The sequence below is a fragment of the Adiantum capillus-veneris genome, chromosome 24, assembly GCF_014529385.1.
Source record: "Adiantum capillus-veneris isolate H3 chromosome 24, ASM1452938v2, whole genome shotgun sequence".
Classification (NCBI taxonomy): domain Eukaryota; kingdom Viridiplantae; phylum Streptophyta; class Polypodiopsida; order Polypodiales; family Pteridaceae; genus Adiantum; species Adiantum capillus-veneris.
This window is the reverse complement of record NC_140954.1, coordinates 110,652,099-110,781,122: the sequence shown is the minus strand read 5'-3', so window position 1 is coordinate 110,781,122 and position 129,024 is coordinate 110,652,099. Positions and strand designations below refer to the sequence as shown.

The window sequence follows — 129,024 nt, the reverse complement described above, 5'->3', positions numbered from 1 at the left end:
CTCTCTCTCTCTCTCTCTCTCTCTCTCTCTCTCTCTCTCTCTCTCATGCTAAATTTGAAGTGGGCGCTAGCACCCACTTGAACATTAGTATAAGCGAGGTTAACGGACCTACGAGTTTGGAAGAAACACAAATAGCAAGGAAATAGGTTGCATGCCTCAGCATCGCGGACTCGCACGTCGGGATACCAGGTCGCCCCAACGTGGGTTGTTTGTATTCACACCCTGCGGGGTTGTCATTGAGCCGTGTCCTATCCCAAGGAGGGGGCCGTGAGCCATCATTGTTAAAACAGGAGCACGATTTGGATTTCAGCATAGCAGGGTTGCAGCCCTTGGTTCTCAGTTTCATTATTGTGGGCTGTGGTTGGTTCAACGGTTCAACACGGAAGTGTATGTACATTGGAGCAGGTTGTGAGAGTTCTTGGGGGATATAGGACGCAAGGTCCTCATCCTATTTGCAGCTCATACTAATGTTCAAGTGGGCACTAGCGCCCACTTGAAAATTAGCATGAGAGAGAGAGAGACAGACAGACAGACATGAAATAATATGAAATGTTATATTAAACGTCTTCAAAAGGCCAAAATGACCTATGAGACTAAACTGATACAGTCTTGGTGGATCTAATTCAATGTGTGGGTACAAAAATAAAATGAAGTAAACTAAAAGACTAAAAATCATTATCATCAGTGTCCGAAGATTGTATATATATATCTATGAATATATATATATATATATATATATATGAGAGAGAGAGAGGGGGGGGGATAGATAGATAGAAATAGAGAGAGAGAGAGAGAGAGAGAGAGAGAGAGAGAGAGAGGGAGAGAGAGAGAGAGAGAGAGTGGGAAAAAGCTCCCTCGTAGAATCTCGCTCTAGGAGGGAGCTTTTGACAAAGCTTTTTTTTATTTTTGCTCAATTGAGCCAAAAAAAAAACTCTCTCAACTCAACTCTGATGGAGATTTTTTACAAGCCATAGGTAACGTAAGGGGAGGGCTCGTGTTGCTCAACCCAAGTGGAGAGGTAGTCATAAAGGAGAAGTTCAATCTACCGGGTTCAGCAAGCAACAATGAAGCAAAGTACGATATTTTACTTCATGGTTTGAAGATGTACATTAGTCAAGGTATACAACGACTCATGGTAAAGGGGGATGCACTTCTCATTGTGAAGCAAATCTTAAGAATTTGGTCATGCAAGAATGAAAGCCTAAGGACAAAATTTCATGACATCCATAGTTTATTTAATCAATTTGAAGAAATGCAACTATATCATATTCGTAGGAAACAAAATGAAGATGCTGATTTACTTACACAACAAGCAATTACATGTGTTGATAAAGAAGTGCAGGTCATCATGGTGGCAGCATCTATTAAGCACCCAAGGTACCAGGGAATAAATTCATTGGCTCCTATTATATTTATTTAATCAATTTGAAGAAATGCAACTATATCATATTCGTAGGAAACAAAACGAAGATGCTGATTTACTTACACAACAAGCAATTACATGTGTTGATAAAGAAGTGCGGGTCATCATCTATTAAGCACCCAAGGTACCAGGGAATAAATTCATTGGCTCCTATTATTGGCTACATTTTAGCCAATGACTCCATTTTAGAGGGCAAGTTTCCACAAGGCTTCACAAAAGCTCAGAAGAGGAGACTCATGAAGCAGGCAAGTTCCTATCTCTTCTTAGAAGGCTCCCTCTATCAAAGAGGGAAGGATCAAGTGTACAAAAGACTACCAACTATCAAGGAAATTCTAGCCATTCTAAAAGGTTTTCATGAAAAAGCATGTGGTGGTCATTTTGTCCAAGAGTTAAATGTGAAGAAGATTTTACTTTGCGTGATATGTTTGACCAAACCTGCATGTGGATGTCCAACATTGGTGTAAAAGTTGTCACAACTATCAGGTAAATGGAAATAAAAGATTGATGCATGGTCCAAGGCAAATCGTGCTTGCAAATGGACCCTTTGAAAAGTAGGGCATTAATGCTATGGGTCCTTTGTCTTTAAAAAAATGGTAAACTTTACATTATAGTGGCTATAGATTATATGGCTAGGTGGATAGAGACTCAAAGTGTGGCAAGGGCAAATGGAAAAATAGTAAGTAAGTTTATCTACACTAATGTTTGTTGCAAATTTGGCACATCTTTGGAGATTGTTTCTGATAATGTCTACGGTTCAAGAAGGGTTTACTCACGAAAGTTTGTGAAGAGCTTTACGTTCTACATCGTCATATCACACCCTACTACCCACAATCAAATGGTTTGGTGAAGAAAGCTAATGGTGTCATTGTAGACATCATTAGAAAGATGGTACAAAACAAGAAAAAGTTATGGGATGACTTCTTGGATGGTACATTGTGGGTAAATTGAACCAGATACAAGGAAGCCATAGAGTTCACTCCATTTCACTTGGTCTATGGTCAACAGGCTTTGCAGTCCATCGAGCTCAACATCCCAACAATGAGGTTCCACAGCAAAAGGAACGGGGGGGAGATCAAGATGCGTGGGTAGATCAACTTCTTACATTAGTGGAGCTAGAGTGCAAGAGAGAAGCGGCTTATGAGTGCTACAAGAGGAAAGCTACACAAGCAAAAGACAAGCTTGAGAAGAACTGAAGGATAAAGGCATTGAGGAAGGAGATCTTGTCCTAAGGTATGATAATCGATTTGATGCTAAGTTTGAAACTAGATGGGAGGGACCACCTCAAGAAGTCTTTCAATTCAAGCTACTACCAACTCATGGAATTGAATGGTAAAGAGAATTCCGAGAAGGTAAACGGGTATCGTCTAAATCTCTACTTGAGTCGCCTTCTACCAAAGCATCTACCAAAGAATTATCAAAGAGCTACTATCTCGTATAAGTTTTGATGCATGATGCATGTGTGTAACTCGAGCAGAAATGATAAGGAGCCACACAATGAAAATTGTGTCAAGATACCAAGTATCACAGAAGACTCAGAACCACTCTCTTTGAAAAATATGCCTTATGATGGTACATGAGTGTACCATCATCTTGGGGGAGGGCTAATGATAGCCGTTTTTTCGCTATCCATTGTCATAGTGAGCTACCTCACCCTATCAAAATCACTCAAACATTGTGGCTATCCTCACATTTTCATTGTACATAAGCGTGTGTGAGTTAGAGGACTTTCCCTAATATATCTTCTTAAAAACCCTCAACTAGCTAATCACTGGATTAGTTGAGCCAATATATGTATATATATATATTATGGCTCAATTATGTGTAAATATTTCATTGTATATAGGACTTGGATATAGAGATTTTTTATTATAATTATTTTGATATTTATTTAAATATTTCTACATAGGTATACGTTATTTAAATAAGTATGTTATATTCACCATTAACATATTTTTTCTTACCAGTGTCCATACTCTTTATTACATAAATAAATATTTTTTTACAAGCTTCTCTAAATCTTGGTGTGAATCCACTTCAAGAAAATACCTTTCATCCAAATCATTTTCTTTTACTAGAGTATCATTTTTCTACATGTATTTTTTCTTACTTCTTGTAAACAGCTCTACATCAATAAAAACTTATAAGGGTGCCCTTATTTGATTCTTTATATTTTCATATATTTCTTTTTATCATTTTATACTTATATACAACAGACACTATTTTAGATTTCATAAATTGTTTATAAAATAACCTGTTTTTTCATCATATCCATAATCATATTTCTGAATAATCCACATTTATGCATATTTTCAAGCCCCTAAGAATCTATTAGGTCATGCTCTCATGCAGGAAGGGGCTCACTTTTGGATGATTATACAAATTCAACAAAAGGGGAGCCACTGAAGACTTTTGCAGTGAGAAAAAACAAGCATTTTGTGGTGAGATTTTTGGCGTCTACCTCCACTCCGAATTTAAAGAAGTAATTAAAAGACAAAATATAGCCCAGAAGCTGAATAATCACCTCAAAGTTTTTCATAAATTTTGAAGCCACTACGATAAGATATGATTTTTTTGGTGGACCCCAAATCTATCCACTTTTTTCACAAGTCACCCCTAATCTTTTCTCACCTTTTTTCACGTTTTTACACACACACACACACACACACACACACTCATTTCTCTCTATCCTTCATTCAAACTTGCACCTTCCATGGTTTTTCTCACCTTCTTCACTGTTAACCTCTCCTCTCACCTCCATAGCTCTCATAGGAGCTTCTACATATAAATATGCTCTTTATGTCTTTCTATTACCTCTAAATCACAAATCCTTCTTACTTTCTTCTCTATGTACATAAAATTCAGCATGAAAAACCATGATTAATCTCTACAAACTAAAGGATTCTTATCAACCAACATCGTCACTTCCATCATGGTTTTCAACCTTTGCGACGACTACGTAAGAGAAGAAGAAGAAAAAGAGGATCGACAATCATTTCCGAGGATCTACACAAGGGTGAGTCCAAACTCTTTAAAGCTTCACCATGAAAAGGATTTCTTCACTTCATTCACCTATATTCCCTCAACCATTCAACTCATTCTATCCATTGTAAATGTATCATGAACTTTTTAGTGATTAGTAACACTAACTACTAACCTACTAGCACAAATATCCATTGACCTAACCTTAAAAGGAACCTCTCCTCAAGATATTTACATAGTAAAAACTCTCTTTCTCTCCTTCTTTAACATTCTAATTTCACTCTATCTACCATTAATAATGTCTTTCGCTTGAGCCCACATCCATGACTCAAGCAGAGAAAGAAGGCCGCAATGTTTAGATTTTAAAAAAATCATAATCTTGATTTAATTAGCTTGTAAATAAGGTTATCAATAACCTTAATGAGAGGTTTCCAACCTATAAATAGGCCCCTCTCTTTTTTGTAAAGCATCTCCAATATGTCACATAGCACCCCAACACTGTATACGCAAGGAGAGATTCATATGTCGTCATCACCTTGTGAGCTTGACACTTGGTGTGAGAAAAGCTTTGATTCTACACATTGCAAAGTGAGAGAGTGTGAGTGTCTTATCTCAAACTACTATCGTACATGATCTTCCTTATAAACAATTGAGGTTTTGGTGCTTCAAAAGCGTGTTGGCTTCATAATCTTCGTCCTTCCACTTCTATAAAGTTCTTTGGCTAATGCAAGGTGACTTGTATCTTTTAAGTTCTACTATTTGAGATTTCTTGAGAAAGTGATTAGTGTGTTTTCACTGTCAAATCTAGTTCATTCTAAGAGGGCATGGTGGTGAGAGGTGTCCCACAATCCTAAGACAGTGTGTGTATGTTGGTAATGTTTAGCATTCACTAAGCATTGGATTAGTTTTGCACAAGCTCTACGATAGCCTCAAAACAAGCTATCTCCATTTGACAAACGAGGTATTACGCAAGTTTCATTTCTCTCTCTCTTTCTTTCGTTCTATCTCTCTCTTGCTCCAGTTGGTGTGTGTCTTGGTGTGAGATTGCTTTGTGTTGTTGCACCTCCTCTTGGTCGTGATAAAATGTCTCTTACGTCCTAGTTCGCATCCCATAACTAGGTGGTGCCCCTTCACTTGTTTGACGGTGGGTTTGTTATAGCTTTTTCTTGCTTGTGGTTGTCCCAGCCCCAATTGAGCAGCACAGGAGTTTTGAGGGTGTTGAGAGATCGCCTCTCTTGTTGCCCGCCCCGGACCACCTCCATTAGGAAAGAAATGGACTCATTTTAGTGAGAGAATGCTTCTTAGCCAATAGGAAGAAGGCTAACGTTACGTAGAAAAATCCTTTTTTCTTATTTAAAAATGTCCATAAAAACCATTTTTGTGAAATCGTCACTATCACTAGAAAAGTAAGGCGCTTGGTAGTGACATCTTGCACAAGCACCGAATGTCTTTTTATGACCCGTTGTTGCTATCCTATAAAGTGAAGTACTTGTATGTGTGCATCTCATACAAGCATCAATCACCTTTTATTGAAGTACTCCCAATTCAAATTCGAACGGATCGTACTTGATAGCGATTGATAGGTATTATTTAAAACTATCAAGGGGTCAGAACCAAGCAAATAGGGACCCTTGAGGGGTATCTGGGACCTCTATTTGCTTGGTTCTCACCTCATGAGGCCTTAGGCTTAAAATATAGCATTTTTAAGCCTTAGGATGCATCTGAAACATCCAAAAATCTTAGGATAGCACTTTAAAATGCTGAAATCTGACGTCTCTAGCTCAAGATATAGCATTGTTGGTCAGAACCAAGCCCTTGAGACTCCTCAAGGGCCTCTATTCGCTTGGTTCTGACCTCATTGTTGGTCAGAACCAAGCCCTCGAGACTCCTCAAGGGCCTCTATTCGCTTGGTTCTGACCTCAAGCTTAAAAATGCTATAACTTGAGCTAGAGATGTCAGATTTCAACGTTTTAAAGTGCTATCCTAATATTTTTAAACATTTCGGATGTATCCGTGGTATTCTTTTTGTATTTTGAAAATATTTGTTATGCATTTTCTCTCATCGTACATCACATCACTCATTAAAATTCACAGACATGGATTTTTGTGTACACTTAAGTTGGGGTCTCGAAAAAAAATTTGTACGAGCATGCATTTAAGTGATCGAGCAAACTTTTACGTATGTACTATTGAGAAATAGAATTCCAAAAAACTACTTTTTTATTTTCCAGAATTATCTCTTTCTACACTGAGCTGGTGCTTCTTACAGAGCCCAAAATTGAGTCCAAGTTTCTCTTAATGAGTGTATGCCGCCAACCTTATCCGAAGGTACCCAAATGGTCATTAAAAAAAAATCAATTGATATCTACAACTATTAAGGCTCTTTAATTATGTGAATAAACTACCACTCAAAGGTAAAGAACTACGTATATATGTACATCAGTTCAAAATTTCTCTTTTGATGGATTGCTAAGTAATAAATTGTTCCTAGATGATCCAATGAAAAATGTAAATGAATGGAAATATTCATATGAGTTGAACACCAAGCAAAACATTAGTGTAAAAATGGTTATAATGAAGCAATAATTTATATTGATTTCTCTTATGTATTCATTAAAATTCTAAATCATTTGAAATTTGCATGCAAGAGCACACGCTTGTGGAAAATTGTCCCTCAAGTGCGTGTGTAGGATGAGCTATATATTTTTGGAACATCCATAAGTCATTAAAAATATATCTATGCTATTTAAAATCAATTCCACTTTGATTTTCTCTCTTTAATTTAGAGAGATAATAACTGTGAAAGTTTTATTTCAATCTACCAAATCAGTGATTCTGATCATCTCAAAGTCTCGTGACATAAAGCTTTGGAGCATTCACAAAGGACTCAAATACCTCTAAGAGGTAAGTAACTTATAATCGAAAAAGAATGTGATTTCAAGAGATAGGTAATGCCATCAATTATGCTCTTAAAGATATGCTATTTTTTATTTATGAATTTTTTTTAATGAGAATTATGATTAGAACCTACTTTAGCAATCCTTTTTCTTGTTTTAAAAAAAGTGCTTTTCAAAAAGCAAAAGATTCTTTTAAAAAAGCAAGTGTACTTTTTGACGTTTTCTTGAAGAGGAGAACTTCACAATCAAGAATCTATCATGAGATGTGAAACTTATGAACGTTAAGTCTCACTTTCTGAGGTTAAATACGCTACATGCTTTTTAACCAATATAGAATGTAGGCTAAGTTTGGCCAAAAGCTCTAAAAAGGGGAGACAATAGTGTTTTTGCATGCGAAAGATTCTTTGGATTAGAGAAGCAAGTTGCTACACATGCAAAACAATTCTTCATGAAAACGATCATAGCTTGAGTTTTGGCCATGAGAATCACGTAACCCAAGACTCAAATGAAAGTCTCTTTGAGCCTATGTGACTATGTTATCACTTCATATTTCACAATGTCTATATTTTCTACATTAGCATTATTATCACCTATCCCAGAGAAGACGATAGAGAAGTTATTTGTCGTGCATGAACCGTGCATAAAACTTTGCAAGTAAAACTCTTCTAGAGAGAAGCATGCATACGTTTTTAGAGTTTTGTGTCTATGATGCCTTTAAAAGAGGAAGAAGATGATTCTTCTTGAATGAGAGAGTATGTTTTTTATCTAAAAAAGCAAAATTGTTAGCTAGATTAGAAAAGGCCATTATGTTGGCATAATGAAAAGACCACTTTCTTACAAGATAATGTGGCATGATTGTATTTAGTTTCATTGTAAGGAAAGCCCAGAGGTTGACCATTCTGACCCTTATCTCTCTCTCTCTCTCTCTCTCTCTCTCTCTCTCTCTCTCATGCATACAATTGTCTTTTTCCACATTGATTATGTTTAACCATGTGATATGAACAACTTATTTTGATTATTTACAAGTGATGGTGGAAATCGAGTACTCAAATTTCATTACATGGATACAGTAAATTGTGTTGTAGAAGAAAGGCCAAGACAGTTGCTAGAAAGAGGGTCCCTTGTCAATAGTAGAAAATTTGTGAACCGTCCCTCCTCCATCATTGACTTAAAAGAATATACATGGTGATCTAGAACTTGGCTTAAAATTGATCATTAGATTCTATCTACTTTTGAGTGGAAAGCCTGGCAGTAGCCTAAGAGCACACTTCTATAAACCGCAAAGCAAGAATATTTACCACACTTTAATGGTCAAGTTTGATTGGTTCTCCCCCCAAAACACGCAATGGAGAATGCAATGGCCGGAATCAAGATGGGTGACGGTAGCAAATAACATCTGGAATCCACATTGGCCCCTGTCTATGAAGATCTTTTTATAAAAGGTGCTCTGCCGACAGGCGACAAGATTGTAGCCAGAGGTATTGGTTCATATAGGTGCTCGGGGTGCAAAATAGACATTGAGGACCCCTTACACCGTTTCAAGGAGTGTCCGATAACTAGAGGCCTTGCAAGCAAGGTATGCAAATGGATCCAAAGGACCTGGAAGACAGGATTTTTCAAGAACGATCTCATTTTTGGAGGGAAGGCCTTGGGAAGCCAAGTGATACCGATCTGCACGCAAAAATAGTCGGTCTTCTTTTTTCAACAAGTTTGGAAGACTAGGAATCGGCTGGTTTTTTAGAATGACTTATCAGTAGCAAGATTCATTGAGATTATCCAAGAAAGCAAGGAAGTGATGATGACCATTGGATAAACTAAGAATATGGATGAGTGGAATAGGGAAATTGTTGTCGTCATGACAGCTAATGGTGGGTAAGGTGGGTTCTGCCTGGACTCCGACGGAGGCTATGTGACTTATTGGTGTATTGTGGTCCCTCAAGGCTCAACACCTAGCTTCTCTCTCATCTCACCTTTGCTCACGCTTTTCTACTAGCGCTTCCTTGTGAGCATTGTAGAAGATCCTTCATGGCTTTCTTTTTTACAATGTGTAGCACATACTATGGATTGTGTTGGAGCCTGGCCAAAAAGGCGAATGTCCCATTGTAACCACCTATTGTAATATAAAGAGCTGCCCTCTCGAGTGTAAGGCAGGCTTGTGACACGCAATCACATTGGTGGAGGAGACATGCAAAGTTTCTTTATTTTGTTGTGTTACTATTTGTTATCTTGGCTCTAGACCCTACCTACGGCGTTTTCCATTTCCCTTTTATCCTTGGTAGACTTTGTTGCCAATTGTTCTCTGTCCAACCTCTCACAATGTAGTCCGCACTGGAGCCTTCTCGTGAGCTTCCTCTTGCCAAATCTATACGCTGCTCTCAAGAAGAATGTTGCTTACGATTTCAATAGTTGTTGCTGTGATCTCGCATGCAGTCTGGCAAAGGAGGAGGAATCACCAACTATGGTGTATCATGTAGCTTGTTCGTCCCACTCGATAGTACATTAGCACCTAGGCCTTCAACAAGTAGCCCCTCACTTTTCTCACTACAACAAAATCATTTGCTCGTGTTACATTGTGCTTGCCTCTCTACTTCTAGAAAGAAAGGTATGAGAACGCAAAGGCTGGCAATGCACTCGTCCTCGGCTGATTCATGGCGACTAGTTCTGGGGGGTCAAGAATTTCCTTTTTCACACTAATCCTCGCGAGGTCTTTCTCAGTCTGCATTGGTGATGCCCTCCAAGAAACTACAACGATGGCCAAACATGCTTTGCAACCCAAAAGGTTATGCCAACTCTTGAGAAGCTCGAACAACCAGAACGAAGGCAACTTTTTTAAAAAGTAAAGAATCAAGGCTTTCTCTATTTTTTATTTAAACCATCTAGAGTCTTTAGCTGTTCAAAGAGATGGGAGTTGTTGCAGCTTAATTTGTTGTAGAGGTGCCCGATGCAGAGTGGTAGCTCTGATGTCAATGTGTTTGATACAATCTTTTTAGCATTGACTTTTTCTTAAATGCATTAGAATTTGATCCATAAAGCATCAACCCCTTGTGGACCAGATGTACATCCCAAAAAAGACGCAGCCCCTAGTCGTTCCTCGTGTAGCCATTAGCATAAGAATAGCAACCGAATGCTTTGCCTTCATCGAGATGTTTTCTTTGCCCCTTCTTGTCGTGTTGAGCCCCTTTCTGAGTTCAAGATATCTAGTTGCTAAGTTGAGTAAATCCAATTGTATGATTGCTCCCCCTACATGAGGCGTTGGAACAATCCAACACAAGCCCATTCTAAGTCCCAAACATAAAAAAGAAGTGCTTTTTTTTTTCTTCCTAAGGGGGGAGATGTGGAGTGTGTTGAAGTCTGGCCGAAAAGGCCTTAGTGTGAACATCCCATTGCAACCACCTATGCTAATATAAAGAGCTTGCCTCTAAAGTCTAAGGCTGGCTTCATGGGCGGTAGCCCTCTGCCACAAGAAAACTCTACCTTAACTTGCAGCGAATCACGAAAACCCTGTTGGTGCACAGTAGGTTGTGTCGGTCTCGTCAAAGTGTCTCAGTCTTCCGCATTGAAAAAGTGTACAAATATCCTCATCTTCCGGTCCTATAGGGGGATCGCCCATTTTTCTTGTGGATCGAGAGAACTCTTCATTTACTTCTTCCAATGCTCGCGTGCCACCTCACTACAACGCCTCTGTGGGTGGTTGTGCCGATGTCTCGTCTGAACCTAAGGCCAGCTATTCTGGGTTTAATCTTACATGTGATTGAAAAGGCAACGGGGGAGGTTGTCTTTATGATCTCTCTCTCTCTCTCTCTCTCTCTCTCTCTCTCTCATACACACACACATACGCACGCACACAATTGTTGATTAGGGTCGGACTAGTAGCGATGAGGGTGTTGTCGTTTGCCACTCCATAGTAGCGATTTAAAAAAAAGATTTTCATCTGTGACTCATACAGTTTCCCTCTCTCAATTTGTGCATAAGGTTGTAGTGGCCATATTGTGAGGCTAATGGGACTCAGTGAATACAAGTCAATGCCGTATGGCGACAATGAAGAAAAGTGTTGAGATGCGGCCAACAGCGTGAGCAAAGAAGCACCTTCAAGCAGGAAGAGAGGGTACCCTTGACAAACCACGGAGGAGAGGTTTGCAATCAAAGCGAGGAAGCAAAAGAAGCAAATGGAGGCTAGTGTGACTGTCTAAGTTGGGAGGAAGACATAGACATGTAGTTCCTTTCGCGAGTGAACGATTTCCTCGAAGAGACCTTGTCAGGAATATGTGTTGTAAACAGATGTTTTCCCATTTTCCTTATAGCTATCAAGAAAAAATTAAAGTTGTAACAAGAGAAGTCCGCCAAGCACAAACATTTTGAGCACTTAAGCAAAAGAATATGCATACCTTCTAGGGGATGGTAGACTATTGCATGAATGACGAAGGAGAAGCGCACTTTCAAAAGGTGATACAAATGTTTTGTTGACAACATCAAAAGGGATGTAGAGCTTTAGAACATATACGATGTATACAAGTTAAAAAATTGTGTATGCTTGACGCCAAACAATATCTTTGACCAAACCGCTATGTATTGGAAGCTTAAACTTCAGCATCCTTTAGGGAATCATTTCCTATCCACTTTGCACACAATGGTACCTACCGGCAAGTACTATCTATTGTCGTCGTGAATTATTCCGTATCAAGGCTGAGGAATGTACATGAAGAAGATCAGAGCGATATGGTTGCACATGGCATTCCCCTCCACTATTACTTACCAAGACATTGTGAACATATGGTGGTTGATGACTGGTATGTGAATGCACAACCAAGAAATGATTGGTTTAAGTCTCGATGGGATTCGATAGAGAGGTTGGTATAGAATCTTTTTTCTGTTTACCATGATTTCATTTGTTTAGTTTGTTTTTATTGTGTGTGAAAAACAAGGAGCTCACTGCCACCAACACATTCCGAACAAATGTCGTTTAGGTCGCAAAGGTAATTGTTTTCATTATTGACGATAGTGATGACGAGAAAGGTCTATAGATAGGCAATGAATACATTCTCTCGTGCATCGTACGGAGGTCATAGTTGTTACTTCCTGAGAGTTCTGAACTCTTATTTTCTGTACTCTTGTTTCATTGAAGTTCCTTAATAAAGGAGACTAATTTTCTTTGGTTGTTTTTTGTTCAACAGTTCGGGATGGAAGAGGAGAACCAATCGACGGTTGTGGAAAACATTGAAACGCAAGATGTCCTAGAGAGAGTGAAGGAAGGTGTGGTCGATAGACTACAAGACATCCTACTACACATTTGATCCATGGCCACGATGATGGCACCCTGAAGTCCTTCATTCAACAATCTGTAGCGTCAATAAAAGTTGTTAAAGACTATCAAGTAAATGCAGCAGATGTCCATGTATCCCAGCTAAAGAAATAAATAACGTCGTCATGGAAAGAGATTACAGCTCTGAAAGTATAATTAAACAAAATTAATACTCTTGTTATAAGATTCAATAATATATTGAGACGTTTTTACTTATAGAGAATTGATGTTTTCATTGGTTTCCTGTAGTGTGTGTATATTTTTTGCATTTAATGTTGTTTTGTACTGCTATCGCTCTCATGAAATTCTTTTTTTTCTTATATTGACAAATTATTACGAGGTGCGACCAAAACGCATGAATTGAATGGCTTGCGATATAATATTTACGTACAATTTATAAATATTACAAGACATCCAAATCATGCATACCGATCGCGCCACATTACAGGTTATCGATATAAGAAAAAAAATGAACATTATAGGAACGAAAACAGTTAAGAACAATAAATGCAAAAAATATAGACACACTAAGAAAAACCAAAAGAAAAATCAATTTTCTCTATAAGTGAAACGTCCCAATATATTATTGAATCTTATAACAAGATGACATTCAACTCGTTTAATTGCACTTTCAAAGTTATAATCTCCTTTCATAACAACGTCATTTGTTACTCTAACTGGACATATAGGAATCTGTTGCATTTACTTAGTAGTCTTGTCTTCAACCACAACCTGTATTCACTCTACATACAATTGAATGAAGCACTTCACCGTGCTACCATTGTGGTCGTGGTTTTTATCCAAATTTGCAATAGGATGTCTTGTAGTTTGTCGACCACACCTTCCTCCACTCTCTGTAGGGTGCTTGCGTTTCAATGTCCTCCACATCCGTCGATCGGTCCCTCTCCACCATCCTGAACTGTCGAACAAAAAACAACCAAGCAAAATTAGTTAAAGAGCTTCAATGAAACAAGAGCACGAAAAAGACAATTTCAAAACCTTCCGGAAGCAACAATTATGGCCTCCGTACGATGCACAAGAGGCGCGTACTCATCACCTATCTACGGACCTTCTTCCTCGTCGTCGCCATCGTCAATAATAACAACGTTTTTCTTTGAATTCTTAACATCATTTACTCGGAACACGGTGGTGTCAGTGAGCTCCTTGCCTTCACACACAATAGAAAATAAATAAACAAATGAACTCATGGTAAATAGAAAAAAAGATTGCAATATCAAGCTCTCTATCAAATCTCATCGAGACTTAAACTAATCACTTCTTGATTGTGCATTCGTATACAAGTCCTCGGCCACATATATGTTCACAATGTCCTAGTAAAGTAATAGTGGAGGGAAATGTCATGCACCGTCACATCGCTCTAATCTTCTTCAAGTACATTCCTTGGCCTTGATATGGAATAATCCACAGACAGAGGATAGTACTTGCCGATATGTACCATGGTGTGCAAAGTGGACAAGAAATCATTCCCTGTAGGACATCGCAACTTAAACTTCCAATATATAGCAGCTCGGTTAAAGATATTTTTTGGTGTCCAACATACACGATTTTTCAACTCATCTACATCATATAGTCTATAAAGCTCCACACCTATGTTGATGTCATCAACAAAAACATTGTGCATCACCTTCTAAAAATGTGTCTCCCCTTCGTATTTTACGCAATAGTCTACCATCCCCTGGAAGATATGCATATTCTTTTTCTTAACTGCTTTGCACAAAATGTTTGTGTGTGGCCGGATTTCCTTGTCCCAACCCATGTACGACTTTTAACTTTTTGTTGATGGCTATAAGAGATGATGACATCATGCATATGACCATCTGAAAATGCAAACAAAACACTGTCCTACAACACATGGTCCTACCAAGCTCTCCTCGAGGAAATCGTTCACTCGTGATAGAAAGTGCACGCATATGTCTTTCCCCCACCCGAGATAGTCACACTAACCTCCATTAGCTTCTTCGGCTTCCTCGCTTCGCTTACAAGCCTCTCCTCCGCGGTTTGTCGAGGTCCACCCCTCTTCTTGTTGAAAGGTGCTTCTTCACTCACGCTATTGGCTACAACTCTAGCACTTTTATTCATCGTCGCCATACCGCAGTGACCTATATTCACTAAATTCCGTCAGCCTCACAACATGGCCACTACAACCTTATGCACAAACAGAGAGTGAAACTGTAGGAGTGAGATTAAAATTTCATTTTTTAAATCGCTACAATGCAACAGCCAACTACACCATCCTCATCGCTACTATCATTGTTTCTACTCGTTGCTCATAAAGACGGCCTTCCCCGTTTCCTCTTCAATCAACACCTTTATGTGTGTGTGTGCGTGTGTGTGTGTGTGTGTGTGTGTGTGTGTGTGAGTGAGAGAGAGAGAGAGAGAGAGAGAGAGAGAGAGAGAGAGAGCTCGTAAAGACGGCCTCTCCCAGTGCCTCTTCAATCAACGACAATGTGTGTGCGTGCGCGCACGCGTGTGTGTGCGCGTGCGTGTGTGTGTGTGAGAGAGAGAGAGAGAGAGAGAGAGAGAGAGAGAGAGGGAGAGTCAAAACGCCATTGTGAGAGTGCATTCTTTCCCCTTTTCATGAGATAAAAACGATAGAATTGCAGAGATCTAATGGCTCAGTGCAGAGGCTAAATAATGCAAATCGGGTGCCCACCCTGGCTAAAAATATGGTTGTGACAATCCAGAAAAAACGAGAGCACAACCCACAAAAGGGTCGGATTACAAACCATGGATCGCACTTGAAGAGGGTGCTCTCAATGGCTGCAAGCACCTCCTTGTGGATTGACCAAGAAGGAGCGTTGATAGCTATCGAAGATGGCCAAGGACTACTAGGGCTGAGCCAAAACGGCCAGTTGATGACTTCTAGGTAGCGCTACTTAGGATTTTCCAGTTCCCGCTTTGAGAGAGAAGGGGTTACCGTGTTGGGAGATAAAGGGGGAGATACACCGATAGTCGTGGCACACACGCGCGCGCGCGCGCGCACACACACACACACACACACACAGAGAGAGAGAGAGAGAGAGAGAGAGAGAGAGAGAATCTTTCTTGATTCTCCTCTTACTTATTTTCTTAAAAAATTATAGACATACTTGGGGATAATAAAAAAACAATCGGGGGTCGTGGGGCTGCGGATTTGCGCCGTCCATCTAGTGGACTTCCTTCTGCAGATTGCAACGGTGCAACCGTAGGATCTTTGCCAAGTCAGCACACAGAAGAGCTGCAGGTGACGACCAGTTAGCATGCACCAGCTCACCAGTTGGAATGGTATCTGCTCCTGACGCCTCAGCATTCGGAATGAAATCGATGCAGCTGTCAGCAGCCAATCATTGCAGGTCATCTCAGCAGTAGGAATACTACCTCTTGCTGACACCTCAACATGCGGACTGCACACTCCTGCATCAGTCACATATTTTGACCACTGCCACTGTATGGCCCCACTCCCCCTGACAGTGACGGTTGGGAATGGTCAGTTGATGACCATTTCCCTACCCAATCAAGGTCCAAGGTCAGGAGGCAAGCAATCCTGACCATCCATTTACTATCCATGACTAACAGCAATCTAGCCACTGAACCATTAGATGACTGACAGGTCAGCACAGAGAAAAAACCAGAAGTGAAACCATTGCAGGCTGCCACATCAGGTAGATGGAAAAACCTGAAAAACTCAAACAAAACTGTGCGCTGACACATCAGCAGCCAGGATTTCTTGATCATGTCACATCAGCGCGTTTGCAGCTGACACCTCAGCTGTGGGAATTGCACCAGGATGCGACATCTCAGCTGTGGTAAACTCAACGAATGCTTGACACCTAGCAACCAGAATCACCACCTCCACCAACTTAGTAGCTAGAATGGCGTCTCGTGCTTACTGCTCAGCCTTCGAACTGGACATGCAGCAGCCAGAGCACACCTGCACATCCCTATAATCTCTGCACAGTGCTAAGATCTCGGGAGCACTCTACAAGCTGTGCATAGTGCTGGCACCTGACGTCAAGCTGCGTCTACACAAGGCACAATCATCAATTATTCTCCTATTTGGCCGCCTACCCCTGGACCCTTGAGGGTCGGGAAAGGACCTTAGTGTCCTTTCCCCTGTAATCAGTGCGACCACATGGCTCCCGGCGAAAATGCTGATGTCTCCTGATATCGCCCAAAAACAATCATATTACATTAAATTTCTTCTTTTGGATAGGTCGGTCAGTACTTATAAAAGCTTTGGTTTCATGAAAAATTGAGTGTGTTTTACATGGATGCTTGACATGTGAGCATGGGCACAAGCACTTTTGTATGCATCTCTTCATGTCTGGTATATAATACATGAAAAGTTCTTTTATTGAGAAAGTGGCGGGCATTGTGCTTTGTGAAGAAGGTACAAAGGGACCACTTCTACTGGAGGTTCGAAAAAATATTAATGATTCAGAGCCAAATTTGAATACAATGAAGGGAAAATAGGTGCATTTGTCAGCCATTGCTAACCGTGCCCCGCCTCAAAGACATTACCGAATAGTACGCATCACCCTTTGAATCTTCCCAAGAAAAAAAATGCATCACTATGATGATATGGTAAGAGCTACCAATACTTACTCTTAAGAAGCCTTTGCTTCCTTCCTCCAGGTACTCCTCTCCTTTCTGAAAGCTTTATACAAATCTGCACCAAGTATCATATTCAGCACATTCAGGCCCGTCATTCCTGCCAAGGCAACAGGCCATTCTATTCCAGGGGGGAACTTGGAAACATCTTTAATCAGCTTGCAGGTAATAAGCACATGCATAGCAATCCTTGATGTGAGGAACGTAATCCAATTGAAGCTCCACTCAATCTTAACAGGCCAACTCCCTTCTTTACGGACACCAGCCATTCGAAGCACGCGCCGCGAATGCAAGAATATAGAATGTAACTGCAAAAACATAAAACATTGTGCTCAACAAAACTCAATCCGCAAAAACTGCGTGTAATAGCCAGTATGAATAGACCCACCTCACAAAACAAAGTGAGAATCAAGTAGTTTATGGTGACTTCCCGGTATAGAGCCAGGGTGAAGCAAACAAGCAGAACTGCATGATGTACAAGAAGTGATGGAGCCCAAGGATTGTAGAGATGCCTGCGAATCATGTCCACTTGGTCATATACAAAGTAGCCAGACGAATAGCACAAAACAGCTTTAGCCCCCGGCCACAAACCAGAGAAAAGCTCTTCATGCTTGTACATGGACACTAGACCTTTTTGGAACCATTCACGTAGTAGTATAGATGCCACTGCACAAAGACGCCTTAATGAGACAGGGAGCTTCCCTCAAAACAGAAGTCGCAAGTAAACAACAATGTTAAAAACTACTCTGTTTTTTTCAAAGAAAATTCTTCCTAATCAATGAACCCCAAAACATTACAAACCTCATCTCTTTCCTAAAATAAGTCTTTCCATTAATGTAAAATCTCCCAGAATTTTCATCTACTAGTGACAGATGATTTCTTGCATTGCTGCAAGAGGTATTCCCAATGCCCATCCAGTTGATGATGCAAACTTGACCGGAAAAAAAGGGCCCTAAAATTGTCTGCATAGTGGTCTCGAATGGCAGGAGCTAAAGAATGGCACATGATGTCAAGCACGCTGAGTGTGCAGCGGAAGGTGAGAGAGAGGAAGAGACAATGGCACGAGAGAGAAAGAGAAGAGACATGACATGAGACAGATGGTGGAAAGGCTGGCAGCCCAATAACTCCAGATGGCTACATGGTGTGAGACAAGACAATGAGAAAGAAGGTGCCCCCCCCCCTATATATAGGAGAATAGGGGCTGGTCGGGCAATAATCCTCAATATATGACCCTCCAATATAAATGGCGGAATATGTGACCAAAACAGGTCTAAAGTGGGAAATGTGTTGAACAACCCTAAGTGTGCCTGAGATCTCTATCCAGCAAGTGTACGGGTGGCCAACCCACAACCAAGGGCCAATGCACATGATGTGTGTGACGCCTGTAGTCAGTGTGCGAAGCATCTCGAGATGAAGAATCTAACACCCCCCCCTTCAACAACAGATGCGGAGAAGTTGTCGAGGAGATGCAACACGCCTGGTAAATCTGGAGAAGATGTAAATCCCGGGAGAAAAGGATGAGGAGCGCTAGCCAAACAACACGATAATCCGTACACAACCAATGTGATGATGACCAAGGGTGAGGAAACTCCGATCAAGTCGCACAAGGAAGCTGATGGAGTGGCAAGCTATGGAATAAGTCGTTGAAGAGGATTTATATGAGGAAGTAACCTAAGATGAGCATCCAATAGCCCATCGGTGATGATCACCACTAGGATGGAGGAGCCTACTGTAGCAGCAGGAGACAAGACATGGGGACCCCCCTCTGAAGAGGAACACTTTGACCACGAGGAGAGGAAAACTGCTGAGGTGGGAAACCGGTAGCATATCCAAGTCAAAGAAGCTCGAGCAGAAGAGCGAGGAAGAGCAGGAAGAAGAGGCTCAATAGGGAAGGCATCGTCCACCATAGTACACAAGATGACAGGATAAGCAATCCATCCATGTAGAGACTGTAGTATCTGCAATCTTCCGAGAGAGGAGTCGTCTCAAGGTATATATAAGCTGCAATATGATCTGTCGTTCCATGGCAGACACACATTATCAGACAAAAGAGTCGGAAGAGATCCTAGGGAAAGTCGACCTGTGGGAGCACATCCACCACCCTGGGTCTGGACAAAAAATCCAAGAGAGAGTCAGCAAGTGCAAGTCGTGAAGACACACAAGATAGGAGAACTCCCCCCCTGGGAAAGTAATGGAGTGTAGTGAGGTAAAGGACGGCTGAGAGGATGCATCGGGAAGAATGACCGGTGTTGTAGAAGTCATAGCCTCGGAGTAGACCAAAAAATCAAGGAACATCCATGAGGTCTTCACCGTGTAAGTAGTGCATAGGTACATCCAAACTGCAAGTGGAGGAGCCACAGGACCAAGCAAAAGCAAGGAATAGGCTCTACCAAGTAGAGGCAAGGCAAAAGAGCCACCATGGAGCAGTGTGCCGGAAGAGACCATGCAGGCATCCAAATGCCAAAGGATACTCACATCTAGGAGAACATGTCCAAAAGAAGTGTCTGTCACACCAAGAGGCACGGGTCTATCATACAGAGAACCAATGAAGGAGGTGGATAGGGCAATCCCAAATAGAGAGACAACAGTCGAGGGAGAGGGAGGGAGGGTTACTGAGGGAGAAGTAGCGGTAGAAAACAAAAGCCACATCCACATAAGTACCTGTACCAATCCAATCCCCTACATCTTCCCGAGGGCAACGAGGAGGGAAGATCTGCAATGTCAAGGGAGATCCGTCCGTTGTGCCAGAACCTATATCCGAGTCCACGTCTCAGTGTCGAAGAAGGAGCAAAGCTGAAATGGATCTGAAAACACGCCGTGTAAGCGCCACACCAATGCGGATAGGGGGTAAAGACCTGTGAATCAGGAAGGGAATCCGAGAAGTCACTACGAGGCCAAGGTAAGGTGTTGTCCATGGCAAAAAAACCGCAGCAAAGAGGGCAGGAAATGCTGCTGTAAACAGAGCATTCAGCCATCCACATAGTGCCGGGGGGCACCAGATGCTGAAGGTTTGGGGCAGAGGACTGGAGGGGCACCAACTGGCTGCTGAAAATTAGAGAAAAACAGGCCCAAAGCTGAAAATAGAAGGCCTGGCAGCAAGGAACACCTTCAGCAGACCAAGGCGACAGAACTCCGGCTAGGAAGAAGAAGGCCAAAAAGCTGAGCATGTACCAAATCTGGGAACGCAAGGTGTGTAGGACCTCCACCTACAAAACGCAAGTTGCATGGGTAAAACGCTGGCCAAAAACGCTGGCAATGCATAGGTGGAGGAGGGGAGGCATTGGGGCAGAGGAGAGGTAGGCGAAGGTAAGGAAGGAAGCAGAACCAAAAAACGCAGCCCAGCCAGGGAAAACACCGATGGTTGAAAAAAAACGTTGGTGGCTGCAAACGATTCCGTCTGATGAAAGCCTCCAGGAAAGTCCCCTGTGTGATGGCGATGGCAGATCAAGCAAATACCATGCTTTGATACCATGTCAGAATGTGCAGCGGAAGGTGAGAGAGAGAAAGAGACAATGGCAAGAGAGAGAGAGAGAGAGAGAGAGAGAGAGAGAGAGAGAGAGACTTTTGCCGCCTTCAACAATCTCAAATGGTGCCTTGCCTGTGGACGAATGCACCGTATTGTTGTACACATACTCAAGCATAGGCAAATACTATTTCCACTTGCCCTTATTATCTGACACATAGCATTTCAGCAGATCTAAGACAGTAGAATTAGCCTCTTCTGACTGTCCATCGGTTTGTGGATGAAACGAAGACGAGAACTTGAGCGTAGTGCCCATGTTCTTAAACAATACTCTCCAGAACAAATTGGTCATGCGAGGATCACGATCACTGATAATCGATTGTGGCATACCATGGTACTTAAACACATTGTACATGAACAAACGTGCCATCTGATCAGATTTTATCTTCTTCCTGACAGGGATAAAATGGGCTTGCTTGCTGAACTTGCAAATAATGGTCCATATACCATCATTCCCTGTTGGCGTTCTTGGAAGATTAAAGATAAAGTCCATAGCAATGCTTTCCCATGGCTTATCCGGAATCGGTAGTGATTGTAACAGCCTTGGTGCCTTTTGCTTGCCAAACTTGACCTTTTGGCACATTAAGCATGCTCGCACAAAGGCATCCACATCTCTCCTCAAGGTAAGCCAATAGAAGAATGTCTCTACCGCTTTAACTGTAGCATCAATACCACGATGCCCTGCATACGGTGGGACATGACCCTCTTCCATGACCTTATGCCGCAATGGCCTAGTGACACAAAGTCTGCCATGCATCATCATAAAACCATCTCTGAGGAGGTAGTGCTCATGTGTTGCTCCTCTTGTAACTGTTCAAAGATCCTTGCAAAATCTTCATCAACAGTATACTGTTCCTTCATGTCATCTAGCTCATGATGATAAGGAATTGACACAACTGAAATTTGTGGCTTTCTTGATGACGCATCAGCCACAACATTCTTCTTGCCTTCCACATGCATAATCTGAAAGTGGAACATGGAATGAATATTTGGCCAAGAAAGTGGATCTCTTCTAGGAAGAATTCACTTTTCTTAGGATTCACAAGTAGCCTGTGACTGCGCAGCTCTTCGAACATAATGGTCAAGTGACGCCTATGCTCCTCTTCATTCTTCGAATACACTATCATGTCATCGAAGAACGTCCCAACAAACTGTTGATGCGAGCGGAAAATCCGGTCCATCATTCTATTGAACGTGGCAGGAGCATTAGTTAGCCCAAATGGCATCACTAGAAACTCATAAAGACCAAATGTCGTTCTAAATGCAGTCTTGTGCACATCCTCTCGCCTTATACGAATCTGATGGTACCCACTCTTAAGGTCTATCCTGTTGAAAATTGCAGCACCCACTAAACAATCGAGAATATCATCAATTCTAGGAATAGGAAACCTATTCTTGATGGTATTCTTATTCAACGCACGGTAATCAATACACATGCGCCATGAGCCATCCTTCTTCTGCACTAGGAGCACTGGGGAGCAAAAGGGTGAACAACTAGGCTGAATCAGCCCCTTCTCTAATAACTCCTCAACCTGGCCCATAATCTCTTTTTGTTGCACCGCACTAACCCTGTAGGAAGGTCTATTTGGTGGACTACACCCTGGCACCAAATCTATCCGATGGTCCTCAGATCTCTCTGGCGGCAATTGCGACGGTAATGAATCAGAAAAACAATCACTAAACTTTTGCAAAAATGCTGACCTTTTGAAACCGGCCTGTACTTTCAAAAAGGGCGGTAGACCTCAGACTTAAACCTTATTTGCTTTCACCCATTTAGTTTGTCGCCCACTTTACCTGTACTTTCAAGACACAACAAAGGGGAGAGGGATACAGGCTACTAGATTGCACCTGTATGAGAAGACCGACACCAGATTGGCCCCTAACTTAGGTGCCCCTTTCGGTATTTCTTTATTGTTTAAAAGAGGGAATAAACGATGTGGTTCCCTACAGGCTGCCCCGCACAAGCTTGGCTGAATTTCAACTGTTCTGGCCCGATTTCGGTAGCATAATTGTACTAGGACCCTTCACAGTCGGTATTCCCATGCATTGACTGACGTTCCCGACGCATACGGGCACTTTACAAAACCTGGCAAGAATCTGCAGCACGCTGAATTCTCTGTTTTCAGCCCCGAAAATGCGCCAGATCACCTGTACAACGGTCCCCTCGCGTCCAGGAACCTCCTAGGGGTATTAGGGTCTGTTTAGGGCCAAAACCCTAAACCTGCAAAAATACACAGCAGGCTGTAATTTACTGTTTCGGGCTCCGTTTCGTGTGCCGGTCGCATCCGTAGCAAGTCCTCGAGCTCCCGCACCTGTAGGGCTACTTGCCCTTTGAATCGGAGCAGATTTCTAGCGTGAAACCTCTCCGAATTCACCTGTACCTACGGAGATTAGCCGCTAGCTAATCCAATACCTGTGCAAGAGGCTCTTGCCTCGGCAATCGCGCATGAACCCACACAACTGTACATTGGTCAATTGAAAAGCCCACTAGAGGGGCATAACATACTGCCATAGGGGAGAGAGAGGGCAGTGCGTAGCGTGCAGGGCATCACTCTTGGCACCGCACTGTACATAGGAGGGAAAGGAAGCACTCCATAGCTCTTAACCTGTGACAGGAACTTGCAAAATGAGCCTCCCAGCTATAAATTCAGCACCACTTCTTGTTGCATGAGGAAAGTGCACAGAAATGTGCCACTTGGCGCATTTACAAGCTATTTCCCGTTTCGGGGTTGCCGCCTAAAAATCTCCCGATCGGTTGCCCGGTTGACTTCACTACAGAGTAAGAAAATGTTCCCCTTCTCATTCCGGAGGTAATGACGCAAACACATTTCCAGGTCCCAAAATAGCAGTTCCCTAAATTTTAGGAGATGCTGCCATTGTATCTTTCTAGGTCATTTGACCCCCTTTGTACACTGCAGCCACACCCAGAATTGAAATGTAGCATCTGTAGCAAAGGATTTCAGTTTGGCTAGTCAATGACCCCACTTTGGCTAACCATAGTCCTTGTCCAACCTTAGTGCTCTCTTGCCCTCAGGCCTGGACTCCCTCTGGACAGTTCCACACTAGCTATGCAATGCAGGGCAGTTAGATTTCCCGAGGGGTGTTTCCAAAAAGTGAAAGTAAATAAATAATAAGAAAGAAATCAACAAAAAGGATAGATAGTAGTCACACGCTAGTGACATACCCCCTCTTGAAATCTCAAACGTCCTCGTTTGCATCTATGTCGTACATGCTCACAGTCAACATTGATGTATTCAACACCTGTCGACACATGTACGACACATACATGCTCATTGTCAACCCTGGTGTATTCAACACCTCGTCGACACATGTATTGTCTGCGTGTGAACCCTGTCCCAATGACATAGTGGTAGCTTCGCACTCTGCCATTGCTTTGAGTCGCTAACTTTCCAATGACAAAATGGTAGCTACACATTTTGCCACTGTCTTATAGTACACGTTGGGCCCAGTAACACTTTCGAGCATACCCAAACCGACAGTTTAAGAATGCAGTTACACATGTACCGTTTAATAGAAGCAATTACTGTATCCTTGACAAACTAACAAGAAATACTCACTTCTACAGCACTAACCAAACTTTTGGACATTCCATAAGAGCAATTGCCAAACTGACAATATGTACAGCTCTAACATTCATGTAACATGTACTTGATTTGAGCTCACTTTAAATACCATGTACATCATTTGTTTCAAAAGCCATTGTCACACTGACAATCCATGTAGCTTTGAAACTCAAAGGGGTCAAGGTAGGTTGCAAATCGAAGGCTTCAAGGTAAAGTGATAACACAGTTGGTGACTATGCAAGTTCACCTTCTTCCATCCACTTAGCATCCATTGGTGAATAGTTTCTGAACTTTACCAAGTAACGCCTAGCAACCTTGCCTTTCACTTTTCTTTCTTTATGTGCCAAAATCTGTTCCGGGACCAAGATCTCGTCAAGTTCCTCGACTTCCGGCTGATCTTCAGCTGGCATATCCTCTGGCACATCACCCACATAGGGTCTGAGAAGACTCACATGAAACGCATTGTGAATCTTCCAACTGTCAGGCAATTTCAGCCTATATGCAACATCATTGATTATGTTGCACACTTGAAAAGGCCCATAGTAACGCATGCTAAGCTTTGGAAACAGTCTTTCCTTGCCCTTCATCTTCTTTAACCTTGCCTTTTCAAAGCGTAAAAGCATCCAATCACCAAGTGAATATACCACTTCACGACGGTGACGATCAGCTGCTTTCTTTTGCTTTGCCTGAGTCTTTTCTAAGGCCACTTTGACCTTCTTGTACATTTCATCCATGTCCTGAACATACTTGTCTGCTTCAAATATCTTGTCCTTTGTATGCAGTATGGGAGGAACTTTCTTGCCACCTTCAACTATCTCAAAAGGTGCCTTGCCAGTTGATGAATGCACTGTATTATTGTATGCATACTCCACCAATGGCAAATACTGCTCCCACTTTCCTTTATGCTCTGACACGTAGCACTTCAACAGATCTAGGACAGTAGAATTTGCCTCTTCTGACTGCCCATCTGTTTGAGGATGAAATGACGAAGAGAATTTGAGCGTTGTGCCCATATTCTCAAACAAGCCTCTCCAGAACAAACTTGTCATGCGTGGATCACGGTCGCTAACAATCGACTGTGGCATGCCATGATACTTGAAAATATTACTCATAAACAAGCGTGCCATCTGATCTGGCTTTATCTTCTTCCTGACACGAATAAAATGAGTCTGTTTGCTGAATCTGCAAATGATGGTCCAAATACCATCGTTTCCTGTCTGCGTTCTCGAAAGATTAAAGATAAAATCCATAGCAATACTTTTCCATGGTTTATCTGGAATAGGTAGTGGTTGCAATAACCCTGGTGCTTTTTGCCTGTCAAACTTGACCTTCTGGCAAATTACGCATTCTCGCACAAAGGCATCCACATCTCTTCTCAATGTAGGCCAGTAGAAGAATGTCTCAACCGCTTTAACTGTAGCATCGATACCACGATGCCCTGCATACGGTGGGACATGACTCTCTTCCATAACTTTGCGTCGCAATGGCTTTGTGACACACAATCTGCCATGCATCATCATGAACCCATCTTTTAGAAGATAGTGTTCATGACGTTGTCCATCCACTAGCTACTCGAAGACCCTTGCAAAATCTTCATCATTTGCATACTGTTCCCTCATATCATCAAGTTCATGATGATAAGGAATTGACACAGCTGAAATTTGTGGCTTCCTTGACAAGGCATCAGCCACAACGTTCTTCTTGCCTTCCACATGCACAATCTGAAAGTGGAACATGGACAAGATATTTGCCCATCGCATATGCTTCTTAGATAACTTTGCCTATGTCAAGAAGTATCGCAAGGTCTGATGGTCCGTTTGGACAACAAAGTCTGCACCTAGCAGGTAGTGTTTCCAACTTAAGAGCGCATGAATCACGGCCTACAGTTCTTTTTCATAGACTTGCATAGTCTTTTCTGGCCCTTGCAAGATTCTACTCTCATAGGCTACTACCCTGCCATCTTGCATTAGCACTGCACCAATGCTACTACCGCAGGCGTCACACTGGACCACAAATGACTTCCTAAGATCTGGTAACACAATGACTGGATCTGAAGTCATCTTTTCCTTTAAAAGATTAAAACCTGAAATCTCTTTCTGTGTTCATCTAAAGGTGACTGCCTTCTTTTGAAGAGCATGTAAAGGTGAAGCAATCTCAGCGAAATTTCGGATAAACCTTCTGTAATAGGAGCATAGTCCCAAGAAACTTCGGACATCGTGCACCGTCTTCAAATCTGGCCATGACTTGATCGCTTCAACTTTAGCAGGATCCATTCTGACACCATCCTTTGAGACAATGTGTCCGAGAAAATGAATCTCTTCCAGAAAAAAATCACTTTTCTTTGCATTGATGAGCAACCTATGGTTGCGTAGCTCTTTGAACACAATGGCCAAGTGATGCCTATGCTCCTATTCATTCTTTGAGTAGACTATCATGTCATCAAAGAATGTACCAACAAACTCCTGGTGTGGACGGAAAATTCTGTCCATCATCCTATTGAACGTAGCAGGAGCATTTGTGAGACCAAAGGGCATCACTAAAAATTCGTGAAGGCCAAACGTTGTTCTAAAAGCAGTCTTGTGCACATCCTCTGATCTAATGCGGATCTGATGGTACCCACTCTTTAGATCTATCCTGCTAAACATAGCTGCCGCTTCTAATTTGTCCAGAATATCATCAATTCTAGGTATAGGGAACCTATTCTTGATGGTATTCTTGTTCAGTGCACGGTAGTCGATGCACATACGCCATGAGCCATCCTTTTTCTGCACCAACAACACTAGAGAACAGAATGGAGATGAACTGGGCTGAATCAGCCCCTTTTCTAACAGCTCCTGTACTTGGCCCATTATCTCTTTCTGCTGAGCCGCACTAACCCTGTACGGAGGCTTATTTGGTGGGCTACTGCCTGGCACCAAATCTATTGCATGGTCCTCGGGTCTCTCTGGCGGTAATTGAGACGGTAATGAATCGGGAAAACAGTCACTATACTGTTGTAAAAACATTGACCTTTCTTTATCTAGCACAGATAAATTTGATTGATCACAATCTGACACTTCATGTGCAAAAACCAAGTACGCAGAAAGATGCTTTTTCATTACAGAAGTAATAGCAGAAGCTGATACAGTGGGAATAGACTCCCCTTTAAGCTTTACATCCAAAATGTGAGTCTTTCCCCCGCTCTGTACAGTGACCTTTTTGTTGTACGCATCCATGATTCCCTGTACACGAAATAACCAAGGAATACCTAACAACACATCACATCCGTCCAGTGGCATGATGTAAAATTCTTCAGTATCTACATAGGACTGGATATGTAGGCGCAACTTTCCGATGATGGGTGTCACAGCCTCTGTATGGCCAGGACATGCCAAACCTGCCTCTGCTGTATACCCCATCTCTTCAGGTCTGATTCCCAACTTTGGAGCCAATTCTGGGGAAATGAAGTTGGCTTTGGCACCTCGATCGAAGAAGATAAGCATTGTTTGATCCCTCACCTTTCCCCATGCTCTGCAAAGCTCACTTGCATCTGAATTTGGCTTGTCGCCCATCATATCAGCCATGGGCTTCTTTCCTTTCTTGTCCTCCTTGTCTTCAGAATCAACTGGCCTTTTCTTTGTAGGACAATTGTAAGCAATGTGGCCAGGCTGCTCACAGATGAAGCATTTGTTCTCTGACCTCAGGACCTTCTTTTGCTCTTCCGACTTGCGAGGAAAACGTCTTTTCCATTTCTTTGCTGGTCCCTTTTCTAATTCAACCGTAGCTTTGCCTTTCCCTGCATTGGCGGGCTCCTGAGTCCCTTTAGGAACCTCATTGGGAACGTGCTTCTTCGCTGAATTTTTCTTTGCTGATCCTTCCTTGACGCCAGTATTGAATTCACAATCTTCTCCCTTGAGTAAACCATTGCCAGTGTTTGCTACCTCGATGAGTTGCGTCAAAGTAGTGACTTTGGTCTTCGTGCAGTACTTTCTCAATCCTTTGGGTAGGCCACAACAGTATTTTTCAATCTGTTCTATCAATGGGACAAACCTATAGGAAGTTACTGGAAGTAGAGCTTTCCAAAACTTCCGATTGTAGTCATCGAGATTCTTGCAAGTGGCAGCATTAAGCTGGTGCCATTCTGTCATGACATCTGCTTCAAAGTCATCAGATAACCATGCTGCTACAAAAATCTGCTTGAAGTGAATCCATGTGGACGGAGCTTGCCCTTGCAGCAATAAAGTTGCCCACCATTGTCCCGCATTCCCTGTCAAGAAAGTGGCTGCCTTGCGGACCTTTGAAGCCTCTGTAAAGTTTCCCCCTGCATAGGCCTTGTCAAATTGCTGGAGGAATGAGAGAGCCTTCTTCCTGTCATCATCGAACCCTGTAAAGGTCATGAATGTCACACCTTTGCCACCTTCTTTGTACGGAGTTGGCCTCTCCAGCGGCGTTAAGTTGTCATACGGAAGTGACTGAAACATGGGAACACTGTTAGGGTTCATTTGTGTTCCCTGACCGCAATTAAGTTGACCTGGAAATGCCATATTTAGCTGCTGATTTGTAATTCCAGCCATACCAAAATTTGCCGGTGGCATCCCAAATTGGCCCTGAGTGCTTTGAAACCCTGGTAGCATGCCCGTGACACCATACATGGGGTTAGGCATCATCGTTTGAGCACCCCCGAACATTGTTCCTGGCATGTAAAACTGATTTCCAGGTGCATGACCAGCCATGCTCTGGAATACCGATCCACCTCCAAAATAGCCAGGGTGTACTGAAGGTGGTAGGAAGACTTGTTGCATAGCCTGAACGTTGCTTCCCTACCCATTAGAACCAGCTATAGACTGCTGAAAAGTGGCTGGTTGAACTGGTACAGCTTGAAAGACTGGCATCTCAGCCACATGTTCTCGCAACTTAGGCACAGGTATTGGAGACTGCATGTTCTCCTTTAAGTGTACAGGTGTTTCCATTGACTCTGCAGTATGAATCACCTGTGTTCGAGCCTTAACATGCTTTTGAATATGATCCAGTGACCCAACTTGCTGAGACGGAAGAGGAGGTTGCAGAAAGGCTAAAAACCTCGGGTTCTGCATTACTTGTGTGAACATAGCCACAGCAGTAGCCAACTGGGTCCTGAATATATCATCATCCGTCTGTGGTGGTCTTGAAGACTCACCCACTTCATGTGTCTGTTGACCCTGTGAAGAGGAAACCTCTTCAGTCACATCATCTGGTCCGTCAACCATAATTGCAATTCCCTGCATCTGGTCTATGATCCCCTGTGTCTTCAAGCCCAAACTGACCAAGGCTCACTTCTATGGGAAAAAGTGATTTAATCCCGACGATGGAACCATGAAACCGGCCTATACTTTCAAAAAGGGCGGTAGACCTCAGACTTAAACCTTATTTGCTTTCACCCATTTAGTTTGTCGCCCACTTTACCTGTACTTTCAAGACACAACAAAGGGGAGAGGGATACAGGCTGCTAGATTGCACCTGTATGAGAAGACCGACACCAGATTGGCCCCTAACTTAGGCGCCCCTTTCGGTATTTCTTTATTGTTTAAAAGAGGGAATAAACGTTGTGGTTCCCTACAAGCTACCCCGACAAGCTTGGCTGAATTTCAACTGTTCCGGTCCGATTTCAGCAACATAATTGTACTAGGACCCTTCACAGTCAGTATTCCCACGCATTGACCGACTTTCCCGACGCATACGGGCACTTTACAAAACCTGGCGAGAATCTGCAGCACGCTGAATTCTCTGTTTTCAGCCCCGAAAATGCGCCAGATCACCTGTATAGCGGTCCCCTGGCGTCCCCGAACCTCCTGGGGGTATTAGGGTCCGTTTAGGGCCAAAACCCTAAACCTGCAAAAATACACAGCAGGCTGTAATTTACTGTTTCGGGCTCCGTTTCGCGTGCCGGTCGCATCCGTAGCAAGTCCTCGAGCTCCCGCACCTGTAGGGCTACTTGCCCTTTGAATCGGAGCAGATTTCTAGCGTGAAACCTCTCCGAATTCACCTGTACCTACGGAGATTAGCCGCTAGCTAATCCAATACCTGTGCAAGAGGCTCTTGCCTCGGCAATCGGGCATGAACCCACACAACTGTACATTGGTCAATTGAAAAGCCCACTAGAGGGGCATAACATACTGCCATAGGGGAGAGAGAGGGCAGTGCGTAGCGTGCAGGGCATCACTCCTGGCACCGCACTGTACATAGGAGGGAAAGGAAGCACTCCATAGCTCTTAACCTGTGACAAGAACTTGCAAAATGAGCCTCCCAGCTATAAATTCAGCGCCACTTCTTGTTGCATGAGGAAAGTGCACAGAAATGTGCCACTTGGCGCATTTACAAGCTATTTCCCGTTTCGGGGTTGCCGCCTAAAAATCTCCCGACCGGTTGCCCGGTTGACTTCACGGCAGAGTAAGAAAATGTTCCTCTTGTCATTCCGGAGGTAATGACGCAAACACATTTTCAGGTCCCAAAATAGCAGTTCCCTAAATTTTAGGAGATGCTGCCATTGTATCTTTCTAGGTCATCTGACCCCCTTTGTACACTGCAGCCACACCCAGAATTGAAATGTAGCATCTGTAGCAAAGGATTCCAGTTTAGCTAGTCAATGACCCCACTTTGGCTAACCATAGTCCTTGTCCAACCTTAGTGCTCTCTTGCCCTCAGGCCTGGACTCCCTCTGGACAGTTCCACACTAGCTATGCAATGCAGGGCAGTTAGATTTCCCGAGGGGTGTTTCCAAAAAGTGAAAGTAAATAAATAATAAGAAAGAAATCAACAAAAAGGATAGATAGTAGTCACACGCTGGTGACACCTTTCTTTATCTAACACAGATAAATTTGACTGATCACTATCTGAGACATCACGTGCAAAAATCAAGTACACAGAAAGATGATTCTTTATTACAGAAGTGATAGCAAAAGCAGATACAATAGGGATTGACTCTCCTTTAAGCTTTACATCCAAGATGTGAGTTTTGCCTCTATGCTGTACAGTGATCTTTTTGTTGTAGGCATCCATGACTCCATGCACTCGGAACATCCACGGGATCCCCAACAAGGTGTCACATCCTTCCAGCGGCATGATGTAGAACTTTTCTGTGTCCACATACGACTGAATATGCAGAAGCAGCTTTCCAATGATAGGAGTAACACACTCTGAGTAGCCAGGACATGCCAACCCTGCCTGTGCTTTGTACCCCATCTCTTCAGCTCTGATGCCCAACTTCATGGCTAACTCTGGTGAGATAAAGTTGGCTTTGACACCTGGATCAAAGAAGATGAGTGCCGTCTGATCCCTAACTTTACCCCATGTCGTGCATAACTCACTGGCATCTGTACTCGGCCTATCACCCACCATGTCTGGCACCAAACCTGCCGTGGGTTTAGCCTTCTTGCCTTTCTGGTCTTCCTTATCATCTGAGTCAGTTGGTCTTTTCCTTTGTGATAATTGGTAGCAAAGTGACCAGGCGGCACGCAAATAAAGCTTTTATTTCCAGCCATCAAGACCTTCTTTTCCTCGAGCGACTTGCGCACAAAAGGCTTCCTTTTCTGTTTCTTTGCCTGCACTCCAGAAGTCCCGGCTGAATCCTTGTCCTTGGTGGCCTTTTCTCACCCCTGTGACGCTGTGAAGGATTGGGGGGCTGGCCTCTACAACACCTCAAACCAACACCAAGAAAAGAGGATGAAGAGTATAGCTCTCTCAAGATAATATGGGCTGATCTTTTCTCACGAATTTTGATAGCCTCACTCGCACTCAGCCCTGACTAGCTTCGACTAGCTTCCCTCTACACCGCTACAACTTCCACTATACTTGGATGCACCAAAGGAAGCAAGGGAACCAAGAAAACCAAAGTAAAAAAGTAAAGAAAAACAATGGAAATCTCTGCACTTTTCCTCATAAAACCAAGAGCTTCACTTCTTTTCTAACGCCCTTCCATGTGCTAGTAGAGACTCCATAGGCGCTCTTATATATACACATAGCTTGACCAAAACCCATCCAAATCAAGCTCACTTTGAAAGCCCAAAAAGTTCAACAAAAAAACTCAGAAAAAGTGATGGAAAACTTGGGGAAAACCTTGCCCTTTTGCGTATGTACAAGCAAGGAATTGCAGCGCATAGTCTACCCTCGACTAGCTGCACCAAAGGGAACCACAAACAACATGGCTGCCATACCTCAAACCAAGATGAAGAGAGGTCAATATGCAGAGCTAAGCACCCACTTTCATCAGCCCATCGAGGAGAGACACACTCTCAACTCACCACACCAGGCTCTCGCAAGGCAAGAGGGGCACCTCTACACCAAAACCCCCACCCTTCACTGCAGGCTGCAGCAACACATAGTTTCTTCTTCACAGCTGAATATCCCTCCTCACTTACGACCCCAAGCTGATAAAAGTTCAGTTTTTGCTCATATTTTTCAAGCACTAACTCACACTTTGAAGTCTCGACACTTCTATGTACAAAAACAACAAAACTATGTACCCCGCACAACTGGCCCGCATGCGTAGAGACAGCTGGCACACACCGCCTTTGTACACTTTGTACAAGCATGCTTTATTTACATATAAGGCCCCCAAAAGCATTAATAAACATATCTCAAAGACTTTGGGGTGGTACGCACCATTTCGCCAAAACACGACACATATTGCCCCCTCAACAAGCATGGAACACTTTCAAGTGTTCCATACGCATTTCTTGCTTCATCACATGATTCTGGTCACATACGGCCTGATTCGGATCCCATTGACTCTTGCCTTATGCATCTTTCCATCCAAGTCCTGGAGCTGATAGCTTCCATTATCATACACCTTATGCACCACAAAAGGACCTTCCCACTTTGCCTTGAACTTTGTTTGAAAGGTATTATCCAAAGCACTATTATACCTCATAACCAACATGCCTTCACATAGCCCTTTTGCCTTTATCTTTTCATTGAATACATCAGCCCTTCTTCTTCCCAAGTTTTCATAGTATCTAATGGCACTTTCTCTATCCAACAAGAGGCTATGCATAGATGCCAGTCTCTCTTTTACATGCTCCTCCTCAACCAAACTATGCTTCAAAATGAACTCCAATGAAGGAAGCATCACATTAATCGGCATAACACACTCTTCTCCATATACCAAATGAAATGGAGTGAAGCCCGTGGATGATTTTTGAGTCACTCTACATGCCCACAATGCCCTCTCCAAATACATCTCCCAATCTTTTGGATGTTCTTCCACAAGCTTGAACAATATCTTCTGTATAACTCCATTGAATGCCTCCACCAACCCATTGCATTGTGGATGATAAGGAGTAGCATACCTATGTTTGATCTCCAATTTCTCCACCAATTCAGTGATAAGATCATTCCTAAACTCTTTCCCTTGATCACTTACAAGCTCCAACGGCACTCCAAATCTACAACATATGCAATCAAAGATAAAGCTGCATACATCTTTGCTTGTAGCCCCTCTACTAGCCTTTGCTTCTGGCCATCTTGTCATATAATCCATTGCACTAAGTATGTAGTGCTTCCCATTTCTAGTGCCTGAAAGAGGACCAATCACATCCACACCCCACTTCTCAAAAGGTCCATAGCTTACAATGTGTCTCAAAGGCTCGGGCATCAGCTTTCTCTTTTGATATATTTGGCACTCGTGACAGCTTCTACACCAATGCACAACATCCCTATTCATACTTGGCCACATAAGTTGAGCATTCAATACTTTCCTTCTTGTAATTTCCACTCCAAAATGGCCTCCACATCCTTCCTCATGACATGCTTTTAAGCAATCAAAAATTTCATCATGGTAGAGAACTCTTCTCATGACACCATCAGCCCCCTTGTGATACATTTGCTCTCCAATCAAGACATACCTCATAGCTCTTCGTGTGATTGCATACTTTTGTTGAGAAGCCAATCCCTTTCTTGCAAAACCCGTTTGCAACACATGTTCTTCCTCATGGAGGGATTCCCTTCCAAGATACCTTGGCTCTCTAATTATCACCGCATGCACATCCTTTGTGAACACCTGTTCCACCAACTCATGAGCCCTTACATTCATATTTCGTGGTACATGCCATATTTGAAAGGAAGTAAAAGACTTTAACAACTTCCTCACTTTGAAAAACCAACCCTTCATGCCTTCTTGATTTACCTTCCAGGTACCTTGAACTTGCCGCACAATCAACATGGAATCACCTTTGATTAAAAGCCTCCTTACATGTCTTTTGACAAATTCTTCCAAGCCCAAACAGAGGCTTGCATACTCAGCCTCATTATTACTCTTTACATCCACTTCTTGGCTTCCAAACCAACACTCAATGCCATTTTTATCCACAAATACATAACCGATAGTGCCCTTATTAATGCTCCTTTTGAAAGCCCCGTCAAAGTATAAGGTACCCTCTACATCCTGAAGCTCTGCATGCATAGTTGAACTTGGTGCTATCTTCTTTTCCAAATCTTTCCTCAACTCACTCCTTGCATGAATCTCTTTAAAAGTGAGCATATCTGCCATATTTGCTTTCACACTATCCTCCTTAGTAAAGCTCATGTCAAATTGTTGCAAGCTAAGTATCCACTTTTGCAATTTAGGACTATCCCCAGGATACCTTAGTGTATGAGGCAATAAACTACATGATGTTAACACCACAAAAGGCTTACAAATAAGATAAGATTTCAGCCTTTTTGTTGCATATACCAATGCCCAAACCAATTGCTCGATCTCATGCCAAGATTTTTGTGCATCATTCTTCACTTTGCTTATGTAGTAAACCGGCCTCATATAAGATTGCTTTTTTCCTTTTTGCATCAATACTGCACCAATAGCATGCTCACCCACGCTCAAGCTCAAGTAAAACATTTCATCCCAACAAGGAGGCATCATCAAAGGTAATGTAGATAGCTTTTCCTTGACGTCCTCAAAAGCTGTTTGCTCATGCTCAGTCCAAAGAAAAGGGTATTTTTGTGTTGCTTCTTGCAAAGGGTGCACATATTCAGCAAGCATACAAAAAGACCTTGACAAGTACCTTAGCTTTTGTACAAAACTCATCAATTCCTTTGTATTTTTAGGACTCTCCATCATAAGCAAACATTCCACTTTTGCAAGATCTGGAGCTATCCCATTCTCACTTTACCTCATGGCCAAGAAGTATCACTCTAGCTCTTGCAATTTTACATTTCAAAGGATTGAGTTGACCCCATCATCATCGATCCTTTTAAACACCATATCAAGATTTTTCACATGAAGCATTCTATCACTGTAAACACAAAAATCATCCATAAAAACTTTTACAAAGCTTCCAAGGTAAGGCCCCAATACTTTGTCCATCCAATTTTGGAAGCTCGCATAAGAATTCATCAAGCCAAAGGGCATCACCCTATAGCAAAACACTCCCCATGGGGTCAAAAAGCTGGTCTTCTTTTGATCTTCATATGCAATCCCAATTTGAAAATACCCACTAACACAAGGTAGATAAAGCCAGCTTGCAAAAGCTTACTCACCTCTATCTCCAATATTTTCGTTGAATGGTGCCCAATCTCCTTAGCTTTTGAGCAACAGGCTTTGCACCTTCTTTAAGCTTTATTTCATGAACAACACTCTTTGTTCCCCTCATTTGAGCATAATCTTTGGCAAACAACTTGGGATACTTATCAAAAAATGCATCATATGCTTCTCTCTCTCGACTAGTCAGCTCACCTGCAAGCATATCCATTAATTCAACTTTTGGTACATTCGGCTAATGATCAGCCCCATGGTCATTTTCTGATCTCATAGCATCCCCTTTATCACAATTCTCATCATATACATGTATCCCACAAAGATCTACATCAAGATCAAGAAGACTTTGATCATAAACCTCATCGTCAGTACATGTAGAGGATGCACTAGAAGAACTGTCACACATGTCATAAGTGGATGGCGATAAATCTTGATGCACAGCTGGTTCATCATCAATTTCCAGCACCTTACATGTTTTAATATCATATCTAATCCTCTTCTCTTTAGGCCTGTCCACAAAGAGGTCAATACATCCCCTGTACCAGTCCTGCCGTGACCTCATAGCAATCAGCCAAGGTCTACCCAATATAATTGGATATGCCCCAAGCTTTGCAGGCATCACATGAATGTCCATGATAGCCCTTTGACCCAAAACATTAAGCTCCAAGTCATGAATAACTCCCAAGCATTTCACTCTACTACTATTTGTCATCTTCACACTGAACGAGGATTTGCCTGTGAGCTGCAATCCCAATTGCTGCATTGTTTCCTCTGTCATAACGCACACTTGGGCTCCACCATCCATATACGCCTTATTCACCCTCCTTCCATGTATCCAAGCATCAACCACAGGCAAAACATCAGTAACTTTATGAAGTTGCACTACATGTGCATCGCGTGTCTTTACCTTCACCCTTCTAACACTAGCTAGTTTATGCCAGTGCCTTCTCATACTTGAGCTCAAATGCAAGAGTTGCCCATATGATATGTCGGACCTCTTGTTCTTCAAGTCTTCTAAGAGATTGTATGTTGGTTGACCCTTCCCAAGCTGAAAATCATCCATGCCTATCTTCCTTCTTCTTGCCCTTACCTTTGCCTGCTTACTACTTTCAGCCTCTTCCATAGGTGCCTTGCCTTTATCTACATCTCTCCTTGGCTTTGTCCTTGCTCTTTCCTCTTTGAAAAGGCATTCACTCCCTGATTTTTGTGCCCTTGTTCTCTTATTTGCAAAGACATCAACCTCATCATCTTCATCTCCCTCCTCAACTGCCTCCAAAATTCCTACGTTAAATTGTGGAGGTGCTTGAGCTTGATTTTGTCCCTGTTGTTGTGCAAGTCCTTGACCTTGGAGAGGTTGCACATTTCCATTTACATTGCCTTCATTACCTATTTGTCTCTGTATGATAGGATATATACCTCCTGGCTCTCTCCTTGGTTGATTGCAATTGGGGGATATATCATATATGCCCTCTCTCCCCACAATTGTAACACATCACATTATCACCTCTATTCCTTTGAGGCCGTTCTCCTTGAGGTCTTCTTACTTGTGGTTGGATAGCTTGCATAGCAAGGTTGAGGTTTCCTATTTGCTCTGTCAATCTTTGAATGTCTTGGTGAAAGGATTCCTGTCCTCTATTGTCCACTCTTGGAGCTTCTACATGGATTTCCCTTTCAACATGCATATCCAAAGGCAAAGGCTCGACCACATTATTTGTTGATACATAACCATCCCTTTGATGTACATTTGCTTCTCTTTCCCTATTTGCCATTTCATGCCTTCTCACCTTCTTTCTCCATTGCTCTCTAGCAACCTTTACTCCCTCATTGTAGGTCCCTGGGTCCTTGAGCTCCACCTTGTCTCTAATGCTTTGATGTAAGACAACCACAAACCTATCTTTCTTCAAAAAATCAGGGGGCATTTGATTCTCTTCAAGTCCCTTTATGATCTTTCTCCAACAAGCTTCAAACCTGTTTATGTGCACATTGATGTCTTCATGTTCTCCTTGTTGCAGCTTGCTTAGCTCTCTCCACAAATACTCAGAATCATCCTCCTTCTCAAACTCTTCTCTCAAGGCATGAGAAAGAAGATTCCAATCTCCCTTTACATCACCTTCAAGCCTATCTTCATACCATTCACGTGCTTCACCTTCAAGTAGCAAACTCACCAAACGTACCTTGAATGCACCATTGTCCCTATTGCTCTTCAATGCAATCAATTCGATCCTTCGGATGAACTTGTCCATATCTTCTCCTTTCCCACCCTTGAAGACTTCATACCCGTCTCCCGCCATAGGCCTTGAGTTGATCTTCAAATGGATGCCAATCTGTAGATCAAAACCCTGTTAGAAGGATTCTCTTCTCCTCCGTGGGGGCACCAGTTTATGTGAAGGATTGGGGGGCTGGCCTCTACAACACCTCAAACCAACACCAAGAAAAGAGGATGAAGAGTATAGCTCTCTCAAGATAATATGGGCTGATCTTTTCTCACGAATTTTGATAGCCTCACTCGCACTCAGCCCCGACTAGCTTCCCTCTACACCGCTACAACTCCCACTATACTTGGATGCACCAAAGGAAGCAAGGGAACCAAGAAAACCAAAGTAAAAAAGTAAAGAAAAACAATGGAAATCTCTGCACTTTTCCTCATAAAACCAAGAGCTTCACTTCTTTTCAAACGCCCTTCCATGTGCTAGTAGAGACTCCATAGGCGCTCTTATATATACACATAGCTTGACCAAAATCCATCCAAATCAAGCTCACTTTGAAAGCCCACAAAGTTCAACAAAAAAACTCAGAAAAAGTGATGGAAAACTTGGGGAAAACCTTGCCCTTTTGCGTATGTACAAGCAAGGAATTGCAGCGCATACTCTACCCTCGACTAGTTGCACCAAAGGGAACCACAAACAACATGGCTGCCATACCTCAAACCAAGATGAAGAGAGGTCAATATGCAGAGGCTAGAGCTAAGCACCCACTTTCATCAGCCCATCGAGGAGAGACACACTCTCAACTCACCACGCCAGGCTCTCGCAAGGCAAGAGGGGCACCTCTACACCAAAACCCCCACCCTTCACCGCAGGCTGCAGCAACACATGGTTTCTTCTTCACAGCTGAATATCCCTCCTCACTTACGACCCCAAGCTGATAAAAGTTCAGTTTTTGCTCATATTTTTAAAGCACTAACTCACACTTTGAAGTCTCGACACTTCTATGTACAAAAACAACAAAACTATGTACCCCGCACAACTGGCCCGCATGCGTAGAGACAGCTGGCACACACCGCCTTTGTACACTTTGTACAAGCATGCTTTATTTACATATAAGGCCCCCAAAAGCATTAAAAAACATATCTCAAAGACTTTGGGGTGGTACGCACCATTTCGCCAAAATACGTCACAACGCTTCAGGAGCCGTTTTCACAAAGGGCTTCTTCGCTGAATTTTTCTTTTGCTGCCCTCCTTTCTCGTTGCTCGGAAACCCATTGTCCTCTCTTTTCAGTGAGGCAAGACTAGTGTTAGCAACTTCCATTAGCTGAGTGAGGGTAGCCACTCTGTTCTTGGTACAGTAATCGCGAAGCCCTTTAGGCAGCCCACAACAGTACTTCTCTATCTGCTCTGTCCATGGCACAAATCTGTAGGAGGTCACTGAGAGTAACGCTTTACAAAACCTCCAATTGTACTCCAGCAAGCTCTTGCATGAAGCTAAAGTAAGCTGGTGCCAATCTGTCATGATGTCGGCTTCAAATTCATTTGACAGCCAAGCAGATGCAAACGTTTGCTTGAAGTAAACCCAAGTGGCGGATGCCTGCCCTTGCATTAACAATGTCGTCCACCCTGTAAGCGCATTGTCCTTTAAAAAAGTGGCAGCTTTCTTGACTTTCGAGGCCTCTGTAAAATTCCCTCCTGCATAAGCTGTATCAAACTGTTGGAGGAAAGTAAGAGCCTTTGCTTTATCTTCAAAGCCACTGAAAGTACTGAACTTTACAGTTGCACCACCCTCTTTGTAAGCTTTCGGCTTCTCCAGTGCCCCCAAGTTGTCATAAGGAATGGTCTGCAACATGGGCACTGTAGTAGGCATGATCGGCACATCTTGGCCATTCACATTTTGCATCAGAGATTCAACATCTAGCTGCTGTCCAGAAAAACCAGCCATGCCAAAATGACCATGTGGCACCCCAAACTGGCCCTGGTTGCACTGAAACCCCTGTTGCATGCCGATACTACCATACATGGGGTTTGGCATCATGCCTTGCATACCCCCAAACACTGTTCCTGGCATGTACGGCTGACTTCCAGGCACATAACCAGCCAGACTTTGGAACACTGATCCACCCCCGAAATACCCAGGATGTACCGTGGGTGGTGGAAAAACTGGGTCCATAGTCTGGTATCCAGTTCCCTCCATTCAAGACAGCATGCAGGCTTTGAAAGGTGGCGGGCTGAACTGGCATAACCTGTGGAACAGCCACCTGTTCAAGCGCGGGAGGAACCTATTTTGGAGCCTTGACTCCGCAACATGTGAGTGTTCCCTTTCTTGCCGAGTCGCATGAAGTACTTGGGCTTGAGCCTCAACAAGCTTCGTACGCGGTGTAGGTTGCCTATTTTGTTGTTGCACTGGTGGCGCTTGCAAGAACTCCATAAACCTTGGATTCTGCACCAGCTGCGAAAAGACATTCACCGCGGCAACTAACTGAGTCCTGAACGCATCATCCCCAAGTTGCCCAGTCATAAAGCCCTGTACTACTGGAGGGACATTCACATTAACAGGAGGTACAGACTGACGTGGCCGTGAGCTCTCGCCAATCTCAAAAACCATAATGCCCTTCCCTTTGTCGGCCATAGTGTAATCCCGCATTTCTGCACTCTGTGTCTTTACCCAAAACAACCAAGGCTCACTCTTTGAGGAAAAAGTGATTGATGTCCCGGCAACGGAACCTTGAAACCGGCCCGTGGGGTGGTAGGCGTTGGCTTTCACCCGAAATTCTTTACTTTAGACACACACAGAGAGAACGTGCAAAGGAAACCTATGACGGGAATTAACACTTAAGCACACACATGGCTCGGAAGCTAGAATGCCCCGAGCATACGCTGACAACCTGTAGGCCTCAAAATTGGCGCCCCTTTCGATATTTCTTTATTCTTTGAGAGGGCAAATTACAAAGTAGAGTCCAGGGAATCCCTTTACATGTATCCCGCTAGATACTACCTGATTTGGCCAAAATAGCCCCAAAACTTGCGCGAAACCAATTCCCCTGCTAGAACTCACTTCCATTGGCGTATACCCTCTGATTCCTGCACAAAAACAGTAAATTCAGCACGCTGTATTTACTGGTTTTTGGCCTGTTTTCAGCCCCAAACAGTCCCCTAGCTGTCCTCTGCCAGTGGGACACGATTCCCAAGGTTTCTAGCGTCCGTATGACTGAAGAACAGTCAATTTTCTGCGCATACACAGCGCTGAATTTGCACCTCTACAATGAGGTTATGACCCTCACCGGTGCCTGCTTTGAAGTAGCATCTAGCTACCCCCGTTCCTGCTCAAGGAGGCTCTTGCCTCAACACAAAAGCATGAAACCACACAACTGTACATCAGTCAAATGAAGAGCCTTCTTGTGGGGCATTCCATAACTGCCCGTAGGGGGGAGAGAGAGCAGTGTGTAGCGTGCAGGGCATCACTCCTAACACCACACTGTACATGGGAGGGAAAGAAAGCACTCCATAGCTCTTAACCTGTGACAAAAACCAAAATGAGGCCTCCCTAGCATAAAATTCAGCGCCCATTTTTCTGTAAGAGGCAAGTCCATGAAAATATGCCACTTGGCGCATTTACAAGCATTTGCCCGTTTGGGGGTTGCCGCCTAAAAATCTCCCGATTGGTTGCTCAGTTGACTTCGCGGCAGAGTTGTAAAATGTTCCCCTAGTCATACCGGAGGTAATGACACGAACACATTAAAATAGCAGTTCCCTAAATTTTAGGCAATGATTCCGTTGGGCTCCCACTGGTCATCTGACCATCTATCCTCATTGGGACTGTATCCAAAAGTGCAATGTGGCCCAACTGTCGGATACTTTTTGTTGGTAGTCCCACCTTGACTTTATGCCTTTATTGAGTTCACTTCCTAGTATCCACCAACCTGCTAAGTGCGACGAGGGGACCTACATGATCTTGCTCTGAGCCTAGACATCCTCTTACTATACGGATTCCAGTGCAGACCACTTCCCGTCGGTGGGTGAAACTATCGTTCACATTGGCCATACAATGTCCGACCGATTGCTACTTCAAAAAGAGGGTCTAAAAAATAAAACAAAAATCATTGGAAAGAAACCAACAACTAAAGTTAGCAGTTGCCACGTCCTCGTGACATAGTTAAAACTGCAATGTCTCCGTGACACTGCGAATAGCGAGCTGAATCTACAAACTTTGGCTGATATAACCGTGCGGCGAGGATCTGCTGCGGGAAGGTGAGATCTGCAAAGTTCGGGGGTTGTTCTGCGGTGTCTTGATGCTGAAAATGCAAACGCTAATGCATATGTTGCTTCTGTCGTCGAGGAACTGCAAAACGCTAGGCTGAATTGCTATCCAAAAACGCTAGGGCTGATCTGATGTCAATCTGCAAAACGCTAGGGAATCTGCTATGGAAATCTCCTACCGTCGGCTGATCTGCAATTGCAAAACGCTGGGGCTCATCTTGATGAAAATGCTAGCTATGCTGATGCAAAAAACGCTACGGATGTCTGTTGCAAAACGCTAGGTGGTCTTGTTGAGGTCTTGCTGAGAAGATGCCTGTCAGACGCTAGGTCTCTGCTGCCTCTTCTGCTAGAATACACTAGTGCTAGCTTTTCTTACACACTGGCTTGGGTAAATTGTCCTACCCAATTTCCCAACATAGTTACTTATTAATAAAAAATGGCTAAAATAGGGAAAATAGGTCTATGCACTGTAAAAATGCTCCTGATGGGTTCTGACTGTAATATGATGATCATGTTGTGTGCAACCAGAGGATATGCATCTACTATAAGTGCCTAGACATGCACGGTCTGCGAACAGACTCGCAAAAGTGCCAGAACACTTCCTAAGCTAACTGAACTCAATTGAACCCTAGTCATGAAGTAGCTTGTCCACGTACACATAGGGTTAGATGTGCACGTGACATCCCCTCCTTTTCAAACTGAGGTATTGGTACCTAACTGTATGGTGTCGAGAGAGATCGCCAACAGCGTCTGGAATCCTGGAAAGGACTCTTCGTCGGTCCACTCTGTTGAGATGTCGAGCTCTACACCTTGAGCTGGCATCCACTACGGGTCTTGGCCGCTTATTGCATTTACTCACTGGCGCGTTAGGTGACCGACACGGAGGATCTCTGCCAGTGATTCTACAGCTGGACTACACTTATAGTGCCAGCCTAGTACGCTTCTAGCGAGTTCACACTTAGTGACCGCATGTACATATGTGCTACTTTTCAGCTTTAGCACTAAGTCATTTTTGTACTCTCTTTTCTGTGAAGAAGAAGAAGAAGCTTTCCATCTCTGTGTGCTTTGTGCTTGTCTTGTGTAGCTCTCTTGCATCCTCATTCTTTACACACTCTGATGCGTGGGTCATGCGATACTTGAACTTTATAAAGGTCTACGACGCTTGCTTCGTTGGGCCACGCCGAAAGGGACACAAAGTCATCTAAGGCTGCTTTAATGCTCCAACTTCAGCTATAGTCGTGGATCTACCTTCTTCAAGAATCTCTGAGGAGGAAAATTCCTGAAACCACTTCCAACACAAAAACATGAACATACCCATTCCATGTAAAGTGACTGGAAAAATTCTAGTCTTCTTTAAAGAATGTGCATGCAATGTAGATGAACATATAGACGGAGTGCCAAACCGTTCACCAAACACAGGAATCGAAGCTTGTCTTTCTGATCTGAATCTATCTATTGTGGCAAATCACAATGGAAATGCCGATGCTTGATGCTCAATCCTTCTTATGCTCTTTCGGATGCTATGTCCTGCCAAGGAAGAGGCATGGAATGTGAAATCCTTGAATTCAAGCATTTCATCTTTTCATGAGTAATCAGCATACATCCGTGCTCATTCATGAGTGAATCTTGTTCATCGTGCAATATGGCATGCCTGTGAAAAGGGATCACATAAAGACAGTGACTAAAATACAGGAAACCATCACGAATGAAACACTCGAACAATACGTGCTGACTAATCATGCGCACACGTAATACTTCCTATGGGGGTTTCTTTGGACCTCGACTCGAGAGTCAAGATCGGTTCTTCGTGATCTATCGAATCTGCAATGAGGTTAGCTTCATTAGACAAAGTATCAACTAAATCATCATCCTTGTGAACAATGACATCTTTATCATGCAAATCATCATGCTCGTGAATAATCACATCTTGATCATACAAATCATGTGTGTCGTGTTTTGGAAAAGAAGAGACTGAGAGAGTCTCCTTCTCCTGATTCTTTTCAATCTTCGCCTGCACATTAGAAATAAGAGATAAAGAATGAACAACTTGCTCTCATGAATGACAATGGGAGAGTCACTCTTGGCACTGAAAGTGAAAGTACTAGTTGCCGAATCAATGAGAGGGTTATGCTCATGAAACCATCGAATACCTAAAAGCATATCACATCCTGAGAGAGGAGACTACAAATTTCCTGCGAAAGGACACTTGTTGAACAGTGAACAACACATCAAGGCACTCGCATGATGAGAGTCCATATCGGGAGCGAAGCCGTGACCCTTGATGTGACAATGATAACCTCGACCTTCCTTAGAATAAATGCTTTGTTCTCCCGACATGATGTATCCTCCTTAAATTCATTTTTCTGCCTTTTCATCCGGAGTGAGCTTAGGTTTAGCAATTGTGTTAGCTTTACTCTTAGGTTCATTTGGAGAGTTCTTTTCTGAGAGACTAGAGGAAGATTTGTTAGAAGAGTTACCAGTCTTACCATTCTTACCGTTCAGAGGGTTCTGAGAAGTCTGAGTGGTACTTGGAGAAGTCTTGTTTTCGTTAGGCTTTCCCTTGTTGTGCTTCATCTCCTGTGCGAGAACAATCGCTAACGCCTTGTTGAGATCGATTGGATCGAGTACTTCGACATCATACTTTATATACTCATCCAATCCATAAAGGAATGCCTCTTTGCGCTCATCATCCGATTTGCGTAATTGGGTACCGATCTACAAAACACGATTAGAGAAAGACATAACTGGCATACGATTTTGCTTGAGACCGTGCCAATCGTCTTTCAACCGTGCTAGGTACTGTGGTGGCATAAACCGCGCCTTGAGCTTCTCTTGGAAGTCGGCCCAATTGAAAGAAAGGGGCACGCCTTACTCAGCTTCCTCTAGATGTGCGGTCAAATGTGCCTCTTGCCATGCGTGGTACCAATTAATGGCATCACCGGCAAGGTACATAGATGCCGTCAAAACATTGCTATTTCATGTCTTCTTAGTTGTCGCAAAGTAAGCATTAAATTGACGTAACCAAGAATGAATAATCGTAGCATCCATCTTACCGTCATACTTACTCAATGTCAGCTTCCCTGTGACGGGGTTGTTGGAGTCTGAATCTCTGCTTGTGCTACTTGATAAACTACCAACTTCTTTGACCGGCTCGGACTTCGAGGTGAGTACCTATCGAACCAACTCTTGCATGTGTTGGTCTCTGCGTCTCACGCTCTAACTCCAAGGCCGCTCGTCTCTCTTCGGCCGCTACTCGTTGGGCTTCTTTTCTTTCTTCGGCCGCCAAGCGCGCTTACTCACGCTCACGCTCCAAGGCTGCACTTTGCTTCTCGGCTGCCAAGTGCTCACGCTCCAAGGCTAACCGCTCGCGATCAAAGATGGCGCGTTGCACCTCTTGTTGCATCATCATGTCCATCATCGACTTGACCAAAGCCTCCATCAGATTTGGTGTAAACCGTGGTGTAGCTGGGGAAGGGGGAGGGTCGGAAAAACCTCCTGGTGGGGAAAATTCTTCTTCACCACCCTCATGCTCATCACCTTCATGCAAAGTATCCATTCCGCTTCGCGTGATGACCATACACTAACATCTTGGGTTCGTAAGTTCACGAGGAACTTGGGGTCCTGAGGTTCTTGGGTTCTTGAGGTTCTTGAGGATCTTGAGTCTTGAGGTTCTTAAGGTTCTTGAGTTCTTGAGGTTCTTTCTTTAGCTTGCAATCTCTGTTAGAGAAGGATCTTCTGTTAGGTGCAGCGGAATGATTGTTTGCGCTTTGCTCAAGATGAGTGCTCCGAACTGTGCTCAAGGTTCCTTTTAGTTCTTATGGAAGGGAGAGCCTTCTGTTCTTAGTGGAAAATGCTATGATCACGAACAAAGTGAATGGACAATGTGCGTGCAAGTGTATGAGACTGAGAGATAGAGAGAGAAGAGAGATACGACACCAGAGACATTGTAAAACCCTCCTCCGAAGGCCCCACTCTCGTCGACGAGAGTGGTCTACTATTGATTGCACAAAGTGGTACAATGCGTATGCAATGGACTGAAGCAACTTGGGACTATGCTGATGACGACGAAGGTGATGACGGTGACGACTTTAGGGCTGAAACCTGTGGTCTTCTAACTGCTGAATTTCGGGGCTGTTTCCGTGGCTGAAATTGACTGTTTTGGCTGCGTTTTCATGGGCTGAAATTGGGGGAACTTCTGCAACCAATGGGCTGAGTTTGTTACGTTTTCATTTGCTGCTGAATCTGCGTTTTTGAAGGCTACAAGTCTGCGTTTTTTGTGGCTGATGTTGAATGCTGAAAACGCTAATCTGTAGCATGTCTAGGCTGCGTTTTAGCTGAAAAAACGCTATTTGTCTGCAGGTGTTCCTAGCGTTAGTAAAACGCTGAAGTGCCTGATGCATGCGAGGCTGATCTGCTAACGCTAGCTGACTTGGAGATGAAGGCGATCATGCAAGGGATGGAAACGCCAAGGCTGAGGTGCGGCGAAGATGGGGATCCAAAAATGCTAGGGGTGCTGAGGGGTTCCTGCTGAGAACGTGCCTGTTGAGCGGGAAGCTCCTGCTGCCTCTTCTCCCAGAAAGTGCTAACTTGGGTTTGCTTATATATTAACTTAGCAAAATTGCCCTACCTACTTTTGTTGGAAAGTCACTTAAAAATAATAAGTGAAAATACCAAAAATAGGAAAAATAGGCTAAATGCACTGGAAAATTTCCCTGATTGAATCTGATGGATTCTAAAGGAAATACTGATGATCATGTTGTGTGCAACCGGAGGAAATGCATCTACACTAAGTGACTGGGCATGCACGGTCTACGAATAGACTCACAAAAGTGCCAGATCACTTCTAATCTAGACTTGACTGGACTGATTGAACCGTGATCATGTTGTAGCTTGTCCACGGACACATAGGGTTGGGATGTGTCACGTGACATCTTCTCTTACCCGAGCTCCTCTTTCCTGGGGGCGCACCCTTTGGCGGCCTTACGCTCACACCAAGGTTGCTTTTTCCCACCTCACGTCGATTAGCGGGCCGCTTAGTGCACGATCCGCTCACAATGTGTGAAAAGAGAAACAAGGGGATGCTTCTTGGGTTTCTTGTCACTCTTCAAAAACACGATTAGGAATCAACACGCCCAAGTGGACTTGGGGCAACAAGCAAATTAAATTATGTGGTTCTTTCCTTGAGTGATACAGAACACTGCCAAAGCTCTGATACCAATGTAAGGTGCAGCGGAAGTGAATGTTGAACTTTACTCAAGATGAGTGCTCTGAACTGTCCTCAAGGGTTCCTTTTACTTACGGAAAAGAGAGCCTTCCGTTCCTTCAGTGAGAGAGTGCAAATGATCACAAAACAAGTGGCAAACACTGTGAATTAAGGTGCTGAGACTAAGAGATAGAGAGAGAAGAATACGACACCAAAATGTTGTCAAACCCTCCTCCAAAGGCCCCACTCTCTATGGCGAGAGCGGTCTACTATTGATTGCACAAATCTCGACGACGATGAGGACAGCGACGAGACAGGCTGAAATCTAAAAAAGCTAAGGGCTGAAATCTGCAAATCTTGGATCTGCTAAATTCTGATTCTATGTCGGTGACGACGACGCATTGAAAACGCAGATGCTGAAATCTACAAATAGTAGGCTGAATCTACAAACTTTGGCTGATCTAACCTTGCGGCGAAAATCTGCTGCAAGAATGTAAGGTGCAACGGAAGTGAATGTTGAACTTTGCTCAAGATGAGTGCTCCAAATTGTGCTCAAGGGTTCCGTTTACTTACAGAAGGGAGAGCCTTCCGTTCCTTTAGTGAGAGAGAGTGCAGGTGGACACAAACAAAGTGGATAAACACTGTGAATGAAGGTACTAAGATTGAGAGATAGAGAGAGAAGAATACGACACCAGAATGTTGTCAAACCCTCCTCCGAAGGCCCCACTCTCTATGACGAGAGCGGTCTACTATTGATTGCACAAATCCCTACGATGCTTTGGACTTGCCGATGATGTCGACGACGACAAGACGGGCTGAAATCTGCAAATCTTTATCTGTTGAATTCTTACTCTATGTCAGTGACGACGACGATGCAACGACGACGCGCTGAAAACGCAGATGCTGAAATCTGTGTTTTCTGGGCTGAATCTGCAAACTACGCTGGATCTGACCGTGCGGCTAGGATCTGATGCGGGAAGGTGAGATCTGCGAGGTTCGAGACTTGTTCTGCTATGTCTAAATGCTGAAAGCTGAAAACGCTGGTGCTAATGCTGGTTCCGTCGCGGAGGAACTGCAAATTGCCTAGGCTCATCTGCAAACCAAACACGCTAGGGCTGAATTTGGGCTCTAATGCAAAAACGCTAGATGTTGTGCTGTCCTGCTACTATTGCTGGCGGTTGTCCTACAAATGCAAAACGCTAGGCTTCTTGATCTGCCTGCTGTCGTCGCCAGGCTACTACAATGCAAAAACATTGGAGGCTCTGCAAAGCTGAAAATGTTGGTTGTCCTGGTGGCTAAAAACGCTAGGAGTTCCGCCCGGGGGGGTTCTTGCTGAGAAGGTGCCTGACGAACACAAGGTTCTTGCTGCCTATTCTACCATATTGTGCTAGCGCTAGGGTTTCTTATATACTTGGCTAGTCAAATTGCCCTACCCAGTTCCCAACAAAAGTCACTTAAAAATAATAAGTGAAAATTGGCTAAAATAGGAAAAATATGTCTATGCATTGTAAAAATGCTCTTGATGGGTTCTGACTGAAATCTAATGGTCATGCTGTGTGCAACCAGAGGATATGCATCTACTCTAAGTGCCTGGACATGCACGGTTTGCAAACAGACTCACAAAAGTGCCAGATCATTTCCTAAGCTAGGCTGATTGAATTGAATTGAACCCATGTCATGAAGTAGCTTGTCCACGTACACAAAGGGTTAGCTGTGCACGTGGCATCCCTGTCACAAAATGCGGGCACCACGTGCCAATAGAAAAGAACAGACTGAACAGACTTTTAGCACTTCAATAACAACTGTTCAATAACAACTGAACTGAGAGAGAGAGAGAGAGAGAGACGACACGCGACACGGAGTGGCGAAATTCCACCCCAGAGAGTATTGGCCCCAAACCTTGGCGCCCCTTTCGGTATTTCTTTATATTACTGCTGATTCGCAAAGTACAACAGCCGGGGAGCACCTCCTCTGCAATCTGCGCGCTGAAGAGTGCCAGAGAGGGCCCCCAAGGCTCATATTTAAAGGCCCAAAGCCTAAAAGCATCAAATATGAAAAGCTGACTCTAAAAAATCACTTTCCTAAAATTTCGGGATTTCCCTAAAAATCCGCCGCGAATTCCGGGACGTCCGTACAGGTGCCACATCATCATATTTTGATGTGCAAAGTCTTTTGAGTGTGTTCTGCTTTATTTTTAATGCCTTTATGTCACTTGGGGCCCCATCGGACGGGGTCCCCATAAGTTGGTAGGACTTCTTTTGTTGCTTGTTCTTCTTAGGGTTTCTAGAATTAGGGTTTGCAGGTTTTAGGGTTAGGGTTTCCAGAATTAGGGTTTGCAGGTTTTAGGGTTAGGGTTTCCAGAATTAGGGTTTTTGGCAGAAATTAGGGTTTGCAGGTTTTAGGGTTAGGGTTTCCAGAATTAGGGTTTCAGCAATTAGGGTTACCACGTCCTCACTCTGTGACACTTCTTCTACTGCTTCTTAGGGTTTAGGCCCCTCGGCCGGCATCTGTAAGTTGGCTCCATTCTTTAGGCTTTGACACGTCAACAGTTTGTTACAATCCCCTCCTTTTCAAAGTGAGGTACCGGTACCGAACTGAATGGCGTCGAGGGAGATTGCCAACAGTGTCTGGAATCCTCGAAAAGACTCTTTGCCGGCCCACTCTGATGCGTGGGTCATGGGATACTTGAACTGCATAAAGGTGTGCAACGTTTGCTTCTTTGGGCCGTGCCGAAAGCGACAAAAGTCATCTGTGAATCCTTCAATGCTTCAACTTCGTCTATAGTCATGCGTCTACCTTCTTCAAGAATCTCCGAGATTGAAAATTCTTGTGAAACCACTTCCAACACAAAAACATGAACGTACCCATTCCATGTAAAGTGACTGGAAAAATTCTAGTCTTTCGAAAAAATTGTGCATGCAATGTAGATGAACATAGAGACGGAATGCCAAACCGTTCATCAAACACACGCAAAAAATATGGTCGAATCTTGACTTTCTGATCGAAATCAATCAGCTGTGGCAAAACACAATGGAAATGCCGATGCTTGATGCTCAATCCTTCTTGTGCTCTTTCGGATACTGTGTCATGCCAAGGAAGAGACATGGAATGTGAATTCCTTGGGTGCAAACATTTTATCTTTTCATGAGTAATCCGCATACATTCGTGCTCATTTATGAGTGCATCGTGTTCAACGTACAATATGTCATGCCTATGAAAAGGGATCACATTAGGAGGTGACTAAAATACAGGAAAGCATCACGAATCAAATACTCAAACAATGTGTCTGACTAATCATTCGAACACATAATACTTCCTGTGGGGGTTCTTGGGACTTCGACTCGAGAGCCAAAATCGGTTCTTCATGATTGATCGAATCTTCTTGTGGGGGTTCTGTGGACCTTGACTCAAGAGCCAAGATCGGTTCTTCGTGATTGATCCAATCTGCAATGAGGTTAGCTTCACTAGAAAAAGCATCAACTAAACCATCATCCTTGTGAACAATCACAGCTTTCTCCTGCAAATCATCATGCTTATCATCATCATGCTCGTGAACAATCACATCTTTATCATGCAAATCATTGTAACAGACTTGGACACTCCAAGTCAAGAATCTACCGCGACAGCACAAATAACCACTTCAAAACAGTTCACAGTTCACAATTGATTCGACATTGGCTCGACAGAGTTCCGTGCCTAGAGATATTGGCCCCAAAGATTGGCGCCCCTTTCGGTTTTTTTTTTTTATTAATCTGTGTTCAAAGTACAAGAGTGCGGGCAAGCGCTCACACTCAGACTCTGCGTCCAGATGCTCTGAGTTGTGAGACCCTGCCCATGTATTTAAAAGTACAAGGGATGCCAAAAGCAGAGCCCCAAAAGCTGGAATCAAAAGCTTGCCATAAAAATCTGCCCTTAAAAATAAATCAAAAAGGGTTTTCTTTCTCTCTCTCTCAACTGCGTAAAATAAAGCAAAGGGTTCTCTCTCCTCTTGCGTAGCCAAAAGCAACCAGGGCTCTCTCTCTCTCTCTTGCAAGTGCGTAGCCAAAAAGCAATGCGAAAGCTATGCCCAAAAACTTCCGCTGAAACAGCTTGCAAAAAGCGCCGCAATCTGCGGACGTCCGTACAATCTGCCACATGTCTTGCGCTCTGCAATTTCCGGGATTGGGCACAATCAGCTACATCAACATTTTCAGCGACTACATTTTTCCCAGCTTGTGCAAGATGTGTGTACACATGGGCAGCCACATCATCACTTTGTGACATACCCCTCTCTTGAAAGCATTGTAATCGCCCTCGATACGCCTGCAAAACAGACAGAAGCCATAAACTGTCTTAGCAGACACTGATTGTTAGTACCGACGCACTAGGAACACACATCTAGCACATGTACCAATTGACAATCACATCACATGACATTCAACATTCATTCGGATCTTAGAGCATGATTTATCGGCAATGCAGTTAGCAATCGCATCTACATCCACTCAGGACCTCATAGATGGCCGATTGACTAACCCCTATTCAACCATGTCTATTCGAGATCATTCAGACCAAAATGTTGCAATCATTTCGTCTATCAGTTCCTGCACTTAAAACAAGTCAAGAACAAATCAGTTTCATATTCCGGAATTCCATTTCATAAAGTCATACAGCAAAATACTGTCAGCTCTCAGTATCCCTGAAGCTCAAAGAGACATCAGTGACTCTAGTATTCTAAAATCGAGGCATCTATTTACAAAGGAGCAGAGTAACTCCCCGCTTGTGCATCCCACTGCACCAGATCTACAGCCAAGCTGAATCCTGGATTCCATTTGGAGTAGACTATGCTAAACCAAAAGCTTCAAGGTAAAGTTTCACAACCTGAGGAGTATCTGCTACGTCCTCCTCCTCCATCCATTTCACATCCAATGCAGTATAGTTCTTGAATTTAACCAAGAACCGCCTTCTGACTTTACCCTTATTCTTTATGTCCTTATGTGTCAAAATCTGTTCAGGAACAAAAATCTCCTCCTTTTATTCTACTTCGGATTGCTCCCCATCTTCATGAACATCACCTTTAAAAGGTTTCAAGAGACTCACATGAAATGCATTGTGAATCCTCCAAGTGTCAGGCAGTTTCAGTCCGAAGGAGACATCAATGATCTTTTCAGAGATCTGGAAAGGTCCATTGTAAGGTGCAGCGGAATGAATGTTGTTTTTTCTCAAGATTAGTGATCTTTATTGCTCAAGGTTCCTTTTAGGAAAAGAGAGAGCTTTCCGTCTTGTAGAGTGCTATGATCACGAACAAAGTGAGTGGATATTGTGCGTGCAAGTGAATGAGACTGAGAGAAGGAGAGAGAAGAGATACGACATCGAGAGGTTGTAAAACCCTCCTCCGAAGGCCCCACTCTCGTTGGCGAGAGTGGTCTACTTGATTGCACAACGGTGTACAATGCGAATGCAATGGACAGATGCAATGGGACTGTGCCGATGACGACGACGGAGATGACGAAGTCGACCTTATGGCTGAAATCTGAGATCTTTCTACTGCTGTCCAAAAACGCTATGGGCTGAAATCTGCAATTCTTCTATCTGCTGAATTCTGACTCTATGTCGATGACGATGTCGACGACGACGCGCTGAAAACGCAGATGCTGAAATCTGCGTTTTCTGGGCTGAAATTGTAAACCTTGCGGAAACTGACCGTGCGGCGAGGAACTGCTACTGCAGGAAGGTGAGATCTGCGAGGTTCGGGACTTGATCTGCAAGTACTAAGGGCTGAAAACTGAAAACGCTGATGTTCTTTGACCTTCCGTCGCGGAGAATCTGCAAAACGCTAGGGTTTGTAGTAGATGCAAAAACGCTAGGGCTGAAAATCTGTAAATCTGACGCCGATTGTCTGCAAAGGCAAAACGCTAGGCTGATCTGCTGTCTGCTGTAGTCGCCGGGGCTGATCTACTGTGCAAAACGCTAGGGCTGGTTCTTCATGCAAAAACACTAGGTTGATGGATCTGCTCCAAAAACGCTAGGTCTCTTGGGGGAGGTTCTGCTGAGAAGTTGCCTGTTGAGCATGTGCTCCTGCTGCCTCTTTTGCCAGAAAGTGCTAAATTGGGTTTGCTTATATATTAACTTAGCAAAATTACCCTACCTACTTTTGTTGGAAAGTCACTTAAAAATAATAAGTGAAAATTCCAATAAATAGAAAAATAGGCTAAATGCACTGGAAAATTCCCCTAACTGATGCTAATGGATTCTGATGGGAATTCCGATGATCATGCTGTGTGCAACCGGAGGATATGCATCTATGCTAAGTGACTAGGCATGCACGGTCTACGAATAGACTCACAAAAGTGCTAGATCACTGCTAATCTAGACTTGACTGAACTGACTGAACCCTGCTGTGGTTTAGCTTGTCCACGGACACACAGGGTTAGGATGTGTCACGTGACATCCCCTCCTTTTCAAAGTCAGGTACTGGTACCGAACTATAAGGCGTCGAGGGAGATCGCCAACAGAATCCGGAATCCTGGAAGGGACTCTTCGCCGGCCCACTTTACTGTGTGGGTCGTGCGGTACTTGAACTTCATAAAGGTCTGCAACGCTTGCTTCTTTGGGCCACGCCGAAAGCGACTCAAAGTCTTCTGAATCTCCTGTCTTGCTTCAACTTTGTCTAGAGTCGTGCTTCTTTCGTCTTCAAGAATCTCCATGGCTGAAAATTCTTAAAACAATCTCCAGCACAAAACCATGAACATACCCATTCCATGTATAGTGAAGGAAAAAAATCTTGTCTTCTCTAAAGACTGTGTATCCAATGTAGATGAACATAGAGACGGAGTTACAACCCGTTCATCAAACACATGCAAACAATGCGGTCAAATCTTTTCTGTTTGATCAAAATCAATCAACTGTGGCAAATCACAATGAAAATGCCCATGCTTGGTGCTCATACTATCATGTGCTCTTTCGGAAACTGTGTCATGCCAAGGAAGAGACATGCAATGTGACTTCCTGACGTCCAAACTTTTCAGCTTTTCATGAACAATCCGCATACATTCGTGCTCATCCATGAGAGAAACGTGCTCAACATACAATATGTCATGCCTAGGAAAAGGGATCACATAACGATGCTGACTAAAATACAGGAAACCTTCACGAATGAAACACTCGAACAATGTGTGCGTATCAATCATGCGAACACATAATACTTCCTGTGATGGTTCCTTGGACCAAGGCTCGAGAGCCAAGATCGGTTCTTCGGGATCTATCGAATCTTCTTGTGGGGGATCTGTGGACCTCGACTCGAAAGCCAAGATCAATTCTTGGTGATTGATCGAATCTACAACGAGGTTAGCTTCGCTAGAAAAAGCATCAACTAACACATCATCAATCACATCATCTTCATGCAGCTCATCATGCTTGTGAGAAATCACATCTTAATCATGCAAATCATCATGCTTGTCATTGTCATGCAAATCATTGGCATCCAAATCATCATGCTTATCATTGTGCTTCAAATCATCATGCTTAGCAATATCATTCAAATCATCATCATGCTTCACACAATCATGCAAATCCTGTGTGCCATACTGTGGAGAAGAAGAGACTGAGAGAGTCTTCTTTTCCCGATTCTGTTGCATCTGTGCCTGAGCTTGAGAAAAGAGTCGCAATAACTCTTACATTTGTGCTTTGTTCTCGCGATAAAATTCTGCTTCTATGGCTGCCCTTCTGTCTTGGTACTTACGCTCGATGGCTGCCATATCTTCTTCGTAGGCTTTTCTTTCTGCTTCTCTTTCTTGGTCCAACTCCTCCATAGGAGTTAGTGCAATCTTTGTCGTAGATGGGGAAGGGTCGGAAAAACCTCCAGGTTGGGAAAATTCTTCTTCGTCTCTCTCATGCTCATCACTTCCAAGAGAAGTATCCAATCCGCTTCGAGTGATGATCATTCTGCAATCGTGGGTTCTTGTGTTCTTAAGTCCATGAGGGACTTGGTTCTTGCGGGTCTTGGGTTCTTAAGACCACGAGGAACTTGGGTTCTTGGGGGTCTTGAGGTTCTTGAGGTCCTTGACTCCTGAATCTTGGGTTCTTGAGGTTCTTGAGGTTCTTGAGTCTTGAGGGTCTTGGGTTCTTGGGGTGTTCTTTCGCTTGCAAATCGCGTTGGAGAAGGATCTTCTCTTCACCCGAGTTCTACTCTTTTCTGCGGGCGCACCCCTTGGCGGCCTTGCGCTCACACCAAGGTTGCTTTTTCCCACCTCACGTCGATTGGCCGGCCGCTAAGTGCACGGTCCGCTCTCAATGAGTGAAAAGAGACACAAGGGGAGGCTGGACAAGCCCTTCTTTCTCGGGATTCCTGTCACTCTTCAACAAAACACGATTAGGAATCGCCACACCCAAGTAAACTTGGGTTCGTGCGATCGCAAGAAGCAAAAAAAAAAAAAAAAATCTTGTGGTTCTTGTGGTTCTTTCCTTGAGTAATGCAGAACACTTCCAAAGCTCTGATACCAATGTTAGGTGCAGCGGAATGAATGTTGTTTTTTCTCAAGATTAGTGATCTTTATTGCTCAAGGTTCCTTTTAGTTCTTAGGGAAAGAGAGAGCTTTCAGTCTTGTAGAGTGTTATGATCACGAACAAAGTGAGTGGATATTGTGCGTGCATGTGAATGAGATTGAGAGAAGGAGAGAGAAGAGATACGACACCGAGAGGTTGTAAAACCCTCCTTTGAAGGCCCCACTCTCGTCGGCGAGTGGTCTACTTGATTGCACAACGGTGTACAATGCGAATGCAATGGACAGATGCAATGGGACTATCCCGATGACGACGACGGAGATGACGAAGTCGACCTTATGGCTGAAATCTGAGATCTTTCTAGTGCTGTCCAAAAACGCTATGGGCTGAAATCTGCAAATCTTCTATCTGCTGAATTCTGACTCTATGTCGACGACGATGCGACGACGACGCGCTGAACACGCAGATGCTGAAATCTGTGTTTTCCGGGCTGAAATTGTAAACCTTGCGGAAACTGACCGTGCGGCGAGGAACTGCTGCAGGAAGGTGAGATCTGCGAGGTTCGAGACTTGATCTGCGGGTACTAAGGGCTGAAAACTGAAAACGCTGATGTTCTTTGACCTTCCGTCGCGGAGAATCTGCAAAACGCTAGAGTTTGTAGTAGATGCAAAAACGCTAGGGCTGAAAATCTGTAAATCTGACGCCGATTGTCTGCAAAGGCAAAACGCTAGGCTGATCTGCTGTCTGTTGTAGTCGCCGGGGCTGATCTGCTGTGCAAAACGCCAGGGCTGGTTCTTCATGCAAAAACGCTAGGTTGATGGATCTGCTCCAAAAACGCTAGGTCTCTTGGGGGGGGGGGGGGGGGGGGGGGGGGGGGGGGGGTCTGCTGAGAAGTTGCCTGTTGAGCATGTGCTCCTGTTGCCTCTTCTGCCAGAAAGTGCTAAATTGGATTTGCTTATATATTAACTTAGCAAAATTGCCCTACCTACTTTTGTTGGAAAGTCACTTAAAAATAATAAGTGAAAATTCCAATAAATAGAAAAATAGGCTAAATGCACTGGAAAATTCCCCTAACTGATGCTAATGGATTCTGATGGGAATTCCGATGATCATGCTGTGTGCAACCGGAGGATATGCATCTATGCTAAGTGACTGGGCATGCACGGTCTACGAATAGACTCACAAAAGTACCAGATCACTGCTAATCTAGACTTGACTGAACTGACTGAACCCTGCTGTGGTGTAGCTTGTCCACGGACACATAGGGTTGGGATGTGTCACATGACATCCATAGTATCTCATACTAAGCTTTGGAAAAAGCCTCTCCTTTCCCTTTTTCTTTCTCAAGCGTGCCTTCTCAAAACATAAGAGCACCCAATCATCCTCCTTCAATTTCAAATTGCGACGATGGCAATCCGCTGCCTTTTTCTGTCTTTCCTGAGATTTTTGCAAAGCCTCGCGCATCTTGGCAAAAGCCGTGTCTAAGTCGTGCGTATACTCATCAACTTCAAAAATCTTTTGTGCTTAGGAAGGGTGGAACCTTCCCAGCACCTTCAATAATCTTAAATGGCGTCTTCCCCGTCGAAGAGTGTATCGTGTTGTTGTAGGCAAATTCCACCAAAGGTAGTTACTTTTCCGATTGAGTCTTCTGATCCGAGATATAAGTCTTCAATAAATCTAAAACCACTGAATTGGCAATCTCAGATTGCCCGTCAGTCTGCGGATGGAAAGATGACGAGAACTGCAACTGCGTGCCAATGTTCTCCCAAATTGCCTTCCAAAACAAACTCGTAAATCTGGGGTCCCTGTCAGAGACAATCGTCTCAGGCATGCCATGTAATCTGAAAATCTAGGCCACAAACAGTCTCGCTAAGTGATCCGGCTTGATTGTTTTTCTTCACTGGAATGAAATGAGCTTGCTTGCTAAATCTGCCAATAACAGTCCAGATACCATCGTGACCACTCGGTGTTCTCGGGAGATCAAAAATGAAATCCATTGCAATACTTTCCCAGGGGCGGGTGGGTATGGGCAAAGGCTGTAACAATCCCTGCGCTTTATGCCTGTCAAACTTGACCTTCTGGCATACCAAGCAACTGCGCACAAACTCATCCACATCCTTCTTGAGTCTCGGCCAAAAGAAGTATCGCTCTACCCCTTTCATGGTGGTAGCAATGCCGCGGTGACCCGTAAAAGACGGACAGTGGCATTCAGTCATAACCTTTTCCCTCAATGGTTGTGTGACGCACAACATGGTTTTCCTCATCAAGTAGCCGTCCCGAATGGAATATCCCATATCCGTGTGAAAAAGTACAGGCCGGTTTCAGAACACTGCCAAAGCTCTGATACCAATGTTAGGTGCAGCGGAATGAATGTTTGAACTTTGCTCAAGATGAGTGCTCAGAACTCTGCTCAAGGTTCCTTTTGTTCTTATGGAAGGGAGAGCCTTCCGTTCTTAATGAGAGAGTGCAATGATCACAACAAAGTGGATGGACATTGTGCGTGCAAGTGTATGAGACTGAGAGATAGAGAGAGAAGAGAATACGACACCAGAGACGTTGTAAAACCCTCCTCCGAAGGCCCCACTCTCGTCGGCGAGAGTGGTCTACTATTGATTGCACAAACTGGTACAAACTGAATGCATGTGACTGATGCAAGTCTAGGCTAGATCGATGACGACGACGGGGATGGCGAGACCGATCTAAGGGCTGAAATCTGCTACTCTTTATCTGCTGTCCAAAAACGCTAATGGGCTGAAATCTGTTGTCCTTCTATTGCTGTCCAAAAACGCTAATGGCTGAATTTTGCTGCGGCTGAAAACGCTATGGAAAACGCTGCCCTTGCTAGTCTTTATGGCTGAAACTGTCGATGCTTATCTGCTGAAATTTGTTGATGCTAATGCTGAAAACGCCATGCACAAGGGAGGGCAATCTGGGCTCCAAAACGCTAGGGCTGCAAATCCAGAAAACGCTAGAGGCTGGGATCTGCTGGCGATGATACTTGATGAAAAACGCTAGGGGAGAGTGTTAGATGCAGTGGAATGATTGTTTGCGCTTTGCTCAAGATGAGTGCTCCGAACTGTGCTCAAGGTTCCTTTTAGTTCTTATGGAAGGGAGAGCCGTCCATTCTTAGTGGAAAGTGCTATGATTACGAACAAAGTGAATGGACAATGTGCGTGCAAGTGTATGAGACTCAGAGATAGAGAGAGAAGAGACATACGACACCAGAGACGTTGTAAAACCCTCCTCCGAAGGCCCCACTCTCGTCGGAGAGAGTGGTCTACTTTTTGATTACACAAAGTGGTACAATGCGTATGCAATGGACTGATGCAACTTGGACTATGCCGATGACGACAACGGTGATGATGACGACGACTTGATGGCTGAAATATGAGATCTTCTAACTGCTAAATTTCGGGATTGTTTCGGTGGCTGAAAATGACTGTTTTGGCTGCGTTTTTATGGCTGAAAATGGGGGTCCTTCTGCAACCAATTGGGGCTGATTCTACTGCTGTCCCATATGCTGAAAACGCTGTATTTCTGATGCGGCAAGGGCTGAAAACCACTAACGCTGATCTGCTGTTCTGATGGCTGGAAACGCTGCCTCTTCTGTTGCGTTTATGGCTGAAAATAGCAAACGCTGGCAGATCTTGATAGCTCTAGCAAAAACGCTGGGCTTCTGGTATGCTGGCGATGAAGGCAAGGCTGAAACGCGAGGACTAGGGGGTGGAGATGATGATGATCAAAAACGCTAGGCTGAGGGATTCTATGGCAATCAAGGCACTGCTCAAAACGCCAGATCTTGGAGGGTCACTGTTGGAACCAAAAACGATAGCTACTGGAGAAGGTAGCGCCAAGGTTGGGAGGGGTCCTGCGGGTTCTGCTGAGAAGTTACCTGTTGAGCGGGGAACTCCTGCTGCCTCTTCTCCCAGAAAGTGCTAACTTGGGTTTGCTTATATATTAACTTAGCAAAATTGCCCTACCTACTTTTGTTGGAAAGTCACTTAAAAATAATAAGTGAAAATACCAAAAATAGAAAAAATAGGCTAAATGCACTGGAAAATTTCCCTGACTGAATCTGATGGACTCTGAAGGGAATACTGATAATCATGCTCTGTGCAACCAGAGGATATGCATCTATGCTAACTGACTGGGCATGCACGGTCTATGAATAGACTCACAAAAGTGCCAGATCACTGCTAATCTAAACTGACTGGACTGATTGAACCCTAATCATGTTGTAGCTTGTCCACGGACACATAGGGTTGGGATGTGTCACGTGACATCCCCTCCTTTTCAAAGTGAGGTACTGGTACCGAACTGTATGGCGTTGAGGGAGATCGCCAATAGCATCTCGAATCCTGGAAGGGACTCTTCACCGGCCCACTATGATGTGTGGGTCGTGCGGTACTTGAACTTCATAAAGGTCTGCAACGCTTGCTTCTTTGGGCCGCGCCGAAAGCGACACAAAGTCTTCTGAGGCTCCTTCGATGCTTCAACTTCGTCGAGAGTCATGCTTCCTTCTTCTTCAAGAATCTCCGTGGCTGAAAATTCCCGAAACCACTTCCAATACAAAAACATGAGCATACCCATTCCATGTAAAATGAAGGGAAAAAATCTTGTCTTTCTCAAAGACTGTGTATGCAATGTAGATGAACAAATAGACGGAGTGCCAAACCGTCCACCACATACACGCAAACAATGAGATCGAATCTTTCTCGTATGATCTAGAGCAATCAAATGTGACAATTCACAATGGAAATGCCAATACTTGGTGCTCATACTTTCATGTGCTCTTTCTACAACTGTGTCGTGCCAAGGAAGAGACATGAAATGTGACTTCCTTGAATGCATACTTTTCAGCTTTTCATGAAAAGTCCGCATACATTCGTGCTCATTCATGAGTGAAACGTGCTCAACGTACAATATGTCATGCCTAGGAAAAGGGATCACATAAAGACGCTGACTAAAATACAGGAAACGATCACGAATGAAACACTCGAACAATGCGTGCATATCAATCATGCGAACACATAATACTTCCTGTGAGGGTTCTTTGGACCTAGGCTCGAGAGCCAAGATCGGTTCTTCCTGAATGATCGAATCGTCCTGTGGGGGTTCTTTGGACCTCGACTCGAAAGCCAAGATCGGTTCTTCGTGATTGATCGAATCTACAACCAGGTTAGCTTCGCTAGAAAAAGCATCCACTAACACATCATCCTTGTGAACAATCACATCATCTTCATGCAACTCATCATGCTTGTGAGAAATCACATCTTGATCATGCAAATCATCATGCTTATCATGGTCAATCAAATCATCATCATGCTTCACACAATCATGCAAATCCTATGTATCCTGCTTTGGAGAAGAAGAGATTGAGAGGGTCTCCTTTCCCCAAATCTCTTGCATCTGTGCCTGAACTTGAGAATAGAGTCGCCAAAACTCTTTGTTGTGGTGGTCACTCTTTTCTCTGAGGGCTTTGTTCTCGCGATCAAATTCTGCTTGTCTTGCTTTGTTCTCTCGATCAAATTCTGCTTCTCTTGCTTTGGCTTCCAAGCGTGCTTGCTCGCTCTCACGCGCTATGGCTGCCATTCTTTCTTGGTACTGGCGCTCTATGGTTGCCATGTCTTCTTCATAGGCTTTTCTTTCTGCTTCTCATTCGGCATCTCTTGCTTTGTCTTCTAACTTCTTGTCCATCATCCTCTTGTCGAAAGCCTCCATAGGAGTTATTGCAATCGGTGTCGTAGATGGGGAAGAGTCAGAAAAACCTCCCGGTGGGGAAAATTCTTCTTCGCCTCTCTCATGCTCATCACCTCCAAGCGAAGTATCCATTCCGCTTCGAGTGATGATCATTCTGCAATCGTGGGTTCTTGTGGTTTCGTGTGGGTCTTGGGTTCTTAAGTTCACGAGGAACTTGGGTTCTTGAGGGTCTTGGTTCTTGGGGTTCTTGCGGTTCTTCTTTCGCTTGCAATCCGTGTTCGAGAAGGATCTTCTCTTCACCCGAGTTCTACTCTTTCCCGCGGGCGCACCCCTTGGCGGCCTTGCGCTCACACCAAGGTTGCTTTTTCCCACCTCACATCGATTGGCCGGCCGCTAAGTGCACGGTCCGCTCTCAATGAGTGAAAAGAGACACAAGGGGAGGCTAGACAAGCCCTTCTTTCTTGGGATTCATGTCACTCTTCAACAAAACACGATTAGGAATTGACACGCCCAAGCGAACTTGGGTTCGTGCGACCTTAACGAGCAAAAAAAATTCTTGTGGTTCTTGTGGTTCTTTCCTTGAGTGATACAGAACACTGCCAAAGCTCTGATACCAATGTTAGGTGCAATGGAATGAATGTTTGCGCTTTGCTCAAGATGAGTGCTCCGAACTATGCTCAAGGTTCCTTTTAGTTCTTATGGAAAGGAGAGCCTTCCGTTCTTAGTGGAAAGTGCTATGATTACGAACAAAGTGAATGGACAATTTGCGTGCAAGTGTATGAGACTGAGAGATAGAGAGAGAAGAGAGATACGACACCAAAGACATTGTAAAACCCTCCTCCGAAGGCCCCACTCTCGTCGGCGAGTGGTCTACTTTTTGATTGCACAAAGTGGTACAATGCGTATGCAATAGACTGATGCAACTTGGACTATGCCGATGACGACGACGGTGATGACCACGACAACTTGATGGCTGAAATCTGAGATCTTCTACCTGCTGAATTTCGGGACTGTTTCGGTAGCTGAAAATGACTGTTTTGGCTGCATTTTTATGGCTGAAAATGGGGGTCCTTCTGCAACCAACTGGGGCTGATTCTACTGCTGTCCCATATGCTGAAAACGCTGTGGTTCTGATGCGGCAAGGGCTGAAAACCACTAACGCTGATCTGCTATTCTGATGGCTGGAAACGCTGCCTCTTCTGCTGCGTTTATGGCTGAAAATAGCAAACGCTGGCAGATCTTGATAGCTCTAGCAAAAACGTTGGGCTTCTGGTATGCTGGCGATGAAGAAAAGGCTGAAACGCCGGGACTAGGGGGTGGAGATGATGATGATCAAAAACGCTAGGCTTAGGGATTCTGTGGCGATCAAGGCACTGCTCAAAACACCATATCTTGGAGGGTCACTACTAGAACCAAAAACGCTAGCTACTGGAGAAGGTAGCGCCAAGGTTGGGGGGGGTCCTGCGGGTTCTGCTGAGCGAGGAGCTCCTGCTGCCTCTTCTCCCAGAAAGTGCTAACTTGGGTTTGCTTATATATTAACTTAGCAAAATTGCCCTACCTACTTTTTTTGGAAAGTCGCTTAAAAATAATAAGTGAAAATACCAAAAATAGAAAAAATAGGCTAAATGCACTAGAAAATTCCCCTGACTGAATCTGATGGACTCTGAAGGGAATACTGATGATCATGCTGTGTGCAACCAGAGGATATGCATCTATGCTAAGTGACTGGGCATGCACGGTCTATGAATAGACTCACAAAAGTGCCAGATCACTGCTAATCTAAACTGACTGGACTGACTAAACCCTGATCATGTTGTAGCTTGTCCACGGACACATAGGGTTGGGATGTGTCACGTAACAGAGAGAGTCTTTGCTTGGAGGAGAAACTGCCACCAAGGTTCTTGCTGAGAAGTTGTCTGTTGAGCTTGGGCTCCTACTGCCTCTTATGCCAATTAGTGCTGGTCTAGGTTTGTTTATATACAAACTTTACTCAATTTGCCCTACCTACTTTCCAACAAAAGTCACTTAAAAATAATAAGTGAAAAATGTCAAAAATAGGTCAAATAGGCTAAATGCACTGGAAAATCCCCCTGAAGGATTCTGATGGATTCTAATGGGAATGCTTATGATCATGTTGTGTGCAACTAGAGGATATACATCTACACTAAGTGACTGGGCATGCGCGGTCTACGAATAGACTCACAAAAGTGCCAGATCACTTCTAATCTAGACTGACTGGACTGATTGAACCCTTGTCGTGCTGTAGCTTGTCCACGGACACACAGGATTGGATGTGTCACGTGACACGTAAACTCCAACCATCTGTGAAAACCGTAAAATCGGCTCCGAGTAGGTAATGTCGCCACTGAGTAATAGCATGGATAACAACCAAAAGCTCTTTCTCTCAGATCTGTACTGTCAATTCGGGCCTTGAAAACAATCGTCTCTCATAGGCAATGACATGGCCTTCTTGCATTAAGACCGCATCCAAACTACGACCACAAGTATCACAATATACTTCAAATGACTTCTGCAAATCCGACAAGGTCAACATTGGTCCTGTAGTCAAATTCTGTTTCAATTTCTGAAAGGCAATCACCTCTATGGGTCCCCACAAGAAAAGGACTCCTTTCTATGTCAACAAATGCAAAGGGGTAAGCAACCTCTGCAAACTTTCTGATGAACCGCCGGTAGTAAGAACATAAGCCCAAGAAGCTTCTAAGTTCATGGACATTCTTCAAATCGGGCCAATCACGGATAGTCTCTATCGGCTGGGTCCATCTGCGCTCCTGCTGCTGAGACAATGTGTCCCAAAAAGTGTATCTCTGGGCTCGGCTCACACGGTAAGGTGGCCGATTCGGTGGTGTGGTTCCAGGTATCAGATCAATGATATGACCCTCAGGACGAGCTGGTGGCAACTCGCCTGGCAAGCCCTCTAAAAAGAAATCGGCATAAGTGTGAAGAAAATCTTGGCGTTCTTTTGCGAGGTCAAAACATATTCGACCTTCAATCATCATTCAGTCCTTTCCAGAAAGTAAAGAAACTGAATTCCATCAAGTACAATATGTGTGCCCTTCATTTGTCAAAGTCGCTTTCTCGGCCCGGTAGTCAACCACTACGTTGTTCTTGTGGTACCAAGGGATTTCGAGTAGGACGTCACAACCTCCCAAGGGAATTACGTAGAAATCCTCGTACCCTAAACACCCCTGACATTGCAAACGAAGTTTGCCAATGATCGGGGTAATGACAACATCCAGTCATGGTGCCGCTAGAACTACCTCTGCCTGTGGCCTCAACTTGTCGGGCGTAATTCCGAATCGAGCCGCCAATTCAAGTGAAAAGAAGTTGGCCTTGGCTCCTTCATCAAAGAAAAAGAGGGCTTCTTGATCTTTTACTTTGCCCTAAAAGCGGTAAAGTTTTGTACTTTCATTCATTTGATTCGGTTCGGGCCCCACGCAATGTGGTACCAGTTCTGCTTTCATCTGCCTTTTCTGCTTCATCCTGTTCATTCAGTGCCTTTTTAGGGCACTTCGCGGAGATGTGCCCAATTTCCCCCCATCCAAAGCTGTCACGTGACACATCCAACCCTATGTGTCCGTGGACAAGCTATCGCATAACCAGGGTTCAGTCAGTCAAGTAAGTCTAGATGATCTGGCACTTTTGTGAGTCTATTCGCAGACCTTGCATGACCAGTCACTTAGATTAGATGCATATCCTCCAGTTGCACAAAGCATGATCATAAACATTCCTTTCAAAATCCATTAGGGGAATTTTCCAGTGCATTAAACCTATTTTTGACATTTTTCACTTATTTATTAAGCGACTTTTGTTGGGAACTAGGTAGGGCAATTTTGCTAATGAAATATATAAGCAAACAAGAGCTAGCACTTTCTGGCAGAAGAGGCAATAGGACCATACGCTCAACAGTCAACTTCTCAGCACAACCCCCAAGAGGCCTAGCGTTTTTGCTCCACAGCATAAACCTAGTGTTTTTGGACCAGATCAGCCAGCGTTTTTGGATCTTGTAGATTCCTGGTGATAGCAAGAAGCAGAAGCCCCAGCGTTAGCAGATTCACCGCAACAGGACCATTTTCAGCCTAGCGTTTTTGCCTCAACCTGAAGCCATCAGTGTTTTTGCATACCTTCGCGATAGAACCTCCATTAGACTCAGCGTTTTCAGTTTTCAATAGTCAGTACCCGCAATAGAATCCCCGAACCTCGCAAATCTCACCTCCTCGCAGCAGATCTTGGCCGCATGGTCAGATCCCGCAAAGTTTGCCCGGAAAACGTAGATTTCAGCATTTGCGTTTTCAGCACGTCGTCGTCGCATCGTCGTCGTCGACATCGTTACCGACATAAGAGTCAGAATTCAGCAGATAAAGATTTGCAGATTTTAGCCATTAGCGTTTTCACATTTCAACCCTCATTGTCGTCCTCATCGTCGTCGACATCGTCAACACGCATTGTAGAGATTTGTGCAATCATAAGTAGACCGCTTTCGCCATAGAGAGTGGGGCCTTCGGAGGAGGGTTTGACAACATTCTGGTGTCGTATTCTTCTCTCTCTATCTCTCAGTCTCAGCACCTTCATTCACAGTGTTCACCCACTTTGTTTGTGTCCATTGCACTCTCTCACTAAAGGAACGGAAGGCTCTCCCTTCCGTAAGTAAAAGGAACCTTGAGCACAGTTCGGAGCACTCATCTTGAGCAAAGTTCAACATTCATTCCGTTGCACCTTACATTGGTATCAGAGCTTTCGCAGTGTTCTGTATCACTCAAGGAAAGAACCACAAGAACCACAGAATTTATTTTTGCTTGTTGCGGTCGCACGTAACCCAAGTCCTCTTGGGCGCGTCGATTCCTAATCATGTTTTTGAAAAGTGACAGGAAACCCAAGAAAGAAGGGCTTGTCCAGCCTCCCCTTGTGCCTCTTTTCACTCATCGAGAGAGGACCGTGCACTTAGCGGCCGGCCAATCGACGTGAGGTGGGAAAAAGCAACCTTGGTGTGAGTGCAAGGCCGCCAAGGGGTGTGCCCGCGGGAAAGAGCAGAACTCGGGTAAAGAGAAGATCCTTCTCTAACACAGATTGCAAGCGAAAGAAGACCCTCAAGAACCTCAAGACCCCCAAGAACCCAAGTTCCTTGTGAAATTAAGAACCCAAGACCACAAGAACCCACGACTTCAGTGAATGGTCATCACTCGAAGCAGAATGGATACTTCGCTTGGAGGTGATGAGCATGAGAGAGGCGAAGAAGAATTTTCCCCACCAGGAGGTTTTTCCGACCCTCCCCCTTCCCCATCTACGCAAAGGATTGCACTAACTCCTATGGAGGCTTTCGACAAGATGGTGATGGACATGAAGTTAGAACGCGAAGCACGAAAAGCAGAAAGAAAGGCAGAACACAAAGAAAGAATGGCAGCCATAGAGCGTGAGCACGAGCAAGCGCGCTTGGAAGCCGAAGAAAGAAAAGCAGAATTTGATCGAGAGACCAAAGCAAGAAAAGCAATGAACGACTGACACATGAAAGAGATGTTGCGACTCTTTTCTCAAGTGCAGACACACATGCAACACAATAAGGAAAAGGAGACTCTCTCAGTCTCTACTTCTCGAAAGCATGACACACAAGATTATCATGATGATAAGCATGATGAATTGCCTGATAATGATAAGTATGATGAATTGCATGATAATGATGAGCATGATGAATTGCATGATAATGATGAGCATGATGATTTGGATGCCAATGACAAGCATGATGATTTGCATGATCAAGATGTGATTTCTCACAAGTATGATGAGTTGTATGATCAAGACGTGATTGTTCACAAGGATGATGGTATAGTTGATACTTTCTCTAGTGAAGCTAACCTCATTGCAAATTCGATCAATCACGAAGAACCAATCTTGGCTTTCGAGTCGAGGTCCACAGAACCCCCACAAGAAGATTCGATCAAACACGAAGAACCGATCTTGGCTCTCGAGCCTAGGTCCAAAGAACCCTTACAGGAAGTACTATGTGTTCGAATGACGTTAGCACGAGGAAAGTGTGCGAATCAATTCCGAAAGGACACATCCCGATGAAGAGGTTCACGAATCGGACTCCAACACATACTCTGGGGGTATGCCATGCTTCCTTTGCCTGGCGGAGTGGTCATGTGCTCAAGTGTGTGGGGGAAGGGTGCCGCGTAGGGGCACACCTTATGTTGCAACCCTTGAGGGGGCAAGGGTGCCTTCTCAGTGTACAAGATTTTCCGGGTACGCCCGCGCCACACCCGTTCTCTCGTCTTTATATGTGTAGAGTATTAGAAGTGAACAAAAACAATTCAAGTTACCTCATTGCTCGTTTTGATGCTTGTGTGTGGTGTGTGTGTTGTGTGATCTGTGTTGTGTTGTGCTGTGTGTACCACCTTTCTTCTGCTCCCATGCAACTCCGCGAACGGGGTAGAGTGTAGCGACGAGGGTGAGAGGCTCACAACCTTATTTTTTTTGCTTTGATACCACTGTAAGGATTCTAGGTACTAATCCTTAATTAAGTACTTAAACTCATGATTAAGACTTCAGAAACTTGAACTTAACTCAAAAACAAGACTCAGAAGACTCTGTGTTTGAGCGATTGAATGTGTGATACAAGGGCTCCTTATATAGGAGACGAAGAGACACAAATGAAAAGACACATCTCCTGGTGGAGAGACATGACTTTAGACATAGAGACACATCCTTTCGACGAAGAGCTGCAACCATTGGGTGAAGAGTCGCAAGGGATGTGACCAGTCGTCGAAGGAGTGTGGCTTTTGGCGAAGAGGCGCCTCTTGAGCGAAGGGTCGTGACCATCCAAGCGTAGGGGTTCTCCTTGGCATGGCACTTTGCCACAATCGTGAAAGAAATAATTATGCTTGTAAACCTTACAACATATATAAATCAAAATTTGCCATGCACAACTCATCCTTAACTGAATCTATCTGCATGCCTTATGAGGCTTGTTCCCACAGGCTTGGAAACCCAACTGGAAACCTTACAAAATCGAGGACTGTCCAAGGATGAAATTGTGACAAGATGTTTGCCCCACTACATCTGCTTGTTCGAAGGCTGTTTTTGCGACCAGAAATATCGTAAACTCTGATGATTGGTGAACACTATAAAATCGGCTCCAAGTAGAAAGTGTCGCCACTAAGTAAGAGCGTGGATAACTGCCAATAGCTCATTCTCGTAAATCTATGCAACACGTTCAGGTCTAGAAAACATCTTGCTCTCTTACGCTGCTACAACAAGGCCAGCCTGCATCAAGACCGCTCCCAAACTGCAGCCACAGGCGTCACAGTATACCTCAAATGGCTTTTGCAAGTCTAGCAAGGCAAAACCAATACTACTTGGCCAATCATCAACCTCTCCTTGAGAGTCTTAAAGGTTGCAATCTCAGATGGTCCCCCACTAAGAGGAACCCATTTCTGGGTATGCAGAGGAGAAGAAATCTCCGCAAACTGTCGAATGAGCCGCCGATAGTAAGAACACAAGCCCAAAAAACTGCGAACCTCATGCACATTCTTCAATTCTGGCCAATCTCTGATGGTCTCAATCTTGGCCAAATCCATTTTGACACCCTCCGCAGATGTTGCCTTAGTGCCTGAATACTTGTAAGAGGTGTTGTCAATGCTCTACCTCATTCTTGGAGAATACGATGATGTCATCGAAAAAGATGCCCACAAATGACATATACTCTTGAAAAATCATGTCCGTTATTCTATTGAAGGTTGCAGGAGCGTTTGTGAGACCAAAAGGCATCACTAAATACTAGTACAAACCACCAAAGGACATCCTGAAGGCGGTCTTGTAATGTCACGTGACACATCCCAACCCTATGTGTCCGTGGACAAGCTACACCACAGCAGGGTACAGTCAGTTTAGATTAGCAGTGATCTGGCACTTTTGTGAGTCTATTCGTAGACCGTGCATGCCCAGTCACTTAGCATAGATGCATATCCTCCGGTTGCACACAACATGACCATCGGAATTCCCATCAGAATCCATTAGCATCAGTTAGGTGAATTTTCCAGTGCATTTAGCCTATTTTCCTATTTATTGGGATTTTCACTTATTATTTTTAAGTGACTTTCCTACAAAAGTAGGTATGGCAATTTTGCTAAGTTTCTATATAAGCAAACCCAAGTTAGCACTAAATGGCAGAAGAGGCAGCAGGAGCACATGCTCAACAGGCACCTTCTCAGCAAGAACCCTCTCCATTCCCTTGGCGAGGCCACTCCCCGCAGCACCATCACCGGCAATTCACTACTCTCTCCCTAGCGTTCCTCCCATGCCAGAGATCGCCAGCAAGAAGAGAAAGGCCAACGTTTCTGACTTCAAAAGCTTCAGCGTTTTCAGAAACCCTAAAAATGCAGAAAACCCTAAAAACGCAGCAAACCCTAAAAACCAGCGTTTTGGTTTTTTAGCCTTAGCGACATCAGGACAGCAGCGTTTTCAGCCTATAGCAGAGCAACAGATTCAGCCCTCATTGGTTGCAGCAAATCCCCCAAGATTTACCTCAGAAAACGCAGCCAAACAGTCATTTTCAGCCACCGAAACAGTCCCGAAATTCAGCGATTAGAAGATCTCAGATTTCAGCGATCGTCGTCGTCGTCGTCATTGGCATGGACCAAGTTGCATAGTCCATTGCATACGCATTGTACACCTTTGTGCAATCAAAGAATAGACCACTCTCGCCAACGAGAGTGGGGCCTTCGGAGGAGGGTTTTACAACCCCTTGGTGTCGTATCTCTTCTCTCTCCTTCTCTTAGTCTCATTCACTTGCACACACAATCCACTCACTTTGTTCGTGACCACAGAACTCTATATGACGGAAATCTCTCTCTTTCCCTAAGAACTAAAAGGAACCTTGAGCAATAAAGATCACTAATCTTGAGAAAATACAACATTCATTCCGTTGCACCTAACATTGGTAACAGAGCTTTGGAAGTGTTCTGCATTACTCAAGGAAAGAACCACAAGAATTTTTTTGCTTCTTGTGATCGCACGAACCCAAGTTTACTTGGGCGTGGCGATTCCTAATCGTGTTTTGTTGAAGAGTGACAGGAATCCCAAGAAAGAAGGGCTTGTCCAGCGTCCCCTTGTGTATCTTTTCACTCATTGAGAGCGGACCGTGCACTTAGCGGCCGGCCAATCGACGTGAGGTGGGAAAAAGCAACCTTGGTGTGTTCGCAAGGCCGCCAAGGGGTGCGCCCGCAGAAAAGGGTAGAACTCGGGTGAAGAGAAGATCCTTCTTCAACGCGATTTGCAAGCGAAAGAAAACCTCAAGAACCCAAGTTCCTCGTGAACTTCAGAACCCAAGACCCTCAAGAACCCAAGTTCCTCGAGAACTTAAGAACCCAAGACCCCCAAGAACCCACAAGAACCCACGACTTCAGAATGGTCATCACTCGAAGCGGAATGGATATTTCGCTTGGAAGTGATGAGCATGAGAGAGGCGAAGAAGAATTTTCCACACCAGGAGGTTTTTCTGACCCTTCCCCATCTACAACACTGATTGCACTAACTCCAAAGGAGGAGTTGAAGCTGTTGTTTATGGAACAAAATTTACAACGCAGAGCAAGAAATGCCGTAAGAATGGCAGCCATAGCCGGCCCACTCTGATGTGTGGGTCGTGCGGTACTTGAACTTCATAAAGGTCTGCACCGCTTGCTTCTTTGGGCCGCGCCGAAAGCGACTCAAAGTCTTCTGAATCTCCTTTCTTGATTTAACTTCGTCTAGAGTCCTGCTTCTTTCTTCTTTAAGAATCTCCATGGCTGAAAATTCCTGAAACCATCTCCAACACAAAACCATGAACATACCCATTCCATGTAAAGTGAAGGAAAAAAATATTGTCTTGTCTAAAGACTGTGCATGCAATGTAGATGAACATATAGACGGAGTTACAACCCGTTCATCAAACACATGCAAACAATGCGGTCAAATCTTGTCTGTGTGATCGAAATCAATCAACTGTGGCAAATCACAATGGAAATGCCCATGCTTGGTGCTCATACAATCATGTGCTCTTTCGGAAACTGTTTCATGCCAAGGAAGAGACATGGAATGCGCCTTCCTAACATACAAACTTTTCAACTTCACATGAACAATCCGCATACATTCGTGCTCATCTTTGAGAGAAACGTGCTCAACATACAATATGTCATGCCTAGGAAAAGGGATCACATAACGATGCTGACTGAAATACAAGAAACGATCACGAATGAAACACTCGAACAATGCGTACGTATCAATCATGTGAACACATAATACTTCCTGTGATGGTTCTTTGGACCAAGGTTCGAGAGCCAAGATCGGTTCTTCTTGAATGATCGAATCGTCTTGTGGGGAATCGGTGGACTTCGACTCGAAAACCAAGATCGATTCTTTGTGATTGATCGAATCTACAATGAGGTTAGCTTCGCTAGGAAAAGCATCCACTAACGCGTCATCCTTGTGAACAATCACATCATCTTCATGCAACTCATCATGCTTGTGAGAAATCACATCTTGATCATGCAAATCATCATGCTTGTGAGAAATCACATCTTGATCATGCAAATCATCATGCTTGTCATTGTCATCCAAATCATTATGCAAATCATCGCCATCCAAATCATCATGCTTCGCATAATCATGCAAATCCTGTGTATCCTGCTTTGGAGAAGAAGAGACGGACAGAGTCTCCTTTTCGTGATTCTGTGCAAAGTACGCCCGTACTTGAGAAAAAAGTCGCAACATCTCTTTGTTTTGTCGGTCGCTTTGTTCTTGTATTGCTTTTCTTTCTGCTTTGTCTTTTGCGTGTCTGCGATCCATTTCTGCTTCTCTTGCTTTGTTCGCTGCTTGTCTTTCTGCTTCGGCTTCTCCGTGTCTGCGTTCCCTTTCTTTGAATTTTTGAAAAACGTTGCATGGCTGAGGTTTCATCTGCTGAAAACGCTAGGTCCGAAGGGAGGGCGATCTGGGAAATCAGAAAACGCTAGGTGCTCGGAGTGTGTGGGCGATAATCTCCTGATGCAAAAACGCCAATGGCTGTTGTGCTAGGGCGATGATGCCTGATGAGAAAAACGCTAGGTGATGAGTCCTTCTTGCTTGGAGGGGAGACCACCAAGTTCTTGCTTGAGAAGTTGACTGTTGAGCTTGGCTCCTGTTGCCTCTTCTGCCATTTAGTGCTAGCCTAGGTTTGCTTATATACAAACTTACTCAATTTGCCCTACCTACTTCCAAACAAAAGTCACTTAAAAGTAATAAGTGAAAAATGTCAAAAATAGGTAAAATAGGCTAAATGCACTGGAAAATTCCCCTGAAGGATTCTGATGGAATCTGATGGGAATGCTTATGATCATGTTGTTTGCAACCAGAGGATATGCATCTACACTAAGTGTCTGGGCATGCACGGTCTACGAATAGACTCACAAAAGTACCAGATCACTTCTAAATCTAAACTAACTAGACTAACTGAACCCTTGTCGTGTTTCTCCACGGACACATAGGGTTGGATGTGTCACATGACACCTCTTTTGTTTAGCAAGTGGTTCTGTGATAAACCATTCAAACCAAGCTATAAAATTTATTAAGGTTCATATACCTAGATGAATCCAGGATAGGCCCAGATTCACCCTTAAAAGGAAAGTGCAAGGTACAGACCCATGGTACCATCAGCTCCATCATGCATAGTATTGACTAAATACCACGACATCCCCCTAACGTCGTCAGTGCCCAAGAGTGGGTGTAGAACTAGGTACTAACATATGCTCCCAAACACAACACACACACCACACACACACACACATGAGCATACATCAACACAAAGTTCAGCGTACTGAGTTTCTATCATGACTCTGGAGATCAAGGGCAGACTCAGCCACAATGAAGCCTAGCACTAAAAGAAGCATTAAATGAAAAAATTAGCACAAAAATGAGGTAGTTGATAGGGCATACGCACCGCAAAAGATTGAAAGAATTAGCACGATATCAATTGATCGTAACTCAGACGAAAACTTCACAATGTGAAGTCTGCATGTCCGCTATACGACTAAAAAATATACCTAGATGAATCCAGGATAGGCCCAGATTCACCCTTAAAAGGAAAGTGCAAGGTACAAACCTTTTCCAAACATTGCGATCCAAGCTGGCTGCAAACCTATTGTGGATAGACAGATTGTCAGATTGCTTGGGATTCCCATGGGATTTAAGGTGCCTTTCAACTAGAGGTGGAACTGGGTTTTGAATAAATACAAGAAAAAGTTATTTGCCTGGCAAAACCACCAACCTAACCTCTCTGCAAGGGTCTTTGTTTTAAATCACTATCTACTTTCTTCCCTTGTGTGTTTTTTTAGCTTGTGGGATGCCTTCTCGGTTCCAGTTGAATAAAGTCTTTACCTTATTCAATTGAATAAGGTCTTTACCTTGGCTAGAAAATTTCGTTGGCGTTGCTTTGAATTTGCAAGTTAAGTACCCAAAGTGGCCTAGCAGACATGTTGCAGAGACAAGGAACTTGAAGGTTTGGGCATTTTGAACATTCAGCACCTAGCCAGCAAGCCGTCAAGAAAATGGATTTTGAGAGCAGCCTCATCTTCACATTTCTAGGCAATGAAATATTCAAAAATTCCACTTGAAAGAGTACAAAATATGGAATGGATTATCATTTGAATATTTGATGATTCCCAATGCTAACTTCACCCCCAAGGGTTCTGACCTTGTCTGCAGGTTCTGGAAAGCATGGAATGGAAAGAAAGCTAGCTGGATTCCTCCCAAGAAGTGGACCTACTGTAGCTCCTTTTGGATGCATGACTCTATTTGGTTTGGCTTGCATGCAAAGGCCATTGGATGGCAGCTCTCATACATATTTCAAGGCAGGTTTGAGAAGTTGGAAAAGGTCTACAAGGAGGGAGTCTGGCTCTCCAAAAAGCACTACTTCATCAATTTCAAATTTCCCAAGGATGTGTTGCTCTAGTATTGTGCTGAATACAGAGTGTGCAATCTGGTTTGCAGAATTGTTTCAGCAGCACTCCCTTTTCCCTTTACCAGATTTGCAGAAACATATGTGATTGCAAAGGAGATCTTGGTACATCTTATATCAAAGTTCAATAACAAACGACGATGTTACAGTTTTCAATGTATTCGGGCCAACCCTCTCTCCATTAAGCACAGCTGTTTGATGTGGCTCATACTGCACCAGGAAATTTGGACAGGGACAAAGGCAAAAAACATTCGAGTTTCTGATGGTATGTGTAGAAGATGTAAAGTCCATGAGGAGACCTTGCCCCACTTGTTTATCAATTGTAAATATAATATTCTCTTGCAAAGGGAACTCCAAATAGCTTGTGTTGTGGGCACTTCAAAGCTCACCTGGAGATCAATATTACTTGGAGAGAGTAGCTTTCCAGATGTACCTCTTTGAACATGCCTCAGAGGTGCCTCTTTGTGGCAGGTTTGGATAGAAAGAAATGAAGTTGTTTTTTGGGGTTCCCTACTCTCCATCGGCCTTTCCCCTTGCTGTTAGCTTCAAGGGAGTAATGAAAGAAATTTCTAGCCATGTTACAAAGGCTGCTTAATTTGAAACCAAGGTTATGCAAAAGGGTTTGAGTTGGCAGAGAAGGAGACCTGTAATCTTGTCTTTCTATGAGCCGAAGAGACTTCATGCTATTTTGAGAAATTTCTCTTTTGGTAACTCTCTTTGATGTCCCCCTTCTCTTCAGGCCACCTTTCTTTTGGCCAGGATAGACCATATCCTTCCCTAGGGGATTTTGTATTTTTTAATTTATCTTAATCAATTCCGTTGTTCTTCAAAAAAAAAAAATTGTTCATAAGAGATGGCCTCTGATCATCTGTCAGCTATGCTTTCTTTAAAGGATCTCTCTCTCTCTCTCTCTCTCTCTCTCTCTCTCTCTCTAAGGTCTCTTGGGATAGTTTCCTACGGCGCTAAAACTCTCTTCTTCTTCTTCTTCTTCTTCTTCTTCTTCTCTCTCTCTCTCTCTCTCTCTCTCTCTCTCTCTCACACACACACACACACACACACTCACACACACAGGTAACGTGTGTGTGTGTGTGTGTGTGTGTGTGTGTGTGTGTGTGTGTGTGTGTGTGAGAGAGAGAGAGAGAGAGAGAGGAATATAAGAGAGACAAGAAGGCCAAAAAGGAGCTTACCAGATAGGCCAACAATGGAAGAGTGGACGAGGGAGACGCAAGTGTTAGTGAAGAGGTCGAGAGAGGTTGGGGCCAGGCGAGGAAAGAGAGAAGGGGAGCGCCCATGAATGAGGTAGTTGCAGGCTTGGAAGAAAAGCAGCCCCACGAGGATGGGCCACAGGTCGCTGCGTCCGTCGCGCAGAAAGCAGTGCACCACAGAGAGTGTCCATGGCAGCAGCAGCACATAGAAGACCACGCCTGTCACGTCTATTCCTGCTCTTCGTAAGGATTCTTCCTTCTCCTCCATGCTCTCACGAGTAAGTAGAAAGGGCTGAAAGAAGGAAGAGAGAGAGAGAGAGAGAGAGAGAGAGAGAGAGAGAAGGTGTGGCCAAAAAAAAAAAAAATCAAGAATTTTAGCTGCACTCTTGGAGAAGGTGGAGTGATACCAATCGGTGGGTGGAGGTGCATTAGTTGGACAGCCTGAGAGATAATTTTTCCTTACTTTGATTCTATTTTCATATTTATAAAGGAATGATATCTGCCGACGCCTTTTTTTTGGGAAAAGTGCATCTCAATTTACAAGCATGTTGTCTGAATATCAAATGATGCAGGTTAGAAGCAAGAGGAAAAGGAAAGGTTTTGGCTAAAACATGAGAAAAATATTTTAAACATGTCAACAAATAGCTCAAACTTCTAAGATTTCCTCATTGAACAAAACATAAAACTCACACCTACCAGCACACAATCTTCCAACCGTTTTTTAGGTTTCCCTTTGTTGCCGCCAAAGCCATGCCAAGCATAGACCACGACTAGGTTGGCATACACATTGATCCAAAACCTTACAACTTATGTGTCAATGACTACCACCTGAAGAGGGATCAATGTTTCATATTCAAGATTCAAGTATTTCTTCCCCTTTTGCATCTTTTCCATCACTAATGCATTATATTATATGCAAGCAGTATCACTCACTCTCATTTATCTTCTAGAAAGATAACAAGATAATTCTCTTCTCTCTTGAAATTTCAATCCCCCCGCCCCCCCTTCTCTCTCTCTCTCTCTCTCTCTCTCTCTCATCTTCTAGCTTAGAGCAAAGCCAATGTTTGAACAAATACAAAATAGATCGATTTCCATTCTCCCAGATGTATCCTCTCGAACATATAAAGCAAGGGCTAGCCTATCTCAATGGATGCAGCAAAAGGGCATCTCTCTAGCTCCAATCACCTTTTTTTATTTTGCTCAATGCATGTAGTCATTCGGTCTTGGTGGGTGAGGGCCAAATGCAATTTGATCACATGAGGGAAGAATTTCGCATTGCACCCAATGAAAAACACCACATGTGCATAGGTAGTTTCTTTGGATGTGCAAGGCTTTTTGACAAAGCTACATCTTGCTTGGCAAAACCTTTGTCAACACTTGTACCAAATGTGCTAGGTTCCAAAAGCACAAAGATTTTTAAAGCACTTCTTGTGAGTGCGTGCAGTGAGTGCAAGAAGGAGAAGACACACACAACATGTGGTGAAGCGCAGGTTGAGAAGTAACCTCATCCACTCCTTATTGTTCTATTAAGCCAATAAGTGAATTACGTTAGTGATGGGTTAGTGGGTGTCCGGCCTAGTTGGCTTGAAACTCTAACAATCTCCTACTTGAAGGCCAACGTGACCCACGTGGCCTATTTATTTACAAACATGTACACTTTTGAAGCATGCATGTGGCTTCACCCCACACCCATCATGGGGGATGAAGATAGAGCTTTGCCATGGCAAGAGAGAAAGCATGTAGAACCAAAGGACGAGTAAGAAAGGGTTCGATAAGCAAGAAGAACAAGAACACATGATGCTATTTTTATTGAAAACTTCTCTTACATATATAGACATGGGCTACCTATAATAACCATCCCTTTTACATACATGTACCAACAAAAAGGGAGTGGTGTGTGTCAGTGCTTTGACAGAGCATGATCCCACGGGTAAGACAACAAAGGCCTGAAAACCCAACAATCCCCCCACCAGCCCAAACACTGATGATGGGTGGGCAATGGGCTAAGTACAGACCATGGAAGAGTCCAAACCACTTGAAACAATGAGTAGAAGCTCCCCGCCCTCCCCCCCGGATGACAACATTGCGGGGTGTGTGTACTTCCCTCGAAGTGGGGACAACAAGAAGTCAACCAAACAGATTTAGGGAGCTCTTACCACTTTTCATCATGTGGCAGTGTATGTACGAGGTCTATATCCATACAAGATTTGTTGGACGAAAACTAACAACCAACAAACTAAAACATGACCAACACGAAAAAGATGATTGTGTTGACAATACATTCCTAAAAAATTGCATATGTTGATGTATCTTCTTGGTTGTCAATGTATTCAAAAATGTATTGTAATCTACTTTGTCAAAGAAAAAAAAGTCGCTAATTTGATAAATATAGCATACATATCCATGTGGCAACTCACAAAAGACAATATCTTGCCATGCTCAATACCAAAGTACTTAATGATGAGATTCCCACAACCAGCAACACAACCAACATGATTCAAAATAAAAGAACCATCGGCTTGTGTTCTCAAAGGGCTCCATGCCAGTCACCTCCTCTACACCATCGTTGGCTCTAAAAACTTCATAAAGAGTTGCAAATGTGTGCCGCCCGTTATTAGCATTTTGGCATGCTACAATTGTTATCAACATCTGGCTTTGTAGCACTGCCAGCTAGCAACACCTTTGAATTCGTTAAGCTCAAAAAGACCACCGCTTGGGATTGGGTGCTATCCGTCGACCAACTCCAGTGTTTTGATACGCTTGAAGAGCTTGTGAACTACCCACCGTCAGATGCTAGCAAAATTCCCAACAAGCTCAACCAACTACCTAGCATTTTGAAAACTTTGTGTGTTTAGCTATTGGTCAACGTCGACTACGTTTTAGAATGCTCTATGTTGTGAAACCTTATCGATGATGACCATTGCTTATGCCACCAAGTCAGTAGTGTTTCAAAATTCCATGCGCAGAGGATGGTCCCATTTTGCCTCCTAGGAACAAACAATGTGTTGAAATGCATGGGCTTTAATACCACTGTTGGGTCACACCGGCTATGGGGGATGAAGGTGGAGCTTTTCCATGGCAAGAGAGAGTACGTGCATAAACAAACGATAAATGAGAAAGAGTTCGACGGGCAAGAAGAACAAGAATATGCTATGTTATTTTTATTGAAAAAGCCTCTTACATATATAGACAAGGGCTACCTGTACTAACCATCCCTTTCACATGCATAAACCAACAAAAAGGGAGTGGTGTGTGTAACATTTAATGGCCTAATAACTTATGTGTAGCGGAAATTAGCATGAACATAGTGGGCATTTCATTAGAATAGATTCCTAATGAGAATTACAAGAGTGCTTGGGTGGAGAGAGCAACAAAAAGCATAACACCTAGTTAGATAGCATCAACAATACTTTCAAAAGAGAGAGAAATTAAGCTATTGACAACAGTTGAGGACCGGATTTGCATGGAGCCGGTCCCCCCTCCAAAAGGCTTTGTATTATGGTTTCTCCCATCAAGAGAGACATTGTACAATACAATTCTTTGTGTTCCTTCAAGACTAGCTAGTGCAATGAAGATGGAAGCTTCATGCACTAAGAAAAACACTTAATCAAACACAACTTGAATTATCCCCGTTCTCAGACCCAAGACCTCACACACCTTCGAAGATGGTGAGAGCTAGCAGGGTATGAAAGTAGATTGAGAGGAAGAAGGAGTATCTTACGAGAAAGATGTACATCTCCTCACATAATCACTCATATTAGCATAGCTTAGCTTAGTAATTAGCTTGGTAGAGAAGATGAGCATGCATTGAAGCTTGGCTCTTGGTTGGATTTGCATCCACATGCCAAGAGAGTGTTGATGTAGGCTTCTATCTCACAAGCTTGGAGTAGGTGATGAGCTCTCCATTGAAGCTTGGGAGGAGATAGAGTATTCTTTCTTCACACATGGTCAAGTGTGAGAGTGTGTGTGTGTCAATGCCAAGCAAAAATCAGCCCCCTCTCTCTCTTGGGCGAGCCCTTCCTGCTAAATTGGTCTGGCTTTTGCCTCATTGGACCTCCCCAAGTCAAGCCAATGGGTGTTAAGCAGCTTAAGTGATAGCCTTCTGACATGTGTCCCCCTTTCCCCTTTTGTGAGAGCTTTAGGTAATTAAATAATTAAACTAAACTCTCATTGGACCCCTTTGCCTCCCGGCCAATAGGAATCAGGCAAGCCATTGGGCTCCTGAATGCTCATTGGACCCCTTGGGAGACTGCCCAATAGTCTTCTAGGAGACTTAATTCTCATTGGTTTCTTTTACTAAATGTTTTTAAATTAATTAAACTAAATTTACTCTAGCTTAATTCTCATTGGTCCACTTCAAGGGTCTTCCAATAGGAATTGGGCACACCTTGTGGGCATCTGGCCTAGGGAGCTGACATGTGTCCCTAATTCCCTTTGTGTAAAGGGAGCCTATGTGTGTGTGTGTGTGTGTGGCTTTCTCTCTCATCCCCTACTAAATGGGCTCGCCCCCTCCTTTGTAGGCTTTGAAGAAGACTTTTGTACACACACTAAGCATCCAATTTTCCCTAGGGTTGACCTTTGGACACAACCTTTGAATTTTGGAACCTTAGCATTTTGGAAGTCTTAATGGGCTGAACCTTAGGGTCTTTTTAGCCCATTGTTGCACATGGCTCTTTTGCAGATGGCCCCCCCCTTTTTGATCCCTATTTTCCCTCCTTTGGATCCCTACTGTGGCCGGTCTGCTAGCTTAACCAATATTCTAGCTTTTTCTCCCCTGGTACCTCCCCACATTAAATGATCAGTTTAATATGAGAAAATCATTTAGGAGAATTAGATATTGATTATTATGACATTACCTCTCTCTTGAAATCATAGTCGTCCTCGACTATGGTGTAGAGAAGATAAAGCATATTCATGAGTCCTTTTCTTAGTGGGTAGAGGATCCCTATGTTACCCTACGACATCATTCCATAATGGATGACTAGTCCATTTGGCGCTTGAGAGCCTGAGGCTGCTGCAAGCATGTCTGCACATCAGTCCTATCAGTCTTCCATAGTAGAGTGACAAGCTCTACTTAGTGTTTGGGAGACGTCGTCTCCACAAACATGATCTAAGCATGCATACTACTTTATTTTTGTGCACAAATAAAGAAAAAGAGTCTTATAAGACAAAAACTTTGTTCATTTTTAACATTTTGTACATTTGCTTACTCTTGGGAAGCATTGTAAGCATTGACAAGGTTTAGGTTATCCTTTAATTGTATGCCTTGCATCCATCTAGCATCTTCAAAAGGATAATTCTTAAACTTAATAAGATATCGTCGGATAGTCTTACCGCCTCTTAATACCTTGTCTTCATGTCGGAGAATGGACTCGGGCTGCAGCACCTCCTCTTGGTCCTCAATCTCCGGTGGGTCTTCAATAGTTGGTTCTTGAGGTGGTTCTCCTTTGTAAGGCTTTAATAGGCTCACATGAAAAGCATTGTGTATGAGCCAATGATTGGGCAGCTTAAGTTGATAGGCCATGTCATTGATTGGCCTAAGAATCTGGAAGGGACCATAGTACCTTTTTGCTAGTTTAGCATAGTACTTTTGGTGGCCCGTAGGATTCTTGCCCGTCGTGTGCCTTAATCGAGCCTTGGGAAACTTTAACAAGACCCAATCGTTTTCTTTAAAGGCTTGGGCTCTTCTGTGCTTGTCAGCAGCAGCCTTTTGCCTTTGCTGTGAGATAGAGATAGCATCCTTAATCTTTTGGAAAGATTCTTGTAGGTCTCGGCTATACTCATCTGCAGCGAAGATCTTCCCATGTACCTTAAGTAGCAAGGGACTTTTTGATCTTCCCTCAATTACCTCGAAAGGTGCTTTTCCCGTGGAAGTATGTACAGTGCTATTGTAAGCATACTCCACTAAGGGTAAGTACTTCTCCCATTGGGATCTTTGATCTACTTCCGTTACATAGGCTTTTAGTAGATCGAGAATGGTTAGGTTAGCTATTTCACTTTGGCCATCCGTTTGTGGATGATAGGCCGAAGAGAAATTTAGCCTTGTCCCTAAATTCTCAAAGAGACCCTTCCAGAAATTACTGGTTATTCTAGGATCTCTATCCGACACTATGGACATTGGCAAGCCATGGTATTTGAAAATTTGTGAAATGAAGAGGGTTGCCATTTGATGGGCTTTGATAGTCTTTTTGACAGGTATAAAATGAGCTTGTTTACTGAACCTGTCTACTATCGTCCATATTCCCGTATTCCCATGGATAGACTTAGGCAATCCAAAGATAAAATCCATGGATATGCTCTCCCATGGTGAATTAGGGATTGGCAAGGGTTGAAGCAATCCAGGTTGCTTCCCTCTATCAAATTTTGTCTTTTGACATACCACACATTTGGAAACATACTCTTGTATGTTCACTTTCATGGTAGGCCAATAGAAATATGTTTCAATTCCCTTTAAGGTAGACTGAATCCCTCTATGCCCCGCATACGGGGGAGCATGAGATTCATACATTACTTTCTCACGCAGGGAGTTAGTAACGCATGGTCTATTGCCATAGACAAGATAACCATCTTGTAAAGTAAATGGTTCTTCTTTCTTCCCTAATGCAAGGGCTGAAATCACATCTCTATAATCGAGATCAATAGCATACTCATCTATCATTGAAGATAGATCATTGTGAGTTGCTATGGAAACCGCATTCACTCTCGGTCGTCTTGAGAGTGCATCGGCTACTTGATTATGCTTGCCAGCAATGTGAGCAATATGAAAATGAAATTGCGAAAGGAAATTTGCCCACCTCATTTGTTTGTCGGAGAGCTTGGTCTGCGTCATGAAGTACTTAAGACTTTGGTGATCCGTTCGCAGAATGAAAGGAGTCCCCAATAAATAGTGCTTCCATGAGTCTAAGGCATGTAGAACTGCAAGGAGTTCCTTTTCGTATATGCCTAGAGCTTGCTCAACAGGGTCGAGCCTTCGACTCTCATAGCCTATGGCGTGCCCTTCTTGGAGCAAAACAGCTCCAAGGCAATCACCACAAGCATCACATTGGACCTCAAATGGTTTTGAGAGATCCGGTAGTGTAAGCACAGGTTGAGAGATAAGCTTTTCTTTAAGCTTTTCGAAAGCATTGTTCTCCTTAGTAGACCATGTATACCTAACGCTTTTCTTTGTTAGGTCATGTAATGGTCCCGCAATTTGTGAGAACTTTTCTATGAAGCGTCTATAGTATGCACACATACCTATGAAGCTTCTTAGTTCATGAAGATTCCTTGGTTTAGGCCATCCTTTTATTACCTCTAACTTGGATGGATCCATTTGGATGCCATCTTGAGAGATAATGTGACCTAAATACTGAATCTCTTGCAAGAAAAATTCACTTTTCTTTCGATTAACATAAATTTTATTCTCTTTTAAAACTTGAAATATTACCTGGAGGTGTTGCTTGTGTTCCTCCAATGAATTAGAGTAGATGATAATATCATCAAAGAACACTCCAGTGAAGGTTCGATGAGGCCTGAACAGCTTCTCCATCAAGCGGTTGAATGTGGCCGGTGCATTGGTCAAGCCAAAAGGCATGACAATGTATTCGTAAAGACCAAATGTAGTACGAAATGCGGTCTTTACAATGTCTTGATCAACTATCCTTATTTGATGATAGCCACTTTTTAGGTCAACCCTACTGAAGTAGGTTGATCCTTGTAGCTTATCAAATAGGTCTTCTACCCGTGGAACGGGAAACCTATTCTTGATAGTGATCCTATTTAGTGCTCTATAGTCAACACACATACGATATGTGCCGTCTTTCTTTTGCACTAATAGCACAGGTGAGCAAAATGGAGATGAGCTTGGTCTAACCATACCCTTCTCAACTAACTCATGCACTTGCCGCATAATCTCCTCTTGTTGAGCTTGAGAAACTCTATAAGGAGGTTTATTAGGCGGTGAACTTCCTGGAAGAAGTTCAATTGCATGGTCATCATTACCTCGTTTAGGAGGTAGCTCACAAGGGATGTCGTCAATAAAAACATCTTGAAACCCCTTGAGAAAATTGGATAACTCTAATTCCTTTTGGTTACTTTTATTTTCTTTTGCTAAAGCATTAGGTTCATTTTGAGAGTCTTTAACAAAAATCATGTACACGGAAATAGAGCTCTTTATTGACTTGTTGAAAGCTGGTGTATGTACAATGGGGATGGTGTTACCCATTTCCTTAGCATCTATATACATGTCTTTTTCCCTGAACTTAAAGGAGATTCTCCTTTCAGGAAATTTAACATCGGCAGCCAAGCGGTCAAACCATGGTGCCCCTAGGATTACATCCTCATGCTTGAGAGGAGAGTTAAAGAAGTCCTCTTTGTCCACATAGCCTTGGACATGAAGCCTCAATTTCCCGATTAAGGGAGTGACTGAAGCTTCTTGCCCCTTGAAGGCACTGTCTGCGGGTAGGACATCTCCCATCTCGTAGGATTGTATTCCTAGCTTGGTGGCCAACTCTATAGATATAAAATTGTGAGTAGAACCAGGGTCAAAGAGAATAAAAGCATCATGTTCTCTTACCTTTCCCCAAGCATGGCATAGAGGAGATCCTTTGTGGTGAGTTTGGTGAGTCTCCTCCTCTTGGATTTCAACCAAGGAAGCTCTAGGAGGATCTTGGCGGTTGTTCTTTTGGGGACAAGCGTGGTACGCATGCCCTTGTTCGCCGCACTTGAAACACCGGTTATCTTTACGATAACGCTCAAGCTCTTCAGGAGAGAGTTTATTCTTACCTTTGTAAACTCCCTTCTCTTTAGCTTTGTTGGAGTTTCCATTAGGAGACTTTTGGACATTGTCCTTCCCCTTAGGCTCATTGGAACCCTTGTTTTTCGGGGGTTTATTATTTCTTTTAACCCCCGTTTGGAAATTGATTCGAGAGGCCACCATAGTATGGTGTATTACCACCGATATGGTGTGTGGCCTTTGGGAGTTGACATACTCCGCCATTTCTTCGGTTAAGCCCGCACAAAATTGTTGCTTTTGCTCTCCAAAATCCAACTTTTTGAAGACAGTGGCTTTGAGTTGTAGGTCCCAAAACTTGTCTACGTATTTGTGGATAGATTCATTGGGAGAGAGCTTTAAGCTTCGCCATTCGATGAGTACTTTGTCTTTGGCATCGGTGGCCAAAAACTGCTTCATAATGGAAGCTCTTAAAGTTTTCCATGTTCGTGGAGCTTCACCGTTGGCTCGTAGGCTAGACCACCATTGTCTGGCGGACTTTTGAAAGTGCATAGCTACATGGCTTAGCTTAGAGGACTCCGTGAAGCCCTCATCTCCAAACGCCGCATCGAATTGTTGGATAAAGGCCAAGACTTTGTCCGTAGCACCAAAGGTACCATCATAGGTAAGGAAAGAGATGCTCTTCCCTCCCTCTTTGAATTTCTTCAACTTGGACGACCTCTTCCATGCGGCATAGGATTTCCTATGGCCTCTTCTTTTTGATGGTTCAAAGGTTGCACCATTACTTTCTTCAGAAGGTGAAGAATTTGAAGAAGGTGGAGAAGAGGGTGACCTCTTTCTCGCCTTTTTCTTGTCTTGATCTTTGTCGTCTTCACCATAGCTTTCATAAGAGGAAGAGGATGAAGAAGATGGAGAAGAGGGTGTCCTCTTTCTCGCCTTTTTCTTCTCTTGCTTTTTATCATCCCTCTTTGAATTGTGGTGGGGAGAAGAATATGATGGTCTTCTCCGCTTTGGTGGTGATGGAGAGCATTTAGCCCGCCGTCTTCGTGGAGCTATCTCCACCGAGGTGGCGGGAGACTCGCTTCTTTCTCGTTCCTTCGGTGGAGGCTCTTGAGTTCTCCTTTGGGAAGGAGATACATCATCAAGAAGTAAATTCTTGAGCCCTTCATAAGGATTCTCTTCTTCTTCCCGAATCGGAGAGAGACCTCTTTTGGTAGTCTCACAAGGAGGCTTCCTAGGTGTTCTCTCGTCATGGTGATTAGCTTGAAGAATCTCGTGAGCACGGATCTGCCGTTGCACTTCACTTTGGAGAGATGGATTGCCTATGGCTTGTTGAAGCCTAGAAACAACATAGTTAACAAGCATTGAAGCATCATTAGTAGCTTGCTCATGAGCAAAATCAAAGTTATCAACATTAATTTCACTCTCTTTACTATTGTCAGCCATTCTAACAACTTTTAGGTGTAAACTTTTTAGGTGTACTTTGGCACTTCAAGCCCTAGTTGCTACTCCTCTTTACCCCTTTAGAAAAAGCACTCAAGCTACTGTACCCGCGGCTCGAATACCATTAATTGCAAGGAATAGAAGAGAGGGTCTTTCAACACCGAAACAACACCGGCTCCTGTCAAGCTTCTAATAGCTCAATAGTGGTTAAGCCGTAGGCAAGCCCCGTAGGACTCCACTATTAAGACCATAGCTCTCGACGGTGATGCCCCGTTAACTGCACAAAGGCAGGCGCACTGCAAGGCTGAAAAATCCCTATTCTACTTACTCACAGGCAATTAATAATATCAACCATTTGTAGCTAGCTTGAGGACCTCCCTTCTTGAGCAAGAAAAGAGAAACCTTGAGCTCTGATACCAATGTAACATTTAATGGCCTAATAACTTATGTGTAGCGGAAATTAGCATGAACATAGTGGGCATTTCATTAGAATAGATTCCTAATGAGAATTACAAGAGTGCTTGGGTGGAGAGAGCAACAAAAAGCATAACACCTAGTTAGATAGCATCAACAATACTTTCAAAAGAGAGAGAAATTAAGCTATTGACAACAGTTGAGGACCGGATTTGCATGGAGCCGGTCCCCCCTCCAAAAGGCTTTGTATTATGGTTTCTCCCATCAAGAGAGACATTGTACAATACAATTCTTTGTGTTCCTTCAAGACTAGCTAGTGCAATGAAGATGGAAGCTTCATGCACTAAGAAAAACACTTAATCAAACACAACTTGAATTATCCCCGTTCTCAGACCCAAGACCTCACACACCTTCGAAGATGGTGAGAGCTAGCAGGGTATGAAAGTAGATTGAGAGGAAGAAGGAGTATCTTACGAGAAAGATGTACATCTCCTCACATAATCACTCATATTAGCATAGCTTAGCTTAGTAATTAGCTTGGTAGAGAAGATGAGCATGCATTGAAGCTTGGCTCTTGGTTGGATTTGCATCCACATGCCAAGAGAGTGTTGATGTAGGCTTCTATCTCACAAGCTTGGAGTAGGTGATGAGCTCTCCATTGAAGCTTGGGAGGAGATAGAGTATTCTTTCTTCACACATGGTCAAGTGTGAGAGTGTGTGTGTGTCAATGCCAAGCAAAAATCAGCCCCCTCTCTCTCTTGGGCGAGCCCTTCCTGCTAAATTGGTCTGGCTTTTGCCTCATTGGACCTCCCCAAGTCAAGCCAATGGGTGTTAAGCAGCTTAAGTGATAGCCTTCTGACATGTGTCCCCCTTTCCCCTTTTGTGAGAGCTTTAGGTAATTAAATAATTAAACTAAACTCTCATTGGACCCCTTTGCCTCCCGGCCAATAGGAATCAGGCAAGCCATTGGGCTCCTGAATGCTCATTGGACCCCTTGGGAGACTGCCCAATAGTCTTCTAGGAGACTTAATTCTCATTGGTTTCTTTTACTAAATGTTTTTAAATTAATTAAACTAAATTTACTCTAGCTTAATTCTCATTGGTCCACTTCAAGGGTCTTCCAATAGGAATTGGGCACACCTTGTGGGCATCTGGCCTAGGGAGCTGACATGTGTCCCTAATTCCCTTTGTGTAAAGGGAGCCTATGTGTGTGTGTGTGTGTGTGGCTTTCTCTCTCATCCCCTACTAAATGGGCTCGCCCCCTCCTTTGTAGGCTTTGAAGAAGACTTTTGTACACACACTAAGCATCCAATTTTCCCTAGGGTTGACCTTTGGACACAACCTTTGAATTTTGGAACCTTAGCATTTTGGAAGTCTTAATGGGCTGAACCTTAGGGTCTTTTTAGCCCATTGTTGCACATGGCTCTTTTGCAGATGGCCCCCCCCTTTTTGATCCCTATTTTCCCTCCTTTGGATCCCTACTGTGGCCGGTCTGCTAGCTTAACCAATATTCTAGCTTTTTCTCCCCTGGTACCTCCCCACATTAAATGATCAGTTTAATATGAGAAAATCATTTAGGAGAATTAGATATTGATTATTATGACATGTGTGTTAGTGCTTTGACAGAGCAGAATCCCACAGGTTAGACCAAGACAACATGGGCTTGAAAACCCAATACTTGATGCGTTTGCTAGACAATATATCTTGTATCACATGATACCTGACCTTTATGTGTTTTGACTTCGAGTGAAATAGGGGATTCTTAGCTAACACTATAGCACTCTGACTATCGCAATGCAGCATTGAACTCTATTGAAGATCTCCCACTAGATGAGCTAGCCATATAGCTTCCTTGCTAGCAGTAGAAATTGCAACATACTTTGCCTCTATGGTGGAAGATGAAGTGCCATCTTGGAGACATGATCTCCATGAAATAGCTGCTGCAACAAACAAGAATACATAACCAAACATTGATTTTTCACTATCCACACAATCTGCATAATCTGCATCTGTGTAATCTGCTATGGATGCATCGCTATTCCCAAAGCATAAGAGCTTTCTCGTTGTACCCTTAAGGTACCTCAAAATATGTTTCACTACTTCTCGGTGCTTTCTGCTACGATTTTCCATAAATCTGCTAACCACTCCCATGGAAAATGCAATGTCTGGTCTAGTGGCTACCATGGAAAACATAAGACTACCCAGTGCTAAAGAGAATGGTGCCTTTTCCATTTCCTCCTCAGATTTGGGAGCTTCATCCTTGCTAAGTTTTGTATCTTCCTACATTGGGGTACTCAATGAAGCCTTCCCCTCCTGCATAGGAAAATGCTTGCAAGACTTTGTGGACATATGTTTCCTGAGATAACTCTAGTACTCCATGCTTTTTATCTCTCTTGATATGCATACCAAAATATTTTAACTTATTTGAATTTCCCAAATCCTTCATAGAAAATTGCATGCTAAGTGATTTCTTCAAGATGGCAATCTCGTTCTTAGACTTCCTGGCAATGAGCATATCATCGTCATAAAGTATCAATATGATTAGCGAACCATCATTCATCTTCTGAGTATACAAGTAGTGGTCTTCTTGGCTACTCACGTAACCTTGGGAGTGCATGTACTTGTCAAATTTTTGGTACCACTACTTTGAGCCTTGCTTAAGGCCATACAATGTCTTTGTAGTCTACACACCAATTTTGACTTGCTAGGATTGTCAGGTTTAACTTCAAAACCCTTTTGGTTGCTTCATGTAAACATCCTTTTCTAGATACTTGTGAAGAAATGCTATCTTTACGTCCATTTGGACAAGTTCCATGTCCTCAATGGCTACTAGTCGAAGCACAAGACTGTTAGGAAATAAGACGTAGCTAAATAGATAATTGAGTAGATTACTTAATGGAGAGAGACAAATTTACATACACGAGATTATAGAGTAGAGAGAGAGAGAGAGTACACACGATATACGTGGTTCACCCAATGTGGGCTACGTCCACGGGAAAGCAGCCACTCAATGGATTTAGTACTTCAAAACAAGAAGTAGTTTACAAAGGGATTATACCCTTAATGGAGCTCTCGCCTTGCTTCACTCTCACCATCTCACACTCACCTTGTTGCATCAACTTCACACTATTAAATGTGTGTAGAAATGGCCTCCTTTTATAGGCCAAAAGGACTGTCCTCTCTCATGAGAGGCAGCCATGTGTAGCCGCCCTTGTGTAGATAAGTCCAAATCGGACCCTCCAATCCACCCATGTGTGGCCGACCTTAAGAAGACAAGTCCGCTTTTGAATTCGGCCACCGGCCACTGACTTTCGATCACCGGCCACCGGCCATTGATGACTACTGGCCACCGGCCAACCGACCGGTCGATTTCCGACCACTTTCTGGCCGCCGGCCGGCCATAATATTTCGGCGAAAAGGAATATTCCAGCGAGGGGGAAAAAAAAGTCTCGGGGGCTTCCGCCCCCGAGGCCCCTAAAGTTGCCCATGATTTTTGACCGTGAAAATTTTGGTTTCCGGCGAGTGATTTTCCTTCACGCACAATGGCTTCTCCTCATAATGGGGGCCTTACAAATGTGCGCTTTTACCACAGAAAATTACAAGGGTAAATCAGGCTCCATACTTAACAAAGACGTAATGTAGTCATCTTGGCCACTAGAGAAAAAATATCATCTAAATCCATGTATTTCTTTTGCTTGATTCCCTCGGCAATCAATTTAGCCTTATACTTAGGCTTAACGATCTTTTGCCGTCTATTTTTGCTTATATACCTATTTGCAAGGCAAGGGTTGTTTGCCCTTTGGCAATTCTGTTAGTTCCCAAGTCTCATTTGCTACAATCAAATTGTATTCTAATTACATAGCCTGCTCCCACTTCATGCTATCTTCCATTTGAATAGCCTCTTGGTAGCTGGTTGGCTTTCCACATTCAATTACTAATAGATTGTATAGCCCTAGCTAAAAATGCTCTAATGTACAAGAAACTCTTGTAGATCTTCTCATTGCCCTGACTATTGGAATCCACTCTCTTTAGAGCACTACTAGTGGTAGGAATGTCACCAATAGATTAAGTTGTTGGTCTAATCTTAGTTGAAGCTACATCTTTGAATCTAACTTTTTGATAATCCACCTCTTTAATATGCTTCATGTGCATCCTTGATTCATTGAAGATAACATGCAAGCTATAAATATCTCACCGAGATTCAAGATGCCAGCGACAATATCCCATTTCTCCATTGACACCATAACCAATGAAAATGCATTTGTGTGATTTGGGGTCTAGATTTTGTGTAGATCTTTAGGTACATGTGAGAATGCTAAGCACCCAAATACACGAACTATCATAATTTGGCTTCTTTCCAATCCACATCTTTGGAATCTTGTAAGTCAATGGCATACTCGACGATCTATTAAACCGCTATAAGAACAGCCTCTCCCCAAATCTTTGTGGATAAGTTGGCCATAGATAGCACTGATGCTACTCTCTTTTGTATGGTTTTGTTTATATGCTCTACTATACCATTCTGAGCAGGTGTGCATGGCACAATATACCACAATCTAATGCCTCATTTGCTACCAAAATCCTGTGGATATATATTGTCCATTGTCAGTGCACAAAGCCTTAAGCTTCTTGTATGACTGGTTCTCACCCAATGCAAGGAATTTTCAGAAAGTAGCAAAGACTTCATCTTTCCTCTATGCACCAAGTCTAGAGGGTTTACTAATGCTTTATTCAATGGCAAAGAAGCGATTTTGGTTTTCTTTCCATGTATACAATGCTCACACAAACTAAAATCAAAATAATTTAAGACAAGTAAGTGTTGGGGTGTAGGCCAGGTGGCCATGGGAACCACCCCTAACTTCATTTTCTCTACAATGAAAAATAGGGAGAGAGTGAGAGTTGATAAACACTCTCACTTTCTACTCCACTAACCCAAGCAACTAGTTGTCTGTTCTTCTCCTTCTTCCCTAATTTCCCCTCACACACTCTCCCTTGCTGATGCACCTACGCACACATGCATCTGCACGCACGCTGTCGGGGGATATATGATCGCTACGTGAGCCGGGCAGGCACCGGGCCTCTGGCTGTGGGAGGTGTGAAAGAGAGAGAACAAGAGACACTGACAGCTCTGGCAATCACCACAATCATCAATTACATGAATATTACTTTGAGTACAACTTAGTCCTTAGCCAAGGCGGGCTGTTAACAGCACCGTCGCCTGGATCATCTGCTAACTGGGAGCTTAAGCTCCCATTTATAGGATTAACCAGGCCGTTAACGACACCGAACTTAACAAAATGCTAATTCAATTTCTAGCTAATGACGGTGATGGAAATTTTCCCTCTTGTCATTTTATCTACTTCATCTGCCCTTGGATTCTGCAATCTTAAATTCTACTCACTTCTTCAATTACCATCAGTAAGTTCCAGACTTCTGCTTATATCTTTGCTTAGACTCCGGTTCCGGCTTCAGCTACTACAACTTCTACTCCAACTCCTCCTTGAATTGCCTGTTGTGCCGTCAAAGAGGGATAAGAGAGATATTTCTTTTTCTGCTTGATGTCAAGAGTGAGAGAGGTAGCCTTTGCCTTGCCTCACAATTCTTTGTAATAGCCGACGATGAGCCGAGAGCGAGAGAGAGAAAGAGAGAGCTCTTCTTCGACCTTCTCCCTCCGAGCTCTCCGATCTTCCTCCTTCTTGAGCCCTAAAAACCCTCCGTTATCACTTTGCCTTTGCTTCGTTTCTCCAACACGAGAGTGAGAGGATGTGCCTAGCCAAGGACGAGAGAGAGAAAGAGAAATCGGCTCTTTTCCTTGCTTCTCAGAGCCGAGGACGAGAGAGAGGAAGAGAGAGATTTCCTTTGATTCTCCCCCGCTCTTCCCTCGTTGATGCCTCCCATCTCGCTCATGCCGTTCATCTCCCTCATACTCTTAATCTTCGCTCATACTGCCCTAAAATAGGCCCCCTCCCCAATTTTTGCCTCGGCCCATCAGTCACGGCGCCATGACTGACATGGCACGGGACACGTCTTGATGACGTGGCAGGTGAGCGACTCAACCAGTGTAGATTTCGCCATGGATGGTGCCGAATGGTGGTGCCCTAGACAGCTGAGCAATATTTGCTCTTGCTCGCCATCGTCTCAGGCCCAAAGCCACCACTGTGAGTCCATCTCTCTGCCGCCTCGCTCGCTACCTGCAGGCCTGCTCACGATTTTTCTTTTTCTTTTCTCCTTGGTTCACACTCCCCCTAAAATAAGTGGCCCCCTTTTAATTTACTAAGTGGGCGGCCATTTGTGGGCTATATTAGGCAGCCTTGCCTTTTTAAGGGCACCACATTTGGGCATACATGCCTACTAAAGCATCGCTAAGCTTCTCCTTTGGCGGTCTTCGGGTACCACATTTGGTATACATTTCGGCCAAGGCACCGCCAAGCATCTTCAGTGGGCGGCCACGGTCATTGTAAGGGATGACATGCCGGCCAAAGCAGTGCCAAGCACGACTTCTCTTCCGAGCAGTCCTTGCCAACAATCTCATCAGGAAAATTGTTGCCTGTACTGCGTTCAAATCCCTGGCTGCAGGTCAAAATTCCCAAATGGCACTCCGATCGAGCGGACTGGACTGGTACGGAGCTGGCCCCCGGTGAATCTTTAACGGCTAATATCTTGGCAACAGGAACTCCGATCGCGCTGATCTGAAAAGACCGAGGCGCTCCACAAAGTGAGCACTTTGGGCCCGTGCATTCATTTCATTTTTGTCACCCCAGCTGTAGTTGCCCAATCCGGTATGGATCTGCAATCGACTTGAACTTCAAACTGCCATAACTGCTTCACCGTAGCTCCAATCGACGAGTCGTAAAGACAGGTCGGTAGAGTACTTCAAGCACTACAGTTCTAGATCATAAACTCCCATCTGTGCTCACTTCAAGCATAATCATTTTTGGCATCATTAAGGAATCTGTTGGCCCTTTTAAGCCGCATCTGGCATACATTAATAATTAAACTTGGCCTGTTAATAAGCCCTCATCACTGACCATTAATCAAGTAGGATTCAAAGAAGCTTACTTGCATTTCTCTGCTCTTTTTCTCTACATGGCAGCGGAGCTGCACGACATTGCGCACTCTACAACTGGTATCAGAGCTTGGCAGTGATCTACGGTGTCAAACCCCTCCCCTTCGACAAGCTCTCGATGGCAGCTATGGAAGCTTGACAAACTTTGAGTGGATTCCAAATCGAAGCGGTTCGGTGAGGGGAAGGAGAAAGGAATTGAGCACCTTGTGTGTATATTTTTCAAGCATTGGATAAGCAATAGGCCATTTGCAATAAACTCTACAGCGCTGAGCACAACATGGCACACACACACACACACACACACACACACACACACACACACACACACACACACACAAAATAAGCAAAAATCGAGCAGAGAATTGGATCAAGGGAGTCTCTACAGAGAATCGAGGACTGTAGAGAAAAGCAATGGGGCTTTTACAAAGCAGGGCTTGCAAGCTCGGGAGTGTGTGGATGTGTCACACACACACACACACACACACACACACTCGGCACTTGAAGGAAATCGGCCGTTGTATAGGTAATTTGAAAATATTGAAACGATCAAGCAAGTCGGGAATGCAACAAAATTGAAAGCTTAAGGAAGTTGTAGATCGGACAACAAATTAAGAACTTGAGAGCAAATTTTGAAGCATACAGGAGCTTTTTTGAATCTTCTGGACATCAAGCAGCCTGGTGAGAGCCACCGAGCAGGGTCTAGCAAACAAAGGCAAATTGAGGTCAAATCGGTAGAACAACGCTAAGGCTAAATGGAAGAAGCGTGAGCAGGATCTTGAGCTTGAGATTGTGTGTGTGTACACAATGTGTGTGTGTGAGCTTTTGACTAGCGTTGAGGATTAGGAGCGCTAGAAATGCAGAATTGGGAAGGAATTTGCAAAGCACAAATTGATAAACTTGAGGAGTAACTCAACAGAAAATCGAGCTCTTTGGAAATCCAATGTGTGTGTAAGGTATTGTCCCCCTCCCCCCCCACACACACACGGAGGAGCTTGGAGAGGCAAATTGTAGGAAATCGATAGAGTTTCCACAGTCAGTTTCTAGAGAGGAGAAAACTATTTTTTCCTCTTAGGAGTGTGTACACACTAGCTATCAAGAATGAGAGCGAAGAATTAGTTTCGGGGATCCTCTATCCCCCGACAGCTCGTAATCGGCTTCACTTTTCGGCATCGACTTCATCGACGATCTACCGGTGATCTTTTGGCATGCACGGGCAAGGTACCTTTGTCATAGAGGAGTGACGCCCGGCATCCGTATCGAGTACATTTCCATCCGGCGGCAGAAGTCGGCACTGATGTTCCTAGTCTACATCGACACACAGGTTTACAAGGGGCTTTCGAGCCCACATCGACCATTTTTTTTCCCGACTCCGACATAGAGAGAGCACTCACAACCTCTTTTTCTGCGGTCTCTTGAGAGACGCTTTTCCCGAGCACACTGCTCGGAGGCAGAGTTGCAACATCGACATTATAGGTGGTGTACGCGTTGGAGACCCGATCGACTGACATTTTTTGGCTTAGGCATAGACTTGGGCTACGGCCATATAGGTGGTGTCTTCACGGTGGTTACAGTTTTATGTTGTTTGCTCTTTTGAGAGAATGATCCTAACATAGATTTTGTCACTTGCAGACTCTATGTATGCTTGTTGCAGATACTGTCTATGCACTTTTTTTGTGGAGCCATATTTAGCTAGTCTTGGCAGTTTTTTTGACCATTTTTGAGACTTAGTTCCGAAAGATCCCTTTCTAAGACTGTGGCTAGTTTCTTTGAGTCTGCGCAGCCTATTAGAGGGACCAACGTGAGGTTTTCTTTGAGCTAGGACATGCTCGAATGTTGAGATACCTTTGGTGATACAAGTAGCTGGAGTTCCCCTTTACAGTACCCTCGTCGTAGGATATGTTTCTAGTCAAACTTTATGCTTGACGTTGTGTATGGCAGTCTATTGGCAGTGATAATGTCAAATTTTTGATGTCTAGTTAGTGCAATTAGCACATTCTATGCATTTTTTAGTTGAATTTTGACTCCTCATACAAAGGATACTTTGTCAGATTTTTATCGCGAGTCGTGACTTTCATTGTTGCCACTTTTGAGCCTATTTTGGTTGAGATTTTACTATCGATACAAAGGTTACTATACCCAAATTTCTGCAGCTTCTCGCCATAGTTTGACACCTCTCAAACCCTCTTGTCAACGATGGCTTCTTCTTCAAAAAAGGAAGAGTATTTCATCCGCAAGTTTGATGGCAACAACTTCACCATGTGGAAAGAGCGCATGAAGGATGTTTTGACTAACAAAGGTCTATCAAAACCGTCAAAAGAGCATGCAGAGGATGATGGCTATGCAAGCTCAGTGGGAGCTTTTGGATGCAAAATCCATGGCTATGATACATCTACATCTTGGCGAGTCAGTGTTCTTCACTATCATAGGAAAGACAACAGCCAAGGATCTATGGGATAGCTTATGTTCAACATGAGAGAGCAAAAGTGCATCCAACAAAGTTTTTCTCTTGAAAAAGCTAATGTAGCTCAACATGAAAGAAGGTAGCATAGTTTTTGGACACTTAAATGAGTTCAACTCCTTGTTCAATCAGTTGACATCTCAAGGCTTTAGTGAGTTTGACAATGAGCTTAAGTCTATATTCATGTTATGCTCTCTACCTTGTTCATGGGACATATTTTGCACAGCCATTAGCAATTCAACTCCGAATGGCAACAATGATGTCACGAATGCGTTTCTCACTAAAGAGATTCAACGTAAATCACTTGAAGGTGCTAGTCATGGAGATGCATATATGACTGGCAGTTCAACGAAGCAAAGAGGCCGTGACAAGAACAAGAACAAAAGAAAAAGTAGAGAGAAAAATCCTCGTAGTCCGACCAAAAATAGGGTCTCTAGTAGAGAACGTAGTGCCAAAAATGTCAAGTGTTATGTCGCAGTTTCCTAAGAGAGCATAAAACCATGCAAAAATATAATTTTGGCAAAGGTAAAAGTATGGTAAAGATTGAGGAGATCAATGTGGTTGAGTCTCCCATACCTACCACTATAGTAGAGAATGCTCTTACTTCAGTGATGAATAATATGCCATTTGTGATTCATACAGAGGTGACAACAAATCCCTCAGATGTTCTCATTTTCACTTTGGATCTCACTCTAGATGCTTTGATTGCACAAGATGAGGGTTATGCGTAGAATTGGATTGTAGATTCCAACGCAAGTTTTCATATCACACCACATAGGTATTGGTTTTCCTCTTATGCGTTCATGTAGGACATAATCAAGCTTGCTGATTCCTATGAGCTTGACATTATTGGCATTGGTGATGTGAAGCTTCACATGCATAATGACACTAATTTTGTATTGCACAATGTCAGACATGTGTCCAAGTTTACAAAGAGCTTGCTTTCTATAGGGCAATTGAATGACCTTGGTTACACTATAGTATTTGGTAATTGTTCTCGGCAAATCCACAAGAACAACCTTGTCATGACGAAAGGTTGTAAAAACGGATCTTTGTACTCTATGCTTGTATTGAGTGTCAACGAACACTCTATCTATGCTGTCGAGCTTCCATCTACTGAGTTGTGGCATAGCCAGCTAGGGCATATTAGCCAAAAGGGAATGAAAACACTTCAATGTTCTGGCTACTTACCTATGTTAAATTACACGGATTTTCCATCATGTGAGAATTTTCTATACGGGAAACAGACTAGGTTGACATCTTCGCCATTGAACAAGAAATTAGGCAAACCCCTAAACTTAGTGCACAGTGATTTGTGTGGTCCAATGCCACATAAGACTCTAGGGGGGGAAAACTACTTTCTCACGTTCATAGATGATTCTACCAAAAAGGTGTGGGTGTATCTTCTTAAGCGTAAGGAAGAAGTATTTTCTACATTCCAAAAATTCCTCACTATCGTTGAGAACCAATCAAGAAAACATCTCAAAGCTTTTCGCACAGACAATGGTGGAGAATATGTCTCCATGGAGTTCGAGGATTTGTGCAATTGAAGAGGCATTTGTAGGCAGTTTACTACTCCGTACACACCTGCTCAGAATGGGATAGCTGAAAGAATGAATTGCACGATTCAAGAGAAAGTTATCTCTATGATTTCTATGGCAAAACTTACTCTAGATTTTTGGGGGGAAGCTGTTCTAACAGTAGTGCATAATATGAATAGATCACCTAACTCTCCTTTGAATTTCAAGATTACAAAGGAATTGTGGATTGGGAAAACGCCAAGCTATGGGCATTTACGTGTGTTTGGATGTGAGGCATATGCACGTGTGCCCAAAGAACTTCATCGCAAGTTAGATCCCAGGTCACACAAATGCATTTTAATTGGCTATGGTACATATGGAGAGATGGGATATCATCTTTGCACCCAGAATCTTGCAAAGTCATTCGCATCTCACATGTCATTTTCGATGAATCAAAGATGCACAAGAAGCCCATTTAAGAAATTGAATACAGGCGAGTTCATTTTGAGGATTTAGCCTCCGAACCAAGTCGGTCTAGTAGTGATGCATTTAATTCTCAAGTGCAAGTTACTAATATTGCTCCACAGAGAGCAGAGTCTAGCAATCAGACATCAAGACTCTCTACGAGAGTATCACGTGCACCCGAGCAATTTAAGCTGGGTATACACCACATTTTGGTCACTGACGGTGGAGAGCCAACATGCTACAAAGAAGCTATACATATGGATGATAGCGTTAAGTGGGAGCAAGCTATGCAATCAAAATACACTTCAAATGTGGCTAATGAAACATGGGATTTGGTTGAACTACCACAGGGCAAACATGATTTACCTTGCAATTGTGTATACAAGAAGTAGTATATAACAAAAGATCTCGAGCATAGGTACAAGGCTCATCTAGTTGCCAAGGGTTTCAAGTAGCAAAAAGGTGTGGATTTTGACGAGATTTTCTCTCCAATAGTCAAGATGACTACACTTCGCACCATGCTTGGCTTGGTTGCTATCTAGGACATGGAACTTGTCCAAATGGACGTGAAAACAGTATTTCTTCACGGGGATCTAGGAGAAGATGTCTACATGAAATAGCCATAGGGTTTTGTATGTGAAACTCAAAAGCCAACGAGGGCAGAATTGATTTGTAGACTTAAAAAGGCACTCTATGGCCTCAAGCAAGGTTCAAGGTAGTGGTACCAAAAGTTTGACAAATTCATGCAGTCTCAAGGTTACATAAGGAGTCAAGCGGATCACTGCTTATACACAAGAAAGTTGAACGATGGTTCTTTAATCATCTTGATCTTGTATGTAGATGATATGCTTATCAACAGGGGAATCAATTGATGAGATCAATCAGTTAAGAAAGATACTAAGCACTCAGTTTTCCATAAAAGACTTGGGAAATGCCAATCACTTTCTTGGTATGCGCATCAAGAGAGATAGACAACGTGAAATTCTTGAATTGTCTCAAGAAAAGTACATCCACAAGGTCTTGCAACATTTTAGTATGCAAGGGGGGAAGTCATTGAGTACCCCAATGCAATCATGCTTAAAACTTAGCAAGGAAGATTCTCCCAAGACAGATGTTGAGAAAGAGGAAATGGTGAAAGTGCCATATTCTTCAACAGTTGGTAGTTTGATGTACGCTATGGTAGCCACAAGACCAAACATTGCACATGCAGTGGGAGTGGTTAGTAGGTACATGTCAAACCCTTGCAAGAAGCATTGGGAAGTAGTGAAGAAAATACTCAGATACCTGAAGGGTACAACTAGCAAGTGTTTACGTTTCAAGAACAATGAGCATCTGTTGTGAGCTACATGGATGCAAATTATGCGGGCTGTGTGGATAGTAGAAGATCCACATCTAGCTATGTGTTCATGTTTGTTGGAGCGGCTATCTCTTGGAGATTGTGTCTCCAAGACTGCACGTCTTCATCTACCACTGAGACAGAGCATGTTGATGCGTCTGACGCCAACAAGGAAGCAATATGGTTAGCTTGTTTTGTGGGAGATTTGGGCATTCACTAGGTTCCAATACTGCATTGCGATAGTCAAAGTGCCATTGCTTTGGCAAAGAACCTGACGTTTCACTCAAAGTCAAAACACATAGAGGTCAAATACCATGTCATATGAGATGTATTGGTTGGCAAGCGCAATGAGCTTGTCAAGGTTCACATTGCCGACAGCCCCACAGATGCTCTCACAAAGAGCCCAACCTCAAAGTGGTTTACACACTGCATAGAGCTTATGGGTGTAGAATGAAGCTTAGGAAATGCTTCATTGACTTTGTATAGATTAACTATATTGATTCCACTATTGGCCACCCTGACCTTCAAGTGGGAGGTTGTTGGGATGTAGGCCAGGTGGCCATGGAAACCATCTCTAACTTCATTTTGTCTATAATGAAATATAGGGTGAGAAGGTGAGAGTTGATAAACACTCTCACTTTCTACTCCACTAACCCAAGCAGCTATCTGTGCTTCTCCTTCCTCCCCAATTTACCCTCACACACTCTCCCTTGCTAGTGCACCTACACACCTACGCACACACTCATCCGCATGCATGCACACTCTATAGTAAGTAGCTCAAATGCTAAAGTTATTTCATTCCTTTTGGACTCATATGACCAAGCCAGCTATGCCACAACTCAATAGAAGTTATCTTAGCAACATAGATGGAATTTTCTCTCATGGAAGATATACAGAATACAATCAACCAGACTTTTAGGCTTTCAACCAAGTTTCCTTTGGGAATATTCAAGATCCATTTTTAAAAACAATAGTGTAGCCCAAGTCATTAAGCTGACCATATGACACCAAACTTTTTGTCAACTTTGGTACACGCCTGAGAGAAGCTTGACACCTCGAAGCATGATCTCAATGTTGTTAAGCATACATAGTTTCGCATCTCTAGTGTCACAAATCTCAAGCTGATAGGAATCAACCAAGCATGACCAAACCATGTGTGGGAGCATAACTAGAGAACCACTCCCTATGCAGAGTCACATGAAAAGTGACACCAAAGTAGATGATCTAGTTTTGTGCACAACTCTTATCTAGAGTCAACAATGCATCCAGACTCAAATTAGGATTGAAAATCAATACCTCTGGCTGTTGTTGCATGTTAGGAACAACCTCATTGGGATTGTATCAAAACAACTTTGTACTCAATGAGTGGCTAGATATCCTAAGTCCACCACATTTTTGTGATAATTATCTCTTTCTAGCCAAAGTACCCAATTTTAACCCTGGTATATAAGCCAAAATATTGTAATATTGAGCATCGAATAACTATTGAGCTATGTAGTGAAGAGCACGCCTACACTTGCACGTTCACTACTCATTGTACGGGGCTAATGAAACTTCTTGTGTTGCTTCTTCTCACTCTTAGCATTGTGTACATGTCTAATGTGATGTGTTTGAGTGTGTGTGTGTGTGTGTGTGTGCGACACAATGAGCAGTTTTAGCTCTAGGTTATCTTGTGTGTTTATTTGATTGTTGTGAGTTGCTAATGGTGTTTGAAGTGAAACTAAGCATGGATACAAGTAAGTAGGCTTTAGGAGAAGCCAAACGACCCCTCATTTGTCATTTTTGGTAAAGGTAAGAGGTGGCAACGGTCATGGTTGCTCAAATATCCGACGTTGACTTTTGCAGGTTTTGTTGGTGGAAACCTATTGCGTATGGCCTAGAGACCCATAACCTCAAGTTTCATGTCATTTGGAGTTCTTTTGACACCGTAATGATCATTAGAGTGAGAGACAGACAACACGGAAGACTTCGATGTTTTTCCCTTAGCTGCTTCCTAACATGAGAGTGACACCTTTCTCCTCAATGCATTGTTTTAAGACATTGCATTCAATGTCTCCATGCACTACTCGGGTCAGCTACCTCGGATTGACATATTTTATGTTGGTTTGAGTTCTCTCTAGGCTAATCCGTTTGATCGCGGCGGTCCGCCAATATTGATGTCGTTGCCGGGGACATAGGACTTACACTAGTGGAGGAGGCCGTAGTGAGGTTCTTCTTTACCACGTGCCCGAGTGTTACAATTCATTACGTTTACCTTTAGGTAGGAGAGTCAGTGAGACATGCTTATTTCTTAGGTGGACCAAGGAGCCGTGCGCTCTCTTTTGGTTGCCTTATAGGTTATGACAACCTTAGTTGTGGGTTGTAGTGCATTGTGCATTGAGTCCGCGCTTTGAGTCTTGTTGTTGTTTGTGTTTAGTAGGTGGTTGCGGTGAGTTGTGATCAGATTCAAATTTTTTGATATCCTTCACCCCACTATCACTTAATTTTATATTGTTTTGCTTTATTTTTTATTGCTTTATTGTTTTAGATTAGAGATAGGAGTAGTATTTATGTTAAGACTTAGTTTTGATGTTGCATAGATCAGCCTAAGTTGCTTGTGAATGGTACATTGTAACTTTTGATAGTTAAAGTGACTAAACGGGCGAGAAATGTGCATAACTTGAGAATGGGACGTGTGAATTGAGAAATTCTTATTTGTGCACTTGCATATACCTTAAAAGGATATATCTTGAAATTTTGGTTGTTGTTTGAGTCATCAGCTACAAGTTAGAGCATATTTTGCAATATTGGGCTAAGCTGGATTAAAAAATGTGGATAGAGATTAATAAGTGTTGATTTTAAGTGATACATGGTGTCATTGGGAAGCCCTACAAGTAAGGAATCTACAGGAATTGATTGGACAAGAAGCAGGTACCAGTGGTCGCAGCTATCATGATTGCTGCCTCCTGAGACATTTTCATCTCCATAGCATACCAAGATACTTTCTCAAGCCTATACTTGCCAAAACCACTTTCCATAGATCAAAAAAGTTTAAAAAATTGGGTAGAACTAGCCAAAATTGGCTAAGTGACCCAAACTTGGAGAACAAAGCGCCTTTTAACAGGTCAAGACCTTCAAAAATTTAGGTCACCCATACGCGCAACAGACTTTACAAGGGATAAGAAAGCTGCAAGTGTCAGAACTCAAAAATCATACCAGTGGCACCAGCCGCGATTGCTGCCATCTATGTCAGGCTAGGACCAATTTGGTGCCATTTGCTTCCTAGCAGTACAAGGATCCCAAATATACCTTCCTTGACTCATTTGGACCAGTAAAAGCCCCTACAGTCACCCCAAAACTAAAGTCTAAAGCCAAATTTTGATAATTGGACCAATAGACACCAAAAAGCATCCAAACACCTCATACAAAGTGTATATAGACTCACCAGATAGTGGCCAATCAACAGAAAGTGACTAGGCTTGAAAAGCTCACCATTGGCAGCTACCGTGGTTACTACCAACTAGCCCAAATTAGGGATTTGATCATAGCAGCCTATAGCCCATCTTGAAAGGTTTCTAGGAGTACTTTGGTTGAGCCAAATAGATTCCAGAATCGATCTCAAAGAGCTTGTGGAAATTAGGGCTTGAATTTTCCAATTTTTGACTAGAGTTTCCAAAATTTTGTAATTTTTGTAAAATTCAGAGAGATTTAAAAGAGAAAATTGGACTAATTACTCAAAGGGCCAAGAGGCAAAGTGCTTGATCTTGTGTACATAGGTAGCCGGGTACCTAAGAGCAAAGGTTGCACGAAGGAGCTAGCTAAACCTCATAAGTAAGAGGTTGGGATTTTTGCAAGAGTGTGTCTGTCTTATTTCATGTATTTGAGATCGGGTAGATATCTTTTGAGAGACGATAGAGTATTGACCAAGGAAGTGTGGTATCAATAGAAGAGAGTGTAAATCAAGCAGGGCTACATCCCTTAGCTCCAATCATAGAAGAGGGTAGTGATACTGACACCTATTTTGACAAATCATTTCACTTGATGTGCTAGTCAGCAACTAGGAGGCTTCCAACAACAAGATGCTATAGGAGGTAGCACTGTAAGACCTAGGGAACTGAGACATCGGATCCTCCTCCCTACCGCCCTTTATGTAGGCCTAGCTCGTAGCCCTTGCCCTAAGCGGATCCCCAGTCCACACTGGTCCAGTCCAGGCCCTTGGCCTAGGTCCATGACCCCCTAGGTTGGGCCTTGCCCCGTAGGACCCTTGTCCTGACATTACTCCCCCCTTAAGGAAGAGTTTTCGTCCTCGAAAACACAAGTAGTAATATCTTCTTAAGGATACTGATGTTTTCTTTATTTACGTCCCATACGTGAGACATTTGTCTATATGAGCGATAATTGGTGCAGTGAGGAGGTTCAATGAAACCAAGAGCAACATCGTGATTTTCAACATTGTTGTCCTTTTGCAACCACTTGGGTCTAAATGGTAACTCCATTTATAACTCACTTGAGTACTGTAAAGGAGTAACCACAACTAAGAGTTGTCCAAAGGCATAACCAGTTTTCAGATCTTCTGAAGGTACCGGAGTAATGCAAGGAAACCTTGGCATAACTTTCCATGCAGTTGTGAGCCAGATATCCTACTCGCGTGAGTATCTTGAAAAGTTCATAGATAGGGAGTGTCCTCTTGTCAGAATTCAAAATAGTTAGGAACACAAAGAACTACATGTTCATCCCTAATGAAGGTTACTTGCCAACACACTTTGTCAGCACACCTGGTAAGTCCTTGACGTCGTGAAGGATTGGGGGGTGACCTCTATAACACCTCCATACTCACAAGATATATGAGGAAAAGTAAAGTAGCTCTCACAAGAGGATAGGATCCAATCTCCACTCACAAACACACTCACCCTTGCATGCACAAAACCCCGCCTACACTCGACTAGCTTCCCTCTATACTGTCATAGCCCTAGCTATGATCAATTGCAGTCAAGGAAGCAAAAAAGGCACTAAATTTTGTGAAAACAAACCAATGAAAACCAAGGAAAATCCCTGCACTTTTGTTCATAAACACCATACCCTCACACCATCTCAACAGCCCTTGCATATGCAGGAAGGGGCTCCAAAGTCGCTCCCAACCATGCACACAAACCCATCAAAAACCATGCCAATCATGAGTTATACAAAAAATCATGATGCTCAGCCAAAAAACTCAGAAAAAACCATGGAAAACATGGGGAAACAACCTCCCATTCACAACAATAAGAAGGGGCTTTCATTGCCAAACCTGAGTAGCAGGCACACCCGTACAAGAAAGCTCTGCTTCACGCAGCTTCCATCACCAAAAAGAGAGAAGAGGGGTGAAAGTGCAGAGGTCACCACCCATTTTCATGGCCTTCTTGATGAGAGACACACTCTCCAATCAAGGCTCCAGGCCCTCGCACACACACACGGGCACCTCCACTACACAACCCCCACGCACCACCGCAGACTACAGCAAGAGAGGCTTTCTTCTTCACAGTTGAAAACTCCCACTCACTCACGACCCCAAGATGATAAAAGTTCATTTTTTCTTCATATTTTTAAAGCACTTACTCACACTTTGAAGTCTCGACACTTCTATGTACAAAAACAGCAAAACTATGTACCCCGCACATCTGGCACGCATGCGTAGAGACAACTGGCACACACCACCTTTGTAAACTTTGTACAAGCATGCTTTATTAACATATAAGGCCCCCAAAAGCATTAAAAAACATATCTCAAAGACTTTGGGGTGGTCCGCACCATTTCGCCAAAACACGTCACAACGTATGAAACTATTGAAACAATCTCCAACCCCACCACAACATGTGTTCAAAGTTGAAAACCGTACTTAAGCAAATTCTAGAAGGGAGAAAATCATCTATTCAGCAATGCGTTGTGCTAACATATTCTCTTAGCAGATCCTTTAGTAAAAGAAATATTTGTAAGTTGCTCATCCAACACGAGATGAATAGCAACAGTAAGAGTGAGGTGTTGTTCCCCAACCACTTATAGACAGTCTTCCCTGACTGTCGATAAACTAGGACTCAATCATTGAGTATCCAGCCATATATTTTATATGGAGCGAAGACAACCAACTAGGTTGAAAGCGGGTGGACTAGAGTAAGCTCCTAGAGTTTAGACCATCCAACCATAGACACCCATCTTGAGCTAGTGCCTTGTATGGCAGGGTGTAAACTCATAATAAATCTGCAGGAGAGATTGCACATGCAGTGCAAAAAGGTGCAGAGAGAATAAAGTTCATGAATTGGCATGCCGCTCTAAATAAATCAGTGTTAAACACTAGGGCCCATAACAGCTAGTGTGCATGCATTTAACACAAATTTATCCAAACCGCAATTCCATGACGAGACTTTCCAAGGTACGTAAGTGAAAGCCTTTCAACAAGAGTTGGACCATAACAGAATGTGAAAGATCAGTCACACCTAGGTCCCAACCATGAGACATTCTCAATAACTTAACATACTTGGCTATATGTAGAAACGGCCCTCTGTTAAGGTGGTTTCACAGCACTTGTCATCGCAACAAATCTGTACTGAGTATCCGACAATTTCTGGCCACTGAAATTGTTCCTGATACGGTGTGCTCCCAATGGTCTAATAAATGGATGCGACCAGCACGTAGGGACTTCGTCGCAACACATTATTAAGAATTAGGCACCAGTGTCAGTCCAAAAGACTCATATTCACCACATGTGGAATATGTCTCAAATAAGGATGGCCGAATAAGTGACATCCATCAAGTACAAGATGTACTTGTGTGTGGAGGAACTGCAAAACACTCCGTGACAAGAGTGAGAGGGACGCTCATTAGCTTGCTCCACACTGGCTAAACCAAACTCCTTGAGTTCCTAGACCATGTTGTATCCCATGTGACAACATGTGCCAAATTGAACCCTACAAGTAGGTTCGTAACAGGATAAGATAGAAAGATAGATTGGACACTTGGCCCTAAATACTTTGTGCCGACATGCCCTTGGCATGGATCTGTAACATTCAAGCGTACTTAGACGTCTTGAAAAACCAAGCAAAGCATACTAAAAAAATGGAATAGCACCAAATCAAAATATGCGTACCTTGCGATTTGAATGTAATGTGCACTTACCTGTATTCAAATGGAGAGGAACACGTCCCCTACCTGAAAAAACAAATAGCATTGCACTGGGAACCCTGGGTGTTGCCTTTGCAATCCAAGCCCTTGGATTAGAATCGACGTAGTCAAACCCCTTGGTAAGACTCTTTGTAGAAACTGCTCAACTAGCAGATAACGATAACCAACATAGTCAACGGTGTACAGAATGATTGGAATCAACTTGAAAAGTGTGCCCGTCTGCTACCGCGTTTGGTAGATTGCGGAATTCTTTCCTTGAAAGTATAACTGGGAGAGATCAACTGTGAGCCTTAATGCAGATCAAACTGTGATCCTTAATGCCTATGGGGTGATGTAACAATCACCCGTCGGGTCTTACCCCAAAACAGTATGTCCATAGACACGCCGTAGTGCTATAGAGAGAGCGGGAAATCCACACAAGTGAACTGCCGATCTCTTATGGATAGCCATGCTATCGCAACTGATTGCTGCATCGATACTTCCTTGTAGAGCTCAAATGCTTTGAGTTGAAGAGTATAAAAAACTCAACTTGAGTGTCACACTGAAAACATGTAGTGGAAAACATGACACCCTTGACATCCGTAGTGACAAGACTCTTGCTTGCCAGTAATGTCGATGTGTATTTCCCTGGGTAGATCTGGTTGATCTTGAAAAGAATTATCCAAAGAATGCCAATAGTTAGGTCTTACCCTTGGCCTAACAATGGCTCTTAGCCAGTGTGGCTCATAGCCATTATGCAGATTAGTGTTCAACGGACGAACCGATGAAGACTAATTTGAGTAGCATCTTAGGCACGTGGTAGTTGAGAGTTAGAGCACCTTGTCTCAGGCCACTTATGGGCAAAACATGTATGAAAAGATTGTGAAAAAGTTTTGATTATTCTTGAGAGAAATCAGAAAAAGAAAGAGAAGAAGAGCATGCTGGGCCGAGGAACTTTCCTTAAATTTCTAGAGTGTGTGCCCATAATGTGTGCTCTTAGGCATCTTATGCCTGATTTGCAGCTTATCTTATGAACATGCAACCATTTGCTTGTACAACGCTCTCATCGAGGGAGGGGACAAAAAACACAAGCCACAGCTTGACCCTCTTACCTTGTATGGGGTCATGACTTTAGAAAAATGACTTAAAATGGAACTTTGCCTGTGAAATATGTTGTAGATTTAGGTTCCATTTAGTGGTAGTGTGCGTTGACAGCAACCATAAATTTAAACTATCCAGAACTTAGTATGTCTGTGACAGAGTGGCTGGTGTGATAGTAGAAGCGTAATCTTTGAAGCGGTGGAATTTATGCCACCTAGTTAGCATGCCATGCATACAGATTGTGAAGCCCTTGGCGAGAGTGATGGCCTCAAATGTGAGAGCCAAAACCATTAGTGCCTTGCACAGTTTAAAATTGGTAGGGATTTTGTGAGGTGGTATTCCCTATTTTGCCAGTTTGTCAATCTTGTGTGCCACTGCTCGTGATTCCGAGTCATTGGGCAGTACCTTGGCACAAGGGAGAAGCCTTGCTTCATGAAAAATTGTCAAATAACTTTGCTTTGTACACAAGCATTAGTTTCCAATGTAAATGTATAAACATGGAAAAAATAAACAATACTTAACATGGTCTAACCTGGTCATCCTGCTGTAAGATGTGGGAAGAAAAACTCGCTCAAATGTAGATCTTCATCTCCGTTGCGCGAAAGAAAGTTGGCCTGAAATATACTGTAGGCATAGGGAGCACTTTCCCAAGGGTGTGTGCTCATAGCATACCCCAAATAAGAAACATCTTAATGTAAGAGTCGTAAATTGAAGCCTTGCTCCTTCAAAAACAGGTGCAGTAGCCATGCATGTCTATTTAAAGATTGCAATTTTCCCATGCTTCATTCCAATCTTTAAACAAATCCACGTTTTGGTATTTACAGTAATTTTCATAGGCCATGCTTGTGAGCCTAAAGTGTATGCATATTATATTCATGTCTATTGCATATAGTAGCTATCAAACAAATGCTGCATAACCAAAAAAATCAATTGCGTACCTTATCTAGTACATTTACTGACGAACCTTGCTGCCGAAAGAATCAAATGAGTCACCAACAAGAAGAAAACCAAGAAGTGATTGCCGGATAATAATGTTTGGTTCAGTAGACACGGTCACTATGGATTCAACTTCACCATTTCCAATTGCCTACTGCTTAGAATTGAAAGAATAATCGGCCTTGCCAATCATCGATACCTTATAAGGCACATGGCATGCCTGAGTTGGCTCTGTTACTAGACAATCGTGCCTCGTTAAACCCTGTGTAAAGGTTATCTCTATCGGAGCCATGCTCCTTAGTCCAAATCATGGTAATGACTACCAAGATTATACTTAATATGTTGACCTTGGCCAGTAAAAGGCCATGCCGGTTGTCTTAGGCGCTAAGGAATTGGCCCTTGCCATCAAAGTATGCAACAAAATGTAAGTGCTTATGAGAACTGTCAGAAACCGTACGTGTGCGTGGAGTGCTTAAAATGCACGCACCTTTGTTGCTTGATCCAAATATACCGCAGGGTTTGTAACATTTTGCCACACAAACTGAAAAATAAAATTAATGCTCACCTGATTGATCACATGCCGCGACCTATCGTAGGTCCTTTCCTTGCCGATTGTAGCCTTTCTTGGTGTTGTATATCTGTAATAAGCCTTGCTCACACATAATTTTAATAACAACACTCATAATTTACCTTAAGCAGCACATCGCAAACCAATCCTTGTCATTGGCTTCCCAATTGCCAATTGCGAATGCTAGCATGACGGTTATCCGCCTCAATGCCGACATCATGCTTTGAAAACCGAAAGTCCCATTGTCTTTGATCGAGTGGTAAAGATATGTACAATTTCACAGCAACCAGCTAGGAAGATGGTGCTCATGGCGGCGCTTGATGTGCTCGAAAGCTTGTGTTTGGGCCTACCATGGCAAAATCATGTACCATGGATGCCTTGCCAAGCCTATGATGATTGACTTGCCGCATGATGACATGCAACATGTTGGAGCATACTTGCCGCTAGTCCTCAGATGCATAGCATGGGGCCTTGCCCGTGTGTAACTGCCCTTGCATGGTCAGGTTAGGGCACTAAAAGAAAATAACTTTGAAAAACCTGTAGCTTGCATGGCGGCAGCCGATTGCACGAGCAAGGAGACCGACAGGGTCGACGATGCAAACCGTCTCCGGGCAAGGCCATGTGACGAAAAATCCCCCCCACGACAGCACAAAGCCAGCCCCGTCTTCTGCATGTGGATCCGAGCAGGTCAAATTCTTTCTTCTACTCGGCTAGGCCCGCCTTCCCACGGCCGTCTTTTCCAGCATTGGCTCTGTAGGAGAGCCGTCCCATCACAAGAGAGAGAGAGAGAGAGAGAGAGAGAGAGAGAGAGAGAGAGAGAGAGAGAGAGAGAGAGAGAGAGAGAGAGAGAGAGAGAGAGAGAGAGAGAGAGAGAGAGAGAGAGAGAGAGAGAGAGAGAGAGAGATCATGCAATCATCTGTGCAAGGCTTCCTCCTCCTCCATAGCTCTTCCCTCCCCCGAGCTTTGAGACCAATGTAAGACCTAGGGAACTGAGACATCGGATCCTCCTCCCTACCGCCCTTTATGTAGGCCTAGCTTATAGCCCTTGCCCTAAGCGTATCCCCAGTCCACACTGGTCCAGCCCAGGCCCTTGGCCCAGGTCTCTGACCCCCTAGGTTGGGCCTTGCCCCGTAGGACCCTTGTCTTGACAAGCACCTTCCAAAACCCCTTTGATCACAGCAAGATGCTATAGGAGGTAGCACCTTCCAAAACCCCTTTGATCACACCAAAATACACAATGATCTTCCTAGAGGGAACAAAAGCACATGGAGCCCTAGTTTACAGAGATACTCGAGGATGCAAATACACCTGTATTGAAGAACAACCTGCTTGAGGATTAGAAATAATCAGAGTACACGATGATGGTGATAGATTCCACAATGAGGAAGGGAACTACTACCTCATTGTCAGAGACCCAAAAAACTACAATCAATATGGAGACAACATGGCAGAAGGGAAGATGGTCATGGAGATCCAATAACTACCTCCTAAGCTTAGCCTTCTTGGAGCTTTTTACATTCATGACACGATAGTGGCAAGAGTGGCCATAATTCATGAAAATATAGGGATTTACAGGCACAAGGATGGGAGAGTCATCTCTTACTATCGATGCATGGAACCCGATGTGAATGAATTAAGCATAGAAAAAGCCCTGTACTTGTTTTCCTATGACACGGCAACATGAGTTAACATCATTTTTGATGATAAGTATGGACGTGAATATGAACCAATCCATCCTATGGATGTAGAAAGGGTTATAACTCCAGAATTGTTGGCATGGTCTTTTGAAGAGAAGAAAAAGCCCATACACACCCCGAGTAAGTCTACAAATCCTTTCTCAAATGGTTATGACACCACATTGCATACAAATAGACAACCATTGCCCAACCCTCAAGATCAGCAAAAGCAACACCGCCATCATTGTAGGCTTGGCTCCAAGAGTTTGCAACATCGAAAACAAACACAAACATAGGTGGTTATCAAGCCATGACAGGTCTAGGAGCACCACCACCACCACTCCATCAGTAGTACCAAGACGAGAGTAGAACAAGAATGCCAAATTTGGCAAGGACAAAAGAGCCACATCAAGAACAAGAACGAGTAGAAAGGGTCCAAAGAAAGGAACATCTACCTGTGAGACTAGCCATGAATTATAGATTAGGAGAACCTCTAGGAGCGGAACCCTTACCACACCCAAGACCACAAAGAGCTCATCGAGGAGGATTGGGAGACCCTATACTTAGGTTTGTAGATCACCGTACGATCTGACCATCCCAGGTCCAAAAGTGGGTAAATAAGAAATATTTTGGGAACGTAGATCCCAGGGATCATGTGGTAGCCTTTGTGCGCGTAAACAGAGGTGAGGAAGTCCTAGACTTTCCAATGTCGTTTTGTAGGATTTGGACTAAATCTCAAAGAGGACATTGCCACTTGGTTTGGTTCCATAGAACGTAGGGATTTTGAGTCAATTAACGAGGTGTTTGATGAGTTTATCAAGGAATTATCTCAAAGAAGAATAGCTCATAAAATTGTCTTGCAAATCCATAAATTCAAGTAGAAAGAAGGTGAATCTATATGAAAAACAGCCTTAAGGCTAAAAAGATATGTGAAGTTCTATCCAGTAGAAGAGTTGCCAACCCACTCAAGGTTAATGCTCATTTTTATCCACAGGACTGAGGAACACAGATCTCTAGAAAGATGTACACATGAAAAAGAGCACTACGTTGAACAAATCGATGAAAGAAGCCCTCTACTTGGTAGATAATTGTGTTGTCTACAAGGAAGGAGAATACAAGGATTTAGATGATGATTCCTTGTCACAACATAGTGGATCGAGGTCTGCCAAGTCAACAGAAAAGTCCAAATCTTCGCTAAATCAAGAACAACTCATCGAAGAAGTTCTCAAGAGGATAAATTTGTTTGCTAAGCCACATGTTAAGCAAACTAAGTGGTGTGCGATCGAGAAGAAATGGACAAATCATGCAATTAAAGAATGCTATTACAACAAGGGGTACATAAAGGAATGCCAGTATACCTTGCAAGTCCAAGGAACATAAGCGCAAGTCCACCAATGCCGAGATATACAACAAGAATTGTTTCAAGACCATTTGGGGTTGAAAGACCACAACCAGTCTTAGGACAACAACCTCCACTACCAGGAACAAGACTTGTAGGAGTCAGATACACACCAAACTATAGAAGAACCTTATGAGTAGACACTTGTGCCAATCCCTACATATTATGAGGAGCCTAGTGGATATATCACCAGTATGGGATATTATCCACCTAAAGAATCTAAAGCATCAAAACCATGGAGCATGGTTGGATCGGTTGGACCAGCAACTGTTGCACATGCTGCATGATAAGGTAGATATAGTTTGGATGAATGCATATTGCTATTTATAGCTAATGGAAGATTAGCAAAATCAAGACCTGCTTATCAATAGATAGCTGCTCAAGGAGCACCTCAACAACGTAAACGACCATGTTATAAGTGTGGTGACCACGTGATGAAAAATTGTCCTCACACAGAGATCATAAGAGTGAATGCATATTGTACACATTATGGAATCACTCATTTGATTTTTGATTTCCCAAAGAACCCTAACAAAGGTGCAAAAGTAGCATTGAATATACTCGAGGCAATACCATATAGTAGTGGGTCAAAAAACGAAACTGTGATACCAATCCGGGTGATCACAAGAGCACATGCTAGAAACCCATATTGAAGAAACTAAAATATCAAGTCCAGTACATAGCTCCTTGATCCATATGAAATACCATTCCTCTCAAGTCGAAATTCAACTCGAGCAAACAAGCCAACACCAGGACGAAATTAAGAGAGACGAGATCCCAATCTCACAACTCACATGTGAGGAAACGATTAAGGAGTTAATCAAGGACTTGATTGCCATTGGATGTAGCTTGGAGGAGGTCCAAGATGAGGTGGAATTACCAAGGTTGTTCATAAAAGAGCCCAACCAGGAGCCGAAAACACAGGTACAGTTAACAGATCTAGATGATTAGCCAGAGGGCTTGCCAAAAAAGCAAGAAAACACTATGAAGATTGATCAAGATCAAAGAGCTAAAAATGAATAGATATAAAGAGAAGTAGATCAGCTCGAAGGCTTGTTAAAATTGCAAGAAAACCTCGGGATGGCTGGTGTGCCTCTCTTATCAGAAGCACAAGATCAACAACAAATTTTATCAATCGTATAAAAAATACAAGAAATATGGAGAAGACATCAGAAGGCAGGTTGAAAACCTTTGCCCAGACACTCCACACAAGGACTCATCAAAATAAGAAGCTGCAGTACCGTCTGAACCAGCTATCATGCTAACAAAAAGAGAAGATATTAAGAAAACTAGGGAATCAGCTCAAGTGACAATAGAAGAAGCAACAAAAGAAACCGCCCAAGGATTGGCCCTACATGAGCCTATGTCAAACCTGGCCAGGGCATCTATGATATCAAGGTTAACTGACGAGATGAACATATAAATTATGGAGATAACCCTCAAATATAATAAAGAAGAACAAAACAATACTGGTCTAAGTCTAGTAGTGGTGAGTATCAAGTAGGAATTGAACAAAGCAAAGGCTGAGAAAACAAAGCGTTGGTTGAGACCAACACCAACCTAGTGGAGGACCTGCAAAGAAGAGATGCCATATAAAACACATCAGTGGAGCGTTTGCAAAGTATAAAAATCTCTATGAGAAAGAGGTTATGGCTAGGTGGGTGCAAGAAAGTATAGTCCAAAGTAACAAGCTGGCCCTAGATAACAAAGAAAGCAGTTTCAACAAGCTCATCAAAGCACCAAGGAGTCCGCAGTACTGACTCAAAAGCAAAGGGTGTCTATTGAGGTTCTTAAAGGTCGGATAGCTAATCAAAATTGATAGCTAGAGGCATTCATGGAAGACCCAAGGCTTATCCTTGCAAGCATTCCTAAACAAACTAACAGTTACAAGAAGCACATTGTACACTTGCAACAGGCGCTCGAAATCTCACAAATGATGAAGATAATATTAGAAGAGGCACTTCACACCAAAAGCAAAGCCATGGCAGATGAAGGGCAAAGCAAAGATGAAACAATCAAGATGGTGATGAAGGAAGTGAAGGAGCTGAGAAGTCAGCTTTTGAAGATTGAACACATTCAAAGCCTCCCTCCCAAAGAGAAAGGACACTTGGAGACAAGGCCAGAATTCAAGGACACTTGGAGACAAGGCCAGAATTCAAAAGCTTAGAAGAAGAGATAGAATGAGAGAAAAACCAGCTTAAAGTCCTGGTAGATGTGGGTACTTCAACTAGACCATAAAAAATACCCCGATAGAGTACTCACATCCACCAAAGGAGCACTAGAAAGTGACAAAGGAAGTTGTGGCTAGGAACCTCCTCTATGAACACCATTTGTTAACATCAGATCTATGAAAATTTGTCACTTGAGGGTAGTTATGAGAGGAGTTTCCTGAGCCAAAACTTCCCTACACTTGACAAAAGAGAAATAGGAGCTATTACTTGCCGACAATTTTGCATGATGCTGAGGGTAGCTATAAGAATGCAGATTTATCAGAGTGGACCACAGGATAGATCAAACAAGCGAGACCAAAATGGAAAACCAAATTCATGAGGGAGAACAAACATGTAGTAATGATAAACTCCTTTGCTCCAACCGACCTTCAAATCGACCCCACATATGCCCAATCATGAGGAGAAGAAGGTGGGATGACTTGGAGCAGCTGCTTGTTTCCCACCCAACATGGATCAACTACTCGATCTTCCCCAAACTAAGAGAGGCACCTGCATTTGCATACATGAGGAAGGCAATTAAACAAATGATCAGCCTAGTTCGAGGGAAACTAAATATTGCTTGCAAAATGATGTTAAAAATTTGTTACATGCTCTTCACTTGTATCAATACATTCAGGAATACAGAGGCCACAAAACCTAAATGAACTTCATTCTTGGAGGGGTAAAAATGTCTCATTTTCAATCTTAATGATACCCCCAAGATGAAGGTCATCTATGGCCTATTTTCCAAGATCATGTTCCTCCTAAGCCACTACATGCAAACATTTGAAGAAGCCTTCTACACAGGCTACTTTGAGATCCACTCCACGATCTTCATGCCCATATGCAAGGATTCACGGCTAAGATTTGTAGCCTATACCCTTCATGAACGCAAAAACCCACTAACAAGAATCTACAAGCCTTAGGAGGAGGATGAGGTTCAGTAAATGATGTTGGCCTTCCAACAATACGTGGACAAATATAAGCAAAGAAAGCCCTTGCTCAAAGAGTAAAATCTTATCAGGGACAACAAGAAGTCGGGAGGGGGGAGTGTTGAAGCAAGGGACCCTCTCATGCCAGTTCTAACGGGTCAACAAAAACTCATCCACTTAGTCATTCAATTTTGGCCTAAGCCAACAATGTAATTCATGAATTAGGATAAAATTTGACTGTATCGGAACAGCTTTGTACTCAACTAGTGGCTAGATATCCTACATCCACCATATTTTTGTCATAATTATCTCTTTCTAGACAAAATACCCAATTTTAACCCTGGGTATAGAAGCCAAAATTTTGTAATTATTATTGAGGATCAAATAACTATTGAGCTACGTTTAGTGAAGAGCATGCCACTTGCGCGTTACTACTCATTGTACGGGTAAGCATTGCTAATGAAACTTCTTGTGTTGCTTCCTCTCACTCTTAGCATTGTGTTCATGTCCAATGTGCCGTGTTTGAGTGTGTGTGTGCGACATAATGAGCGGTTTTAGCTCTAGGTTTCCTTGCGTGTTTAGTTGCTCTTTGTGAGTTGTTAATGGTGTTTGAAGTGAAACTAAACATGGGCAGAGGCAAGTAGGCCTTAGGAGAAGCCAAATGACCCCTCATTTGTCATTTTTGGTAAAGGTAAGAGGTGGCAAAGGTCACGGTTGCTCACCCACCCCCGACAGTGACTTTTGCAAGTTTTGTTGGTGGTAACCTATTGCCTGTGGTCTAGATACCCCTAATCTCAAGTGTCATTTGGAGTTCATTTGACACTGTAACAACCATTAGAGTGAGAGATAGACCACACATGAGACTTTGGTGTTGTCCTCTCAGTTGCTTCCTGACATGAGAGTGACACCTTTCTTCTCAATGCATTGTTGTTAGGACATTGCATTCGACATTTCCATGCACTAGTCGGGTCAGCTACATCCTCGGATTCACATATTTTATGTTGGTTTGAGTTCTCGGACAACGTCCTCGGACTTTGGTGTTGTCCTCTCAGTTGCTTCCTGACATGAGAGTGACACCTTTCTTCTGAATGCATTGCTGTTAGGACATTGCATTGGACATTTCCATGCACTAGTCAGGTTAGCTACGTCCTCAGATTGACATATTTTATGTTGGTTTGAGTTCTTGCTAGGCTACTCTATCCAATTACGGCCATTCACCAACACCCATGATGATAGAAAAGAGTAGAGCAAGAAGATGGATTCCATCTCATCATCAAAATTGAGACCCTTCAAAGTAAGTTGTGCAAACAAGCTATTGAACTCATTCAATAAATGGGAAATGACACTGCTACCTTCTTTCATGTTTAAATGCACAAGTTTTTTCGTAAGAAATACTTTGTTCGAAGCACTTTTACCATCCCATGCTGAGCACAAAGACTCCCATAAATCGCTTGCATTGGTCTTGTCCCCCTCTTGTCCATGTTTGGAGGCGATAACAACGTACAAGTGCCCACCTAGCCAAGGTGCCCGTTGGGTCAACCGGCCAAAGTTTTGATGTGGTCACATTATTTTTCCGATGTTTAATACATCAAACCCTGTAAAAGTCTAATGACAATCGTCTATGTCAAGTCTGAGTCAAAGATGTAATTTTTCCAATGATGTATGTAAAGGTCCATGAGAAGTTGGCCGGCGGCCACTTTAGAAAGCCCTAGGTATATAATACGCTAAGGTTAGTGGGAAAGGGAAATTATTTTTTGAAGATAAGGGACTACTGCGTTACGTACAGAGAGCTACCTCTTTGCTCCAACTTGTAATCATCGCCTCTGTGGCTACGGTAATCCAAATTCAGTTTTGTTTCTTGCATTGTGTTCCTCTTACTGCTCTTTCATTCAAGTGTAAGCATTCAAGATTCGGTGAAGGTTTCAAACGCGTCCGTTTAGGCCTTAAATCGCTGTTTTGAGTGTTTATATGCATATTTTATGTTGTTTTGACCCTAGGAGAGGCTTTAGGGACCTAAAAACGACCCTTTATGATCATTTGTTTACTGTTTTTGCGTATTGTGGGACAAACGATCGTGATCGGTGTACCTCTCCAGAATACTGTGACAGTGATAGGATATGTTCCTGATAGTCCCTTGTAGCTTCCCTTCAAGTTTCGTGCGATTCCGATATGATTTGCATGGTGAACGGGCGTGATGACTGTAGAGCTGTGTAGAAGGACATAGGCAGATTACTTGGCTTTAGTGTGATTGATTTGCTTGTAGAGTTAGTAGTTGCATCTCTTCGAGTTCACTTCATTAGGATTGACACCCTAGTGAGTTTCCATGCCTCATCCGAGTTGTTCCCCTGTATCGATAATTTTATGTTGATGCTTGAGAGCTATGCTATGGACGTCCGTCGAGGCGACCCGCAAACATTGGCGCCATTGCGGGGAATGAATCTTAGGTGATGAGTGACTGAGTGCGTATTCAGAGTTTTCTTATTGTTCCAAAAGATAATTTCCATTCCATTCACATTTCAGTGAAGCATCTATACAAGAGGTTTAGTGCTTAGTGGAGTCTAGGGTCAGGGGACTGGCTAGATCTACTCTTGAGAGATATAGGGAGTTGTGAGTGAGGTTGCTTTAAGCATTTCTTCTCTTCAAATTTCTTTGTATCAATTGAGTACTGATCCATCATCCATTTTTTATCATGTTTGTTTTGTTTGATTCAATTTCTTATGTTCTTTCATTTTTGTACTTAGGAGTAGGATAAGTAAATCACATTCCAGTCAGATTTGGGGCAAAAGATAGAGTCAAAAACACCAAAAAACCATAACTTTGGCCAAAAGGCCATAAGACTTTGAAATTTAGAAAATATGACCAAACAGAGCTGAAATTGATTCAAATCACAAAGTGGTGGCACCAAACACTGGGAAATACTTGTCAGAGAGAGCCTGTAAAATTTCATCAGATTTGGCTCTGGTACTACGATCACAATCGGTGTACCTCAGTGTCAGAATTGTACAAGATTTGACATGTGCCTTCCTGATAAGATTCTAAACAAGTTTGTCTAAAGCAACCACACCCAAAAACATCAAAAATCAAGGAAATCATGCCACTTGGGTAAAACTAGCCTGACAGACCTAGAAAGTGTAAAATCTTGGCTTTTAGTGATCCAAATGCAAAAAGACTTGGGGGATAGCCTTAAAACATCAGTGTCTACAAGCATGCCAAATTTGGTCTAATTTGGGCTCCAAACTACGATCGCGATCGGTGTACCTAAGTGCCAGATTTTGACCAGACTTTACCTGTGGACTCCCCAAGTGTATACAAACATAAAAGTCTAAAGGACCTAGGGTCAAAAACCACAAAAAAATGGTCAAAACCACTGAATACAGATCCAAGTCAAAAACTGCTAAACTGGCATAGAAATTGACTTTCAGTAAACCAAAACACATCAAAACTGAGAAGAAAGCATACAGAGGGATAGCCTGTACACAAGACAATCCCAAATAGCTTTCATTTCCCAAAACAAACACCAAAATCAAGTCAAACTGATAAAATTGGGAAAACAGGCACTTCCAACCAAGAAATTGTAGAAACTTGACTTTTTTGAGTCCAAATTCAAAAAGATTTGGCAGGTAGTCTTAAAATAGCCTAGTGAACAAGCTGGTGAAGTTTCATCCAATTTGGGCTCCAAACTACGATCGCGATCGATGTACCTAAGTGCCAGATTTTGACCAGACTTTACCCACACATACACCTAGGTTATATAAGATAGCAGGAGTTTTCAAAATTCAAAAAAGTGACCAAAATAGCCAAAAACAGCAGACAGACAAAAAACCACTGCACCAGACCAAGATCTGGTGAAAACATGACTTTTTCTTGTCCAAATTCAAAAAGATTTGGGGAGTAGACTGTACACATCATTGTCTACCATATCATACATTGCTTCTATGATCAAGCATTGTGGAGACTTTGCGGTGGGAGCAACTCTTTGAAGAAGTTTCTTTGCAATTCTAGACTTAGCTTTGAAGCCTAGAGGCTTGTGGGGAGTTGGATACTCCCCCTTCAGGATTGATTGGATTGATGCCATCTTGAAGATCAAAAGAAAATTTTAGCTACATGAGAATGTTCTTTTAGGCCCACCGACCCAAGGTTGTGAGCAAAAACCCTAGGATAGCCCAACTGCGGGCAGGAGGTCTTAGTGATGAATGCCATTTCAAAGGCTTTCTTTTTTTTTTGAAGTTAACGGCCACAAGATTCACAAGTGATGGTAGTGCTTGATGGAAGATGTAATTTTTTTTGGCAAGCATTTTTTGGCGAGCGCTTTTTTGGAATCCGACGAGCAGATACCAAGATGATTCTTTCTCCCTTCTCAACTTTATTCTCTCTCTTGATCCTCCATCGGTCTCTCTCTCTCTCTCTCTCTCTCTCTCTCTCAAACATTCATAATTGATAAATCTCTCTCTCTCTCTCACTATCCTCTCACTCATACATTCCACTTGTCTTCTCAAATGTTGTGATATATGTTGGGCAACAAGATTAACCACCAACGTGATAAGTGTCCTTCTATTTTGTCACCCTTGTGAGCACTCGTACACATGCACATTTGTATACAAACATAGAAATTATACCCTTAGCAGAGCATACACACTCTTTTTAAACATCGTGCCATCAATCGGACAATGATACATGCACAAAAAGTCTTTGCAACAAATCAATTTCAACGGTTCACACTCCATAATAATGAAATTCAATTTTTAACAACATTTAAAGACTGCAATAAAAAAAACCACAGAAGACTGATATTAAAAGGGTTTAAAGTATACAACTTAAAACAAGTATGTGAGCCCATTTACAACAGATCAAAAGGTCAGCTGGTTGAGGGAAGCGCAATTGGAGTGAAGCTGAAGCGGAGCAAGCTTCCTAGGAAGGTTTGTGTTGTAGCAAGTTGAGGGCTAGAAACTGTTTGGCATTGTTAATGATATAGGTATAATTGGAGATGTGTTGGAAAAAGAAAAGCTTTATAGTCAGCAGCAGCAAATAAGGTTTTAGAGAAGCCTTGATACCACTTTGGGGAGTAATGGAAATGTGCATTGGGGGAAGTGATGAGGAGGAGGGTGTTGCAGTGTGGTTAATGAAGGCCTCAGAAACTCAATAATGGGGTCTAGCAGAGCATGCTCTTGAGGAAAAATGCTAATGATAGCACAAAGAGTTGACATTAAAGGGTAAAGATGGGGTGGGGCCAATTGTTGGTGGGTGGGGCTAGCATAGCACATGGTTGATGACGTGGGCCCAGCTATTAATGATGAGTGTGACAATTGGGGATGTTTGACAAGGCTTCTACACAAAATCCAAGGCTCTTGGTCGAGTTGCACTTTTGCTCTTCTTTGGTATCAATATCCACAACTGAGCTATTGTGACGAGCTGATCACCGCCCAGAAGCTCTATGCCTTGTTTCTTGCAGCATTTTAAAACATGTTGAGAAACCTCACTACCTTGTAGAATTGCTGCATGTTCTTTGTACACTGTGCCAACAACGGCGTCTTGAGATGCCAACGCCCATTGCCTATTGACGCCTTGCCTGCGATGATCTTCACCACACGTGAGGAAACGTTTCAATTCGAGCCCTTATGGGCTCTGATACCACTTAATAGGGTGAGGCTAAGGGGGATGGAAACAGTGAGGATCCGCGATATCATCAATAAAAACACCTTGGAATCCATTTAGAAAGCTAGACAAGTCTAACTCTTCTTGATTCCTACCATTTTCATTTGATAAACATTAGGACCTTTTATGGATAGTTTGACAAAAATCACGTACGCAAAAACTGAGCTTTTCATTGATTTGTGAAAAGCAGGAGAATTTACAAGGGGTGTGGTACGACCAGGCTCATTAGCATCTATGTACATGTTCTTTTCCCTGTACTTGAAATACATCCTTCTTTCAATGAACTTTACATTAACAACCATACGGTCAAACCATGGTGCCCCTAGGATGAATCTTCATGTTTGAGAGGAGAGATGAAGAAATATTCTTTGTCAATATAGCTTTGGACATGAAGGCTCAATTTCTCAATCAAGGGAGTAACTACGGCTTCTTGCCCCTTGAAGGCTCCATTGGCTGCAACAACATCTCACATCTCATGAGCTTGAATGCCTAAATTGGTGGACAACTCCGTTGATATGAAATTGTGAGTAGAGCCAGGTCAAACAACATGAAGGCATCATGCTCCCTTACCTTTCCCCAAGCATAGGAGAGAGGTGATCCTTTGCCAATGAGCATCCTCTTTTTGAGCTTCAATCATGGAAGCTCTAGGAGTCTCGTTGCGGGCATTTCTTTTGGGGCAAGAACGATAGCCATATCCTTGCTCACTTAAATCATTTGTGGTCCTTATGAAAAGCTTCTAGCTCTTTGGGAGAGAGTTTATTTTTACCTTTGTAAACTCTCTTCTCCTTGGACCAATTGTTGTTGTTGTTGTTATTGGAATTACCTTGGGAAAAGTTTTGGGCATTGTTCTTCCCTCTTGATTCATTTTTTTCTTTGTTTTCCATGGGCTTGGCATTCCTTTTAGCCCCTTGTTGGAAATTGATACGCTAATCAACCATAGTGTGGTGGATTATTTCGGTGATAGTGGCAGGCCATTGCAAGTTGAGGTACTCGGCCATTTCCTCAGGTAACCCTGCGCAAAATTGTTTCTTTTGCTCGACAAAGTCTATCCTTTGAAAGACAGTAGCCTTGTGAAGTAAATCCCAAAACTTGTCAACATATTTGTGGATAGACTTGTTGGAGAGCAACTTCAAACTCCACCTCAGTAAGCACTTTGTCCTTTGCATTGCTTGCAAGGAATTGCTTCATGATGGAAACTCGTAGAGTTTTCCATGTATTTGGGGCTTTGTTGTTGCCATGAAGGCTACCCCACCATTGACGAGTAGATTTTTGGAATTGCATAGCTACATGACATAGCTTGGAGGACTCTGTGAGGCCCTCGTCTCCAAACGCCACATTAAATTGCTGGATGAAGGCTAATACTTTGTCGATAGCACCAAAGGTGCCATCATTGGTGAGAAAAGAGATATTCTTTCCTCCCTCTTTGAACTTCTTAAGCTTTTGGGACCTTCTCCAAGCAGGGTAGGATTTACAATGTCCTCTCCTCTCGTATTCTCTAGGAGAATAGTTGTTGCTTTCGTCAGAAGAGGAGGAAGGTGAAGAAGTAGGAGAAGAGCGTGACCTCTTTCTTGCCTTTTTCTTCCTTTGTTTCCTCTCTTCCCTTTTGAAGTGGCAAGGACAAGGACTATGGGTTGATCGTTTCCTCTTGGGAGGAGTTGGCGATCATCTAGACCATTTCCTCTTGGGAGGAAATGGCGATAGTTGTTGCTTTCGTCAAAAGAGGAGGAAGGTGAAGAAGAAGGAGAAGAGGGTAACCTCTTTCTTGACTTTTTCTTCCTTTGTTTCCTCTCTTCCCTTTTGGAGTGGCAAGGACAAGGACTATGGCCGTCTTTGTGGAGCCGCATCTTCAGAGGAACTTAGTGATTCGTTTCTTTCTCATTCTTTAAATTCCTCCTCTCTTATGGGTGAGAGTCTTCTTCTGGGAGTCTCATCAAGAGGCTTCCTAAGCTCTCTCTCCTCTTGGAGAGGAAGGGAAATCCCATAAGCACGAAGTTGTTGAGTAACTTCGGCTTGCAAAGCAACCTAGTAACAAGATAATTAACAAACATGGGGGCATCATCATTAGCACCTTCATGTGCGAAATCAAAGTTGTTAATATTCATTCTACTCTCTTGATTATTGTCAGCCATGCTAGTTAAACTTATGTATAAATTACTTTGTGCTTTGGTACCCTCAGAAACCTTAGTTGCTACTCTTCTTTACCTTTAAAAATTCAAGCAGCCACGCACGTGGTTTAGAGACCGTTGATTGCAAAGACTAGTGGAGAGAGTCTAACATTGCTCGGTTGATTATGGTTCCAATTGAGCTTGCTAGTAGCTCAATATTGGTTAAGCCAAAGGCAACAAGCCTCGAGAGACTCCATTATTAAGACTATTGTTCCCAATGGTGTACCTCAAACTAAGTCCTTTTAAACCAAGATAATAGATCCTTGTCCCACTTACCCTATTGCAATGAACATGTCCAACCTTTCATGGACAACTTAAGGACGTCTCTTCTTAAGCAAGAAAAGAGAAACCAATAGCTCTGATACCAATGTAATGGAAATGGACTATGAACTTTGAGGATAGCGTAATTAAGAGAACTATAGTGAGCATTTTGATGAGACTACTTTGAGAACATAGAGGGTGAACTTAGTTAGCGGTAGCAACATAACCATTATACTTAATTAACTTGGCATGAACAATACTTTTGCAAGAGAGAATTAGAGAACTTGACAACAATTGAGGACCGAATTTATGTGGAGCTGGTCCCCCCTCCAAAAGCTTTTGTATTATAATTTCTCCCATAAAGAGAGACTTGGTACAATACAAGCTTTGTGTTCCTTGAGACCTTGATGGTGCAATGAAGATAGATGTCATGCCAAGGGCAAACCCAGGCGAGTAGGACTCAGGGCCAAGGGCTAGCTGCAGGCGGACAGGGAGATTCTATGCCAAGGGCTATATAATGGGGGGTTGGGTGGAGAATCTCACAAGCAAGATTCTTGCCATTAATGATGGTTTGGGTGTTGTTGTCGTACCACACCCTTTTAGTGCAACAATCAAGTTGCTTTTTTGATGATCTTAAACTCGTCCAAACTTATCTCTACCATGATGCACGGCTGCAGTAAGTGTTTCACACAGCACAGCTGTCTACAAAAACCCAAGGGTATAGAATTTTACGTCTACCACAGATCCAATTGTGAATCAGATTTCAAGGATCGCTCATTTCTAGGTGCACTAGGTGTGTCCCTAGCAGCACAGTTTTCAGGGGTATGACCCTATTCGTGATTTACAAAGCACTCTCTATGAAAAGATGGTCATTTGTTGACCTCTTCACAATTGTACCTTCACGAAAAGGAATTCAAAATCTGCCAAGGGGTAGTCGGTAAGGTCTTTCTAGCCTCTCACTAAGGAAGTTGGATTGGCAGGATATACCCAAGGGTTCGGATTACCGAGGCACCACATAGGGTTGCCGGTTTAAATTTCTTTATCTTCACTAATTTCTCTTTTAGTGTTTCACAGGTTAGAGAAATTTTGGTACTGTATCTTTTCAGGTGGAAAGCTACACTGGCCATTCGGGTAAGTATACGGTATTATTTACCTCTGTGTAGGTATATGTTTTTGGTCCAGTTTGATAGTTTACTTCCTAGGAATGCATAAGCTAGATGGCTTTCATCCAGATTTCTCTTAAAGCCACATGACAAGGTCATGTAAGGGCACATCATTTTGAGAAAATAGTGTTATTTTCTCTCTTCCCTGTTCCTCAAGATACCGTGATGGGTTTGATTCTTGTTGAAATAGTTATAGACCTACATGGTATGGTTCTGTTTGGCACATGTTATCACATGGGATACAACATGGTCTAGGAACTCAAGGAGTTCGGTTTAGCCAGTGTGGAGCAATAATAATGAGGGTCCCTCTCACTCGCGTCGCGGAGTGATCATAGTTCCCTCCACACACAAGTACAATTTGTGCTTGATGGATGTCGCTTTCTCTGCCATCCTTACTTGAGACATATTCCACATGTGGCGAATATGAGTCTCTGGGACTGACACTGGCGCCTACTTCCTAATGATGTGCCGCGACGAAGTCCCTACGTGTTGGTCGCATCCGTTTATTTGACCATTTGGAGCACACCGTATTACGAACAATTTTAGTGGCCAAAAATTGTCCGGGTACTAAGTACATACTTGTTCCAATTACAAGTGCTGTGAAACCACGTTAACGGAGGGTCGTTTCTACATATAGCCAAGTATGCTACGTTCATGAGAATGTCACATGGTTGGTACCTAGGTGTGACTGGGGTGTCACATTCTGTTATGGTCCGACTTTTGTTGCCAGGCTTTCCCGTATGTACCGTGGAAAGTCTCCTCATGGAATTGCGGTTTGGATAAGTTTGTGTTAAATGCATGCACACTAGGTGTTATGGGCCCTAGTGTTTAACACTGATTTATTTGGAGCAGCATGCTAATTCATGGACTTTTTTGTTTCTCTGCAACTTTTTGCACTTCAAGTGCAACTTTTCAAGCAGATTTATGAGTTTATACCCTACCATACAAGGTAACGGCTCAGTATGGGTGTCTGTGGTTGGTTGGTCTAAACTCTATGAGCTTACTCCACTCCAAACCACTTTCAACCTAGTTGGTTGTCTTCATTCCATATCGAGTATATGGCTAGATACTCAATGGTTGTGCCACAGTTTATCATCAGTCGTGGAAGACTGTATGTAAGTGGTTGGGAGAAAGTACCTCACTCTTACTGCTGCTATTCATCCCGCGTTGAATGGACAGCTTATCCGTATTCTTTGTTAAAGGATCTGCTAAGCGCATACGTTAGCACAAAGGCTTTTGAATGGGCGATTCTCTCCCTATTCTAGAATTTTCTTAGGTTTTCAGCTTTGAACACCTGTTGTGGTGGGGTTGGATATCGAGTCAATAGTTTCATACGTCAGGGACTTAGTAGGTGTGCTGACAAAGCATGTTAGGGGTGAACATGTAGTTCTATTGTGTTCCAACATGTTTAGAAGTCTGACATGAGGACACTCCCTATTGTGTCCCCCAGTAGCTATGAGCCTTTCAAGATACTCATGTGAGTTGGAAATTTGGCTCACAACTTCATGGAAAGTTGCGCCAAGGTTTTCTTGCATTTGTCCAATGTCTTCAGAAAGTCTGAAAACTGGTTATGTCTTTAGACACCTTTTAGTTGTGGTTACTCCTTTAAAGTACTCACGTGAGTTATAAATTGAGTTACCATTTAGATACAAGTGGTTGCAAAAGGACAACAATGTTGAAAATCAAGAGGTTGCTCTTGGTTTCATTGAACCTCCTCACTACACCAAGTATCAATCATCAGGACAATTGGCCCGCGTATGGGACACCAATACAGAAAACATCAGTGTTCTTACAAAGATATTATCACTTGTTGTCATGCCAAGGGCAAACCCAGGCGAGTAGGACTCGGGTCAAGGGCCGGCTGCTAAAGGCGGACATGGAGATTCTATGCCAAGGGATATATAATGGGGGGTTGGGTGGAGAATCTCTATTACGAGCTCCTAGGTCTTACAATAGAGAGCGTCATGCACCACACTTATTCCCATAACTTAGCTAAACGAAAGCAGTAACTTGTCCCCAGCCTCATTCCCAAGACCTCAAACACCTTCAAAGGTGGAGAGAGCTAGTTGGGAATGAGGGTAGGGAAGAGGAAATTCATATGAGAAAGAAATAGTTCCTCACTTATCACCACTCTTCTTGCTTAGCATAGCATAATAGCATAGTAATGAAGATGGAGAAGATGAAAAGCTTAAGCATTGAAGCATGGCTCTTGGTTGGATTTGCATTCCATAGCCAAGAGTGTTGGTGTAGGCTCTCAACTTCTCAACAAGCTTGGAGAAGAAGATGAAGCTCTTGCACTTGGAACTTCACACAATGAGTGTGTGTGTGTGTGTGTGTGTGTGTGTGTGTCTGAGAGAGAGAGAGAGAGAGAGAGAGAGAGAGAGAGAGAGAGAGAGAGAGAGTATACCCCTCAAGCAAGCCCTCTACTTGCATGGTCGACCCCCTCTTCTAGCTCATGATTATGGCTCATTGGCTCTCTCAAGCCTAGCCAATCACAAGCCTTGGTCACATCTAGCAATAGAGTAGCCTTTAGACAAGTGTCCTCCTTTCCCCTTTGAGAGAGAGGATTTGATAAATGTTCAAACAATTAATTTAATTATCTAAAAGCTTATTGGACCCCTTTAGGGGCCAACCAATAGGCTTTAGACACCTTATGAGGGGACCATGGAGAGGAGCTTGATATGTGTCCTTGTTGCCTCTTTAGACTAGGTTTGCCTTGAGTGAGGGTGTGTGTGTTCTCTCTCATGATCCTACAAGTAGGGCTTGCCCCCCCATGTGTAGGGATCCTTGTTGACTTTTTGGAACACCTTAAGCCCCTTAAGCACCTTAGTCATCAAGCACCTCAAGCACCTCAATCACCTTAGTCTCAGCAAGCACGACAAGCACCTCAAACTTGGGCCGGGCTCCCACCTCCGGGCTCCCACCTCACGCACAGCCCTAGCTTGCCTAAGGTCCTAGGTCTTTGGAGGTCTTTATTGAAGCTAACCCTAAGGTCTTTCAAGCTCCATTAGCTAGCATTGCTCTTTGGCATACCATCTCTCATTTGGACCCATTGACTTAGGCCCCGTGTCGAGATAGATCCATAAGCACATGTATATATTCTAACTCATGTTCTCGTTTATTCTTCCACATTAAATAATCATTTTAATATGATAAAATCATTTGGGTTAGTTAGGTATTCGATTTTATGACAAAAATAAAGCTATTGATGAGCTGGTTTTGAAATGAAAAGGTCTCTCCCACTCGTGTCAAAGAAGACGTTGGTGCAACCAAAGTGTGTCGACCATAGAAGAGGGCACAAGTAGTGATGTTTATGCTTATAGATGCATGGCAAAGGGCTAGAGTAGATGGGGAGAACTTGTGCAGGCAAGTGGTGGCGGAAATGTATATTTTATATAGTTTTTAAGGCCAAAAAGGGCTCTAAATAGGGCATGACAGAGTGTCAGATGAAGGGTGATCAAAGTGATGTTTTTCGGCCCAGATATATAGAGCTTGAAGTGTTGAAGGAGCAGGTCCTAACGGCTCATCAAACGGAGCTCCTTAGCCCAAAATATTGGAGTTTGAAGGTACGATGTGTTGTAGATCCTTGACAAATAGGGCAGTTGGAGACAGGTGGCCCAAGAGGATATCAGTGTATGGACGTGTAGTGCTTGATTTATGGAGCATCCTTGTCTTTTTAGATTGCAGATCAGAGCTACGGATTGCAGTTTACGACCAATTGAAGTTTTGTCGGGGGCCAGGTTGGTGCCCCCTGACTGTATTGGAAGTAGTCCCATCTGTTGTTTTTTGAGGTTCAACCAAGTGGGCTATGCATCATATGGAGTTAACAGGAAGAAACTGCATGTCGATTGGAGCTCGGAGCGTGACATTATATCCCGTTGAAGTTGGGGACCCGTTGTTGAGCAGAGCAGTACTGATAATTGTGGCAATTCTTGGACCGGCGGTTGGAACGCCTGGCGAAGTTGAGGTATGGTCGAGACATGCTCCTATCACCTTTCAAATATTGATGAGTCATGCTTTTATTTAAAGAATATCTTCAAAATTTCTTGGAAGTATACATGGATGATCTATGTGTACATTCATCAATCCGGGCTGGTCATTTTGAACACCTCAAAAAGGTATTTGAAAAATGTAGACTTTATAGGATTTGCTTAAATCATGAAAAGTGCACATTTATGGGCAGACAAGGAAAAATTCTTGGACATACAATGTCTAAGAACGGCATAGCTACTATTATGGATAAAATTCATGTTATTGTTGATTTGCCTAGACCGACAACAGTCAAAGGGGTTCAAGCTTTTATGGGACATTGTGGATATCACAGACGATTCATTTATATGTACGCTATAATTGCAAAACCCATGTACAGCTTGATTACACTCTTTGAATGGACTGATGAGTGTGAGAAATCCTTCATGAAGCTTAAGCAAGCTCTCACTTCAGCCCCAATATTGAAAGCACCAGATTGGAATAAAATATTCCACATACATGTAGATGCTTCCAATTTTGCCATTGGGTGTAGCTCAACTAGAAGACGGGAAAATTGATTTTCCTATTTCCTATGCTAGTAGATAGTTGAATATGGCAGAGAAAAATTACACAA

The 129,024-nt window shown here is 43.2% G+C and overlaps 1 protein-coding gene across 4 annotated transcripts; it reads right to left on the bottom strand.

Moving 5' to 3' along the window:
• Positions 1 to 13,202: 13,202 nt before the first annotated feature.
• Positions 13,203 to 76,179, bottom strand: LOC147426952 (uncharacterized). Of its 4 annotated transcripts, none has more exons than XR_015186209.1 (6): positions 75,816 to 76,168; positions 17,598 to 17,875; positions 17,204 to 17,517; positions 14,564 to 14,718; positions 13,656 to 13,766; positions 13,203 to 13,517 (listed from the first exon to the last, which is right to left on the bottom strand). XR_015186209.1 is itself a non-coding variant. In XM_086498674.1 (6 exons), exons 1-6 carry the CDS (start codon positions 76,099 to 76,101, stop codon positions 13,471 to 13,473), a joined length of 936 nt encoding a protein of 311 aa, XP_086354800.1. In that variant the 5' UTR covers positions 76,102 to 76,179; the 3' UTR covers positions 13,203 to 13,470. The 4 variants fall into 4 exon arrangements, 2 of the variants coding, with proteins under 2 accessions (XP_086354800.1, XP_086354799.1); XM_086498674.1 differs by lacking the exon at positions 14,564 to 14,718 and having other exon boundaries at positions 13,668 to 13,766; positions 17,204 to 17,267; positions 17,356 to 17,517; positions 75,816 to 76,179; XR_015186208.1 differs by lacking the exon at positions 14,564 to 14,718.
• Positions 76,180 to 129,024: the final 52,845 nt, after the last annotated feature.

Bases quoted from the DNA above. Each gene is read 5' to 3' on its own strand.
- LOC147426952 (XM_086498674.1), bottom strand. From the start codon at position 76,101: ATGGAGGAGAAGGAAGAATCCTTACGAAGAGCAGGAATAGACGTGACA. The intron at 17,518-17,597 runs GTGGGTCTATTC...ATGTTTTTGCAG, and splicing joins TTCTCACTTTGTTTTGTGAG to TTACATTCTATATTCTTGCA. The intron at 13,518-13,667 runs GTCCGTAGATAG...TTTGTTCGACAG, and splicing joins TGGCGACGACGAGGAAGAAG to TTCAGGATGGTGGAGAGGGA.